Source organism: Ruditapes philippinarum, unplaced genomic scaffold, assembly GCF_026571515.1.
Source record: "Ruditapes philippinarum isolate M1 unplaced genomic scaffold, ASM2657151v2 ctg205_1_1_1_1, whole genome shotgun sequence".
In the NCBI taxonomy this organism is placed as follows: domain Eukaryota; kingdom Metazoa; phylum Mollusca; class Bivalvia; order Venerida; family Veneridae; genus Ruditapes; species Ruditapes philippinarum.
In genome coordinates this window covers 111,158-240,999 of record NW_026856740.1, presented here as the reverse complement: position 1 = coordinate 240,999, position 129,842 = coordinate 111,158, and the positions used below count along the sequence as shown (strand labels likewise).

The 129,842-nt window shown below is 31.5% G+C and overlaps 3 protein-coding genes across 10 annotated transcripts; 2 read left to right on the top strand and 1 right to left on the bottom strand.

The window, feature by feature from the left end:
- Positions 1-20,984: 20,984 nt before the first annotated feature.
- Positions 20,985-71,464, bottom strand: LOC132747561 (uncharacterized). Of its 8 annotated transcripts, XM_060736970.1 has the most exons (15): positions 71,450-71,464; positions 67,283-67,458; positions 34,944-35,031; positions 34,158-34,175; positions 32,016-32,356; positions 31,372-31,499; positions 30,530-30,711; positions 29,970-30,080; positions 28,591-28,785; positions 27,883-28,117; positions 24,777-24,891; positions 24,055-24,261; positions 22,926-23,680; positions 22,329-22,481; positions 20,985-21,534 (listed from the first exon to the last, which is right to left on the bottom strand). In XM_060736970.1, the coding sequence occupies exons 2-15, from the start codon at positions 67,422-67,424 to the stop codon at positions 21,316-21,318; spliced, it is 2,889 nt and encodes a 962-aa protein (XP_060592953.1). In that variant the 5' UTR covers positions 67,425-67,458; positions 71,450-71,464; the 3' UTR covers positions 20,985-21,315. The 8 variants fall into 8 exon arrangements, with proteins under 8 accessions (XP_060592953.1, XP_060592954.1, XP_060592957.1 ...); XM_060736971.1 differs by lacking the exon at positions 34,158-34,175; XM_060736974.1 differs by lacking the exons at positions 67,283-67,458; positions 71,450-71,464 and adding an exon at positions 60,004-60,325.
- Positions 71,465-76,044: 4,580 nt separating this feature from the next.
- On the top strand, positions 76,045-90,614 carry LOC132747562 (uncharacterized). The gene is made up of 18 exons (XM_060736978.1): positions 76,045-76,385; positions 77,911-78,013; positions 78,676-78,773; positions 79,371-79,481; positions 79,941-80,030; positions 80,510-80,701; positions 81,372-81,470; positions 82,026-82,112; positions 82,625-82,829; positions 83,151-83,258; positions 83,643-83,747; positions 84,161-84,340; positions 84,730-85,025; positions 85,634-86,049; positions 86,384-86,509; positions 86,838-86,939; positions 87,884-88,012; positions 88,620-90,614. The coding sequence occupies exons 1-18, from the start codon at positions 76,255-76,257 to the stop codon at positions 88,799-88,801; spliced, it is 2,760 nt and encodes a 919-aa protein (XP_060592961.1). The 5' UTR covers positions 76,045-76,254; the 3' UTR covers positions 88,802-90,614.
- Positions 90,615-119,221: 28,607 nt separating this feature from the next.
- LOC132747557 (uncharacterized) lies at positions 119,222-122,157 on the top strand. Its single transcript, XM_060736967.1, has 2 exons — positions 119,222-119,631; positions 120,257-122,157. The coding sequence occupies exons 1-2, from the start codon at positions 119,399-119,401 to the stop codon at positions 121,518-121,520; spliced, it is 1,497 nt and encodes a 498-aa protein (XP_060592950.1). The 5' UTR covers positions 119,222-119,398; the 3' UTR covers positions 121,521-122,157.
- Positions 122,158-129,842: the final 7,685 nt, after the last annotated feature.

Genomic DNA, 129,842 nt, shown 5'->3' with positions numbered 1-129,842 from the left:
ATTTAGAACATCCATTTGAATTTGTCAAAAGTTCATTTCATTGGGAATGCCATCAGTAAATATAGAAAAACCCTGGAGTCCAAGGGAATTTTTAAACCGGCGGAAAAATAAATGTTTTTGGGGTAAAAAACTTCAATAAAATTATCTCGGAATCCCAATTGTTTGGTTTGATATTTTTTTAAAATTTTTTGAAAAACGCATGGAAAGGGTTAAAAAACCCGTCGCAAAAGAACTTTGAATCCGAAACGAGAAAATTTGCCTCGTTGCAGAATCTGCCCCCTTTTTATTTAAAATTATATAATTTTCTATTTAAAAAGAATTTAAAATTAAAAATTTTTAAAAATCAATCCCCGGGGGGTGGAACACGGAACCAGCTTTGCGCCCTTTTGAAAAAATTTTTTTTCCAATTTGTCCTTTCCGTGAAATAAAACCCCCCTTTTTTAGGATTTTCCCCGGTAACAACGAGGTTGCAGTTTAGAAATCGCACATATTGCCCATGTTTCCAAATATAACCAATTAAAATCTGAGAAATTTAATATTTCGCAGTTTCTTTAGCATCAGTAGATAAGCATCCGCGAGAAAATTGAAATATCAAGAATAGATAATAAAACCTATTTTCGTATGCAGTAAATGTTATGTAATGTACGAAAGACGGGAGGGGACAGTAAAACTTTATGAATTCCCGATTACATTTTCATGAATTCACAATTTTAACTTCGTGAATTCACGTTTTCAGCTTCAGGAATTCATGAGTACAACACCACGAAAACACGATCTCGACTTTACAAATTCACGATTTCCACTTCATCATGAAGGTCAACTCGTGAATGTGTGAAGCTTAAATCGTGAACTAGAAATCGTAAATGCATAAATGTTTCATTGTTTAATTCATGAGCCGAAAAATGCGGCTAAATTGAACGTTAAATTTTAAACAAAATTGACAATTTTCTGTCCATTTTTCAAACATTTTTCGGCGTAAACGATAAATTTTATATCAGCTTAAAGGAAAAAATAATTTCCGTCGAATGCTGTAAGAATTTAAGATAATTTTAGTCCGCCAATGGCGTTGAAAATAACCGTAACCCAGTTGCCAAGGATACGGGCAAAGACGTCTTGTTCAAAAACGGGGCTCTGATGGTCCAACTTTGACGCCGTGTGTAACAAAATTGGCTGAAAACTATTGAAATAAAATCAACGGGAAGCTTTATCAGAAATATGGTCAACTAATTTGCATTGCCAATTTCAAGACGCTACTCGAAAGTTCGCAAAGTGTCGCGTTCTACTTTAAGAAGATGAATAACGTGAATTGGCGAAAATGAAATTATGAATTCATAAAGTTGAAGTGTCTCCACCGTTCGTAGCAATGTGATGAGATATACCCTAATGATATTTGTTAACTATTTTCTCATATATCATTTTACATTACGTTATGTTAAATGTTTGAAAATTTTTATTCGGTAATTTTGGGTTATAAAATTTCCCGGGAAAAAAGCCCTAAAAAAGGGAAGGGCGCCTTTGACAAAACAAAGCTTGAAAAACCGGGGCACTGGAACCTCCACTTTTCGTAATCCCTTAAATGTTTAACGTAAATAAACCCCCCGTCCTGAAACATTTAAAATATTTTTTACCCCCTAATAAATAAAAAAATTTGGGGTCGTATAAAAAAATAACGTAAAAAAGTAAAAAAAATTTTAATTTTACTTTAAATAAATGTAAACAAAAACAAGCTAAAAAAAAAGAAATTTAAAATTTGTGTTTAAAAAGGAAAATCATTTGCACTATAAAAAAGGTTACATTTCTTTTATACGTTTTTCTATTTATTTTCTTACAAAAAATACCGCTAGATAAAACTTATTTATTAATGGTTAAGTAAGTTATTTTTAGTTTAATCGTTTCATATATTTGTCAAGTCAATTCAATTAAGGTGGAAAATGACATTTGCCGACGAAAAAAATATAATTTATTTATAAACAATAAGGAATTCCTCTATACCTCTGATCGGAACTACTATTTTTAGAAACGAACATCACTGGCGCAATATATATAGCTCTCGGGATGTTGTTTCGAAGCAATCGGCACGTCCTCGACTATTATCTATAATAACAGAAGACTGACGGAAAGGGCCAAAAAGTTGCGATTGGTTTTGAAGAAGGACTGAAAGTGTTATGAATTATTTTTCCAAGATAGAATTTCTGAAATACTTAGATATACTTCGAAACAAAACATCAAGAAAAATAAAAGATGAAGGCCACAAATATAGTGGTAAAAATGTAATTTACTCGAAGGGATGCGAATATACAGAACCTGTTTGTTGCTATAAGTTTACGTCATAAATCTTACGTAATAGCTATCCACCATTGACCAGATGCCATGTTAGTACCAGATCGGAAAAAGAAAAACCCAAAATGAAGTGTCAAAGTTGGAGGTTTTAAAGCCCCGAAAAACCCGGGGTATAAATCCAAGGTTCCGGTAAAAACCCCGACCAGTTTTTCCAAAACCGGCCCAATTATAGATCCTTGAACCTGAATGATAATTGAGCACAATGCATCATGGGTTTGAGTCTTTTCCCTTGTTAAGAGTAAGACAAAGAGAAGTAAATTTTAAATAAAAAATACTTTTAGCATTAAAATGTAATATTATTTTAGTTATTTAATATTTGAACTTACTTTGAAGTATTAATTGGACATGATGCCACAACCAAATGGTAATAAGGTCAAACTAACGAGTATCATACACGTACTTCTCTTATCCTCGAGGTCCAAGTATCTCGATAAGCTTCACTTCCGGTGTGCAATATAGGAGATGACGTCATATTTGACGTCACATTTGACGTCATGTTATCTGAAATAAAGCAAATCCAAATAAAAATATATAAATCGAGTAGGTTAGCTGTATTACTGTCACGAAAGCCATTTTTGTTTGGGCACATGTCTATTAAGTGCAATGTATTGCCTCTGTACGAAAGGTCATCACTACAATACGAAAGGTTATCTGACAAAATTACACAACCAAAACACACCAGTTAAAGTTTCATTCGAATCCACACTAAATAGGTTTTTATCACATACTCGTGCAGCTTTTGCGACTCCGTAAACATGATATTGTTGACCGTGCATATATTCTGACGTGACGTCATTTTATTTTGCGTTAAGACGCGCTAAATATTAGCGTTATCTTATAGATAGGCGCGCCAATGAAACCTGGTTCTTTTTCGCTTTTTTCGGTCATTATCTTTGGGTATGTGATGAATAGAATAATTATTAAATTCGTGTATGTTCATTACTGAATTTATTAACTCGTGAAATATATTCAGTAATACATTCAATATTAAGCTAACGCTCATTCAATATCCTTTATGCACTGAATTCCGAAGGGAGGCAAATTATTAAAGGACTTTGAAAACTAATTCCCTTAGAATGTTTCATTGAGTTGATAACCTGTACATGGTTAATTTTTAAAGAAAACGCACTCAAGAGGGTTCTATTACGCTCAAGTCAAAATCTTTCACAGGCTCATTGGAAAGATGACATAATATTTGGCATTGTCTTGTTCTTAGTATAGATGCTAGCTACAATAAAATAAACTAAAAAAATAACATCTACCGTTGGGTTTGAGTCCACACCGGGCATTTTTTCTTGATCCAAATTAAAGTAAGGCTTTGTTTCAGAAAATTGCTGAACAACCTTGAACTAGAGGTAATTGGAAAATTTGTTATAAAATTAAGAACAGAAAATAGAAAATTGAGAGAACCTTTAAACTTGTGGTAATCTGAAAATTATTACATTGTTAGATCTAATTACATTATTAATAGAAATAGAAAAAAAATTGACTTTATCGTAATATTCAATACTAAAATTTAGTACCCGAAGGAGCCTAGTCAGGGCAAACATTCGGTAAATTACTGTTGTTGTATTTTTCAGCCAAAATACAAAGACATCGTTGATTAACGGCCTTTTTGAACGGACACCAATACATGTATGCTAAACACCATGTTGCTTTCGTGTGATTCATTATGTTTGTCATAAAAATTATTATCGTTGATGAATTTCATGACATTATATTATATATGAGTACCATTTCCTCTGTTTACCATTATCAATCAATACTTAGTAAAAGGGAAAAAAGAAATTTCATTTACAGTTTAACTCTTTAACAAAGACCAGGCATGTGAAAGAATGCGCATTTATTTGAACAAAAAGGCCTTTTGGCATTGACAATCGCAGTATTTGATTGTAAAAATAAATGATGACTATTGGCATTTTTTGGTGGGTTGAAAAAAAAGTTATTTTTTCATTTTTTTAAAAAATGCATAAAAAAATTTAATTTCCCTTGACCCGGATAATAATTAAAAAAAATTTAAAAAACCATTTTTTCATCAAACGGGGGTTTATAAAAATCCCGGGACTTTTAAAAATGCAAGAATATATCTTTTATACAAAGAATTAAAATTTAAAAAATTTAAAAAACTGTTTTTCATATTTAACCCTTTAAGAAACTAATAAATTCCCTTTCCCCAAGTGTTTTTTTAAATGAGTGTAAAACAGACCAGTAAAAAAAGAACTTTGGTCCCAAGAAATTACCCCGGGCCCCAATTTATCTTCACATCAAAAAGATTCCTAGAAAGTACGGCAAAAAGGAATTGGATAAACCAAATCCAAAAAAATTTCCCTGTAATAAAAAAAATAAACGACTTTTAAGGTTTTTTTTAAATTTTAAAATAAAGGTTTGCTTTACATAAAATTCCTACCCCAAAACATCGTATATGTTTATTTATGCAAAAAAAAAAAAAGCAAATTTTAAAACATGAAAAAAGTTTGTTTTAATTTGTGTTCAAGCTGAGAGGGGTCCAATGTAATTGACAGAGTATTTCATATAATTTGGATGGAGTATGTTCATATCACTTGGACAGAGTTGTTCATGTAACTGGACACGTGTGTTTTATGTAACTGGACAGAGTATATTCATGAAACTGGACAAGTGTGTTCATATCACTGGACAGAGTGTGTTCATGTAACTGGGACAGAGTGTGTTCATATCACTGGACAGAGGTGTGTTCATGTAACTGGACACAGTGTGTTTATGTAACTGGACAGAGTGTATTCATGTAACTGGACAGAGTGTGTTCATATCACTGGACAGAGTGTGTTCATGGAACTGGAAACAGAGTGGTTTCATATCACTGGAACAGAGTGTGTTCATGTAACTGGACAGATTGTGTTCATATCACTGGATAGAGTGTGTGTTCATATCAACTGGACAGGGTCCTGTGTTTCGATGTAACTGGACAGATTGTGTTCATATCACTGGATAGAGGTGTGTTCATAGATCACTGATAGAGTGTGTTCCATATCACTGGACAGAGTGTGTTCATGTAATCTGGACAGAGTGTGTTCATTATTACTGGATAGATTGTGTTCATATCACTGGACAGAGTGTGTTCATATCACTGGACAGATTGTGTTCATATCACTGGATAGAGTGTGTTCATCATCACTGGATAGAGTGTGTTCAATATCACTGGACAGAGTGTGTTCATGTAACTCGACAGAGTGTGTTCATATCACTGGACAGAGTGTGTTCATATCACTGGACAGAGTGTGTTCATATCACTGGACAGAGTGTGTTCATGTAACTGGATAGAGTGTGTTCATATCAACTGGACAGAGTGTGTTCATATCACTGGACAGAGTGTGTTCATGTAACTGGACAGAGTGTGTTCATATCAGTGGATAGAGTGTGTTCATATCACTGGACCAGAGTATGTTCTATTCACTAGAAGAGTGTGTTGCATGTAACTGGACAGAGTGTGTTTCATATCACTGGACAGAGTGTGTTCATGTAACTGGACAGAGTGTGTTTCATGTAACTAAGACAGATTGTGTTCATGTAACTGGACAGATTGTGTTCATGTAACTGACAGAGAATGTTCATATAACTGGACAGATTGTGTTCATGTAACTGGACAGAGTGTGTTCATATCACTGGACAGAGTGTGTTCATGTAACTGGACAGAGTATTTTCATTGTTAACTGACAGAGTATGTTCATATAACTGGATAGAGTATTGTTCATATCACTGGACAGAGTGTGTTCATGTAACTGGACAGAGTATGTTCATATCAACTGGATAGAGTATGTTCATATCACTGGACAGAGTGTGTTCATGTAACTGCACAGAGTGTGTTCATGTAACTGGACAGAGTGTGTTCATGTTAACTGGACAGGAGTATGTTCATGTAATGGACAGAGTGTGTTCATGTAACTGGACAGGGTGTGTTCATATCACAGGACAGAGTGTGTTCATGTAACTGGACAGAGTGTGTTCATGTAACTGACAGAGTATGTTCATATCACTGGGATAGAGTATGTTCATATCACTGGACAAGAGTGTGTTCATGTAACCTGGACAGAGTGTGTTCATGTAAGCTGGACAGAGTGTGTTCATGTAAACTAGACACAGTGTGTTCATGTAACTGGACAGAGTGTGTTCATGTACTGGACAGAGCGTGTTCATGTAACTGGACGAGTGTGTTTTTTGTAACTGGACAGAGTGTGTTCATGTAACTGAACAGACAGTGTTTCATGTAACTGGACAGAGTATGTTCATTGTAACTGGACAGAGTGTATTCATGTAACTGGAAACAGAGTGTGTTCATCGTAACTGGACAGAGTGTGTTCATGTAACTGGACAGAGTGTGTTTTATGATAACCGGACAGAGTGTATCAATGTAACTGGACACAGTCTGTTTCATGTAACTGGACAGAGTGTATTCATGTAACTAGACACAGTTTTGTTTATGTAACTGGACAGAGTGTGTTCATGTAACTAGACAGAGTGTGTTCATGTTACTGGACAGAGTGTGTTTATGTAACTAGACACAGTGTGTTTATGTAACTGGACAGAGTGTGTTCATGTAATAGACTAGACAGAGTGTGTTCATGTAACTGGACAGAGTGTGTTTTATGTAACTGGACAGAGTGTATTCATGTAACTGGACAGAGTGTGTTCATGTAACTGGACAGAGTGTGTTCATGTAACTGGACAGAGTGTGTTCATGTAACTGGACAGAGTGTGTTCATGTAACTGGACAGAGTGTGTTCATGTTACTTGACAGAGTGTATTCATGTACCTGGACACAGTGTGTTCATGTAACTGAACAGACAGTGTTCATGTAATGGACAGAGTGTGTTCATGTAACTGGCAGAAGTGTGTTCATGTTAATGGAAGAGTGGTTTATAGAACTGAACAGGACCAGTATTCATGTAAAATGGACACAGTGGGTCATGTACTGGACAGCGTGTTTCATGTAACTCTGGACAAGTGTGGTCATCTTAACTGGAAAAGAGTGGTGTTGTAAGACTGGACAGATTGGGTGTCCACTTTTGGACCAGAGTGTGTCGTCCACGTATATGGACGAGTGTTTCATGTAAATGAACAAAGTGTTTTAAATGTAAATTGGAATAGTGTGTTTTTGTAACTGAACAGAATGTGGTTTTCAGTGTAAATGGCCCAGTGTGTTTGATAAATGGGACAGAGTAATGTTCAAGGTAAAACTGGGTGGTGGTTTCAAGTAATGGAACAATATTTGTGTCCAAATGTAATTGAACAAGGGTTTTTTTCATGAATTGAATAGTGTCTTCATTTAATTGGACCAAGTGCGTCTATCACAGAGTATGTTTATACAATGCGATGAAGTGTGTTCATGCAATTGACTGTGTGTGTAATTAAACAGTGTGTGTTCTATGCTATTGAACATGATGTGTTAATGCAATTAAAATTAGTATATTGAACATGCGATTGGACCAAGCGTGTTCGTGCAATTGAAAAGAATGTTTCCAAGCAATTCGACAAAGTCTCTCCGCTTAAAGCATGAATCCAGAACTATTTAAACTTAGGTCATTACCGCAAATATACTATACGAATTTATGAAAGTAATGAGCATGTATATATGTCACCCACCATGCTTTTCTACATAGTAAATAAAATAAACTCCGGGCGTTATAAAAATATGTTTTACCGAAGGCAATAGCGACTTGTAATTATATAACGATATTACGCAACATATGTCGATATGCACTATTTAATTGTAGGGTTCGTTCTCGTAGTCATTATAACAATAAAATCCATCACATTTCGTCATATCCGCATTAAAAAAAAAACGGAGAATAATTATATGTAATGACTTTTTGCAACATAAAGTCGATGACGAATTTCAATATAGAAAGGGAGTATGTTGGGTTCAGACCTGTTAACTATTTAGGGGAGAAGATGTGCACGATCGGCCGGATTGCTGAGGGAACGGTTTTTCGAGGGTCCCGGGTTCGAGTCCCGGTCAGGCTGCACATTTCTCTCACCGGGTTTCAGAGTAAACAAGCCTGTACCGATTTTAAACCATACAGACAAAGACACTTCGTGCAAATACAGATGAAATTAATGTATTAACCTCCTTTCGCATAATATATAATATTTTCATCCTTTTAACTTGTTTTAAAATTAATAATGAATAGTAACAGATCGATAATAAAGATTAAAAGAGCGCGTCAATGCAACACATTAAGACATGCGCATAAAAACTAACATGAATAATACAGTAAAATACGTAATAAATGGAAGATAGTTATACCTACAAAAACCACAACTGCTTTAATTATTGACATATTCTTTATTCAAAAGTCTTTATTTCAAAGTTTGTGATCAATGAATGCTATTGGTTAATTGTTTTCAAAAATTTCTTTCGAATACGATTGCGATTATTTTGATTCGATATACTTTTAACAAACAGTGGGACTGTCGTAAAATATACTGGGCCCAGGATTATTTAATATTTCTTTGGACAAACGTCACATACGAGTATGTAAGTATGTAATAAATATTTACAGAAGAAAAAAAACATGAATTATGAATGCTAAATCAATGTTTCTCTTCATCCTCGTCACAAATATATTTTAGTGTCTGTACATAAAGCTAGATATTTTAATTGAATAATAACGAGCACGCGCACAAATACACACACGCGCGCAAATACACACACGCGCGCAAATACACACACGCGCACAAATACACACACGCGCGCAAAGAATGTCTTATTTTCTCTTGGCTTAAGAATCGCAGCGGTTCAATTTGTTACATATGTAATCTATATCATGGTTCGGAGTCCTGATTGGAAAGACAAATTCCCGCCGACAATCCAGCAATAAAGCATTAAAAGGCGCTTATCATCTTAATTTAACTGTATTTTAAGTAGACTTAAGTTTTACAGCAAGGGTTGTTTTTTTTATATTTATATTCTCGGGTCACATTGACATATGTTAAGCCCTGTTTAAAGGGTTAGATCACATCACAGTAAGTCGCTTGGACTGATGCACTAACGCTTAGCTTTAGTGATTAATTATCTAGACTCAATATTTATCAAATGACCGTGATGCATCACTCTATATAATATAAATGATGACTATGTTGTTTATCTTGGTGTTTGGGTGGTTTAGGTCGTTGACTTCAAACCACATTTATCTCACGGCTGTAGGTTCGAATCCCGTCAGAAACTTTGGATTATTTCATGTGAGCAAGCTATCCAACAAACTTACGGTGGTTATACTTTATCATTTCGTGCCTGAAATAATTCAAATAGGCGTACCTGAGTTCTTCCTCCACAGTCGCCATATGACCTACCCTGAGTTGGTGGGAGGTAAACCCCGACCACAAAACCATTTATCCGGGTTTGTGCGTGTTTCTTACACCCACAACTCAGTATAATGTAACTTTGAATTACTAATATTATATTAGATCGGTAAGCTAGGAGATCCACATTGTTTATGGTCATATGACAATTTTCATCTCTATTGGTTGAGAAATATATCAGTTGTTAGCCTCTTTCCTATCCCCTTATTTCATGCATGACGGACCACCAACCTTTCGTAAGCAACATGTAGGTTTGCTTCATTTCATGAAAGGATCCAAAAAATAATAAATTTTCATAAGTATTAAATGTCTTTATTTTAATTTAAAGTCTAGCATTCTTAACGTCAACGGAGTTAAATGTCCTCACGTTATTAAAGGTTGAGTTGACTTCAAATATTCCCCCAGTATATCTGACTACCTCAATAGCGAGACCAGCTAAGATTTTTGAATCCTAACCTTTTTTTCTCTCCTCTTTTTGTCAGTATTGGGGTTGGGTGTCGGCACTTTCAATCCACGTAAATCAAAAAAAAGTGTTAAAAATGGCAAAATTAGCACTAACGGCGTCAAGTCAAGCAGTAAAAATATGGTGTTAAATACTAACATATCAGTCATTAATCGCACATAACATGTAATTTATTACTTGAATCTTAATTCTTTTTTTTACTTTTCGTGAAATCTGAAATTTTGCCTCAAGTTAATTTTTTTTGCACTATGTTATCTGGTTCAGTTACATATTTGCTTAACACATAATGATATCAAATATTGTTATAATTTGATTTAAATCAGAAACATGAGAGCTGATCATATTAAGATTGACCATCATATAAATGTCATAGATTGCCCCTCATATAAATGTTATATATTACACATCATATAAAAAAACTCAGTAACGCTACGATATATGAAAAAATATGAGAGCTGATCATATTAAGATTGCCCATCATATAAATGTTATAGATTGCCCATCATATAAATGTTATAGATTGCCCATCATATAAATGTTATAGATTGGCAACATATAAATGTTACAGATTGCCCATAATATAAATGTTTTATATTGCCTATAATATAAATGTTATAGATTGCCCATCATATAAATGTTTCAGGATGCACATCATATAAATGTTATAGATTTGCAAACATATAAATGTTACAGATTGCCCATAGTACAAATGTTATAGATTGCCCATAATATAAATGTTTCAGATTGCCTATAATATAAATGTTATAGATTGCCCATAATATAAATGTTATAGATTGCCCATAATATAAATGTTATAGATTGGCCATCATATAAATGTTTCAGATTGCCCATCATATAAATGTTATAGATTGCCAATAACATGAATGTTTCAGATTGCTCATAATATAAATGTTATAGATTGCCCATCATATAAATGTTACAGATTGCCCATAATATAAATGTTTTAGATTGCCCATAATATAAATGTTATAGATTGGCCAACATATAAATGATTCAGAATACTAATAATATAAATGTTATAGATTGTCCATAATATAAATGTTTCAGATTGCCCATAATATAAATGTTACAGATTGCCCATAATAAAAATGTTATAGATTGGCCATCATATAAATGTTTCAAATGGCACATCATATAAATGTTATAGATTGCCCATAATATAAATGTTTCAGATTTCCCATAATGTAAATATTATAGATTGGCCATCATATAAATGTTTCAGATTGCCCATCATATAAATGTTATAGATTGCCCATAATATAAATGTTTCAGATTGCTCATAATGTAAATATTATAGATTGCCCATCATATAAATGTTTCAGATTGCCCATCATATAAATGTTATAGATTGGTTATCATATAAATGTTTCAGATTGCCCATAATATAAATGTTATAGATTGCCCATTATTAGATGTAATAGATTGCCCAAAATATAAATGTTATAGATTGGCCATTATATAAATGTTTCAGATTGCCCATCATATAAATGTTACAGATTGCCCATAATATAAATGTTATAGATTGCCCATAATATAAATGTTATAGATTGCCCAACATATAAATGTTACAGATTGCCCATTAATTTTTTTTTTTTTTTTTTAAAAACGTACCCCCCCAAAACGATAAAATTGTCCAGTTTCCGGGGGGCCCCTAAGGGGTTCCCTGTAGAGTTTCCCTCCAGTGGGGTTTATTTGGGTTTGGCCCCCCATTCTTTCGCAGCTGTTTCAAAATGGGGGGCATTTTTGTAAAAAATGTTCTCCCTTTTTGATTTTCCAAGGCCAGGAGCATAGAGTGATTTAGCCCAGTTTTAAAGCTTATCATGAATGTGGTTAACCCTTTTGGGGCCCCAGTGCGTATTCAGTTGGAGATTCGGTGGGGCCAAATTTAAATTAGGGCTTCAAAAACAGACAGGGCATTGTAAGCCCCCCCGTTTTTGAGAGCTTCTTGCGACTTTTTCAATAAGAGAAATAGTGCAAAAAGTTAACTTCACCCGAATTTTTGGTCCCATTTTTTCCGGGTTTTGGGAAACTATTTGACCCCTTTTTTTTGCCCCCTGGGTAAACAATGAAATGACCAGCTCCCCCATTTTGGACAGCGGCAGTCGCTGAGCCATCTGTATATACATGGGTCCAGATCTCTTGTGGGAAGTCCTCATGTATCATAGCTTGTGGTCATCTCGTCCTGTTCCCCGGATGATAATTTGTATGTGTGACAGGTCATGTTTCCATGGCTCTGATAGGTCCTTCCTACCGAGAGGAGTGATTGCTGGTCCAAGTCTAGGGCTGTATGTTTTGACTAGTTGCTTGGATTCATGTATAAAGCTGCTCCTTCTAAGACGATTCTTTGTTAGACCATACAGTTGTTTTTCATGGGATGGTCTGGCAGGTACTGGTATTTCGCCACTTGTATCATTATTTTTTTCTCTTCTGTGACCAAGTGGTGGAATAGCGGTGAGATCTTCCATAGCTTTTATTGGAGTGGATTTTAATTGCTCCAGTGATCACCCGCAAAGCTTGGTTTTGGACCTTTTTCAAGCACTTGCTGGTTTGTCTTGGGCATATGTCATCCATGCTAAGGATCCATACTCCAGTGGGGTCTTATAGTGCCTTTATATACTGTTTTTAGTATGTCCTGACTGGCTCCCAAGGTGGTTCCTGCAAGTTTTCGGAGGATGGCTAGCTTCTTCCGTGCTTTGCTTTCAGCTTGTGCTATATGAGCCTTCCATGTAAGCCGTTTGTCAAAGGTCACTCCGAGGTAGTTAGCGTCTTCAGCTTCTGCTAATAGTGGTGTTGCTAACGCGTATGGGACCTGCTTTTCTGTTGTGGGTGACAGCGGTGAACAGGGTTGTGCAGGATTTCATTGTATTCACTTGGACACAACAGTCATTTGCCAATGCTATTTAGTTGATCTGCAGCTTGTTGCATTCTGTATCCCGCTTTTGTGGCATGTTTCTCTGAGCCCAAAAAGCAAAGTTATCTGCGTAAGGGCGTTTTGTTTCCCTCTTGGTGGTCAGTACCAGGTCATTTTGAAGAGGAAAAAAGTTTAGGGGTGATAGAATTTCCCCCTTTGTGGCACCCCATCCCTTTGGGTAAAAATTTTTTTGGGTGGTTGCCCATCTACATGTTTTGCTCTTCTGTTGAAACGGTAAGACTTGAGAATGAAATTTTCCTTGTCCCCATTTTCCCAGATTTTCAAAAGGAACCCATTTTTCCAACATTGTCAAAAGGTCCCGGGGAGATCTACCCAAATAACGATGGGGCCCTTTCTTCTCCTGAAAAAACCCCCTTCCCCCCCCTTTTTGGGGCGGAAAGTTTATTTTTGGTCCCCTTTGAGCGGAACTGCCAAAAGTCAGTTTGTTGGTGTGCCAGTAAATTGTTGGTCTCTAGATACAACTTCACTCGCTTGTTATAAACCCTTTCCATGGTCTTGCCAACAGCGCTGGTCAAGCTTATTGGAAGGTAGCTTTAAGGCTTCTTGCGATCCTTCCCGTGTTTGGGGATGGGGATCATGATTGCTTCTCTCTACATCTATGGGAGGTTGCCTTCTTTCCAGCTGAGGTTGAAGATGTCAAGAAGGGTATTGGTTGCAAACGAGCCCAGATGGGTGAGCATTTCATTTGTAATGCCATCTGGTCCTGGTGAATTCCTGGCTTTGAGCTGCATGAGAGCTGCCTGTAGCTCATAGATAGTGAGGTCTTTCTCCATAGGTTCTACATCTGAGGTGTTTCTTCTCCTCTCTCTGTTGTTCTCAGCTGATGGGGATGTTGCTTACGCCCATAATATAAATGTTATAGATTGCCCATCATATAAATGTTTCAGATTGCCCATAATATAAATGTTTGAGATTGCCCATCATATAAATGTTATAGATTGGCCATCATATAAATGTTTCAGATTGCCCATAATATAAATGTTATAGATTGCCCATAATATAAATGTTTTAGATTGGCCATCACATAAATGTTTCAGATTGGCTATCATATTAATGTTATAGATTGACCATAATATAAATGTTTCAGATTGCCCATCATATAAATGTTGAAATGGCCCTGTCGGTCTTTCTTAGATTCAAGCATGTCGTCTCAAGTTCAAAGGAAATGCAAATTACATGAGTTGTGATATATGCAGCGGCTAAACTAAATAGTAGATGCTTTGTAATGTCATGGACAGTGATGGAAGTGTACGGGGAAGCTTTCTGGAGCCTTGCTTCCGACGGTCTCTATAAAATTTTGCCTTTCAAACAGAGTGGGGAGGGGTGTAGTGATTATGGGTGTAGGTTATTTCCAACAGACTTTTTGTTAGGTTAACCCTTTAGCGATGTGGATACAGTCATGTAAAAGAAAGAGCATCGAAACACGAGGCTATTTGATTTGTACGAGGGGGCTTAGCCCCTGAGTATTAATCAGATTGGCAAGTGTTTTGATGTTCTTTCGTTTGTACCATAGTCAAACATAAAAACACGTTCCCTGTTGTCACAATATAAAACCCGAGAAATAAGTAACCAATCATCGAGCATCTGAATGTTATGATAATGATATTTCTATCGCTTTCCCTTTCTCTGCCGTCTCAATAAGTAAACCCCCAGCAAAAATTAACCAATCAATGGGCATGCTCTGGAGTGCGGGTAACTAAAACTTGCACACCAGTTAACGCACTGTTAATGTATATGTATACGATTTAACTCTTGACACATTTTCAACAGAAAGGTCCCCAAACTATATGATACAAGACACCAATTGTATTAATGCATATCGTCTTTAAAAGCTTTTCTAAAAACAGTATGCCTCCAGATTCATGCTAATGTCATGAAACTTTTGAAAAAGTATTTAAAAGTGCGTATAAATTATTGTGTAAATATAAGTGAAAGAAAGTAATGTGCACATTGCTAATAAACGGCACTTATAATCCACGTAAGTCACGGAAAAGAGGTAAACATGTGCAATATAAGCACTTATTGCGTCAAGTCAAGCAGTAAAAATATGGTGATAAATACTGCAAAATCAGTCATAAATCGCACATAACATGTAAATAATTATTTAAATCTTTATTTATTTTTACTTTTCTCACAAGTTCTGTTTTTTCACACTTATAGGTTAACTGGTTTCGGTATATAAATATATATGCATACTGATCACATGATATCGAAGATTATGTTAATTTGATTCGAATCAGAAACTATAAATGTTATAGATTGTCCATCGTATAAATGTTATAGATTGCCCATCATATAAATGTTATAGATTGCCAATCATATAAATGTTAAAGATTGCCCATCATATAAATGTTATAGATTGCCAATCATATAAATGTTAAAGATTGCCCATCATATAAATATTATAGATTGACCATCATATAAATGTTACAGATTGACCATCATATAAATGTTAAAGATTGGCCATCATATAAATGTTATAGATGGCCCATCATATAAAAGTTATAGATTGCCCATCATATAAATGTTACAGATAGCCCATCATATAAATGTTACAGATTGGTCATCATATAAATGTTATAGATTGACCATCGTATAAATGTTGTACACTGGACATCATATCAATGTTATTCATAAAGTTGATCCGTGCATTTGCGATATTGAAAGAGTTAAAATCGTGAATTCACGAAGTTGAAATAGTGAATTCGAATTCGTGAAATTGAATTCGTGATTTCATGAAGTTGAAATCGTGAATTCATGAAGTTGAAATCGTGAATTCGTGAAGTTTAATTCGTGAAGTTGAAATCGTGAGTTCATGAAGTTGAAATCGTGAATTCGTGAAGTTGAAATCGTGAATTCGTGAAGTTGAAATCGTGAATTCGTGAAGTTGATATAGTGAATTCGTGAAGTTGAAATCGTGAATTCATGAATTTGAGATCGTGAATTCGTGAAGTTTAAATCGGGAATTCATGAACCTGAAATCCTGAATTCATGAAGCTGAAATCATGTATTCGTGAATCCGTATGTTAAACACGTGAATTCATAAAGTTGAATCGTGCATTTGCGATATTGAAATCGTGAATTCGTGAAGTTAAAGCTGCGGTCTCACTTACTTCCGGCAGAGTCCAGGACAAACCCGGTAAGTAAGTGGGATGATCTGGGACGACCCGGATGAAATAATTGTTGCGGTCTCACTTATCCCGGCAGCACTACGGTAATTCACAACTAACCACCCAGAATGCGCTCCGGACCATCCAGGCAGAGCCGCGATGAATGTAGGGTTCATGCCGGTGCTTCCCCGGCCCAGGTTGACCCAGGCAGAACCCCGGTCGATTCAGGCAGAGCCCAGGACGATCCAGGCAGAGCCCCGGTAGAATCTTGGTGGATTGAAAACGCGCGAAAATGACTACATTGATACATAATTTTTATTTAATATAATATCTATAGTTCAAGAACAGGAATTCATGATGATTTTCTGTACGCAAGACTGGATAGAAGGGAAATGGGAAGGGTTAAGTGCACCATCGCAAATTGTAGTGATTCTTTTGAAATGAACTCGGCTTTACCGAGACTCTACCGGGATCGGCCGTAGCTCCATCGTCATCCTCCGGGGCTCTGCCGGCATTCACCGGGCTCTGCCAGCATTCACCGGGGCTCTTCGTAGCTCTTCCGGCTATATCATACCCCGGAATATCCCCGGTTTGTGCCGGCAGAACTACGGTGCTTCCCCGGTGTGTAACCCCGGTCGTTCCCGGCAGAGCGAAGGATGAAGCCGGCAAAGCTATACTTCCCGGATCATCCCAGACGATCCCGGTGATATAAAATATTATATTCCATCCGGGGTCGAATGCCGGATGTTCCCGGATCATCCCGGACATTGCCGGTAGAGTTACGGATGTACTCCGGTTGTTCCCGGTCGTTCCCGGACTACCCCGGACGTCTACCGGGGCTCTGCCGGGATGTAAGAGACTGTAGTTAAAATTGTGAATTCATTAAGTTGAAAAAGTTGAAATCGGGAATTCATGAAGCTGAAATCTTGAATTCATGAAGCTGATATCGTGTTTTCGTGAATTCGTATGTTAAACACGTGAATTCTCGAAGTTAAAATTGTGCATTCATGACGATGAAATCGGGAATTCATGAAGTTGAAATGGCTCTACCGGTAGGTCTTTTGTAGTTTCTAGGATGTTTCTAAAGTTCAAAGGAAAGGTAAATTACACGAGTTGTGGTATATGCAGCGGCTAAACTAAACAGTTAATGTTTTGTAATGTCATGGGCAGGCTCTCTGGGGCATTTCATTCGACGGTCGCTGTAAAATTTGGCGTTTTAAAATAAGTGGGGAGGATTGTAGTGATTATGGGTATAGGCCATTTCCAACAACCTTGTAGTTGGGTTAACACTTTAGCGATGTGGATGAATGTCTGCCTTGAAATCGACAGGACCGGGGCTCAAATTTCGGTCAATGTGAAACATTACCTGAAATCCTAGCAGCAGACACAGGTACCAAGGCGGCGTATCTTCAACGTCATACAGCATGTGCTTGACGTCATCAACTTTGACGTCATCAGCATTTTTATTCCCTGTCCTATCCATTCTGGCAAAAACGTAGGGAAAAAACAAATAATTAATTTTTGTCAGTGCAGTAAGTTATAATTAACAAAATATTGGGGAAACTATACCAAAAAGCAACAATTTGCATGATTGATCCTCATTTACAGACAAGTGGCACATTTATATTTTCGTTCAGTATTTTATCAAATTTTAAAACATTTTAATGATCCATCACCCAAAAATTGGTAATAAGATGTACGCATATGAATTTACAAAGTAATAAAACTAAATATTTATATAAAATCCGGTATTAATCTGAAAATGTTTACGTTTTGGGAATGTTTTTATATACTCTTTATTTCCACTTTTCAGTGATTATAACATATATTACAAATTTATACATATACAAAATATAACAATATTATTATTCAATTACATGACAAGATGCATGTTTTACATAAGTACAAAAATGCATTATATACAAAATTTTATGAGATTTTACATGTAATATAATAACGTCAGATGTGAATTTAATACACTTTAATCTAAATATTGAAATTTAGAAAAGATCCTAAGAATGATAATGCAAAACAGACTGACATAGCATATTGTATTCAATAAAAGCTGGTCTCAGTTTTTTCTGTCGTTTATCTGTCGAAGTAAATTTTGGTTGCTTCATTCACAGTTATAATTATACTTGTATTATTTTTTTTCTGTTTTTTTTTTACCATTTAAACGCTTTCGATCCTATCGACAAAGACTCGAGAATACAATATGCAATTGATTTTAATGTTTTTAAATTAATTTTGTAAAACACATAATTAGTTTGTCATTTAAAGATTAAACTGAGTTAAAATTTTATATACATTGTTGTATATAAGTCATGAAGGTTATTGAAGGTGTAAGAAAATCATGATACAACGATTTAATTCGTCCCTTTTTATTTATTTATTTAATTATTTATTTTATTTCATTTTTCATTTCATTTCATTTTTATTGTTATCATCATCATCATCATCATCATCATCATCATCATCATCATCATCATCATCATCATCATCATCATCATCATTATCATTATTATTATTATTTTTATTATTATAATTATTATTATTATTATTATTTTGACGGAATAAATGTAAATTTAAACAATATTATGGACCGTTCCGGTTTTGAGCAGTGAAACTGTGCAATTTGAGCCATATTAAAAAGTTAAAGATTTTTTAAAAATAAAATGAATTTCTGAGGCATAACGTGCATTTTAACCAAACTGAAAAATTTAAGTTATTAAAAAGGAAAAACGCATCTGAATCCTTGATATAGGATACGTACAAATTGTGGATTATCGTTAAATATTAAGTATATAAAGCACAGCTTTCTTCAATAAATGAAATATATATGCTATAATGTCGCAATGTCGATGAAGTTTGTCCTTATAAAGAAAAAAAATATTATACGAGATTAGGAGATTAAAGTCCAAATGCCTGATCATTTAATTTGAAATTTACTGGTGAAAATTTAGTATAAAAAAGTGTCTTTCTTAACAACAGCTGAATCAGTAATCTGTCTTCAACAAAAAAAAAAAAAAAAAAAATACGGAAAAGGATGTTTCGAAAGACACGAAAAAATATAACTATTATAGAGTTTTAAAAATATACGGCCGATTTTTTACAGCCGCCATCCATCTGAACTTCAGCTTCAATCTGTTTTACAAAGTCGCATAAAGTTTTAAAAATGTTTAACAGTAAAATTCTGTAATATTCATGGTGCTAAATAAAAAAATAAAATATATACCAAAACATGGATGTTTCATTTTCAGCAATGAAAAATGCAGAAAACTAAAAATAAGGTAAATATGTAGATGAATTTTAAAACTTACCAGTAAAGTTAAATCGAAGTCGATTGTAATGTTTTGCACAATGATTATGTTATACTCTGATCAGCTGATGAATTTTATTTTAACCAGATTGATAAATTACTTTCTAATACGTGACTTGTACAGGAAAAACATGTATTTGTTTTCTTCCCCTTGCTGAAGAATTTAGTCTGACAACAAATTTAATTGCACAACATAGCGATGACATGAAATCATTCAAATGAAAAATATCGTCTGCTTGTTGATTAGCCATGAGCAACGCGATAATCTAAAAAAAATATACAAAATATTATGCACGATGCATTTCCATGCGTGTTGCAGTCTACGTACTTGTTCGTAGTAAGATACCTTTAAAGGTGTCTATCCTTAAATAAATTTAAAAAAGTCAAGGAAAATCATTAGATGCTTACGTAATAAATCTATATTAAAATTGTAATTTTCCACTTAAAGCGACAGCTTTGAAATACAACTACAGTTTTTTTCCATTAATTAATAAATGCTGGATATAGTAAAGTTTGAATTAACACGGAATATTTGACAAATTACTATAAGAAATACATAGACTTGATTATCATTTGATAGATTATTTATAACAAATTACCAATATATACATTTTGTATTATAAATAAGGTAATTGCAGTACAAAATTAGTTTAAGATTAAACATATTTATTTAGGCTCGACTGCGAAACAAGTTCTTGCAACTTATAATATTCGAGTCTAGCCAGTACTGGTGTCATATAAAGAAACATGGTCGTGACTCGAGTAGGACTCTTATTCACGATCCCTGCACCTTAACCCCTGTGACACCGCTGCCCTTAAACTAGCCATGGACGGAAATTCAAGGTTTTAATAGTAATGCATTGTAATAAAATAATTGTAAATCAGTAAGAGCATTTTCTTCAGTAACAGTTTGAGCACTTACAGGATCAGCTAGCTGGCAAACAATCAAATACATAGGACTAAATATACTCATGTCAAATATTAAAGTGTTACAAACATTGTTAAATAGGGAAAACATCAGACATCAAATAATGTGAAAATGATACTTTCAAATTTACAAATTCGTGAGTCCTTTCTAGCAGTTTTAAAGCCAATTATTGAAGACCTTAATAATTCTGTTCTGTTCTGTTATGTTGTAAATCAGTAAGAACATATTAAGTAAAAACCTCTTGATTACAGAGATGCGGAAACAAGCGGCTATAATCATTACATAACGTTCACGTGTTATGAAAATCACATTAAAAGATCGAAGGAGCCATTAAGGTTTAATTACCTGTAGTTAACATATAAACATCAAGATAAACATTAACAGACATATCTGTAAATTTGTTTAGCGTGCAGTTATGCCCTCGCTTAACATGATGATCTTGTATAGCCATTTTGCAGTGAAACATAAAATATATAGTTACTGAATTGTTTTGTTTTAAAATTTTATTGGGCAACATAAGTTAGAAACATAACTATTTGTAATGTTTTAATTCATTATACAAATATCAAAAGTGTAAAGAATTTCTTAGTAAAACAATTAAATAAAAGATATCACAGAAATGCAGTGTCATAAAAATTGTATATTAAAGACTATTTTCAATGTTACAAGTGCAAATTTTCCTAATGCTGCCAGTACTGTTGCAGTACACAATTTTCTAAATGTTTATATTAAAGCCTGACACTCATAACTTTCTTAAATAAATATCCTATTTTTACAATCATATCATTTCTCTATTTGCACTGTTCTCCCTTCGTCAAACGTCAACCACTCATAACAAATGTAATGATCACGTCATCTGTATAATTACGTCATTTTATTTCTATAGTCTGCTGTTTTCAATATTTGCTGAACAACAACGCGCGATTTCTGCACCTTGTCAAATTCCGGAATAGCGTCGACCATCTGATATCGAATATGTTTGTGGTCCTTTACAACAAATTCCGAGTCAGAAAATTTACAGTGCTGCTTTTTGACCCAGACTTTTCCTCCTGGCTTTGGACGCATGCTGTTCTCAGTATCTTGCTGAAAAAAATTAAAAACAAATGGCTATAGAATCTAGATCTACACCTGATAGTAATAGCGTCCCTATTATGTTTATTTTTAGAAAATTCGTTTTAAAGGAACTCCACTGAGATTTGAAAGCCTAAAAACATAAAATTTGAATTTCTTACATAAAACAGCTTTGGCAATCAAAGAGAAAGATATCATAAAGATATTTAGAAATATAGATCTACTTAGAAATTTATTAAAATTGTATTTTTATGCTTCCCCTTTCCAATTTTTGGGTTATTTTTCACAAGCAGAATAATTAATTTGGAACAACGGAGGGAGAGAATGATCTGAAATTGTGCGCACAAGTTATTGCTGTAGGCCTCCATCTAATGGAACATAAATCTCAAAAAATGAATTCAAGTTTATCCTCAGTACCATTTATTGTCATCAAAGGCAAAATATCCTGTCATGTTGCGATATTTAAAGATATGAAAATAAAATCTAAGCCGGTGCTAGGGGGCGTGGACGGTAACTTGCACTTTCCAGTACCGTCCATGAACAGGCTCAATCAAACCGAGCCTGCAACATTTTCAGTTTTGTCGTGTTGGGCTTTCTTTAGGGATTCTGTAATTCTCTATTTTATTACTTCAGGTTAAGGATTGACAAAAACAGTATAAAAACATATGTTAAAACAGTTAGTCTGTTCGCCATTAATTCAATATACTTCCTCGTGGCTTTTAAATTTCAGTAAAATTGTGCTTAATACATGTAATGTACATAAAGATAATAAACCAAAAGAAACTAGAATCTGTCAAGAATCTTACATCAAGTTTGTATCTTTTCAAAGGTGGTAGACATTTTGTTTGGTCCCCTTTTCCATATTTGATATGAAAAGCGTGAATTTTATGCTCAAGTAGTCGCAGAGAAGGTTCACTTGTTTCAAAATCTTTATAGGACGTTTCTTCTTCCATTATAGCCTGTAGAGTAAGACAAGCAACAATTAAATGTAATAAGAAATACTTAAACAATGAGACAATATAAGAATAATTCAACACATAAACACATTGATGGCTCACTTGCTCGTTATTTAGTCCTTCAGGAAATCCTTTGCATGAATGATACAATAGTACTAGTATTTAACAGAAAATGACAGGGCGTATTTATAATACCAATACAAAGCACCAAGCTTGACTTTGTGAAATGTTATATCGGATAATTTATCTCACACTTGCCAACAACATCCATATACAAATCTCTCATGGTTTGTTGTTATGTCTGATACTATATACTATCAGCTTAATTATCTTTTATATAACATACCTTCCATTATAAATGTTCATATCAAATGACATAATATGATTGGCTTACGTTCAAGTAAAAGTAAATATATAACAGTTTTATCCAAGTTGCTTTATACTTACATTTGTGAGCCGTTCTTGAACCCTTTGGTTCACAAACGTGATCGCAGTCTGCCACCTTGAAGACACTGTGCTTGTAGAATCTTCGTCAGTCCGCTGACTTTCCAAACCTTGAGTCAGATTAGTAAGACTTCCTCCAAGGTTAGGAAGTTTTGGCACTTTATTGTCAATTTGTGTATTAATATCAGTGTGTATTTCGTGCTGATTTTGATTAATCGGCGGTAAGAAACCATTTGTATCATTATCACCTTGTGTATTGCCTGAACCATTTGCTTTAACATCAGGCGTTTCTCTTTTTAAACTTTGCTTGCTAGCATTACCATTCTCTCTAGGGGTTTCCCTAGATGTTACATTTTGATGACTGTCCTGTGCAGTGTTTTTATGCAGTATTATTTCATCTTGAGTATTTTCTTCACGAATTGCTGGCAACTTTAGTTCGGATTGTTTTGCCATTTCTGTCACAAACACCGGCGGTGTTGCCTTTGGCAAGTTTGGATTTGAAGCTAAACTATTGGTAACTTTTGATTCTTCTCCATTCTGTTGAGCTCCATTGGTTTCCTCCTTTTTCTGAGCAACTGCTTTCATAAGTGAGATCAAACCAGGTTTTTTATCATTGTCTTGTTTAGGTTTATCGTTCATCATTCCTACAAGAGTCTTTGGAGAATCTTTAGGGAGTGACCTATCACTTATCTGAGCATTACGATTTGATTTAGGCGTCAGCTTTGGTTTCTTCTTTTTAAACTTTTTCGTCTCCATTTCTGTTTTAAAAAAAAGTACAAATATTTTACAAATAGAGAAAATAAGAATCCCTAAAGAAAGCCCAACACGTCAACATTGAAAATGTTGCAGGCTCGGTTTAACCGAGCCTGTTCTTGAAAAGTAATGTTTGTGTTTTGATTTCCTGGTTATGTAGGGATATTTATGAATATTCTGAGTTGTATAAGTCATACATGTAAATTACATCTACATGAGTACACGTTATAGTTGAAATTCAATTTCATGACATATATGTAGCGTTTAAAATATTTTTTTAGATAAAATTCAAAGTTATTATCGTTAAATTTCAAATTATATATAAGCATATAAGTAGCATGTACAGTTTTAACTTGGATAAAATTCAAATTTATTTTACCAATCACTTCAGCCTCCATCATTTGTTTGAGTGATTCTCGGATCTGAAGCATGCTTCTAGGTTTCCGTGGTTGTTTTCGTTTACTAGTGTATACAGATCCTATCTTTATAGCATCTCCCGTCGTCGTCTTTTTAGCTTCTCCCGCCTTTCGTTGGAGTTCTCGTGCCTTTGCCTTCTCTTGCATTAACTCATGATAATATACAACCCCTGAAACAAAGATATCACATTAAAATTAAGATATTTTATTTGTTTTTTTTAAGATGTTATATCTTCATGTGTGACCTTTTTTAAAATAAAGAAATTGTCGTCGTCGTCTTCTTCATCATCATCATCATCATCATCATCATCATCATCATCATCATCATCATCATCATTATTATTATTATTATTATTATTATGATTTTTATTATTATTATTATTATTATTATTGTTATTATTATTATTATTATTATTATTATTATTATTATTATTATTATCATCATCATCATTACTATCATAACTATTAATACTATCATTATTATTATTATTGTCATCATTATTATAATCGTCAGCAGCAAAATCATTTTCATCTTAGAAAAAACAAAACACTTTCACAAAACAAAACACAAAATCAGCTTTTAAGGCATTAAAACTCCTGCTCATACCAAATGATTACTATATCTAAATTTATCTTCTTCCATAATATAAATAAACACATTTAATAAACAAATATGTTTTATTACCAGGTATGCACGGTTTTATAAGCATCACTTCTTTGCCGTCCTTGAAATATTGTAATAAATGTTGCATTTCCTCATCTACATCAGGTATAGTCTTTGATGTCTTGAAAGGTTCCGGCTGGAAATAAAACGATAGTATTAATTTTGAAAGTTCTTTACTGTTACACAAAAAAAACGTAACACTGAAATTACTGGAGAACCAGAGAAATATTCAAGACAGGATAGGAGGATGGCAGGAAGAGAGTGTAAAAATATTTTTTTAAAGGTAAAATGGTTCTTTGAGCTGAGGATATAAATGGAGGATATAAATGGAGCTAAGGATATAAATAGAGCTGAGGATATAAGAATAGAGCTGATGATATAAATCGAGCTGATATAAATGGAGCTGAGGATATAAATGGAGCTGAGCTGATATAAATGGAGCTGATATAAATGGAGTTTAGGATATAAATGGGGCTGAGGATATAAATGGAGCTGAGCTGATATAAATGGAGCTGATATAAATGGAGTTTAGGATATAAATGGGGCTGAGGATATAAATGGGAGGGAGGATATAAATGGGAGTGAGAATATAAATGGAGCTGAGGATATAAATGGAGCTGAGCTGATATAAATGGAGCTGATATAAATGGAGTTTAGGATATAAATGGGGCTGAGGATATAAATGGGAGGGAGGATATAAATGGGAGTGAGAATATAAATGGAGCTGTGGATATAAATGGAGCTGAGGATATAAATGAAGCTGAGGATATGAATGGAACTGGGGATATAAATACAGTTGAGGATATAAATGGAGCTAAGTATATAAATAGAGCTGAGGATATAAGAATAGAGCTGATGATATAAATTGAGCTGATATAAATGGAGCTGAGGATATAAATGGAGCTGAGCTGATATAAATGGAGCTGATATAAATGGAGTTTAGGATATAAATGGGGCTGAGGATATAAATGGGAGGGAGGATATAAATGGGAGTGAGAATATAAATGGAGCTGAGGATATAAATGGAGCTGAGGATATAAATGAAGCTGAGGATATGGATGGAACTGGGGATATAAATACAGTTGAGGATATAAATGGAGCTAAGGATATAAATGAGGCTGATGATATAAATGGAGCTGAGGATATAAATAGGAGTGAGGATACACATGGAGCTGAGAATATAAATGGAGCTGAGGATATAAATGAAGCTGATATAAATGGAGCCGATATAAATGGAGCTTATGATATAAATGGAGCTGTAGATATAAATGGGACTGATGATATAAATGGGGCTGATGATATAAATGGAGTTGAGGATATAAATGGGAGTGAGGATACACATGGAGCTGAGAATATAAATGGAGCTGAGGATATAAATGGACCTGATATAAATGGAGCCGATGTAAATGGAGCTGGGGATATAAATGGGAGTGAGGATATAAATGGAGCTGATGATATAAATGAAGCTGAGGATATAAATAGAGCTGGGGATATAAATATAACTTAGGATATAAATGGGACTGATGATATAAATGGGGCTGATGATATAAATAGAGCTGAGGATATAAATGGAGGATATAAATGAAGTTGATTATATAAATAGAGGATATAGAGAGAACGGAAGATATAAATGAAGGATATTAATGGAGCTGAGGATATAAATGAAGCTGATTTAAATGGAGATGAGATATAAATGGAGTTTTAGTGAGAGTATCTGTTAAAAGAACAATTGTTTGATGCTATGTAAATATTTGTATAAAAGACGAATTTTTCGGAAAGCAGATTTATGATGAAAAAAGCTCATTCTGAGAGTTCTTCCGCTGGCATTGTCTTTATTAGGAGTACCATTTGCTTGCGATCTCTGTTATACATTAAAATATTTTATTCTGTTTTATTTCACTGCGTGTTACCTGCATTACAAACATTTACAATTAATAAATTGAAATGTACCACTTATTTTTTATTAGTGCCTTTAATTCGCCTCAATCCTCCTCAGGCTTGGTTAATTCGCATAAAATTGTACACTTTGCTACTACATTTACGGTTTTTTCTTCAGTTTTTATTACATACATTAACCGTATTTTACCAAAAGGTCGCTTTAACCTGTAGACTACATGAAAAATAAAGATATTTATCAGTAGAATAATTGACAGCCTTCTGGATATTTAAAGGCTCATTCCTCAGAAATGCTATCATTTTTATTTCTCAAAAACTTTTGGAGTTTATTTTGTTTTTTTGTTCGTTTTTTGTTTGTTTTGTTTCTTGTTACAGTTTGAAAAAAACATACTCATTTGCTATATACATGAACTTTAGTTATGTTGGCAATTTGGATAATTATAGTGAATACTTATTCAAATTACTACTTTGTTTACATTTTGCTTGCTTAATGACACATTACTGCATGTTTAGCGCTACTTTTCTCAGTTGTCAAACATCTGACATACACTAAGTCTATAATTTAAACATAATTAAATATATGTTTGACAATTCTGAAGAATTAAGAAAATATGGCTTTCTGAGGCATAATGTGCCTTTAATCAAAATTAAAAGGTTAACATACTTTACAGACAGATTTTCCAGCGTCAATAACTTTAATCGTGTACTTTTATAAGTCTTTCTTTTTATGTGTGTGTGTTTATATTTAATTCTTCAAAATGCACGATGTTTGCACAAATGCATCAAACATAATTATCATTTTTAGTGTTAAATGAGCCGTATGCATTCACTTGAATACAGCAAACAAAATCTCTACCTCTGTCCCTATCTTAATTATTTTATTTCTTCTTAAGTATTACCGAAACATTAAAATCTTGATATGCTCCAATGTCGCTACAAGTTATATGTACTTTTGTTGCTACACATGTTTTAAAGGGACTCCACTGAGGTTTTTTTTACATTGACGGGACTAGAAATATTTTTTTTTCAAGATTTGTGTACCATTTTGATGAAGGTTCGGACCAATAATTAATAATAGTTGTGCAATTTTTTTAGATAATTCGGTCAATCCGTTGAATTGCTTTTCACTCAAAAACGAGCTAAGAGTCACACAAAAAACGACGAATTTTAAATTTTGCGTTTTTAGGCTTTTTGACCTCAGTGAAGCTCCTTTAAACTTTTTTAGTTTCACCTTTTTGGTCGGAGGTAAGGATTGTTCGGTCAATTTTTGATGTAGGTACCCCAGAAATGGGATCAGGTCAGCATTCCGCATTTGCATCCTGGTTGCCAGTTTAATCTTCACATATTCTCGCATCAAGTCCATGGTCTGAGGATTGTTCTTCTTGCTCACAAGACGCTCGAAATTCTTCGTATCGAGCACAAAGCACGTGGTGTCAGAAGTACATCGTACTGTTTGCATGTATGTGCTGTAATAACAAATATAGTGCTATAATAACAACTTTAGAGCTGTAATAGCAAAAAAATAGTGCTGTATTAACTAAAATAGTGCTGTATCAACAAGTATATTGATGTATTAACAAAATAGTGCTGTAATAACAAATACAGTGCTGTAGTAACAAAAATAGTGCTGTAATAACAACCATACGGCTGTCATAACAAATATAGTTCTGCAATTACAAATATAGTGATGTAATAATAAATATCGTGCTGTAATAACAAATATAGTGCGGTAATAACAAAAATAGTGCTGTAATAAATAAATAGTGTAAAAATGTGATTAGTAGTTTTCTAAAGGTAACGATTATATTTTTGACCGCATTGTCAAATGTCACTAACATCAATTAGTCAATAACAGTCTTTCGTAGGTAATCGAATGAGCGTCCAATTTATCGGTAACTTAAAACGAAACATAAATGTTATATTTAAAAAAAATTCTTACTCTATATTAACTAACATCTCCACGTCTCCAAGGACCTCTTTGTTTTGTACAGAACATAAACTGATATGATTTTCTTTCATTTTCTTTTCTATGGCGGCATACCCTTGTTCTCGCCTTATCACAAGTTCTTCGGGTTTTGTTTCCCAAACAGAAGGGTCCTCGTACTTTCTTAAAATCGCCGCACGACGAGCTTCCCTATAATAGAAGGAAAAGCATTTTTATGATGAAGAAAATTCATTGCTACAAACACACTTTGACTTCTCTTCATTGACATATTGCCTCAGCAGAAACGATTTTGAATTTTAAATGAATTCAATACATTGGAACTAAACGTATTTAATGAATGAGAGTGCCATTCTTGTAATATAATAACAATTGTAATGAACTTATAATAGAAAAAGCAGTTTGAAAATGTTTAGCTAAAATTGATACTTGAAATTTTTTACACTGTATAACAAAAACAATTTACATAAAAATGATTTTAAATATTATAATGGATGATTTAAAATGTATAATCAATATAAATACTTTATCAAAGATATATATTAAACATTAAAAAGTAAAACTGAGTTTATGATAGATCTAGCGGTAGAAAAAAATATCAAAATGAAAGAAATTGAAAGAAAAATAAATAAAAGAAATAATGTAAATGATTGAAATTAATAGAAAATAAAGCAAATGAAACTGCATATTATGAAAATTGAAAGAAAATATAACAAACAATTCAATTTTTTTAAAGAAAGATATCTAAAATAATGAAAAATGTAACTGTTTAAATTGGTAAAGTAAAAAAAAAGGAAATAGGAAAAAAAATGAAATAAATAAATGAAAATAGAAAACATTACAGTAACAGATCGTATGCATAAGAAACGTTATGTTAAACAAATGTTAAAGATGAAAAGTAAAACATATGTTGTGATTACATAATGACCAAATATGGACATGAAACAAATGTAAACGGTTGAATTCGATCGCTGTCTCAAAGTCATATTTGATCATAAAATTAAAGACAATATACTAAATACAAACCTTTTCCTTCTGGGCACAGCAAATGCAGAGAAAACATAATATTAAAAAGATCAATTGGAATAATTTGAATCTGAACAGTCAAACTAAACGCCAACAATTCTTTGTTTCAATACCATTATCTGAAGTTTTCAATGAATTCATTTAAATAATCCTACTATTCTTTTCATATCTTGCTTTAAATTGAAATCTACTCTGATCTCGCTAAGTATTTACGTTATCACCATAAACACTGTTTTAAAAATAGGAAGCATTAAAATATTGTAAAACCAGCTTAAAGGACCAAATCTTTAAATTTTGCATTTTAAAATTAAAATTTGTATGTTGTATATTGATATGTATTATCTATTTACCTGAGATGTTCAAATTCAATAGCAATTTGATCCATTCCTGCTTCAAAAGGCCATAAATGCGTGTACTGTGAGACGTGTTTCTTAGGCTGAATACTGATATTTGCACTTCCGCTGAAATATTCGAATTTAGATGTCACTTGAAACACTGTACTTCCGAAAAATATTCGTATCTTCAAATACCATTATGTTATAAAGTTAGCACACGATTGGTGCATAAATCCATCACATATTTTGAAGACAATGTTACACGTATTTATACAGCATTAAAATGTGAAAATACTGAATAATACATAAAGCCAAGAATATCAATAATAGCTAAATTTTCAAACGCCATAGTCAACATTGAAGTTTTTCCAATCGAAGAACTACATTAACAGCAAAAGTAAAGAAAATAATATATTACATTCATGTATGTATTTAATTTGACTTTGTACGAGCATTTTTAGCAGTGTTGGGATAAAAATAATCATAACTAAAAGTATAAATGAATGAAATAACACTTAAAAATATAAAAATCATTAACCTGATAACTCACAAAAAATGTTAAAAATACAACTAACCTGATGATAAAATGAAGACCGGTAACAGGATCCCCCTGGCGGATTATATTTGTATCAAAAATATACCGCTCTTTTCTTAGACTCATCTCCAAAAGTTTCTTGAATTTAGTGTTCATGTCTTTAAAGAACGGATGGTCATCAATAAAATCTCTGATCTCAGCATATCTCGCCTCTTGCTCGGCCTGTAAAACAGATATGAAATGCAATGCTTTACAAACATTTTAGATACCATTTACTTATAAAACGTTAAATGTTACGTAAATATCTTAGGTTTTAACAAGTGTCGGATTTATTTATACCAGAATATGAAACAAGTATTTGCAATATATATAAATCGAGTCTTTCTTAGTTCCTGGTTCTGTGAAATAAAAAAAAACAGGTCACAGGAGATTCCTCTTTCATAACGATTTTTTTATTTTGTGAACACATAATTTAATTTGAAATGTTCTTTTAAAAATCTGAATTTAAGATAATTAAATTTTCATTAAGTGTTGTTTTTGCATTTATCAAGTACTGTTATGCAGTTCTTGTTTATTGAGACAAACAAAACAGAAGGAAAATAATCTCTAGCTTTTTAACTGATACATCCCCTTGTGGTTGAGGCCACCGTTTTCCCTGCGTGATCGTTAGAGAATGATTAAATGAGTTCGAATTTGTCGGGTTTATGCATCTCTGAACACGTGCATGTGAGACGGTTTTGACCCCTGGTGTTGCATTGATGTTTGTAACAGCATAGGTTAGTTAAAATCATATTTCCTATGTCGGCGCCATTTGATTTAAATTATGTTGGTGCGCCGTAAAACCAAACAAACAAACAAAAAAACATGACAAACACTACCCACCCTGAGAGATCTGTCAAAGAGATCCTGGTCAATGACAATAAGATCAGTGCTTTCATTTGCTATAATAGAAGCATTTCTGAACGTATCTTTATTTACAAGTGCCACCTCACCAAATGTGCTACCAACACCTTAAATACAAAACAATATAACAATATAACATATAGATAAAGAACTCATCTTGTATCGCAATTGATATTATATGCAGGTAAATACGAGAGAGATCCATTGCTTTGGTTATGCTTGTCCTAAGGTCTATTCTGTAATTAGATATTAATCTTTTTAAACAAAAGGGTTAAAATATTCACAAGAAAACTATAAAAGCAAATATAGTTGCACTTTTGATAATCATCGTGATCAGATCGTTTTTATTGATTGTCATTCTACATTATGATACCTTTTTTTATTTTTAAATAGGTAAAGTATCGAAAAGATGGCGTATTTTTAGTAAAAGTGTTTTCTCCTTATTACTAGGCATATTATTATCTACATGTATATACTTAATGTTCTAACCACTAAAACAGAATAATAATTGATTTGAAAGTTACCTTGCAAAATTAATGACAACATTCGTCCACTAATTCATGATATATTTCTATAAATATTGCAGTATATAATAAGGGGAAAAACAAAATGTGCAAATATACCATAGTCAGCTATGAATTTTCCATATTTGTTCCTATCCATTGGGGTGAGCAGTTGTATAGGTTTCTTTCTTGTTGGACCATCCCCGTCTTCTTCCCCTTCGTCTTCTTCCTCGTGACCATCTTCAGTTTTTGTCGCTTCAGTGTTCTCACTTGCGTCCCCTTCAGAAGGTTTTTCCATACCGCTTAGCACGGACGCCTCAGATTCTGGTATCTGAGGCGGCTTCTTCCTTCGCTTCTTCTTTGCCGATGTCCTCGAGAGAGCATCCTCGCTTGCTGTTCCCTCTCCGGTCATCCTAGGGTCAATATAGATTGCAGCTGATCCTCTCAAAATCACGTAGAAACTGTCACAATAAACGGAATTAATTTAAATCTTTATCCTGGACTATTTATACAAAAAAATTGTCACACTCTCAAACTATTAAACCACTTAATCAGTTAATTATATATATTTTTCACACCTTCTCTTTTGTTTGTGACAGGTCTATATTTTTCGGATAGACCTGTTTAAACAAAAGAAAGTACGTTATGACGTCTATCTTTTGCACGTGCACAGGTCTGATCTTGTCAGATAGACCCGGCCCTGCCTGTCGACAGACAAAGAAAACGATATTTTAAGATTTATTTAATAGCGACATTTTTTGAAGTAATAATAATCTAAGCGGTTCTTCTGGCATTAATTAAGTTCACAATATGACAAAAGTGAACGTTTCAAGTTCATTTCTATGAAACTATAACAGTTATTATAGCTTACTCATTACTATTTTAAATAACAATATCCATAACTTTAGCTACACTTATCATGTAAGAATATATACAAATATAATGAAATCAAACATTAGAGCGTATTGTCAATTATCCATTTATAAAATACATATTTATTGGAAAATCCCTGAAACCAAACAATTCTGTTGTAAACAAAAGAGAACATGAAGTCAAAGTAGCCTGTTTTGTTTTAGATGAATAGATTTATGAATGGCAGTTTTTTAATGCAAGTTCCAAGATCACACATCACAAAAAGCTAGCATCCAAGAGAAAGAAAATCCCAAAGTATGGAATTTGAATTATAGATGTTTGTCAATAACGGAAAAGTGAAAATTCTTTGATCAAATCTTTAACGTTCTTGTGAGAAAAGTTGTTTAAATCGATTGGTTTGCATAGAAGATTGTGAAAGTCTTGTTTCTTCATAAATATATTACTATAGTATTGAGTATTAAATTATTTATAGAAGTTTTCTTTGTTGATTCGTCCTTTGAATTTGAAATGTTTCCTGTCATATTGAAATATGTTTTGAATAAGATATGTTAGCTCACATAAGGAAAGCCGGTTGTCATATTTTGCTTTATTCACACACCCTGGCAAAGTTATATTGTTATTTATGATGGCTGATTTGAGCCATGTCGTATTTAAGTTTCGCGGGGCGCCAGGTAAACTCGAAAATACAACAAAACGTATTCCCAACGGAGCGAAAGTACGACTTAATGTTGACTTTGTCGTATTTTCATGTTTTCGTCTGTCGCCCCCAGGAGCGACAGTACGATTAAATGTTGATTGTATTTTTGTGTTTTCGTCCGGCGTACAGCGAAGCGAAAATACGACGTGGCACAAATTAGCCACCATAGCAATCAAATATGTCTGTGAAACAGTTCAAATCAGCAATACATTAAAAAATAAATTAAGGAAATACAACTATGTTCGGTTTGAAAACATTTTTACACCTACACCAAACAGTTTTGAAAATAAATTTAAACATCGTATTATCTGATAAAATGTTTACAACTCATTTCTAAGGAAAGATATTTTAAGTGCAATTCTCAATAACGCTTTTAGAGACTTTTTGAATTTCTTTTATAATAAATGCGCATTTAGTATTTAAGAAATTTCCACGTTGTTCCCTGAATAGAAAATAATAAAAAGTCGTTAGAAACAAAATGCATGTAAGTATGTTAGATGTGCAATAAGGAAAACTTTCGTCTTTTTAAATCAATTTATATTAGTATTTATCAAAAAAAAAAACACTCAAACATTGTTAAACAATTGCAAGTTGCCGGGTTCTCTGTTAAAATAAGAACTAGATTTAGTCTGCACATCAATAAAAAGTCAACAAAATACATCCTGATTGGTATTCGTAACATTGTTACTTACCAGAATTCTTCAAAGTAACTGAAGGCATATCATAAATCATGTATGTAAATTTAAAATTAATTGTCATATAAATTTTAAATTAATTTTTACGTAAATTTTAAATTAATTGTCATGAAGTGCATCGATCAAATATATTGTGATTAATAGTTCAGGCTTACAGGTGCGTGGTATCAAAAGATAGATCCTTGTCAAATTAAAATGAAAAACTATTGTATACTGCACAATGCTTTGATATAACACACGCTCGATTTTTTTGTATGCGGTGCAGCGTAAAATACGTGACAGGAAATGCATGCACGTATATCATGTATATTGCACGTGTACCAGTTACGACACATAATGAATTATTTCAGTCGGAAATTTTAAATATACATACCTTACAAGTAAATCATATAGCTTTCAAAAGTGCAAATAAAAGAATATTAACATGGGTTGAGAAGCTATTATAACGCAATCTATTCTTATAAATGCCTTTGATATAAAACTTCATGTTGTTCGTATAGATTCGTTTCCATTGTATTACTGACATAAGATTATATTTTTGGAAAAGAGATGAAATATAATTAATTGTATACGTTTGTTACTCTGTATTCAGAGTCATTAAACTGCTCGATATCTTGTGTTTTCCTATTTTAAAAAAAAACAGTTGTGCGAACTGATAAGATATGTATATTACTTTGTCACCACTTATTTTCATATTGTGGAATAAAGAACAAAACTAAATTAAAAACTGAAAAATAAAGTAACAAAAAATTATAAAAGAAAACAAAACAAAACAGCGCGCACCTGTCTCCTCTTTCGCCTTGTTTGATAATGACGTCATCTTCTTGGACGCTGAGAAACGTACAATTCTTCACAATATCTAAAAGAACACCTGAAAAAGAAATAGATTTACTAAAATGAATATCCTATTTTTTAGAATATACAAGTTTCTGGAAAAACAAGACCTTATTCTATGCATATTAATTAATGTAAAAACTTCTCATTTTCATAACTCATATCCGATGTTATTTTGTGTGATCTATTCGTATGTCTGTGCAAAAATAACAAACACGACAGTGTTAAAATAAAAGGAAACCCACGTTTTGGCATTTAGTTTCACATGTGGTTTATACAGAATTTATTCTAGTTTGATTGTGTAGGAAGGTATAAGCTTATAGTCATATAATAGAATCCGCTCAAGGAAACAACGACTTGCCCCTGACAGGATTTGAACCAATGACCGATCTTTAGATTAATATTCCGACGCGTTAACCACTCGGCCATGCCATGTACATATATTGTGTTATAGTGAAAAATATTATTTCCTTATAAGCCAAAGCATCAAGTTACCCCAACATTGAAAAAGAGGATAAAAATATCTGAAAGGTCATAAATTTGATTTGAATCTAACAAAAAAAAACAACACCCCTTCTTTTTATTTTTAAAATACTGATTGATAAATCTGTGCATCACAATGTTTACGTATTCGACCTTTTCGTATATCTGTGCAAAAGCATAAAATCATTTTCAAGTTTTATCTCTTTTTAAAGTTAAATTTGTTTTAATTTTATCTTTCAAGTATTTTAGAGGGTTTCGCACTACATTTATTTTAAAGTTGTAAACATATTATGTTGAAATTAAATAAACCTTTTCACTTTCAATATTTAAAAAGGATTAAAGTATTTTTTCGCATAAAGACGAAAACTTCATATCGGTACAATATATAAAAACACCTGCTATAAAATTCAGTATATCTTTAATGTTTAGATATTAAATATTCGCACGACATCGGTAGTAAATGCGGTTAACTTCTGATTCAGTCGTAAGTGCTTTGCAAACAAGCCCATCGACTTAAGTTTTAAATCAATTCAAATGGTAAAGTTTAGAATGACAAATTATAAACTTTCAAAATAAACATCAAAACACTCCAAAAACGCCCTTAGCTTCTTGATTTTGTACACCGTTTAATCATTTTTAAAGCCACACCATTAAAAATATTCACTCATTGGAATTTCTTTTAATTTATACTTTGATAAAAATACAATAAAGTTTTTCATTTAAAATGTTGTTTTAGGCCGTCAAATAGAAAAAGAAAACCTTATAAAGAAAGATTTCTGTATTTCAGAAGTATTAGAAAATGTCGTTTTGTTTTTTCTACACTGATAGTTTATCTAAAGTCCGATGAAGCCATTTTTGTGATAAAGGTCTGTTTAAAGGCATATTATGCCTCTGAAATTCATATTTTATAAATTCTTTAGAAATGTCAAACATGTGTTAAATAATGTTTTATTAATACATGTATATCTAGAGCATGTTAGGATGTTTGACAGCTGAAGAAAGTAGTGCTAAATTTGCTGAAATGAGTCTTAAAGGAAGCAAAATGTAAACTTCCATACAAAAAACTAATTCATTATAATAACAAAGCAAATATAATTAATCTATAAGGCAAATGAGTATCTTTTTATAAAACTGTAACAAGATACTAAAAATATTTTTTGAGAAATAAAAATGATAGCATTTCTGAGGCATAATGGGCCTTTAATGATAAATTAACTTTCTTTGTCCTAAACAGTATCAAAAAATTACTAGATAATTATTATTCCCAATCATTCCTTGTTAATAACACATTATTGACATCATTTTTTATTTGTTTAGTACATCTTTAAAAAAAGAAAAAGAAAAAAAGAGAGAAAAAACATCACATTTTATAAAATCTATTAAGTTTCCAATACTTTTCTGTTGGAACGAACATTAAACAAAATAAATCTTCTAGTATGTCTAAATAACTGTTAACCCATTGACTTAATGGTGGGAATTATCAATAAATATCCGCCAAGCACGTGCTTTGAACTGTTCGATCCACAAATATCGTACAATAACAATCAATTAGGTCTCATTAGCCCAATACATACACATATTAATGTATTAAAAAGCGTTTAATCCTAAAAAATTGAATAAACTCAAAAGCCTTTTTTTCCTATTAGTTACATTTTTAAGTGTTTGGTGACTGAATGAAAATTTGAAAAATAAATAAGGCAATTGTTCGACAAATGGAAAATTACTTCACTAGTTTTATCCTAAAATTGAATAAACTCAAAAGCTTGCTATCCTATTAGTTACATTTTTAAGTGTTTGGTGATTGAAAATGGAAATATAAAAACATAGATGAAGCAATTGTTCGACAAATGGAAAATTACTTTAATTACACTATAATAATTGAACAATTATATATTTTAGTATAATTATTGTAAAGAGATTTTGTAATTCAAAAGTTACTATACTTAAACACCGTTTTTACTGAATAATATCAATATATCAATCAAAACATATTATTGGATGGATTATGATCTTTCAAAATATATATAATAAATGTTTACTTTATCTGAATTATTGATACTAAGAGGTTTTAAGTTTTTCCCTGAGCTCTAGGTTTGCTTTATAATAATGATGAATGCAGTCACGCGACAATATGGATCTATCTTCTATATAGACGAATAAAATTTTATTGTATCATAGTTTGGGGACCTTTCTAAAGACATTAATGTGTCAGTTAAATCGTATACCCTTACATGCACAATGAGTCAACTGCAGTGCAGGTATTAGTTACCCGCACTCCAGAGTACATATCTATTGATTGGCTCATTTGTTTTCTGGGGTTAACTTATTGTGACGACAGGGAAAGGGATAACCATAAAAAGTCAGTTTTGAAGTCTTCAGGCCTAGACATTTTATTTCTCGTCTTATCCTTTACCATGTTTGATATAAGTGAGGCAACCACACATTCTTTTTTTTACATTATAAGTGTTATGTACATTAGTATACTTTGAAGAAGTCTAAAGATTAAACCAATTTCTGTTTCAAAGCTTGGCAGCAATATTTGTCTAAATATCTTAACAATCATTACCGTCAATGGTATGGCTTCTTAAACAAATATATGGCTTTTTTCACTATAGTGTAAGTATCTGTGATTTTGTTGGGTGGTATTCCCATTAATTGTCGACCGCCACACTTCGCCACTAATCTAAATTTTATTACCTCTATTTACGTCAGTTGAATAAAGTTTCTATTGTAAAGCTATTTATCTTGAAAGGTGTCTCCCTGAACAAGTAAAACCGAAATAAAATCTTTCCCGATGATAGCCATACTATGATGTATATAAACATAAAAGGAATCCTTCATAAAAAAGATATATGTTTGCTTGGATTGTCATAGTGTCAATAATACGCTTCGATTTTTGTCCTTTACAAAATACAAACTACAATTAATCGAGTATCAAATGAATGAATATCATCTTAAAATAGGTTCTTTTCCAATCTTTGTACTCTAATCGGCACTAATATTAATAATTAGTAAAAAAGTATTGTGCACATTGTAAATGGTATTCTAAATGCGTGTATCTTATTGCAATAATTCAAAAGAGTAGTTTAAGATTTTAGAACAAACTCGATATGTTGGCAAACGAGTATGTCAGAATTAAATCTATTTAAGGCATAAATATTGCTTATTAATTATTTAAACGCTTTTTGACTTTGTCAACCAATTAAATTTATAAATTGTTAAAAATAACGTAGTTGAAATATCTAATGAATGAAATGCTTGCTTAATTTTGCTTGCCATATTAGCTATTATAAACGTGATAAAGACATTTTGTCCAAAGTAATTTTGCGTCTCGTAATCTAGAAAGTTGTTTTCTTTTTACATGCTTATAGATTTCTGTTGAGCAATAAGCCTAAAGTAATGTGGTTATTTAAGGTTTTAGTTTATACTAACAACAATAGACAACATTTTTCGATGAGATTGTTTTGTAATATTATAAAGGTCAAGTTTTACATATTTCTAATTAAAACATACATAACATATGTCTAACATTTTGTTTGCACAATTAAGATATAACTTTATTTAACTAAATTATAAAGAAAATATAATGGTGATTTTATAATCGACCAAAATATAACATTAATTTCTAGGAAGAGATTAATCTAAAGTTGTTATAACTTATTGCCCAACCAATTTGCCTTTTTTGTTATATAATTATCATTTGTATACATGTAATATTTTACATTGCATATGCAGCGAATAAAATATGTTTAAACTAGATCAAAATATAAACCATAATACAACATCTACAATAACAAAAATATAGATATGTCAGCAAAAATATATAAGAAGATGTACCTGATCTACTAATATTAACTCTTCCAATTCACACAAAGAAATTGCTAGCACAATAAACCAACTATACTATCTAGTATAAAAACTCCTATAACCTGATTTCACTAATTCCATCAAACAAAACCTTGCTAACGTTACTATCGGATCCATACAAATTATTGGCTGTTCCCAAACACTAAACCCTAAGCAAACAGAACGCTTTTAACTGCAATTCAAGTCATTTTTCAATATCCCTTACATCATTAAGCTATTCAGCTTTATTGGTCTCATGTTCCATATAATTACAGCGATTTTTGTAGATAGAATAAATGCATGATAGAAAGGGAATTGCTGCCGATGTCAAGATTGTTGAAGAAGTTTTAAACAAATTTATTTAAAAGTAAAAGAAAGGATGAATTAGATATATCTAGTGAATGATAATTATTTTACAGTGATGCACTTTGGGTGTTTGTAAAATAACCAATTAAAAGTGACATAATGCTCATTTTTTTACAGTGTGAAGTTGAGCTCAATTTGGCTACATATTGACAATATATATAAAAATTATATAGATTTCCTACAGATGCTTTGTAAATTCTCATTGTTGTTTAAAAATTGAGGTATCATCTTTAAGGCGGTGCTAGGTGGCTTAAGGGGTAATTGCATTTACCACTGTCAACCGTTAAACCTAGTCTGAAACAGTATCAATTTTTGCCGTTTAGGGGTATTCTTTAAGGGTTCATTTTCTCTCTATTATAAAATTTTAGAACACTTTTATTGAAAACCAAAAACATAACGTCGTCTGCCTTACAAATCATGCAGTGAAAAACTCGCCTGCTTCAATAGGATCTTCGATTTGAATATCGTTTACAGCGGTTTGTATTAGATTACAGCCTAATAAGTTATCTATACGAAATGTTTTAACAACCTCAAAACTGCGTGAATGAATCTAAAAATGTTTTCAATGAAGCCATCTTTACATGCTAATTGGAGCACAATAATTATTCGGCGTCTGTTTTGCCTTTTATGCATTGCACTATCACGAGATTAATTCATACTAAATGCCTTCGTTAATATTACGTTTGTCCAAAAATAGTAAACAAATTGTCATAATTATACAGTATCATTTATAAAAATGTGTTGCAACGTTTAAAATGTTACTATACATGAATATTAAGAAGTGCAACATTTTTTACAAATTACTTAATAAGCAAAAATAAATAGTGACAAAAGAAAGTCGTAATATTAAAAGTTGAAACATTTTATGATTACTTTTATGAAATAAATTTCTTTCAAGAAATCTTTTGAAAAAAAAAGAACATAGTTTTTCTTGGCCAAATGTAAAGTAATAAATAAATTGCAAAGATTTACTAGACTATTTCCAAATTTACTATGAATTTATATAACATTTATCAGATAAGGCAAATGCACAATTAGTTATAAACAATTGCTGCACATATTTAGAATGAAACCAAAGGTATGAATTTTGAGTAATTACAAATCAACTCAAAGGTTCCCAAATAAATACATTTTTATGATGCATTTTTTATCAAAATGTCAAAACAATACCTTATAGTTGTTGCTATTTTTATTTTTTCATATACAAGTTTCTAAATATCCATCACTTATCCCTCAAAAGTATTGACCCGACCTTTGTGGAGGAGATGTTCGCGTCCTTTCATTTTAGCAAACTAAATGTACAAGGTTACTAGCATAGTTTGTGTAAGATTGATTTTGTCCAATATATTACCCCTATCTGTCATATATTGGATTAATGGAACAGTTGGAACTTCTTATAAGGTTATCAGTGTTTATTTAAGAATTTTCTCTTTTTCAAGTCCAGACCCCATAGTCATTATACAAAGTGGTATAAACGCACTATAGGAATTTGTTTGGTTCTAATGTTTGATAACAATATAGATAGTAAAAACCTACATTTTGGTAGACATAACGGGGTATCATTGTTGCCAAGTGGTAGGTTAAAACAAAATTGTTTTCGACTAAATCTGTTATGTGAAATATTTTGTAAATTAATAAAACATGATCTTTCAGTGATGTTATATATTTCTGGTCTAACTGGATCATTAGTCCAGCACGTAAGTTTTGAAGGTTGAATACTACATAAGCCGGTGCTAGGGGGCATGAGAGATGTTGCACTTTAACAGTGTATCTCAAAAACAGACTCACTCAACCCATCAATGCTATTTTTTATTTAATATTGATGTTATCATTTCTTCAGATCAATTTGATAATGTGTGTTGACTTTTATATTAAATTAATTGCTTAACAATCAGATACTTTGCTATTTGGACAGTAGTGATAAAATGCAAGTTGAGAATTACGCTCACTAGCACTAGCTTTAGCAGAGTCAAACATTGAAACATGAAAAAGTGTTGTTGTTCTTTGGTTTTGTTTTTGTTGTTTTTTTGTAAATCAGAAACATTCGCAGATGTGTTAATAACAAATTTCAATGACCTTAAGTGCTATCTGTGTATCCACGAACAAAATGTTCCCACAAAGGAGGGGAGATTAAAAGATCGGATGGATAGCTTCAACGATATCGAATATTGTTGTACTTCTAACTTTAAAATTGTTTGTTGGTATATATTCAATAAAGTGCTGTATGCTTTTTTTGTTGTTTTTATTTCTCTAACGCAATCATTTAGACAATTTAACTGTATGTAATACAACATAAATAAGAATCAATGGTTACACAGAAAAGTATCTGTAATGAACGCAGTGCTTAAGCCGGTGCTAGAGGGTGTGAACGGTAACTTGCACTTTCCATTACCGTTCATGGTCAGGCTCAATCGAACCGGACCTGTGAAATTTTCAATTGTGTCGTTTTGTGCGTTCTTAAGGAATTCTTTATTCTCTCTATTTTATATTAATACACATCTTATCTATTTTACGGCTGGACTAAAATAATCAAAAGTTTAAAAACTTCATTAGAAATAAATAAATTAAATTCAAAATTCCCCTTAACTTATTTAAGAAGTACAAATCAAGTGATGTGACCAAAGAGCACCTGGTCAAGTAAGTGATTAAAACTCTGAGTTCTACCAATCTTTTAAATGTATCAAAGATTTTTCAATTTCTATCTTGCACATACATTGTATATGTTTGCAAACAGTGTAATCTCGAACAAATATTTAGTGTAATGTATACAAATGAAGTTTTTGTTTCATGTACCACTTTATAAGAATTATTATGTAATATGATTGAATAAAATGCTCGATTGATTTTTAAACAAATCAAGTATGTTTTTGATCTAAAAGTATAAGAATAGTTAGTGCTAAGGTACAAAAGAGAAAATACTAATTTCATTAGCCATTTTTTCATAATTTACCGGATTATGTAATGTCAATCTATCAACTATTGGTTGAAACAAAGATCAACAGCGGATTCTTGAAGACAAAGATTGTTAGTTGATGTATGTTCATAAGAAACACCCATGTTCACAATTTTACATAACAATATTACGACAACATGTAAATAAGCCGCGCCGAGACAAAACCAACTTAGTGCGTTTGCGACAGTATGGATCCAGACCAGCCTGCGCATCCGCGCAGCCTAATACAAGTAGAGAAACTGATAGCGAACAGCATGGATCCTGATCAGACTACGCGGATGCGCAGGCTGGTCTGGATCCATGCTGTTCGCTTACAAACCCTATTACAAGTAGAGAAACTGATAGCGATCAGCATGGATCATGATCAGACTACGCGGATGCGCAGGCTGGTCTGGATCCATGCTGGTCGCAAACGCACTATATTGATTTTGTCATGGCGCGGCTCAAATTTAGTGTCAGTGATAGAATAATTTGATATATTCACACGATGGTACAATAAATATCACACAGTCATTGTCCTATAATCATGTGAAGAGATGGTTATTCTTCACGTTTTATTTACATAGTTTACATCATTGAAATAATTCACCCAGTATTTCATCAAAATAAATGAAACGATTATGTTAAAGGTTTAGCAGTTAAAAAGAAAACCAACTTTATTGAAGATAATATAGTCAGTGAATCAAAGCATTGAGTTCTTAACCTTTGAATATAGACACTTGTAAAAAGTTCAACCGGTTTCAATCTATAAACTAAAATCTTTGCAAATATATTATCAAATAATGTAAATATTATTGGGAAAATCAATTGAATTTGTCTTCTTGTAAAAGAAAGCAAGTGTTTTGAGTATATCATTACAACAGATTTAAGTAGTTTATTAAATCATAGATTTACTTTAAATGCCCTTTAAAATAAATACTTGTGAAAACCTTAAGATATCCTGTCCATATGTAAAGGCATGAAGAACCTAAGAATGAAATCGAAAAATGCAAGAAACTTTTAAAATTTGCTACTTTTCAAATATTAACCTTAAAGTTAACTGAAGATAAAACTAATAATGGTATTATAAAGGCATATGGTACTAAACTGGCACTCACACGTTAAAATAAAAAATCAGGCCTAAATATGATCAACATCAATGTGCTAAAATCAGGTAAAATATGATACAATGAAAATATTTTACAGTATATCTTGACAATGTAAATAAACAGAAAAGTGGTAACATCTCAACAGCAAACTGAACAAAACTAGTCATATACTGGATTAGCTATGACTATAAGTGAAGAAGCAATGGGGAATATAACATCTCTTCCACCCCCTAGCACCGTCTAAAGCAGGAGTCAATCTTATCATTACGGAAGAGTAACACCAATATAAAGTTCTTTTCAGCTGCCACAGAGCTTTGTTTATGCTTTTGTATGACAATGACTGCTGATTAAAGCGTCTTAAGAAGAGAAAATTACATCGAACGTCAAGTGCATAAAGCATTATTTATTGGCATTTGATAACAATTTAAGTGTTTTGTAAATGTATTATAATAAAGTGTGCAATAATGCAGCAATAAAGACTATAATAAATCAAACAATAATTGCAATCGAAACAGCCTCTTAAAGGAACTCCGCTGAGGTCCAAAAGTCTAAATGTGTAAAATTTGATAATTGTACAGGATCAAGTGGAACACTTTAAATTAAATCGGAAATCGTTTTATTTTTTGTGCAATTCTTAGCCGGATTTCAGTGAAAATTTTCATTTTTTGGGTAATTTTGCCAATTAAAGATCATCTGTAAAAACAGGTAGAGAGGATGACCTGAACTTTTGCATATAAGTTACTGAAAATTGTACACAAATTTTGGAAAATATATCCAGTCCCATCATGTGAAAAAACTTAAGTTTTTTCCCTTTAAGGATCGTAAAATAGGTAGTGGTTGTAAACTATAATAGTCATTGGCAAACTAAATCCTTGGTTAGTGGTATACGGTTTCATTTCATACTTAACCTAATCGGTATTGCATATGTTCAAATACTTAACAAATCTTGTCTGGCTTTTTACAGTGCATTCCAATGAAAATATTTTAGAATACTCGTGTCAGCTTTTAAAATACGAATTACATTTGACCTTCACCTCCTGATAAGCCGATAAAACCAATCATTTTAAACTTAATTTATCTATAAGTGAAAGTTTTTTATCTAAGGTATTTCTTTTAATTCATACTTCGATAAAAGTCCAACAATATTTTTGATTTAAAATGTTGTTGAAGGCCATCATATAGAAAAGGAAAATCTTATAAAGAATTATTTCTGTGTTTCAGAAGTGTTAGAAAATGTCGTTTTGTTTTTTCTACACTGATGGTTTATTAAGTCTGTGTTAATCTAAAGTCCAATGAAGCCATTTTCTTTTTTAATAAATTTTTTAAAAGAAATAATGCCCGAAAAATTAATTTTAAAATATTTAAAAAAAATTGCTAAAAATTTTAAATTCTTGATGTTTTTTAAAATTGTTTTATTTGCAAATTGTAAATTTATAATTTTCGTGGGTTTAACTTAAAAATTCAAAAAATACGATTTTAAATTAAAAGCAAAATTTTTTTGGAAAGGTAAACAAAATACCCCAAAATAAAAATGTTTTTTGAGAAAAAAAATGATAGCATTTCTGATGCATAATGGGCATTTAATGGTGATCTTTGTCATAATCAGTATCAAATAGTCACCAGATAATTATTCACACATCATTGACATCATTTTTTTTTATTCTTATTTGTTTGAAAATAAAAAATAAAATAAAATTAAAAAAACACATTTTATTAAATCCATAGACTTTCCAATACTTTTCTGTAGAAACGAACATTAAACAAAACAAATCTTCTAGTATGTCTAAATAACTGTGAAACCATTGAGGTAATGGTGGGAATTATCAATAAATATTCGCCAAGCAAGTGCTTTGAACTATTCGATCCACAAATATCGTATAATAACAATACATTAAGTCTCATTAGCCCAATAAACATATTAATGTATTAAAAAAAACGTTTTATCCTCAAAATTAAATAAACTCAAAAGCTTTTCCTATTAGTTTGGTGACTGAATGAAAATTTGAAAAATAAATAAGGCAATTGTTCGACAAATGGAAAATTACTTCACTAGTTTTATCCTTAAAATTGAATAAACTCAAAAGCGTTTTAACCTATTTGTTACATTTTTAAGTGTTTGGTGATTGAAAATGAAAATATAGAAATATAAATGAAGCAATTGTTCGACAAATGGAAAATTACTTTTATTACACTATTGAACATTTATTTATTTTGTTATGATTATTATCAAGAGATTTTGTAATTCAAAAGTTACTGTACTTAAACAACGCTTTTGGTGAATAATATACAGTATATATTTCAATATATCAATTAAAAATATTATTGAATAGACTAAGATCTTTCAAAATATTTATAATAAATGTTTACTTTATCTGAATTATTGATATTAACAAGCTCTTGGTTTGCTTTATAATATTGATGAATGCCGTCACGCGACAATGAGAATCTATCTTTCAGTAGACGAATAAAATCTTATTTTATCATAGTTTAGAGACGTTTCTATAGAAAATAGAAAAAATATGTCAGAGTTAGATCGTATACACAATCATATATGCACAGAGCGGTAACTGGAGTGCAGGTATTAGTTACCTGCACTCACTGTCTGTTAAAGACATGCTAGTGGATTGGCTCATTTATTCTGGGGTTTACTCAGGAAATTATATTCAGTTGCTCGTACATTGGTTCATTTATTCTGCGGTTCAATAGTGTGATGACAATATTTATTCTCAGGGCCTAGATATTTTTATTTCTCCTCTGATCGTATGTCACGCTGGACATTAGTAAAGTAATGTTTAGTGATTAGAGGAACCAACAATTCGTTTTTTTACATTACAAGTGTTCTGTACATTGGTATACTTTGGTTGTGTTTCTTAGTATACTTTGAAGAACTCTAAAGTATTTAAACTAATTTATGTTTCAAAGCTTGGCGGCAATATTTGTCTAAATATCTAAAGTAACAATCATTACCGTCAATGGTATGGCTTCTTAAACAAATATATGGCTTTTTTCACTATAGTGTACGTATCTGTGATTTTTATACGCCCGTTTGAAAAACTGGACGTATTATGGGAACGCCCCTGGCGGGCGGGCATTCGGGCGGTCGGGCATTCTCGGGCGGGCATTCGGGCGGGCGGCGGAGCATATCTCCTACATGTATGGAGGGGTTTTAATGAAACTTCATAGAAATGTTCACCACTATGAGGAGCAGTGTCGCGCACATGAACCAGGTCTCTAGGTCAAAGGTCAAGGTCACACTTAGAGCTCATTGAAAAATGCTTGTCCGGAGCAAAACTTCACATGTATTGAGAGGGCACCAAGATTCGCGTGCAAGGTTCAGGTCAAGGTCATACTAGAAGGTCAAAGTTCAGATAAAAATATGAAGATGTATATATGGACCTTTAGTCATCATTTATTGAGGGATTGTAACACAAATGGTCATTATCAAGACTATGGCTGTGATACATAATAATTTAGGTCAATATATACAAGGTCAAGGTCACTAAAGATGATGAAATATCCAGATTTTGTCCGGAGCATATCTCCTACACGCATGGAGGGATTTTAATGAAATTTCATAGAAATGTTCACCATTATAAGAAGCCATGTCACGCACATGAACTAGGTCTCTAGGTCAAAGGTCAAGGTCACACTTAGAGCTCATTGAAAAAACGTTGTCCGGAGCAAAAACTTCCACATGCATAGAGGGATTTCAGTATAACTTGGCACAAATGTTCACCATTGTGAGGCGGAGTGTCGCGCACAAAATTCAGGTCCCTGCAGCCAAGGTCAAGGTCACACATAGAGGTCAAAGTTTAGATAAAAATATGAAGATGTGTATAGGGACGATTTAATCATCATTTATTGAGGGATTGTAACACAAATGGTCATTATCATGACTACGGCTGTGACACATGTACTTTAGGTCAATATATGCAAGGTCAAGGTCACTAAAGATGGTGAAATATCCAGATTTTGTCTGGAGCATATCTCCTACATGTATGGAAGAATTTTTAAAATACTTTATGGAAATGTTCACCACCATGATATGTATTGCTCCATGCATGATACAGGTCTCCAGGTCAAAGGTCAAGGTCACACTTAGAGCTCATTGAAAAACGCTTGTCCGGAGCAAAACTTCTACATTCATAGGGGGATTTAAATATAACTTGGCACAAATGTTCACCATTGTGAGGCTGAGTGTCGCACGCAAAATTCAGATCCCTGCGACCAAAATCAAGGTTACACATAGAGGTCAAAGTTCAGATAAAAATTTGAAGATGTGTATAGGGACCATTTAGTCATCATTTATTGATGGATTGTAGCACAAATGGTAACTATCATGACTACAGGTGTGACACATTTAATTTAGGTTAATATTTGCAAGGTCAAGGTCACTGGAGATGATTAAATATCCAGATGTTGTCCGGAGCATATTTCTACATGCATGGAGGAATTTTAATGTTATTTATAGAATTGTTCACCACCATGAGGCGTAGTGCCCTGCACATGAACCAAGTCTCTAGGTCAAAGGTGAAGGTCACAGTTAGAGCTCATAGAAAAAACGCTTGCTGGAGCAAAACTTCTACATGCATAGAGGGATTCAATATAATTTGGCACAAATGTTCATCATTGTGAGGCTGAGTGCCGTGCATAGAATTCAGGTCCCTGCGACCAAGGTCAAGGTCACACATCCTGTGCATATCTTCCCTACTGATTTGTTTTAAGGTTCATTTAACAACACAGTGCCAAGAATAAAAACTTGCTTGCTAGATAACACTTATCCATAATGCCCCCATCTCCATCTAAAAGCTTTCGTAAACGGGCGTATTTTGTGACTATGTCACCCTTGTTTTGGGTGGTATTCCCATTAATTTTCGACCGCCACACTTCGCCACTAATCTAAATTTTATTATCTCTATTTACGTCAGTTGAATAAAGTTTCTATTCTAAAGCTATTTATCTTGAAAGGTGTCTCCCTGAACAAGTAAAACCGAAATAAAATCTTTGTCGATCATAGCCATACTATGATGTTTATAAACATAAAAGGAATCCTTCATAAAAAAGATAAATGTCGACTTGGATTGTCATAGTCAGTGTAAATAAAACGCTTCGATTTTTGTCCTTTACAAAATACGAACAACAATTAATCGAGTATCAAATGAATGGATATCATCCTTAAATAGGTTCTTTTCCAATATTTGTACTATAATCGACACTAATATTAATAATTAGTAAAAAAGTATTGTGCAAATTGTAAATGGTATTCTAAATTTTATTGCAATAATTCAAAAGAATAGTTTAATATTTTAGAACAGACTCGATATGTTTAGATTTATTAGGAAACCGAGTATGTCAGAATTAAATCTATTTTAGGCATAAATATTGCATATTTATAATTGAAGTGCTCTTTTGGCGTTGTCATTCTATTAATTTTGCAAATTGTTAAAAAAAAACATAGTTGAAATATCTAAATAAATGAAATGCTTACTCAATTTTGCTTGCCACATTAACAATTATTAAAGTAGTATAGACATTTTGTCCAAAGCTATTAAAATTTGCATCTTGTGATTGCAAAAGTGGTTTTCTTCTTGCACGTTTATAGATAAACCTAAAGTAGAATGGTCATTTATTTGTGTATACGATCAATACTATACAGCATTGAAATATGCTACAGTCATGTCGCCGTTTATGATTTTTATAAAATTATAAATGTCAAATTATATAATTCTGCGAAAACGTAGTTAACATATATCTGACATCCTCAAATTTTAACTGTACGTTGGCATAATTTACATATAAAATTATTTGAGGAAATAAAAAAAGTCCTTATGATGTTTCTATAACCGGTCAAAATATAATGTTAATTTCTAGGAAGAGTTTAATCTAATGTTGCTATAACTTATTGCCCTACCCATTTTTTTTTTGTAATATACTTGTCATTTTTGTGATATTTTTCATACAGCGAAAATCATATGTTTTATCTAGATAAGAATATAAATATTAATACAAGATCAACAATAACAAAAAAAATAGCTATGTCACCAAAAATATATAAGAAGATGTACCTGATCTGCTTATATTAACTCTTCCAATTCACACAAAGAAATTGCCAGCACAATGAAGCCACTATACTATCTAGTATTAAAACTCCTATAACCTGATTTCACTAATTCCCTCAAACAAAACCTTGCTAACGTTACTATCGGATCCATACAAATTATTGGCTGTTCCCAAACACTAAACCCTAAGCAAACAGAGCGCTTTTAACTGCAATTCAAGTCATTTTTATATGCCCGAAAGAATTTCGGACATATTATGTTATACCCCCTGGCGTCCGTCCGTCCGTCCGTCCGTCCGTCCGTTAGCAATTTGGTTTCCGGAGCATAACTTAAGTTCCATTTGGCCCACAATATTCAAACTTCATAGGATGATTGTCCATATTGAGTAGAAGACCCCTATTGATTTTGGGGTCATAAGGTCAAAGGTCAAGGTCACCATGACCTTAAAACTGAAAACAGTTTCCGGAGCATAACTTAAGTTCCATTTGTCCTACAGTGTTCAAACTTCATAGGATGATTGTCCATATTTGGTAGAAGACCCCTAATGATTTTGGGGTCACAGGTCAAAGGTCAAGGTCACTATGACCTTGAAACTGAAAACAGTTTCCAGAGCATAACTTAAGTTCCATTTGGCACAGTGTTCAAACTTCATAGGATGATTGCAATATTGGGTAGAAGACCCCTATTGATTTTGGGGTCACAAGGTCAAAGGTCAAGGTCACTATTACCTTAGAACTGAAAACAGTTTCCGGAGCATAACTTAAGTTCTATTTGGCCCACAGTGTTCAAACTTCATAGGATTATTGTCCATATTGGGTAGAAGACCCCTATTGATTTTGGGGTCACAAGGTCAAAGGTCAAGGTCACTATTACTTAGAAATTGAAAACAGTTTCTTGAGCATAACTTTAGTTCCATTTAGCCCACAATTTTCAAACTTCATAGGATGATTGTCCATATTGGGTAGAAGACCCCTATTGATTTTGGGGTCACAAGGTCAAGGTCACTATTACCTTAAAACTGAAAACAGTTTTCGGAATATAACTTAAGTATCATTTGGCCTACTGTGTTTAAACTTCATAGTATGATTGTCCATATTGGGTAAAAGACCCCTAATGATTTTGGGGTCACAAGGTCAAAGGTCAAGGTCACTTTTACCTTAGAATTGAAAACAGTTTCTGGGACATAACTTAAAAGTTCCATTTGGACCACAATATTGAAACTGCAAAGGAGGATTGTTATTTGAAGGAGGTAATACTTTATTTTAGTCCCATGTCTTACAAATGCTTCATCTTTACTAAAAAAAAAACCACTTTCGGGCATATAATGCTCCGCCTAGCGGTGCTCTTGTTCAATATCCCTTACATCATTAAGCTATTCAGCTTTATTGGTCTCATGTTCCATATAATTACAGCGATTTTTGTAGATAGAATAAATGTATGATAGAAAGGGAATTGCTGTCGATGACAAGACTGTTAAAGAAGTCTTAAACAAATTGCTAAAAGAAAGAGAAGGAATACATTAGATATATCTAGTGAAGAATAATGATTTTGCAGTGATGCACTTTGGGCGATCGTAAAATAACTAATTTAAAGTGACATAATTTTCATTTTTTACAGTGTTAAGTTGAGCTCAATTTGGCTACATATTGACAATTTATATAAGAAATATATATATTTTCTACATAATTATGTTTTGTAAATTTTAATTGATGTTTAAAAATTGAGGTATTATCTTTAAGGCGGTGCTAGGTGGCTTAAGGGATGATTGCATTTACCACTGTCAACCGTTAAACCTAGTCTGAAACAGTATCAATTTTTGCCGTTTAGGGGCATTCTTTAAGGGTTCATTTTCTCTCTATTTTAAAATTCTACAACAGTTTATTGAAAACCAAAAACATAACGTCAATGATAATGAATAAAAGAGCTTAAACTATTCGCTTAGATTTTGCAATAACTTCTGATACAGTTCCGTTACCTGTGATCCGAACAATTTCTAATATCCGGACTCTACATCTGTTTACTGACACTTTATATCCTATTAGCTCATCAAACATGAAATTGCTTTTTTCCCTATTGTCGTCTGCTTCTTTACTAATAGCGTCTGCTCTTTATCTAAAGTCGTCTGCCTTACAAATCATGCAGTGAAAAACTCGCCTGCTTCAATAGGATCTTCGATTTGAATATCGTTTACAGTGGTTTGTATTAGATTACAGCCCAATAAGTTATCTACACGAAATGTTTTAACAACCTCAAAACTGCGTGAATGAATCTAAAAATGTTTTCAATGAAGCCATCTTTACATGCTAATTGGAGCACAATAATTATTCGGCGTCTGTATTGCCTTTTATGCATTGCACTATCACGAGATTAATTCATACTAAATGCCTTCGTTAATATTACGTTTGTCCAAAAATAGTAAACAAATTGTCATAATTATACAGTATCATTTATAAAAATGTGTTGCAACGTTTAAAATGTTACTATACATGAATATTAAGAAGTGCAACATTTTTTACAAATTACTTAATAAGCAAAAATAGATAGTGACAAAAGAAAGTCGTAATATGAAGAGTTGAAACATTTTATGATTACTTTTACGAAATAAATTTCTTTCAAGAAATCTTTTGAAAAAAAAGAACATAGTTTTTCTTGGCCAAATGTAAAGTAATAAATTAATTGCAAAGATTTACTAGACTATTTCCAAATTTACTATGAATTTATATAACATTTATCAGACAAGGCAAATGCAAAATTAATTATAAACAATTGCTGCACATATTTAGAATGAAACCAAAGGTATGAATTTTGAGTAATTAAAAATCAACACAAAGTTACCCAAATAAATAGTTTTTTATGATGCATATATTATCAAAATGACAAAACAATACCTTATATTGTTGCTTTTTTTATATTTTCATATACATGTTTCTAAATATCCATCTGTTATCCCTCAAAAGTATTGACCCGACCCTTGTAGAGGAGATGGTCGCGTCCTATCATTTTATCAAAGTAAATGTACAGGGTTACTAGCATAGTTTGTGTAAGATTGATTTTGTCCAATATATTACCCCTATCTGTCATATATTGGATTAATGGAACAGTTGGAACTTCTAATAAGGTTATCAGTGTTTATTTAAGAATTTTCTCTTTTTCAAGTCCAGACCCCATAGTCATTATACAAAGTGGTATAAACGCACTATAGGAATTTGTTACGTTCTAATGTTTAATAACAATATAGATAGTAAAAACCTAGATTTTGGTAGGCATAACGGGGTATCAGTGTTGCCAAGTGGTGGCTTAAAACAAAATTGTTTTCGATTAAATCTGTAATGTGAAGTGTTTTGTGGAAAAAGAAATGAGAGATATAACAAGTAGGTTAAATCAAAACTTTTATATGAACTTTGACAAAGTTTTTTTTATCTTTAACGTTGATTGAATTGCTGAAAAAACCCGAGACTTTGCAACATATTGTATCATTAACAATCATCAACTACCATTCTTCTCTTTTCATATCTTATAAAGTAAATTGTTGTTAATGGATGGTCTATAATATCATACTAGAATATAATTATCTTGATAGTATTTATTATCACGTTTGGCAACAAATGACGAAATAATCATATACGGATGCTGTTGTACAAAAATAAACACTGAATCTTAGCATTGTATAGCGTTCGCCTGCCCTATTTTGTTGAAACTGTTGCATCCTCGGTTTAATTCAGCTTGTTCATGGATAATAAGGCTTAATGCAAGCTGCGGTCAATGCCCCCTAACACCGGTTTAAGCAAATTTCAACATTTTAACATGAAATGGAGAAATTTTAAAATTAAAAACATATTCAGATGTGTTCACAACAAATTTCAATGGCCCTTAGTGCATAACTATGTATCCACGGACAAAATGTTCCCACAAAAGAGGGGAGATTAAAAGATCGGCTGGATAGTTTAAACGATATCGAATATTGATGTTATTCTAACTTTAAAATTGTTTGCCGTTATATATCTAATAAAGTACTATAATGTATATGATTTACATTGTTGTTTTTATTTATCTATCGCAGAAATTTAGATATTTAAACCGCAAATAAGAATCAATGGATACACAGAAAAGTATCTGTACTGAATGCAATGCTTAAGCCTGTGCTAGGGGGCGTGAAAGGTAACTTGCACTTTCCATTACCGTTAACGGTCAGGAGCCTGCAACATTTTCAGTTTTGTCGTTTTGTGCGTTCTTTATGAATTTTTTGTTATCTCTGTTTTTTATGAATACACATCTTATCAATTAATTAAGCAAAAACATACAGGATTTATATAATGAAAAGTTTAAAAACTTTCATAAGAAGTACAGAAATGAAATTCAAAAGACCCCTCAAATTATTAAGAGCACTTGGTCAAGTTAGTGAATTTTAACATCTAATTATACCAATCTGTTCAATGTATCAACGATTTTTCAATTTCTATCAATGCAATCTCTAACGAATATTTTCTGTTTTATGTACAGCTTTGTAAGAATTATTATAGATTATGATTTGACGAAAATTATCTTTGTCGTAAACAAATTAAGATATTTCTTTGATTAAATAAAATAGAAAGCGCCGAGCGACAAAAGAGAAAATACTATTTTTCATATATTTTGTAACAATTCAATGAAAGTATTATTATAACGTAAAACTATCAATATTGGTTGAAACAAACGTCAACGGCAAAGATTTTTAGCTGATGTATGTGTATAAGAAATATCCATGTTCGCAATTTTGCATAACAATATTACGACAACATGTAAAATGTAGTGCCATGACAAAACCAACACAGTGCGTTTGCGACCAGCATTGATCCTGATCAGACTGCGCAGTCTGATCAGGACCGATGCTGTTCGCTTACAACTCTATTACAAGTAGAGAAACTGATAGCGAACAGCATGGATCCTGATCAGACTACGCGGATGCGCAGGCTGGTCTGGATCCGTGCTGGTCGCAAAAGCACTATGTTGGTTTTGTCATGGCGCGGCTCAAATATAATGACAGTGATATAATAATTTGATATTTCACACGATGGTACAATAAATGTCACACAGTCATTGCCCTATTATTATGTAAAGATATGGTTATTCTTCACGTTTATTTACATACTTTATTTACATCATTGAAATAATTCACCCAATATGTCATCAAAATAAATTAAACGATTATGTTGAAGATTTAGCAGTTAAAAAGAAAACCAACTTTATTGAAGATAATATAGTCCGTGATTTAAAGCATTGAGTTCTTAACCTTTGAATATAGACACTTGTAAAAAGTTCAACCGGTTTCGATCTATAAACTGAAATCTTTGCAAATATATTATTAAATAATGTAAATATTATTGGGAAAATCAATTGAATTTGTCTTCTTGTAAAAGAAAGGAAGTGTTTCTGAACACATCATTACAAAAGATATAAGTAGTTTATTAAATTATGGCTCTTTAAAAATACTTGTGAAAATCTTTAAGATATTCTTACCTATATATATATGTGTAAACGAACCTAAAAAATGAAATCGGAAAATGGAAGAAACTGTTAAAGTTTGTTAGTTTTCAAACAATCATAAAGTTAACTGGAGATAAAACTTATAATGGGCCTAGAAAGGCATTAGATACTAAACTGGCACTCATATGTTAAAATAAAAATGTCAGACCTAAAAACGATCAACATCAATGTGCAAAAACAGGTAAAACATGATACAATGGACATATTTTACAGTATTTCTTGACAAAGTAAATCAACAAAGTAGTGGTAACCTCTCAACAGCAATCTGAAGAGAATCAGTCATATAAGTCTGATAGGTTTTCTAGTGTAGAAACAATGGAGAATATAACATCTCCCGCCCCTAGCACGGTCTTATGCAAAGGCCAATCTTATCATTAAGGAAACGTTACTTTACGAAGTCTTTTCAGCTGCCACAGAGCTTGGTATATGCTTTTGTATGACAATGACTGCTGATTAAAGCGTCTTAAGAAAAGAAAATTACATCTGACGTCAAGTGCAGAAAGCATTTTTTATTGGCATTTAATAACAATTTAAGTGTATTGTAAATGTATTATAATAAAGTGTGCAATAATGCAGCAATAAAGACTATAATAAATCAAACAATAATTGCAATCGAAACAGCCTCTTAAAGGAACTCCGCTGAGATCCAAAAGTCTAAATGTATAAAATTTGAAAATCGTACAAGATCAAGTGGAACGCTTAAAATTAAATCGAAAATCGGTTTAATTTTGTGCAATTCTTAGCCGGATTTCAGTGAAAATTTTCATTTTTTGGGTAATTTTGCCAATGAAAATGATCATCTGTGAAAAAAACAGGTAGAGAGGATGACCTGAACATTTGCATATAAGTTATTGATCCAGACCTGCATAAAATTGTACACAAATTTCGGAAAATGTATCCAGTCTCATAATGTCAAAATACTTTAGTTTTTTCCCTTTAAATTGACATTATGCTCATATTTTCATAGTCAAGTTGACCTGAATTGACTTTTTTTTTCAAAAGATTGACTTTAAAAATGGTGTTTGACCAACAGTTTATTTTGGAAAATGTGTAGGATAAAATTTAAAATCTACCTAAACTATAAAAAAAGACTGCCCCACTCTTTTTACAAACTATACGTTTCAGGTAAGTTCTAATTGTTATTTACAGGTATTCTGTTTCGATCCGGGGGTTATTTATTGTTTATTTGAAGTAAATAAAAAATTAAAAGGAATTATGGCAATATAAAAACTAATTTTGACTTTCACCTGTTCACCCACTGTATTCCCTTGAATGGGCATAATGTCACTTTAAGGATCACCAAATAGGAAGTGGATGTAAACTATAGCTACAAATATAATAGTCATTGGCAAACTAATTTTTTGGTTAGTGGTATATGGTTTCATTTCATACTTAACCTTATCGGTATTGCATATGTTCAAATACTTTACAAATCTTATCAGGCTTTTTACAGTGCATTCCAATGAAAATATTTTAGAATACTCATGTAAGCTTTTAAAATACGAATTACATTTGACCTTCACCTTTTGATAAGCCGATAAAACCAATCATTTTAAACTTAATTTATCTATAAATGAAAGTTTCAAACAATTGTACAAACATAATATAACACAAATAGATATAGTACATGTTTTCCAGTATGTGCTTTATTAAAGTTTTGCTCTATACCTATCCTATGACAGTTGTTGTTGTTTTATATATATATATATATATATATATATATATATATATATATATATATATATATATATATATATATATATATATATATATATATATATATATATATATATATATATACAATGTATATATATATATTAGAGAAGAGTACTACACCGACGATTGAAAATAGGTCTCTCCTTTTCCTTTTTCTATAAAGATATATCATTTAACAAAATGTCAATAGAAATCAAATGTTTAAGACACGTGCTTTGTTTGTGCAAATACAACTTTTCAATATAATGGGAATAAATCATGCAATCAATGCATTTGTAAAAGCCACTTAAAGAAATTCAAATTAAAACATGAAGTGGCTTTAAAACATTCAACTGCAATGATCATAAAATACACAAGTATCATTAACAAACAAAAACGCCATTCTTAACATGGCTTTGTCATTTTTTTCTGTTCTGTTTGACTTTTAATTAATTCACTTAGATATCATATAAAGCGATAAATTTTCTATTTCATGATTCGAACATTTTAACTAGATCTAGTATTTTATCAAAAGTTTTCAATAAATTTAAATGTTACGTCTTATTAAAGTCTTATGCCGAAAAAGTTGCCAAGTCCTTCCCTTTTAATGTTTTTTGTTATATGTGTGTGTCCATCGTGATTATTTAAACTAATACTTTTACTTTTTTCGATTGAAAAATGTTTAAAACGGTGCTAGCGGCGTGAGTGATGTTCCACTAACTATTAATCATCAATAGACACAATTTAGCTTTCAAAAGTTCTGTTTTCAAAGATTTGGGGTATTTCTCTTGCCCATATTTATAAGACCTAACCATCAACTTTGTGTCAGTTAATTTTGAAGACTAGAAACCTACGTTGATGTATTACAATGTGTGCTCTCTTTCCGTACCTTGCACGGAATTATTCAGCAAAAGATCATAACAGATATAAATACAAATAATGTTTGCTACTTCAGCAAATGAAACATTTCAATGAAATGACAAAATAAAAATGCAATTTTCGGTTAAAAGTGTGCCATTGTTTGACCCGTATTATCAAACATTTCTGTCTGACACCATTTGTCTATTCACAATTGTTCACATTCAGTATTAGATAACTATTTTATTACTATAATTCAAAATGATTTAGATAAAATTTTCTACTTCAACGGTCATCTATTCAAAATTCAACGAGTATAAAACGTTAAGGTGTAATAATAAGTAAAAAGGAATATCTTCTGAATAAAAGGTACACGTATTATCACAAAGGGTAATTGTTTGCAAAGGATATATATCTGAAGAAGACCGATCAAATCAAATATATTTGAAAAATTCGTATTATTACCCATACATCATTTTCTGACAAAGAATTGTGTGATATTTTTACGATTGCAGTAAAATGGTCACGAAAACTTAAAAGGCGCCCAAAATAGCAGTAATGAAATTGTTGAAGTTTCGGCTTAACTGAGCTTGTTCATGGACGGATGTGGTAAATTGTATCTACCACCCATGTCCATTTATCAGAAATTAGCATTGACATAAAATTGACATGATAAAAGTTAGAAACATTTGCCAATGATGAAGAAGCTAAACAAATGTTTCAGATTGAAATAATGAAATTCTTTTATGAGTTTCACATCTGCAGCCTACCAAACTTTTGAAAATGTAATAGAACAAATGGACAAATGTAAATGACATGCTTTTTATTGTTTAAGTGACATTATGCCCATCTAAGTACAACTGGTCAGAGAATAGGTAAAAATAAAGATAACATAACAGTTTGCCAAAATTATGGTCAATTTTATGCTTTATTTTGAAAAAATACTCAATAATTCACGTGACCAACCGAAATTCCTTTAAATACGACGTACGTCGTACTATTCAGAATGTATCGGTAACTTCCAATTCTTAAAAAGAGAGAGGAGCTCTCTTTATAATTTAGGTGTTTTTATATATTGTATCATAAATATTTCCATTATCAAATATTGGTAAGTCATCATTATAATAGCCAATCTTTTTAAATATATTAATAATTCAACTCAACTTGACAGCGAAAAATTATGCACACCATGTCTCTTTAATACATTATTACTGTATAAGATTAAAATCGTTGAACAGCGTAAAATTTAGTTTCGTTTAATATAAAAAAGTTTAACTCACAAATTATTTAAATCCCAAAAAGTTCAACAACTTCCCGATTTTAATAACTTTGTAGCTTATGCAAACTAATTTATATTTTGTAGGATTTAAATTTATGAATAGCATCAGCTGATAGCATCAACATATTAAACTTTTAAGCCCTATATTGACAGGTATTTTGGCAAGTTTAAAATTCATTTTACTTTATAATTTGAAATTGAAATACACTAAAATGTACTTTCATTTCAATGAACATTAAATATAACCATTTTACGTATTATTTTGTGACAGATTTTATGTATGTATTTCATTTCTAAATTTCAAACTCGTTATTTTTACCTCGCTATCTTTTTAATCTTATACACATTTGAAGATTAAAAATTGTCAATTTTAGTTGTTTAAGCCCGATTGTGCTGGAAGCTATAAGCTGATAGATATAGTTTACTTTTACATTTTTGCCAAATGAAACTACGGCTTGGTCCTGACTGAGTTTGCACCCATTGGTCCAAGAATCTTGATATCCACGTTTCTTTGTATATATTTTCATAGTTGTGGACCTTAAATATTCATATTTTCATACAAACCAAATGCCATATGAGTATAAACATATCGTTGTATATATTTTATTATAGATTAAGACCTTAAATTATATTATATTATATTTTCGAACAGGACAAAATGGCATACAAGTATATTTGTATATTTTCATAGATTAGGACCATAACTATTTAAATTTTCGAATAAAACAAAATGGCATACAAATACAAACATATATTTGTATATTTTCATAGATTAGGACCATAACTTTTTAATTTTGCGTACAAAACAAAATGGCATACAAGTATAATCATATTTTGTAATAAAATGAAACAACCATACCTTATAAAACTTTAATCTATTCCCTTTACAGCAAATATTCGGTATCCTTGTTGTTTTTCTTCTCTATCTCAGAGTATCTTATCGATACAATTTCTATAAAACACTATATTCCTAACTTTTCTTTTCTTACAGATTTGTTCACGCTATCACTATTTTCTATTAGACTCTCATTGTCAACAAGATTCACATAAAATGTCTTGACAAATCTAAATCTCTCTCAACGAGCTGTCTCTAAAATCAATTTTAAATAAATTTTCATTTATAATAGGAAATATCTTGTAGAGGGAACCGATTAAATGTAATGTCTGTGGTGTCAGTCTTGGTAATAAAATATTCGCTAATGGTCGTTCCTTTTTTGGATCTTAAAGAAGTAATTCTTAACATAAATAAAAATATGATATTATTTACATAAAGCCAAATATTGACAATAAATCTAATATAATAATAGAATGGATAGATTACGCATATTTATACAAATTATTGATGTATTATATAACATTTAAATAATTTTATACAATGATACACAAATACCAAGATTTATAAGCTATAAATAACCACGGAAAAATCCATTTAAAGCCCTCAGACAGATTTTAAAATCATTATACGTAAAATTGTATGATTCGCAATAATAAACTCTTTTTTGCCAAGGATTTATACACTTGTTTATTGATTGAAACTGCCATTTTTGCAGAAGTAATATTTTCGTATTTGAAAAATATTCATATTGCATTATTCATCTTGAATAATAAATATTTCATATCCATTACAACTGTTAGAATAACTTTTACTGCTAAATGTCTTTAAAAAGAAAGGCCTGTCTTTTGTCATTTTTTGGACACATCAAATAGAGAGAAAAATAGACTACATTAAGGCTCGCTTTGATTGAGCCTGTTCATGGGCGATAATGGAAAGTAAAAGTTACCGTCAATGCGCCCCCCTAGCACCGGCTTAAGCAGAATTCAACATTTAACATGAACATAAGATGTGTCCATATGGCAGTGGCAGATATCATGGAACCTTCAATGTGCCATGTCACACTGCAAGGAGGTGCAGACTGGGCTAGCTCTATACTGGTTGGCAAAGGATAAACACGCTCAATTCCGCCAGAGTAAGGATAAAAGAACTAACAGTAAATCATTTGTATCTTTATTAGTTATAAAGATTTTAAAGGTTATATGGCCCTATATAAATGGTTGTTTGCATGATTTGAGCCGCTAGGACATGGTTATATTGTAAAGAAACGTTTATATAACGGCCATATTGCCTGTCAAGAATATTTGTAACGAATTTATAACACAGCAAAATAACTCTTTAGAGGAAATTTGTGATTTCTTGACAAACTGACAGCAGAAGCGACGTTACAAACGTGCAGTATTATAAAAACAATATGAACGTCACGATTATCCAATGAAAAGCGTCGTTACAAATAAGCAGTGTTATGATAGTTTATATAAATATTGATATTCTGTTCCCATCTATCAAATCTTACAAAGTGGCATCATAACGTTAAAATATGCCAAAAAATTTAACCTTGATATTAAAACTGAATACTAAAATTTCATAATACCTCTCTCTCGATATGTTCCGTTTAGAAGTTTATCAATTCAACAATTTTTTGTATCCTCTTTGAGATACTCTAAAAAAATTAATTCCTTCTAGTATACATAACATGAATCCATACACAAACTTTCTTGCACGAATTTCACTCGTTTGATAAGAATGTATATGTTTTATACCTATATACACTAAAAGATAAATGTTAGGTTAAACACCCCTAATATAATTGCCAATATTTATTCAAGGTATTTCACTATCAGAGTCGTTTTCACTGACACAAAGCCACGCTATGATAACATTTTTATCACTTTTTTCTGCCCCTGATATATCCGCCCTTATATAATACCTATTTATCTTTTTCAATCCAAAAAGATAATGTAACAAAATCAATGCAGATCTATCTTGTTCCACATTTTTTTTATAGAAATTTTCAAATTTTAAAACTTAAAGTGTTTTCTTTTTAATTTAATATCATACTAGATAGAAAAATATGTTTCGCCTTCGAAGTAAAATAACTTGTTCTACATTTGGTTAAAATTAAAAACAGTTGGACAGGTTTAAAACATATTTATTTCAGCTCGACTGCGAAACAAGTTCTTGCAACATATATTAATCATTTTCGAGTCCACTACCTGGAACCAACCAGTACTGGTGTCATATGAAGAAACATGGTCGTGACCCGATTTAGGCTCGAAAGCATGATCCCTGCGTTGAGAGGACTATGTCCCGTCTTATATTTATCAGGAAATACATATTTCCATATCCACTTTTATGTAATAACATGCCTTATGAAAATTCAAGAATATGTCTAAATTAACGCAATTGCAAAATAAAAATGAGCTGTTTTCTGAAATACATGACGCACGAGACTTATTTAACATCTTATAATACAGAACAGAACATGAATTAATTTTTAGACTTTAGAATTTCGTTACTCATTCATAACCTGATTATACATAATTGTGTGAAAGTCAAACAATACAATTATAATATAAAATATTGAAAATAACAAAATGTTGTTCAAACGAAAAATGAGGCTATAGAAATAATATAAAATATATAATTTACTGAAACTTAAAAATTGTTGTTATTACAAAACTATTTCATGTTACCAAGCCTAAGCCTACCACAGAAAATGTCTAAAACATGTCGAATAGTAAATTCTTTCATATTCAAAGTTTCATATACTACCTTAAAATATAATAATATTTTCCTCTTCTTTTCTATTTTATTTTATTCAACTAATCTGGGGGGTGGGGTAGCTTTTAGTTGAAGACGTAATATCGTCACGTCCTGCTCTGACAGATGACATAAGTTAGGGATTTGTTAACTTTTTTTTCAATGTTTTCATTTTATAAATAACACAATTTTAGTTGAAACGATATAAAAAGTTGATTATTATACATGATTTTTTAACAACATCACGTCGATAATGTATCAACGAATCTTCTTAATCAACAATTGATATTTTACACGTTTATAAAAACATCTCCTCTAAAATGGTATAATTAGATATCTAGCGACGAAAGATTTTAACATGTTCAGAGGATTAAAATATTTTGACAAAAAGCGTTTAAGATATTTAAAGTTCTTCAAATCTTACAATTGAAGTTTAACCCGTGCATATTTTTCGAGGTATTAGATGTACAAATAAGCCGCGTCACGACAAAACCAACATAATGGGTTTGCGACCAGCATGGATCCAGACCAGTCTGCGCATCTGCGCAGTCTGATCAGGATCCATGCTGTTCGCTATCAGTTTTTCTACTTGTTATAGGGTCTGTAATCGAACAGCATGGATCCTAATCAGACTGCGCGGATGCGCAGGCTGGTCTGGATCCATGCTGGTCGCAATCCCATTATGTTGGTTTTGTCGTGACGCAGCTCAAATAAGTGTCTTTGTTAAGTTGGAGGAATAGGTTTTCAAATTACGCAATGAATACAAAAAAGATAAATAAGTAGGGGGTTGAATGAATCGAAATGATACTTCAAATCTGGGTTTAAGATTTCGATCAATATTTAAAATCAAATTATGCTTTTATAAACGGTTCATTTATATAATATACCATCTTGATATGCCGTTTTATTACAAAGGACGATATTATGATTGTTATTGAATAAATATTTGTTTGTTATATTACAGCATGTAGGGGCGCGCTTAATATGTTAAATACCAGACGGAAGATTAATCTTTATCTTTTTTTAAACATGATATTGTTATTCATATATTAAATGTCTGTATTTTTTGTAATACATGTATATCTAAATGTGCAGTTTGCCCAAGGCTTGCCAATGTAGTTTTATAAATATATATTTGTAATTTTGGCATCTAATTGTTCCTTCTATTTTTGTGCAAAATTTGCACGTGTTTTATCATATTTAGTGATGAGTTAATGCTAAAAGAGTGGCGATGATGTTAGTGGTTTTCACTCCGGATCGTGACAGTAAGCCATGTTAGGCCACAATGAATTTACCAGAGCACTGTTCAGCCACCGCATCGTTCCTGGACAGGCTGTCAAGCAGTTTACCAGTACTAGTTCCCGTCACTTTCGCAAGAAACTGCTCACTTTTGTACATGCCAAAGAAGAGGTACAATGCGAATGACCATAGAATAGATTTCATGATCAATCACAACGAAAGTGACCTGCACCGTCCGGGAATCGAACCCGGGTCGCCGGGTTTACACTCCAACGCTCTAGCTATGGTGCTACCCAGGCAAATCTTTGACCGGGTGCAAAAATATTTCATTTTTGTACATGTAAGGAAAATCATACACATTTAATAACACAGTGTTTTATTAAAAAGTTCAACTCAAATGCATGCTCATGCAGAGGGGTAATTATGTGGGAGAAAAATGCATATGTAACGTAGAATACACGGGAGATAACTGCGTTAGTTTTTAGGTTATTTTACTAGTTTCGATTAGCTCCCTTCCTCACAAGAATCCAGAAAAGCCATTTTTATTTGTGCCTTCTGAATAAATAATATCTTTGAATATTTATAAATTTGTTCTTAAAGAAAATATTTTGACGCTATATTTAAAACATGTGACGTAATCATTATAAAGTGACGTAACCACTAAAATGTGACCACTGACAATAAGTACGGAAAAAAAATCAGGCGAATTAAGCTAGTTATAATGTAGGGCAGCATTTTTTGTTGATGCGTGTTAGAATCGAAAAATATATCCAAATCGGTGATTTTATTGCTAGATAAACACTGTTTGTCGTTCGGATGCCATCTTTATATCACTCGGGCTACGCCTCGTATTTTAATTCCCGCATCCAAAACCCCAAAACAGTGATGTTATTGAGCAATAAAATCCAGTTTGGATATTTATTTTTTTTAAAAAAAAATTTTTGAAATTTATAAATGGTTTTTAAAGAAATTATTTTACAAAGATTGTCAGTATAGATTTTCTCTTGAACTTGATTTGATGCATGTATATATTTTGTCTTTACATGGTCTTTTATATGATATAATATATGGTCTCTAACTGAAATTAGCTGGATCAATCATTATGTTAATAAATCTGTTACCTTAGCTAGTGAGCGGTTCACAGTACTTTGGATTTATCCAATTTTTTGGTGAGATAAATCAAACAAGTATTATTTTGTCCAAAAGTGCTAAACGTTTGTTTTTCAGTTAAATTGAAAATAATACTGGTAAATTAAATTTTAGGAGGAACACAGCTATGGAATTACATACAGGGTTGGCATAAGAACAATCCGAGAGAGTTTTGTTATTGCCCTTATTGTGAAACTGTTAAAGAGGATGACCTTGAACATGTACCGCAAGAAACCACTAACAGCTTGATTATAATGTTGTTTTTTCATCTTAAACATAAAAGTCCATTTACATTGTACACAAATAAGACTTGCTATGCCGACAAAAAAACCCGGGTATTGTATCAAAATCGAAAAGAATGCAGCGATTTTTATTTGGTACTATAGGTAGGCGCAATGTGCTTAGGTTCACGCGTGCGCATTGTGCTACAGGTGTCCGCCTTTTTATATCTACGTCGGTAAGATGGTTACCAAGTTTGAAACGCATTTATTATATCATGTTTATTTATTTACTTACGCTCGTATTTATTTATTTATTTATTTATTTGTTTATTTATTTATTTATTTTTTTCCAGGAATCTTTGATTTTGGAATGTATTTCCTAACTAGATAATGCTTGGCTAACTTAGACATGATCTTGTAAATAAAAAAAAAACCTATAAAGTAAACAAGGGAACAACAAATAAGCAATCAGCACAACTTGTGTCTCATGTTTCTTAAGAGAATATATGAGCCGAGTCACGACAAAACCAACATAATGGCTTTGCGACCAGCATGGATCCAGACCAGCCTGCGCATATCCGCGCAGTCTGATCAGGATCCATGCTGTTCGCTTACAAACCCTATTACAAGTAGAGAAACAGATAGCGAACAGCATGGATCCTGATCAGACTGCGCGGATGCGCAGGCTGGTCTGGACCCATGCTGGTCACAAACGCACTGTGTTGGTTTTGTCATGACGCGGCTCATATGTTTTTAAATGGGCCTGAATGTAACAACTTTTGAACAGTATGATTCTCATGGTCTCATGTTGTATTTACTGCCAGCCATTTTGACTTTTCACCCTTTTACAATTTAATTTAAATTCTTTGCTTTTTTGATCGATTATGTAAAATTGCGGTGACAATATGAAGATTTATTTTCTAATATTTTACTAATACATTTCGACTTTGTTCTTAAATTGACAGACACATTGCAAACACTTAACTTACGTTGTTAAAATAAGGCGCACACCTGTGGCACCATGCGAACACCTGCAGCACCGGACAAGAATAATGATTAATTGTTTCTCTATTACTCCTTGACAATCATAGTTTACTATAGGAGCTGTCTGTAGTAAATATAAGTTTTTTTTTATCAAACATGAAAGGTTAAATTACTTTGATGTATAAAATTAAACGTTTATATCAAGATGCACGCTGTTTTAAGCAAAACGGCTCGTACAGTTTCGCACTTTATATATATTTATTGATTTATCTTTTTTAGAAATATTGGGTTACTTGTCTGTGTTTTGATTAATTGATTGATTGATTGATTTCTATGTTTGTGCTTAAAGGTGGCACTTGAAGTTTTTTAACGGTAGATTGCACATTCCTATACCGTCCATGAACAGGCTCAATCAAACCGAGTCTTCAACATTTTTGAATTTGCCGTTTTGGGCGTTCTTTAGGGATTCTGGGTGAAATTAACGTACATTTAAAGCCAGAATAATCTTCTTATTCTTATTACTTTAAATAGTCTAAATGTTTCTTTCTTTGTTTCTTTTCTTTTTTTCATACTTTCTATCTTTCTTTATTTCTTTATTTCTACTTTCTTTCTTTCTTTCTTTCTTTCTTTCTTTCTTGTGCTCTCTTTTATGATGATATGACTTTATAATAGTCCTTATTTATGTTTCTGAAAAAATTCATCAACTGGAAGTTTTAATTATTAGTAATGTATGGTATTAAACTTTCACTATTAAAAAATGCTTAGCGTAACGAATCATGGCCACCCGTGTATATGATTGAAAGTTGACACTGGTAATCCTTGCCATACAGATGATTGTGAATTACATTTTTGATGTTATTTTATATGTGTTTGGGAAGGAGATTTATCACGCAATACAATGAAGCAAAACTTAATCAAAACATAAAGTTTTTTAGCATAGTTATACTTACTTTTACTTTGATTTTGAAGGAGTTGACTTCGTTTTGTCAGCCATGGTAGGACGTTTTCGATTTGTTGATTTTCCCGTTTGAATGGCGGTTGTGAAATTATCCGTATCAACTCGAGTACGACCTCGTTAGTTTTGCTCGCCATATCTGAATCAAAACAAATTCAGTACCTCAGAAACCTGAAAAAAAGTATCAGCATATTCAAATTGAAGTATGGAATGAATTTATTTTAAAGCTGAATACTTTTAGTCAAATAGTAGTATCCGAATCGAAATACTCTATTATGAAGTATGAATGTATAAAGCATGACGACATGTATTCGATTAAGAAGTATAAATATATATAAATATATAAAGCATGCCAACATGTATTCGATTAAGAAGTATGAATGTATAAAGCATAACTACATGTGTTCGATTATATGAAGAATGAAGCATTATATAAAGTATGACTACATGTATTCGATTATAAAGTATGAATATATAAAGCATAACTACATGTATTCGATTATAAAGTATGAATATATAAAGCATAACTACATGAATCCCATTATGAAGTTTTAATATATAAAGCATGACTATATGTATTCGATTATGTACATGCACAAATATTCGATTAGAAAACGTGGAAATTCGATAATGATGGATAAATATTCGATTAAAATCATGAATATTCGACTATGCGTGAATATGTTCGATTATGAATTCTTAAATGTGATAGTAAAACATTATGAGGTATGTATTAAATATAAGATATACCTGGAAATACTGCCATATTTAAATGCACATCAACTATCAATTTTCACACAAAAACGTTGTTTATCCAGAAAATCATGTTGTTGTTGTCTTTTTAATTTAGTGTTCGGATGCATTAAAATTTCCAACCTTTTGAAATTTCCAACATGAAATTTCCAACTTTATTAAATTTCAAACTTTATTAAATTTCCAGCCTTGTTCTTTTAACTTTAAACGATTCTTAAACTTAATTCCCCAATTCTGAATTAGAATCGATAATGTTTAAATCAAATAATTATCCTTCTTAGTTATAAATGCTATAAAACTGTTGTTCATGAAAATTAGATGTGTATATATGCACGTTCAATAACTAACTAATAATCAGTACAAAAATCTTGAATGGGTATAATATCATAATGCCATAGAAAATCAAATATTTGTCTTCCATGTTTGTAAGGGTGTAATATTAGTGACATTTCAGTGCTAGATTTACATTTCGTTTATCAAAAATAAGTACAACAAATATGATTCTGTCAATAAAAAGTCATTTTTTTTAAGATATGAACTTACTGTGTAAATAGTGTAGCTTTTAATTTAGAAATCCAAATACTGGTAAAGCGTTTGCTAAATGAAAACTTAAACGTTCATTTAAAGTGGATTTATATTTACAGAAATCGTTGAAAAGTGTGCTTCTTTTCAAAATTGGGTTGGATTTTTTCAAAGGCCTTTACGTCATAAGTGAAAGTTGAAGTAGCGTGTTTAGTTATTGCCATTTAAATCGTTTTTATTGAATGTGTGTTAGTCATTTAATATAGACAAACATTGTCATAAAGTTTACTTTGTCAGTTTTATTGGCATAAAAAATGAAATCCCATTATAGCTGTAAATTATTAAACTTGCCATTTTCTCGTATGAAAGGAACTTTTATACATACAGTACATATATAATAAAGAACCCTTTCTTTGAAATGAAAATGTCCAACAAGATATAGTAATATCCGATCTAAAACAACTCTTGTAGATTCATATTGATAAAAGTAACTTTCCGTCAATATTTGCACAGTGATCTTCAATAAAGAAGCATAATCATCAAGGAGTTAAACAGATGCATTTCGTGAATCACTAACTTGACAAGTGCATCGTCAGCCATGGTTAAGTAACGGAATATACCGATGTTAAACGAGTTCCGGACAGAACGCTAGGAATTCAATCTTTGTTAAAGCAGCATGCCTCAAGATTCAGGCTAATTTTCATGAATTTTCTTTTAATGTATTTAGAAGTAAAATATTCCGAAGTGAACATAGAAAGTAATTAAAATAATGCAAACGGCACTATTTTACCCATGTAAATTACAAAAAAGAGGTCAAAATATATAAACATATCCCTTACTGCGGTGGTCACGCAATAGGAATATGGTACTAAATGCTGAGAAATCAGTCATTAATCCCAGATTACGTATAAATTATTACTTAAAGCTTGAATCTTTTGACTTTTATTAAAACTTAGTACTTTTTTCTCAATTTTGATTTTCTTGAAATATGTTTGCCTCATCTGGAGGCATGCAGCTTTAACAATTAACGTCGTTGCCATGGAAAGTGAAAGGATGTAACGCATCTCTTTTCAATATTTACACCGTTGTTAAATCTAGTAAGCCAAAGATCATTTAAATGAATTTCATTTCACAAGGTTAAATATATAAACTAATAGCAATTTTATCAACAAGAACAAATCGATACAATATCTGATCAAGAAACGTTATTAAAAGATCATATATTGGATATTCATAATGATTGACATATTAATTAAAATTATCCAACGTAAATATGTCTTCACGGGGACGTTTCTTTTACAACGCACATATACCCTTTGAAGAGAGAAAAACATAAAAAAAAGCATGGTAGGGCGGCATTGTAAGAACATACTTTAAGTGTTATTACAAACACCACTTAACTCGACACTTTCATTGATTATTTGGAATTTCTTTCTTTAGTTTGTCATATAGTTTAATTAAAGACAAACATACCACACTTAACTAATCAAATTAATATTCTATAGTGGCATAGAATACGAAACGTTTCAATTTTAAATAGATTCTACATTTTAAGCCAAAGTTCTTCAAAAATGCTGTCTATAATCAATACACCCATGTTTACTTTATCGAAAGAGTTGTTAGTGCCTATAATAGAGGAGACACAAAGAACAATTGGATAGCAAAGATTCGAACTGTAAACCATGTTAAAGAGTTTAATTATTAATTTATTATAACAACAACTGCATAGGGTCTGTTTTGTCTGAATTAGGCCAAAACAAAACAAGGTAATGTTACGGTAACTATAACCAAACCCACACATCCAAAGAGTCACAAAGCTGCCTCTGCCCCTTCCCCTTGCCATTAATCCATAACTTATCTTTAAGTATCCTTTACTGGAGGAAAGTAGTCTAGTACTGGTGTAACTCTCCAGGAACGATGGTTAGGAAACTACCCGCCTATATGACTGAAATACTGTTGAGAAAAGGCGTAAAATGAAACAAACAAACAAACAAACTAGAAGCTGAACCTATTTGTAAGCCAGAATTAAATTCATTTCTATTTTGCTGTGATGTTAGTGTCTGAAACTGCTTTTTTAAGAACAAAGATACCCGTTATCTTCAAATGTATGAAAAATGGACCAAGTTGTATCATATTTGTTTGTTCTTTCAGTGTATATATATACATATATTATTGTGAGCTAGTTATAGTACCACTTCTAACTTATCATTGTTTTAAACAAAGTCAAAGCCATGTTAAAAGTTACAATGCTTTTAAGCAGCATACAAATTTTCATAAAAAAAATTGAAAATGTATTCAAAAGTAAAATATTGTGAAGCTAACAGAAGAAAGTAATCTGCGCATAGCAAACATAAATAACAAAGTAGAAATATGGTGATAAATATTGCAAATTTAGTCATTAATCGCACATAGCATGTAAATTATTACTTAAATCTTTTTACATTTCTTGAAATCTTAGCACATTTTTTTTCAGGATGATTTTCTTGAAATATTTTTGCTCATCTGGAGGCACGCAGCTTAAATAATAAAACATTTGACTACCTAAACTGGAGTTAATGAGTTTCTATTAATATAATTATCTGTCTCCTTTTCATTTTATATTGTTGGTGTTAGTTTTATTTATACATTGTACAATGACAGTTATGAAAAGGTTATGAGTAAACAACATGGATTTTTTATAAACAAACATGCACCATTAACAAATATTATTGTTTTCACTTTACATATATTTAGTTATAACTTAACCATGAAAAATACATTACGTTGGAACAGTACAATATGATTTTTTTATTGCGTGTCATCATAATAATATGAAATGTCAGATGTCCTTTTACAATAACCAAAAATAGAAATAAACAAGGACAAAATAAATATAAATAACACTTACGTGGAAACTTCACTGCACACGTGTTTTTTTTTTTAATTCCACAAACGTATACAAACTATTTTAAGTATTTTACATGTCTACACCATTTCATTAAAAAAATACAAATTACTAGAAGTCCTTTTACTTATCAAACGTAATGCTATAATTCAATCACATATACGTATCTCCAAAAAAGGTCACAAATTTCCCAACAATGTATTTTTTATATTTCTCTATCGTGCACTATTTATCGGAATATGATTTATGTTTCAATTAAAATCGCTGCATGCGACTTTTCTTACGAATTGTCTTATATTATGAAAACAAACACAGTATTATTAATCCGCGTTTAACGTTAAATCTAAAACCTTTGTACATGACTATAATCCTATTGACGTTCAGTATTAATAACTAGATTTTATTGTATGGATGAAGCCTGTATATAAATTATTAAGTAAACCGATACGCCGGCTTATTCAAAAGTAAGACGCGAGATTGTCAGTCTTTCGAAACAAAAGATGCATTATTGCCAATTATTCCGTTCAAGGTAATTAAAATCTCGACCGGGTTTTATATAGTTCAAATGTCTTTCTTAAGCGTGGTATTTTTAAAATTGTTTGTACTGAAATAAAAGCCATTTTATATTTAATAGATCGGTTAGTGCACGCATAACATCAAAAATAAAGTCTTTGTATTAAAGTATTTGATAATGAAGTGTATAGTCTTAAATATGACTTGGCATTGTCATTTTTTTCAGGACATTGGCAAAGCTATATTTATTTTTGCATAGATTAAAATAGCGTTGTCATTATAAAGGCAGAGTTTTTCCTCAGCTAAATTAACTTGTTTCGCTTAAGCACAACTTGGCAATAGCAATTAGTCATATCCCGGAGTGTGGTTAGTACAACTTAAAATAGTTATGACTAAAGTAGGGCTCGAACCAACTGGGTACCAGTACAGAAGACGTTACATCCAGTTTGGCTTAATTTTATTACTTAAAATTGATGTAGGAAGACTATAGGGTTATTATACGCGTGTCTAGCTCAAGATCTTATATTCGACCTGCGTTAACTAAATGAAAATATAAGTAAAAAAAAATCAAAATACTATATTTTCATTGACCTTTATATTATATACTTCCTGGAATAATCACTAACGTATTGATATTACGTCATCAACGTTATCAACGTCATCAGCGTTATTTTGGATCACATTTGCTTTCATTCTTTCGGGTCGTATTCGTGTATGGCGGATTAAACCGTAAATTTAGCAAAATGTTAAGACTAGAATAATAAGAAAAATAATATGAAATAATTGAAGAGATAATAATTTTAAATGTCTTTGTCATGAAGGAATTAACAAAAGTCAAGTATAAACATATCATTAATTAAGTAATAGAAAAACATGCATAATCTTCTTGATCTTTATATGTTTACAATTTATTGTACTATATAGGATATTAGCGTCAAATGTTATAAAAATATTACGCAAACTTGCTAGGACATATCTTGTAAAGGTGATAATCTATTGTTCAATTTTTGTATTTCAAAGTATTAAAAGATATTAAAAGATACAATATCATAAACAATTATTTATGATTTCTGATAAAGTATTTACAGTTCGGAGAAATTAATATATTTTTCTTGTAGAGTTCTTCCTTGTACATAGGTATTTTCATGATGAAGAGTAAGTTTGTTTTCATGAGAATATTAAAACCATCCAAATGCAAAATTGGCATATTTTTTAACGATAGATTCAATGAATCAGTATGAGAAGTCCCCCTTACTTATTCACTATATAATTTCATGCTGAAGAACAGACGACCAATTTATTACCAAAACGTATTTAGATATTTTACGGACTCCTTTCAAACTCAGAAAAGATGTGAAATCAGTAAAAAAAAACATATAAGGAACTTATAACATATAGGCTCTTATGTTTTCATGTTCATACGAGGTCACTTTATGCTCCTATATAAAGAAAAAGTAATATCTCATGCTCCTATAAAATGAAAAAGTTAACTCTTATGCTCTTATAGAATGAAAAGTTAACTATTATGCTCCTTAAATATCAAAACGTTTACTATGCACTTCGACATATCGACCTTTTCCTTTCAAGTAAAACTTTCTTGGCGCTCGATATTTCATAAAAGGGAGAATACTAAAATGATTACAGTTTTAAAACCATTAATCAGTTACCTCCCTTAACCGATCGTTTTTAAACCTTTAACTTTAATTTCATTTCATGAAACAGATCGTATCCAAATAAAAATTATAACTCACTTAATTAAATATGCGACAGATAAATATAATAAATCTACTCATGCCTATTTTCTCAATATACCAATCAAAATTTTTTTGAAAATCTGTTTTATACGGAAACTACGGAAACGAATACTGACCCCCATTATATTTATCAAAATGAAGACATTATCAGTAATTTCAAGTAAGTTATATAGTTAAACATATATAAAATGACTTAGTCTATAAGATATTTGTAAAATTCATTCGTAACACGCCCACGTAAAATTAAAATTATCTTTTTTACTTTAAACAAAAAAATAACTTTTACGGCTTTGCATGTTTGGAAATTATAATGCTTAATAAAATAAAGAAGTCATGGTTTCCAACAATAAAAGAGAAAAAATAATGATATGTTTTTTTTTAAGTTGATATCATGAATGTGTGATTTAGATGATCTTTAAACACACGATAAATTAATTTAAATCTTAAACGTTTGAAACAGTTGACCCGGCCAATATTTACTTTCAACCAATAACTTTAATCAAGAGTAAGCGACCAAATTCACAAAAGCTGTACATGTAATCGCCGCACTTACAGATTAGCTTTAATCCATTAAGAAAATGTATAGCAAGTTTTAATACCTAAATCTATTATGCTGTAAGAATTGGGAAAACGAATTTACAACTTTAACGCTATTTAAATTCTACTTGTTACTTCAGAACGCTTGTATGTGTAGAGAGACTTTGTCTGGTAGAAGTTGTGTTACCATGGATTAAGCGGAAGTTCTTATCAAAAGCAAATCCTTTTAAAAATGTTTTCTGTAGATAAAATATTGAAAGGACCAAACAAGCTTCTGTAGCAAACTTTAAACGTATATGTGACATCATTTGGGACTTAAGTTAGAAGATTAGGGATAAAACAAAGTGTCAAGATGTGTACCCGTTTGTTCGGCAGAAAGTAAGTGAATTCTAAATGTTGAGAATGATTAATTGTTAAAAAGTTTGCATAATCATATTTATTAAATTACTGTAAATCATATACATTGCATATTGCCTTTTCTCCTTTATAATAAAGTCAATTTGAAGGTTATTGCGAAAATCTTTGTGTTGTAATTCTTTTAAATATTTTTCCTACGATTTAAATAGATTAAAGGTTTTATAATATATTCTTTTCAGTTCTTTTCCGACTTTGTATCGAATTGTTAAAAAGAAATGTTGTTATAAATTTACGTTTTATTTTCTTTAGATAAATTTATCTGTGTACATTTGATATGTTTATATTACTTTACAGATCATTATCACCATTCTTTAGAAAACATTGAGAAATGACCTTGTTTAAATGTTTATTTAGGTCGAACACCACTAAATACTTTCCCCCATTATATTGTTTTACAAAGTAATACTTCTAAATCAAAAATGTTTTAAAGGAGAAAGCGTGTGAAAATAAATTGAAAAAGTAAAAACGTGAAATTAACGACATGGAATATATACTTATTTTCTGAATTTGAATGCCACATGCCCTGTTTAAATGTTTATTAGTAGGTCAAATACTACTAAATATTTTCCTTCCGTATAAACTAATCAATCATATTTTTATAAAGAAAAAAAGATCTTGAAGCATCGTCTTAATAGTTTAACATAAACTACGACTTTTTCAAACTTATATTTCTTAAGCAATGATCTGAAGAAAATAGTTTTGTCCTAAAGAACTAAAATTATGAACCTTCGAAATTAAACATATGAAAGTGTTACTTACTGGAGACCCTTTTATACATTCCTGACAAACACTTACTGATTTTCTTTTTTATAATAAAAAGCGACCTTCTATAAATGCATTTATTTAAAGTCCGAACAATACGAAACAATGTGCATATAATACCCTTCTCTTTTATGCAAATGAAAAATAAATGAAGGTTAATTAAACCGGTGATTTTAATTTATTTTTATTCTTATCTTTTTGCGATAATGAATTCAAAGTATTTAGTGTAATGAGTGCTGAAATGGCAGCTTAGTAATTGTTCTATTGCACAGAGATTTAACGCGAGATATGATCAAGGGCGATGAAAGTAAAAACAAAAGGGGTGGGCATAAATTTTCGGTCATTTTTACTCAAACAAACAGTAAACGACAGTACGAGTTTAATAAATTCTCACTGGAATTTTCATTGAAAATAAAATATAGGACCAGGGAGTCTCAAAGAAATAAAGAAAAGTGAAGATCAAAGTGAGATAAATTTCCAAACCCATTTGTTACAGGTGTATATGGACAATCATTCAGTATTTTAACGATATATTGAAACTATATAATGTTCATACATTTCTCTAATGATTAATTTTTTCAGAAATCGTATTTTAATGTTCAGTTTTTTCAGGGTTGTGTGTCAAGTAACAGAAAACATCGACGGAGAGTTTTATATACGTGTATTGCATATTTAGATGACCGATTATGAAAACTTAACCAAAAACACGCATAATTGAAATGGTTTTCAATAACCAAGTCATGCATGAGTGCCCAAGTTTACGTTTGCTCCCAAGTTTACGTATGCTCGAATATTGAATCTATATTATCTACGACATTGTGAAACATGACAACTAAAACCATGGCAACAAGTTCACAGACTTTGAAGAAATCGATCTTAAAGAAACCGCCAAAAATTGAGTTTACATCTTTGAAGAAAGACAGCAGAGAACTGTGGCGAAAAGCCAAGAATGTTAGGTATTCTAAACGAAAATGATTGCTCCATCTATATTTAGTATCAAAATTCCATCAGTACTTAGTTCCCTCCCTTACTTTTGGAAAAAAAGAATAAAAGAAATGCTTTCCATTCATAACAAAAAAAAATTAATGGAATAGATGGGCTTCGTGACCAAAGAGTTATCAATTCGAAAGCAAAATGACAAAAATATATTTGAAAACAATATTCTATAAACCTACACGAATATGCATTTACAGGCTTTTTGGTAGTAAATAGACGGTACTTGAGTAAATAGTAGGGTCTGGAACAAGTATTTGAAGGAGTTTTGATTAAGGATTACGAACCCTAATGAACATGTTTGCAAGTGGCCATATTGGTATCTCCTTAAATCATGACGTCAAAGTGGAATACACCCACTCACGTGACAATACTGTCCTAAAAAAGAAATTACGAAACCTGTCGAATGAAGACGGTGGCTCACGTTATTACCCGACTGATTCATTAAGGTTCGTAATCCATAGGTTCTCAGATTCACATTTACAACAGAAGAAAACGAATTATGTTGTGTATATTTATCTTTGATATAGACCGGCGATGGATGAAGCGGATTCTGAAAATCTGCAGAATCTAGAACGCAGGTCTGCGAGGAAAAGGTATCATGTGACCTGACCACGTGTTGCACTTTTTGTTTGATCATTTGTGTTCGACTTTGAAAAATCACTAAATGTAATGGTTGTTGCACTTTTTGTTTAATTATTAGTGTTCGTTTTTGAACGTCACAATATAAAAAAAGGTTGATTCAATTGCATTTGGTTTGCACTTAATCAAACATGTGTTGTTATTATTGATGTTGTTATGAAGACCTTTTCTGAAAGCTCGTATTTGCTTATTCACTATAACACTAACATTTTGTATATATTTATTACGAAAAGGACACAATTTACAAATGATCACATTCGACCAATACACTGTTAATAGACACACTAGTCAATAGCTTATTTGAATTGTATTATATTTCTAAAAGGAAGTCATGCGTGGAATTAGTGTGTCTGCCTGTCAACACAGATACATCGGGTTCGATCACTAGCAAGGTTACAGCAATGTTTCGTCATTAATGGCATCATATCTGATAAGTTCAGAAAGTGGAATATAAAAAGGCTCAATCTAAAATGATATAATTTATTTTACAATCGAGTTTTAATGTTTAAAATTAACTCCAATTTTCGTGTAAGGGTACTGTTTTTTTTCTTCAATTTTACAAACGTACATTGATACTATTTAACAAAATATTAAAACAAACATTGTTACAAGAATTAAACTATTTTAACACATTAATATTCAAAATGTGTTCTCTTTTTAATATAATAAATGTAACTTTAACGCCATTAAATAAATGTATTTATAAATTCATAATGGCACACGACTTTTGTTAAAGTAATATTCGTATTTCTAGCATAATTCCACAATACCGTTTCAGTACAATCCAATATGTACACATAAAGTATTGTGCCAAAAATATTACTTTAACCTATCTATGTTGTTTAGCCTAACGTCTGGGTTGTCAAGGAAACCAAACGCTATGAAGATGAGGATGGAGGTTGACAAACTATGGGAGTCCAGTCAGCTACTCATGAAGAAAGAAGGGTTGGTATCTTTAACCACTAAAAAAATCCTATTGCAATGAACGTTTAAGTGAATCTATCATACTTAAGATTATACTCTTCGTTGCTTCCGTCGTGTTGAAATAGAGAAAAAACGGAATCTCTATAGAACGCCAAAAACAGTGGTAAATATGAGAAAAATGCTGCCTCGGTCCGAATGAGCCAGTTCATGACTCATGGACGGTGCTACCGTTTACGACCCTAACACTTTTTTCAAACAGGCTATCATTATATTATTACTTGCACAACCTGTTGGTTCTTATTAAAGTTAAGGAGCCAATGGTGTATCCATACTTTTCTATTTTTAGCGCCCATGGGTTTTATGGATGATACGATCGTAAACCATGTTTAAATCCTAAAATCCAATTAATATTTTATTCTGTTCAGTTAATATATATACTATAACATGTCAGACAAACCATAGAGCACTCTTTCCAATTAGATTGATGTTCTTGACCATGATGTAAAACAGAAAAATGATTTATCGAATTATTACGTTTTCTGCATCTATAACAAACTTGTAAAATAGCATGTTATTGTTTCATAGGTGTTGAAAAATTGTACAAATAGTAAAAGACAATGGACCTTTCTACACTAGACATGCTATATGATCATGTAAAATGTAACTGGATGTATTTTGATCCTTCAGGGACTTGCAGAGGACGACATAGAAAAGTTAAGAAGAATTATTAAAGAAGCTGTTGATATGAGTAGCCGAATTCGTGTGCTCATCCGAGAAAAAGACACGTAAGATATTATAATAGTATAATATAATTTATAAGCTTATTTGATAAGATAATATAAAATAATATAATAAGATAATATAATAAGATAATAAAAATATGCATTATGTTTGTCATAATTAAACAAAATTTAATAAAATTCAAGTTAAATAACTAAGCTTTAGTACAATTCTTTAAACATATCCTTTAAAATATTTTATGCTCCTATTTGATACTAGTATTAATAAATTGATAATTACTATGAAATGTAAAATCAACATGTTCTGAATACACACAGAGATGACATGTTACGTTTTAAACACTATATGTTATCATAGTTTGATTACATAGTGTCATTAAAAAGGCAGTTTTTTAAGAATAGACCAAATTAATTTATCAAATTATAAAGAATGCAGTGTTTCCCAAAGATAGTTTATACATTCACTTATTCAAATAAGACATGTCCAGATTTCAAAAATAAAAAGATAAATAAATTTCCGTCATAAAAGTATTTTACTCAAAATTGAGCATATTATATCTTTAAAGAGATTAATCAATACAAAAAAAAATAATTTATTTAGCGGCCTATAGATAAGTATGAAGTATATTTAACCTATTGTAGATATACAGATGAAGATGTTGTTGGCCATGCAAAGGATATAAACAACTTACAGCTGTTTCTACATAATGTAGTGGAGATCTGGACAAAAGTTGATGACCATCTGAAAGAGAAGTATATATGCATTTACATTTTATATCGTTATTCGTAAAACGACGATTACTTACAAAGAAATTAGATTTGCTTAAAATGATAAACAGACGTTTTCGCTCTTCCTTTGTCACTAAAGTTGAGTAGTTGAAAGTCCTAACATATTGTTGCAAGAGTGTTTTAATAGGTGTAGTTGAAAGTCCTAATATGTTGTTGCGAGAGTGTTTTAATAAGTGTAGTTGAAAGTCTTAACATAGTGTTGCAAGAATGTTTTAACAAGTTCAATAAATGTTTCTTTATATTAAAATTCTTAATATGTTATAACAATATACATACAGACATAAATAAAGAAATAAGAGATAAAATACTGAGGTTTGCAATTTGAATAAATTTAATTAGTCATAAAAACGCGTTAAATGTATTTTGTGACCCACTTTCAAGTTATTTTTGCAAATGCCTTTTATGTTATTATTTATTTTTAAGATTTTCTCACCGAGTTATGGCAGAAATGATGGAACTGGCCACAGATATAGCTTCAGTCTACGGAGAAGTCATGTCTATATTTCTGCAAAGGTAATTCATACATTTTCTCCCCATACAAATACTTAAAGAAAAAAACACCCACTTCGTTGGTACATTCGGAAACGATAAAACCCTGCATTCTAACTGTTGTTCAAGGTCTTTTCGAATATTGTGATTAAGTAAGGAACCTTGTGGCAACATGATTTCTTCATGTTATGACAAGGGCATGATCAGTCGCAATTATACTTGTCTATCAATATCACAATGAAATCAATGATTGGGTAAAAAGCTAGCAAAAGCTTGAAATATGACCGTTCCATGTTTCAGGATTATTTCTACGCTCGTATTATGTGTTGTTTTTTTAACAACACTTATATTGGTCGTAGATAAAAGGATAGTTTTTTATTTTCAATAACCGTTAAATTTATCCTTGACAACATTTTTTATACGCATTGCCAATTACATTGTTTTATGATCAATAACTATATATATAACATAAAATTATTTGACATTATTTTTATGTTAAATAGGTTCGGTCTCGATATTGTACCTTTGCTCCGTCCAGTGCATGGTTTGTTCTACAGTATTAGTATCCACTGTCGATACCATTGTCCGGACATTGCCGAGGATGATGTCAACGAGATGAGGGCATTGTATAGCAGCTTTCTTACCGCAATGTTGAACTTCATGAAGAGCACAAAAGTCCTTCTGAAGAGACTAAGGTATCTTCAATTTGCCTTACTAACAATATTTGTACACGCAACCCCAGATCAAATAATTAAAATTATTAGGTAAAACATATTATAGGTCAATATCATATATCATGAATAACAAATCAATTCTTGAGTTGAATTTTAAGATAATGTTACCACCAAATCATCGTTATCGAAAAGTAAAACCTAACTCGCCTAGAATTAAAGATACTTGCAACTCCTCTAAAACAGCTAGAAAATTGTTTTAACAATAATGTATTTTCTTTCTTCATAAAGAAAACAGTCAGAAAATGTATGCTTGAAAATGACGTAAATCAATATATTATATATTCATTTTTCAACCTATGCATGTTCTGTTGTTGTTGTTGTTTTCTATTTCAGAAGGCCACATTGGAAATAAGATATATATGATTGCTATTGTATTTTCTTAATGTGTAACCACCTTTAAATAAAGATATTTAAATAAAGATATTATTATTATTATTAATTAGCATCATCAAAATCCATGAAATAATTATCATCAATGTTGATGAAATACATTTTCAGACAATATGAATAAATATGTTTCATAAAGGTATCCTTTGAAGTAAAAACTGAAGGTTTGAGGTTTATTTTTTCTAATATATAAGCACAATATATTTGATAGCCCATGCATTATTTTCACGGTTTACTATTTTAGATTTGACACCGAGATTATTGCACAAAGAAGGCGACTTGTTCAATCAAATATATCAGCTGTGATTGAAGTGATGCACTCCATGATTAAAGATGGTCGAATGTAAGACAATATCTAGTTTATACGGAATTGATTTTACCTTTAATATGTAGGAAGCTATGGGTTCATTGACACACATTTGAAACCGTTCCTTGATTCAACACCCTAAGCAACCAGTACTAAGCAATGAGTGAAAAGTTTATTGCTTTTAAGAAACAGCGGCTTTCCCCTGAGACAGGGTTTGAACCATCCTTGAGGCCACATCCCCTAGAAGCTTATTTTCTATCGTTTGCATAAACGTTGTGATATGTACCTTGTATAATATTTAAGATTCATTAAGTTGTATTTACGTTCAAAATATTAAAACAAGAAAAATAAGGTCTATGAAATGTATACACAAATATTTTTAAAAGACTGATTCACTTGTAAAAACCATTCAAAACAAAAAAAAACTCATTTTAATGCTTGAATACGTCGATCCGTGATCTTTCTTTGACTCTTTAGTGCATCGTATATATCCATATTTTTGCTTTCAAACTGAAAATGGTTCTATCATTCTCCAAAACACATGATTTTATATGCTTTTAAGTGACTTTCATAATTATTTATTTTACACAGGTGCGCGGCTGCGGAGTATGTAGACACAATAGAAAGAATAGGAAGCTTGTGTACTGACATTTTCTTTGTCGTCGGCAAAACATCGGGGTAAACTGTTAACATTATATCGTTATTGCGGGAGATTTCAATTTTTTTTGAGATGTGTAGCCTATAATAAAAGACTTAATTAATTTAATTGAAATATATTTTATATTGATTTAAGAAATTTATTTAGACTCTCAAATAAAGAAAAGTAGACGTTACAACGATGTTAAATAATAAATCATAGTGAAATATATGTTGAAATTTATTTATTTTAAATTACGTGGTTGTGAATTGATTTCATCTGAATATGCATTTAAACACAAAGCAAAACTTTTTTGAGACCATAAACAGCATTTTATATAAATGAGTATTAAACAATTGCGCTGGTAAAAAATATCAATAAGGTATAATTTTGACTGCCGAAAAAAATCAGTCTTCTACCTTATTACATGAAATATGTTAAAATCTTTAACAATTGGGCACTTCTAAATGAAGTTTCAACAGTGTTCATGTATACAAAAATTAACAAAATTTATTTAAATGATTATAAATGGTGATTGTGATAAAAATGTCAGGATAGCAGAACAGCTTGAGTTAGGAGAGGGGGTATTAGCTCTAGAACCAGCGGAAGTGCTCGGGGAGATATGCCACTCTGACGTCATGAGATGTCCTATAGAGCAAAGACCTGTTGTGCTGAAAAATCTCGAGATTGACGATGGGTCTTCATTTATTACAGACGTTTTTGTCCAAACCGGAAGTACATTCAACCCTTCTCAAAAGGTAATATATATTTTATCATGTTTTAAAGGAAACGAGAAAGACTCTTACGTAAAAGCATACTAGTATTATTGTTGCTACGAATATTTGCTTATCATAATCAAAATATTAGTTAATAAGAGCAAATGTAGTATCATGGCTATAGACAGTCATTAAATGTCAAATCTGTAAATGTCACCTATTTATTGCTCTATTTTATTAAACATGACATTTGACTAAGTTTGTACCTTTTCCCCCATGAAATACCTAAAGTTATAACATATTTTCTTTAATCTTGATGCTCTCTTTTATAACTGAAATAAATCTTTACTTTACTTGGCACAGGTCACATTGCGCATGCCTTTCTCCGGTGCAGCGTTTCCGCCAGGAGCGGTTATCAAAGTGAAACTGAAAATAGGCGAGGAATGGTATGACACTCCAGGCATTATAGTGGTTAGTGACTCTCGTCTATCTTTAAGACAAGTTATTTAAGTAAGACAGATATTCACCCAGATAACATGATATTGGTAGATCCTTCCGAGAGCCAGAATTTAATCCATTTCGTTATTTGTTTTTTAAATGCGTTAGGTGATTATTATATCTCTGTCTCTCCCAAAGAATAAGTTCCTGTCTGTTAGAGCATACGATCGTGAATCGCTTGTTTTTTTTGCACCAACAATGCGTGCAAATACCATATTGATATAGTAATGTTTTTTGTAATTTTAAATTACCATGGCATATATCGCAAAATATAAAACAGTCTCAATCGTATTTATTATTTTCAGTTATATTCATGATAACAGTTAACAAATCTTACAACGTCATGTTTTATTCTAGCGTGATCAAGGTCCAGATTCTCTTCAACTTTTACCAGACGGTGTTATGAAAGTCAGCATTAAAAATCAAAAGAAAGACAAAGAAAAAGTCCCTACCCCTGTTACGGTACACTATTTTCATACTATATATTTTACATAAAAACATAAAAACTTCCTTTATTGTTTATGATATTAAATTAAGCTCCTAATATTTACACTCTATATGAATTCATATACTTAGCAAACGAGCATAACAATTTGAAAATATGATAGTTCGTTCACATTTACTAAGTAATCGAGCACAATAACTTGAAAATGTTATAGGTCATTCAACATTTATATAATTCGACGCCGAAATCCGTAGAACAAACAAATTGGACTGTCTGAAAACTTAACATTAAAACACTTGACCTGGTGGGAAGATGTTTTGCAAAATGAGAGTAAATACTATTGTAACTGTTGTAAACATATATTCCTTGGTTTATCTGGTCTAACATTTCCAAAACGAATTACAACATGGTCACTTTCTTCTTCTAACAGGAGGAAATGATTGAGTTCAGCTCGAAGTATATGCAGGCATTTGTTGCAACTATAGAATACATTGCATTGATGAAGGAGCTCTCCCCATCTGGATATTGTTATATATGTCCCGAGGACGACAGAGTCAGACTGAACTTTCCCGAAGATTGTGTCTCTAATTTAACATCACTGGCATTCAAGGTAAAGAAAATATGCAATTTAAAGGTGTTTTTTCGCTGTTTTTAACCTATATTCATTGTTTTGCTAAAAGGACCTCTTTATTCTTTTCCTTATTGATCGTTATGAAAAAGCTTTTCGAAATCTTGTAAAGCTACTCAAAACTTTGTCTAGACAGTACAAACACATTCGATTGTATACTTGTCGTATTTAAAACAATACAAATGTATATAAAAGAAAACGATCATTCAAAGGCGTATGATTCTACATTAATACTACAGAAAAGAAACATACAAAATATACTGATGTGCTCAAATGAATTGATAGATATACAGTAAGAAATTTGACAAATGTTTTAATGAAGCCTTTAGTTTTGCCTTTATTTCCTATGTTTTGTTTATTTTTAATTCCAGTTGATTCAAATAAACCGAGCAAGGATGTTTGATTACAAGGAACAATGTCCTAATTTATGTCGTAACATCTTGGCTATGTCAGATATACTCAAAGTGTATCATGACGACAACGTCGTATTTATGAAACCAGTTATGTGTCATTTGCCTATCCCTAATGACATCGACGACACAGAATCAGAAATTGTCATCTTCCGCTCACGTGATGACGGTGAATTGGAGCTTATACCAAAACGAACAGCGATGTTATGTCCTTCTTCACAAAACTGTTACACATTTCAAGTACAGAGTTTTAGCGGGTGAGAAATTCATTATATACTGAATTGTATGTCAGGGAGATAAATTATATTTTGAGTCACGATTTAAATATGGCCAAAGAAAGGTCTAATGGCCACCATAAATAGATGAACAGATTCACTTGCAATTATTTTATATGTGTTATACAAGATTGCAATAGAATCAAGTTCAATGATAACAAACGAACAAATGGATTTTTAAGTTGATTTTCGTCCTATTTAATGCAGCAATGCGACTGAACGATGAAACCTGAGGAACGCGTATCATCTAACGTAACAAAGTGTAGCGTTGGAATTAAAATGTAGAACCCAAACAAACACATTGAAAATGCATGGAAAAAATCTTGGGCATCAAAATTTGTTATTACACGTCCCTCCCCTTCTTTCACCGCTCTTGTGTCTTCTCCTGTTTTCAGTTTTGTGCCTTCTGGGTGCCCTGATGGTAAGACTGGATTGCATCGGGAATTGCATTCTGTGAACGTCGCCTTGCTTTGTTCATCGTTGTTCTCATTTTGTTCACCTTTTTTAAGAACGCATGTTGAAGGGTGTTCTAATATTAATGTCCTCTGGGACAAATTATTATTTTACCCAGGCTTAATCTTACATTTCAGAATTGCAATAGGGAAGGTAAAAAAGAAGAACTTAAGGAAAAATCGTGCATCAATTGTAGAAGAGTATGAACTTTACACAGAAGAGGCGTACATTTGCAATATTCTCACATTCCTTGATAAATCTTTACTACATGTGGGTCTAGTCAAGGTGTTTTGTGAAGTTGTGGAGAGGAGGTTTGTCAAGAAAGCATTGAGAAGAAGAACAAAGGAAGGATTATTTGAGGTCCCTGGAAGCCGTTCACCAAGTATTCGCCTCAAGAATGAGGATATAATTTGTATAGAGATGGAGGGGAATATACAGCGGATACGAGAAGTTCCGTTACAAAATTATTTCATTGTTTTCCTTGTTAGTGCTCGAGATAACTACAGAACGTTTTCTGTGGAACCAAGGAAAGATCCCGAAAACAGAGCCTATGGTGAATATATATTTTGATTTGAACAAAAATCTAGATGGCTTATTTAAAATTTTCACGATTATTGTAAACCATAGGATTATATGTTTTACTCACTTCAAGATTAACTTAAAAGTCGCTAAAATTAGCTCCTTCAATGTGACTATAAATAAGACCAAATCGAGAAATAGACAGCTGAATTTTTGTAACTTTATAAATTTAATGATTTTTAATGAGTGCAAAACCATGTTGTTTAAAAGTAAATTTCTTGATATGATGTGGTAGATATATGCAGGACCATGTAATGATAAAACCAGAGGTCTTATTGATATACATAAATAACTCTTTTATCATACAGGCTTATTGAATTATTACAAAGACAGCGAGGATGATCAACCTTTCCTCCATAGTGCTCACATCGACGCCAACAAATATATGATAGGGCATCTTGACCGTGCAAAAACCGCTCCAAATACAGCCAGAGGTATGTTTGTACAAATCATTCCTATTTTAAAGATTCGGATAAATAAATGATTAACTATTTGAAAACAGACAAAACAGTTAACACAAATTACAATATGTGCTTGAATTGATATATTCATGAGTTATATGGTACCTGAAACATACGTAAACAAACTACCGCTGATATGTTTTTAAATACAAAAATGTACGCATAATTAATCAAAATCACTGATTATTCAACTAAATGGAAATGCAACAGCTAGATATTAGAAGTGTGTCTTCGCTTGACTATTAAATAAATTTCATGCTTTATCGCTTGATTTCTTTTTAATTTATTTTATATATTAAAGGACCAGGGGTGATGACACCAAAATCATTTGGTGGATCATGGACAACTTCTCGACCAGCAACAAGATCGGCTAGAGAATCAGTCAAATACAGAGCAGTCTTTGGTAAAAGAAAATATATAGCATTATTCTCTGAACTATTTATTTATTTATTTCATTTATTTATTTGTTTTATTTTTATTTTGTTCTTTTAATCAAAATTTAAAAAAAATCAAATATTTTGGAATTCCAAATCAGTATCCCAATACATTTTCTGAATTGTTTTATAATACATTTATTTGTATGTTAACAAAGATTGCAAGTTATTAATGTTGTAATGAATTTATTCTACTATATCTCGTTGTAGACCAAAACTGTGTTTTAAGTTTTTGGATGTGATTAGTTGATTAAATTTTGAATTTTGTTCTAAGTGATCAAACGTTTACTATAATTGCAGGAAATGTTTATTGTTAAATCTTAAACCCCCTTTGTTCAACATCCATAGTCTTTGTTTGATTTAGCATTTTTATGATATTGATTCACGATTATTTCCTTAGCATTATCAATGTTTCTCATTGGACAAATAATTACGTTATATGCTATTATGTAAACACTTCCTTAATAAAGATTAATGCAAAGTTTATTACTGGTTGTTTAGTTTTAATATGAAGTGTTGTAGTCTAATTGTTTTTCCTTCACGTTCAAATTATGCAATGTTTACTCTTTTACTTTGTTTAATGTTTTAAAAACTGATAATGATATTAGTTTTAAAGTGTTGTTTTCATGTTTTGAGGTGAATAGTTAATAAAACTAGTTTATCGACAATTGTTTCATATATGTTTGGCGGGGAAAAAATAGAAAATTATAAAACATAAAAAAACGTTTTTCAAAGCAGTTATAATTGAATAGTCTTGTCTGGAAAGCAAGATTATTTAAAGATATAATTTTATTTAGTGAAATTGAAATGTTAGAAGAAACTGAGCAGGCCCTTTTTAAAAATAACACATTATCCTCGAAGCTGATCTCATAACTCCCAATATTTTTAAAACGTCATTATATTTATTTTGTAGATGAAGTTCCTGTATTAAGTCATCAAAGTATCCTTGCATTGTGCAGCTATCTAAAAATAGAAACAGTTCAGAATCTAGCGTACGAACTCGGCGTTCCATATGATGAAGTCATGGAATCGAAATGTTCAGGTACTTCTGCTGCTAACAAAACTAGATAACTTGGATGTGCTCATAAAACTCTAAGAAACTCATATAATCACTCTTATGTTCCCTAAGTCTAAAACAAAGTGTTTTTTTTTAATCTTATATTTTTTACCTTAATTTCCCTAAATCTGAAGTTCATGTAGTGATAATTGTTCTTGCTTCCACAGTGGCATGCTGTTCTGACATAACATGCGGCAGATAGACTATCCTATTCAAAAAGTTAAAATGAACCGTTTTACTGTGTATAATAGCAGCTTTTTCAAATTGTTGATAAAGAGTTACATTTGTTTTGACTAAACAAACCGTCCGACATCATGTTCAACCATCTCTTAGTCTTCCTTTGGCGATGCATAAGCATTTAAAAAAAAGAACTCTTTGTTAGATCTACACTCTATCATCATTTTTACATTACTGCAGAATATATACCGATTTTGAGCAATTGGTTTCTAAAAACATGGTATTTGCCATGCACAGTAAGCAAAGTTCAATAAAAAAAAATTGATGCTGCCCGTAAATGCTGGAATCACCCATGTTAAAAGTTAAGAACAACATTTTATATCAAGCATAAATACATTTTCTATCTGTTTTTCAGGTGAGCCTCCAGTAATGATTAACTATAACATTTTGTGGAAATGGAGAGGACCTAAACCAGCTAGAGAAAAGGTTCAACAACTTATTAACGCATTTAGAATATGTGGGTACTCCCATATCGGAGAGAAAATCATGAACGCAGGAAACCAGAAAAGAGCGCTAACAAAAGAAGAATTCAAATAGAAAAAAAATGTTAGGAAACAATCATATGTGCTATTCAAGAAAATACAAGAAAAAAGTGATGCCAAAAAATAAATATAAACTATAACTGCATGTTGTCTTCATGCAGAAGTACTGACGTGCCGTTTTTGGTAAAAGAAAATTACTTCCACATGCTTATGTACGCGGAATAAAAACAACGTTTTGGACGTTTACAGTTTCCATAATAATGTAAACTGGTAATAACAGTTGGAATCAGGCGATGATTTTATGTGTATGTGTATTAGAAAGGACGCATGTTGTTTTTTATTTGTAAAGTAACTATTGTAAATCCCATTTCAGTCTTATATAGTCTAATATTACTTCATTCATATATTCTTTTGCCTGTCCATATGAAGAAATTCTGAACATTTCGTAACAGTTTTTGCATGTACAAATACATGTTGATGTACAATCGACAGTTCTTCAATAGCATTTGACACTGTTGCTGAAACTCCACCAATGTTAATCATCTCTTCTTGTCAACCAATAATTATAACATTTCAATTATTATCACCCTTTATTAATAATAAAATAAGCTCAGGCGGTGACAAGATTGTGCTTTGATGTCCCTGTTTTGTCCAGATACTTCGGATGTTGCTCTTCTAGACATTTACAGTCTTATTTAGCATCATTTACATCAAATGTAAAAAAAATCAATCATATAAACTGTTAAAAACTAGAATAGAATGTTTTATTATAATTTGTTATCAATGGTTTATTTCCTTATTTGTGATATATGTATGTAAAATCGATTATGTTTTATAGCATTATGAGGAAATACTTTCATTTTGAATTTCATTGTTTCTGTGTTAGCACTATTGTGTTTATTAATTTTGGAAATAGTGTTTTATCGTCTATTTTTTTAAAAATGAATTTGCCACTAAAATGGAATTGAATTCGATCGTACATTAACACCATCCACAATGTAATTAATATACCAACTCAGTATGTGTTCTCTATATAATATCAGAGAAGAAAATTTCGCCTGCTGGTATATGGTTAGCGATTACAAAAACGTGTCATTTGTTTATGACCTGATGACACCAAAAGATGAAACAGTACACTTTGTAACTCTGTCTTGATAAGAAGAAATTCCCTTAGATAAATCTAGCATCTTTTCCTGTCTTATTAAGTAATTTGTTTGCACATGAGGAAGTTTAATCTGTTTTATCAAAATTATTTTATATGTAAACTACCTAAGTAAACCCCCGATTGTTTCAATGATGTCACGATTCAATGTACCGTCTTCCATTTAGCATTTGAATCTTTAATCGCCATCGTATATTTCTGTTGGGAAGGTAAGCACATCTACCTGGTAGGTTACATACTTTAATTTCATGCATGCCTGATCCACTCAAGCTAACCGAACGAGTTTCCAAAATGTGATTCTTCGAAAATAAGCCTCGTCACCATTTATAGTACAATAAACTCTATTCTGTTGTTCTATTTTTCACTACTGACATCGACATTGCTACTACTGATGCCTTTCTCGGCCTCACTAATGCTTTTGTTATTTCAAATGTCATTAGTGATTATTTCAGCACCAACACCATTCATTGCATTACCGTTGTTTTTACACTCAATAATATCATTGTAGTTCACTTTCAAATAATGTTTCATCTTTCTGAACAGCGTCTTTTTAACCACTGTCATCGCTCCTGTAATCTTTGCAAAAGATATCACTGTTTGTACTCATGTTGCTATTGCCTTTATTCCTTACATTATTAAAATTATTACAAGCATCACTTCTCGTTTTATTTACTTTACCACATATAGAACCTATGTTTTCTTGTCTTTTATTACTTAAATCAATTTATTTATTGTTAATATCATTGGTTTTGTCATATGTTTCACGCATGTTATCAATCATGTTGCTTCTTGGATAAGCATTGTTTTCCTTCCATGTCCTTATTTCTGTTTAAACCTTCAATTAACCGAGTTGTTGATAATATCTCATTGATCCTCTAAATATGATCTTGGTACTTTCCTTGTTCCTCTAAAAGCCGTTGTTTTTCGTCGTTGCTTAAAATCATTTTAAATATTGTGTCAACATATATTTTGGATAGAGGAAGACTGATTTACTGGATATCTAACTTAATCAAATATATTCATATATTTGAACAAAATGTAATTATATTTGTTATGAGCAGAAGTTGTCAGGTACATGTAAATACATATTGAAAACCAGACAAATTTTTATAAAGATATGCCAAATATCCCACTATGGAAATAGAACAAACTTCATATAAATTGTAAATTATACATTCATAAATGAAGTTCAAATTAATAAATATATGTGATCTAGTTTTCTTCTTATAAATCAAGGATAATGAATTGCAAATGAAAGTGGTAGTGGTTGTTGATGATGACGATAATGATGATGATGATGAGTACAATAAACAAGATATTGATGATAGTTTGTGAAATTCATGGGCGAAATTATCTGAAGCGTGCCGATGTCTCGATACAAAAGGATGCATTATTTAATCAGGAACGTACACGTAAAACAATAAATCACTTTAGATAATCGTTTAATTTGCACATGCATATTAAAAAACAAGTCATTAACGGTTTCGATTAATCAAATGTGTGTAAAGGTCATACCTTTAAAACTAATGCATATCGTCTGTTTGCACTAACACGTGCACGCTTTAACATCACGTGCATTTACTAACACGTGACAATATCATTTTTAAGGATAGTTGCATTTAATTGACTCATTAGTTTTTTTATTTAGTTTTTACATTATTATTATTATTTAAGGAACATCATGCTTTAGAAGCGAATGTGTTTTCTCTTTCTTTTGAAATTGCAAACATGAAAGTAGCGCTAATTTTGAAATTATTTGTTATAAAAAATCATAATGTAAACAAAATAATATGTTGACTTAAATTTAAAATACTAAATTACTATTAATGTATTTATTGTCAAAATCAACAGAAACACATAATAGTTCAAGTAATTACATTAATTTATATCGTAGAAACTTTTACAGGACACAAAAAAAAATAAATGAAAACGTTTGATTAATTCAAACAAAATCAGTCCTGTGGCATAATGGGCCTCTTATATAAAAAAAACCTTTTAACACAAAGCGGTATATTGACATTTGTATTACCTTAATGTACTTGACTAAGAGAAATTTAAAATCCAATGGGAAATAGAAAAAAAAAATTATGTTAAAGACAAATGCAAAATTATGTCTTTAGATGTTAGAAGTATATAGCAGATGGATGGTGATCACAAAGGTGATGGATAAAGTTATAAAAGGCAAAATCGTTCATACCTTTTTAAGTGCTTTTATTCAATTCTATACGAAATCTGAATAAAAAAATATTCTTCATTAAGATATATCTTTTATATAAATCAACGATATGAGCACCTTTCAACACCAATACAATTTCAAACTGTCATCACCATCATCAACAACAACACATATAGTAGAAACAACAAATCAACAAAACAATAACATTGTCATCTGATTCATAAGTGATTAGAATATCTGTTTTGATTTCATATCATCCAGCAAGAGTTTGATAAATATCGTTATATATCTAATGAAGTAAATGTTTATGTGAATAATGCGTTTATTCAATGCATGTTTAGTTATTAAGAATGCGACATCTCGCTGCCTAAGTGCATGTCAAGATTTATAGCGATATTATAATCATTAAAAAAATCGCGCGTTACTTAAAATCTCTGATATAATTTCAATAATAATTTAAGTGAATCAGATGAAAGAAATGGTAACACACATACATTAAATGTTTTGGTTGACGGGTTTTGTTGCACTGTAACATGATTGCACCTAATGTTCCCTACATTTTGATAAACTACTAGCATCAAGGTAATAAGATTGAATGATAAGAGAAATATGGGTCGTCCTACACTTTGGTTACTGAACTCCTGAAACGAAAATAGAGCTATGCATTCCTCGAATATTATAAGTTAGACAAAACGAAATGATTTTTTTCACTTTAAAATTTGGAAGTTCACCAAGACTACGAAATCCCCGTAGTAAGTTTCGTTGTACTATGATATTCATATGAGTTTTTGTTAATTGCCATCAACTATTTTACATTTATAAATAGACAGCAGTTTTTTCTCTTCTTGTACTAAACATGTTCCGCAATACTTTTTTATTATTGGGTAATTTGATAAAAATTACTGATTGGTGGCGATTATTTATAATTTTTCAATGTTATGGGTGGTAAACCATACAAATCAAACAGTATGTCATAATTTACGAATTACGAATCTGTTGCAATTACAAACTACTGATAACTGATTGTGCCACATAGATATTCGTAATTCTTTACGTTACACATGCTGCGACATAGTCCATGATACATCTAACAATATTTGCACAATATGTTACCATTTTTACCGCTATACATTATATAACAATACTTAATAATCAACATGTATATTCGACATTGACCGTTTATCACTCTTTAGACTGCATTAGATTCAGACACACATATTTGTAATAAAAGCGTGTTTACAGAACAGAACTGACTTGCTTGTATATATAAATGTTGAAATATATTATAAAGTAAAGAAAAAAATCATTTTTTCATGTCAACTTGCTTTAATTCCTAACTCAAATGGACCCATTTTAGCTAACATGACCCCTTTTAGCTAATATGGCCCATTTTCCTGTCACTGTGTCACTTTACCAATTTTCTCAAACAACTGTGAAACCATTTCAATTCAACAATCTATAAACTGACACAATGACCTATAAATGACAAGGATTATTCAACAAGACCATGAAACGTTCTCATTAAAAGTCAATTAGAATTTTTACCAACTTAATACTCATCTAATTGGATGCAACAGCCTCATATTAAATCTAAACTATCTCTATGAAACATTTATACCCCCATTTTAAATGTGTTTCATTGCCATTGCGCATACTGATAAAATTCACGATAAGTCGTGTTTCTTCTAAGAAAACCATAAAATGCAAGCAACCGTTTAGTCATAGACATTTTAAACGTTTAAAATGTGACGTTAAATGCATTGAAGACAATTAAAGTGGTGTTATAAAAATAATAAACCAGACCTATCACTGCGAACGGCGGTTGAAGACTGTCGAAACGGCTTTTAGTGGGTTAAAACGTTGGCAAGAGAAATAACCATTGAAGTCACATTGCAAACTGCACACTGAAAAAAGTCATTATAAGACACCAATCTAATTTAAGGATCTTAATTAGCAGTATGCAATATGAACGCCACTAAAGTACGTTTTTAGTAGTGTGGAATCCAGATACTCTGTTAAACTCTCTAATGCTGGTGATTAAAATTAGTCTGCAAAAGTTTACCGCATTTAATATCACAATTTATCTGTTGATGCTTTTAAAAATTAAAAGCTTTTTGCAGGACTTTTTAAATTTTTTTCTTTTTATTTCTTTTTAATTTTTTTCTTTTTATTTCTGTTTTACTAGTTTTATTATTATTATTCATTTAATCTTTAACCAAACCATGATGCAGGATGCCTATACAAGATAAGGCACGTGAGTTTAACTGCAACAGGCAGAGGTAAAAGAATTCCATTTGAACAGTTTATTGAATTTCTTGTCGCGGTTTAACATGTCATCTGATAATGCCAAAATCATTTAATTATACATGACATTATTTCCCATAGAAGTAGTGTTAAATTATTGATCGCCTTGAACGAGGAGATTTTACTTGCTACAATGCCAGTCGGAATGTGAAAGGGGCTAGTGTTGTCGATTATTTGATAACTGACTATAGAAATTTTGCAAGTTTTTCAAATATGAATATATTGGAATTGACAGAATTTTCTGATCATTGCCCACTTGTTTTTTCATTAGATTGTGAGCATATGATATTTTATCACACTGATTTATTAACTTATGATAAAATTGTGTGGACTGATACTGATCCAGATTTATTTCAATCTTTGTTGAACGATAAAAAATTATTATTGGATGAATTGTCGGTTAAATTAGCTTCGGATGAAATTGATATTGATATGTGTATAAATAACTTTACAGATATTGTATATGATATATCTTTTAAAATGAATGGTAAAACTTTTCACACTAAAAAGTATAAAAAAGCAATTAAAAAAGTGCCATGGTTCGACAATAGTTGTAAACAGGCTAAAGCATCTTTCTTGAATAATAAAAGAATTTTCCATAATAATCCTTCTGAAGCAAATAGAGCTAACTTTTTGAATAGTAGGCGTGTATTTTGTAATGTAAAAAATAAAGCAAAACGTAACTTTAATTACAAGGAAAAAGTTAAATTGTCTCCATGAGTAAACATAGTCCAAGGAAATTTTGGAAGTATATAAATAAATTTAGAAATAAGGGTTCTGATGTTAATATTTCTGATTTTGTAGACCATTTTAAGAATATCTCCACCAATCAGCAGCCTTATTATTCTCAGGAAGATGAGCATAATAGTAGACCCGAACATCTGTTTATTGATAAATTAGATTGCGCATTTACTGTAGAGGAAGTCTCTAAAACAATACGTTCTATGCAGAGACACAAGAGTGCTGATTATAGTAAAATTGTAGCAGATTTTTTTATTGATGCAAACACGTTTATAGCTCCATACCTTGTTGTATTTTTTAACAAAATATTTGATACTGGAATTTATCCAAGTGCCTGGTCTAAAGGTATTATTGTTTCGATACACAAAAAAGGGGATATCTCTAATCCTTCCAATTATCGAGGAATCACCCTTGTCAATGTACTTGCTAAAATATTTTCACTTATTCTTCGAAATAGATTAAACATATGGTGTGAAGAGCAAAAAATGTTTAATGATTCTCAATTCGGTTTTAGAGACAATAGGTCTACAACAGATTGTGTATTTTTACTCCATTCCATTATTCAAAATATAGTCAATTGTAAATTGAAACTATATTGCGCATTCATCGACTACGAGAAAGCTTTCGATACTATTGTTAGAGATGCGTTATGGTTAAAGCTTTTGAAACTTGGTATAAGTTGTAAAATGTTAACTATGTTACAGTCGATATATGCATCTGTTACCTCTTGTGTAAAATTGTCATCTTCGATGCCTCTCTCTGATTTTTTCGACGTTACCCTTGGATTAAAACAAGGGGAACCACTCTCGCCAATTTTATTTATCCTTTTTGTAAATGATATATGTGACAACATTGATTATAACTCTCTTACTGACAATGATCTTAACCAGTTATCTATGTATATGTTGCTATTTGCTGATGACATAGCGCTCTTCACCACTGACCCGCACAGCTTACAAGCCCAGTTAGATGCAGTCTATAGTTATTCCATGAAATGGGGTTTGAAAATAAATGTCAATAAATCAAAAATATGTATATTTGAAAAACGTAAACAAAGACATCATTTTCAATGGTTTATAAATGATGAAATGCTTGAAGTTGTTGACCATTTTTGCTATTTAGGTGTAAATTTTACATACACTGGTAATATGAAAACTGCTGCTATTACGCTGTCTGAACAAGCTTTGAAAGCATACAATTGTTTGTTAGGGTTATTCAGTAGAGTACATTTAGATATAAAAACTAAAATGTCATGTTTTGATTCTATGGTGCTACCAATTTTGTTATATAATGCAGAGGTTTGGGGTATTTACGATTGCAAAGAAATAGACAAAATCCATGTTAAATTTTGCAAGTATATACTTGGTATACGTCAGCAAACACCGAATGTTGCTGTGTTTGGTGAGTTAGGAAGATTTCCTCTTTCAGTTATTTCCAAAGAAAGAACTCTTAAATTCTGGTTAAAAATTATGAAAAAACCAGGACTCACCAATGAACAACATGTTTGTAGACCAGTGTAATAGAAATGTAGATTGTAATTGGACGCTTGTTAGACAGCATAGGCTGTAGTGATATTTGGCTTAACTTTAACTTAAATTTTAATAAAATGCCAATGTTAAAGCAGCGTCTGCGTGACCAATATATACAGAACTGGAATACTTCTATACAAAATATGCCCAAGCTTGATTATTACAGAAAATTTAAAACTTCTTTTTGTTATGAAAAATATCTTGATGTTTTAACAAATAATGTGTTAAGAAAAGATTTTGCTTGTTTCAGACTAGGCTCGCATAACTTAGAAATAGAAACTGGAAGATTTTTTAACATTGATAGAAACGATCGCAAATGTAAACTATGTATATATAACTCTATTGAATCAGAATACCACTTCCTTTTATGTTGTCCAATTTATACTGTTATAAGAACCAAATATTTAGGAAACATTTCATGGCCTACTATACAAAAATTTTCGACTATATTGTCCACTAATAACAAAAAGCTTATTCTTAAATGTGCTCACTATGTTCATAATGCATTTAAGCTGAGGCAACAGTCTCTTGAAGTTGTAACTGCTTCTTAATTAGTTTCATTCTTGTACCATTCTTGTTATATATTGTATGATATAATGTTTGTAACTATTTAACTTTTGGCCATATTTGTCATGATACTCTGTTAATGGCCAAAGGTAATGTTTATTTGCCGATTTGCCAATAAAATAAAAAAAAAAAAAAAAAAATTGATCGAAATGAAATTTGAGATATTTTAAGGTAAAATATTTTCTCTTGATGAACAAATATCTCCTTGAGAAAACGGAAACCTATCTGTCAAACTTATGTAGGACAATAGTTGTTCATTAATCCACTTGATCAGTAATGATGCAATAGAAGAGCCCTATTTTGTACATGTATATAACGTACGTTGCATCATGAGAAATAAACCATTTAGTTTCAAAACAATTATATGTGATGGCCTCTGATAGTAAAGCTAAAGATTTCTTAAACTGATGTCAAGTAACACTACCAAAGGTCTCGCAATAAATGTTTAAAAAGACCTTTTAGAAATAAATAACATAAATCCAAGATAGTTAGCCAATCTGTCATGAACAAAATGATGAAACCAAAAGCAATGTAGATGTATAGATGAGGCCGTTAGTCTTAAACAATAACTAACTATAACTTACTGATTACAAACGATTTGTTAATACATAACACCGAGTGATAAGAAAAGTGAAAATTATAAGTAAAAGTTTATTTGTTTGTTTTATTGGGTTTGACGTCACGCCAACACAGTGTAGGTCATATGGTGACGTTCCAGCTTTACTGATGGAGGAATACCTTAGGTGCCCTTCCGTGCATTATTTCAGGCACGAACGGGTACCTGAGTAGAACCACCGACGTTCCGTAAGCTAGCTGGATAGCTTCCTCACATGAAAGAATTCAAAGTGCCTGTCGGGATTCGAACTCAGAGCGGTGAGGAGCAAGTGATAAGTATAAGTAAAATGACAAAGTTGTAAGCGTAACTGGTGAGTTTGAACTCTGAAGCAATCGTCACTGCAAGCTTTCTAGCCCCACTGAACAATAACCTTTGACGAACACATGATTATCTTCTAGGGGTTAATTGACTGGCGCGTGCGTTCTTAATAACACCCTCATCAAAAACAAATTACTAGAAGCTCTACCGCGGAATTGTATTCTTTGTAACCAATGTTGATTTTTGCGCTCTTCTCTTTGCTCTTTCACATTTTAATTTCAAAGTTAATAAAAAATAGCAGATGAAGTTTTACCCTATTTCATACTTTTTATTTTTTATTTTTTCGATGCATTTGAAAAGCAGTAACTAATATGAAACTTAATAAAGAAATCCCATCAATCACAGATATATCATAAAAAACATTCATGGAACGAAAAGACATCGAGCTTTTTGCTTTTAATTATCTGCTATGTTACATTTAAATGATAAAATATTTGTGCATGATATGAATTTGATATGTTTATAGGATTTCTTAATGTAAAAAAGTCATCAATTTTCGGAAACCAAAAATGTGCATGTCATTACAGACGTTTATGTAATGTTTCAAATATTTTTTTATTCAAAAAGTACGTTGATGACTTGTTTTATGATTCGATTCGTCTTTTTTTTCTTTTAAGACAGTCCATATGGAATAATGTCTCGTATCTTTAATCTCCAATTTAACAAGCTATTGCCGTGCACGTGTTAAGAAATACGAGGTTGGGAACGAGGTTTTAGTAACCGCAATTTAACAAGGCATAAAACCTTTTTCTGGTTATAGATTGGCATAACCAAGATGATTTAGATTATGTTGTATTATCTCGCATAATTTCGTAACGTGTCTATGATTATTTTGTATTGTAGCAATACGAAGAAAAACATGAACAAAAAAAATCAAATACAGTAGTTATATTTAATAGAAACGCTTTATCTAGTACCTACTTAAACTACATTCAAAGAATTAGAACTGCCACTAGAATAAATAGTTTATTGTGATGGCCAAAGCATGTTAAAAACCACCGGAGGTTTTTCACATGCGTGAGAATAAACTTGTGGTTGATAGATTTGAATTTGTTAAGCAATAATTGTAGGTCAAGGTCAAACCATTGCCCTCTGACACCATTGACAGAGATGTCGCAGGTGTAAATCGTGTAAAAACATTAAGTCATTGTCACCAGTAAACATGAAGCAGCAAAAACTGTCCAATAACTACTTTTTCTGACACCTAGCGTCTTGCACAATTTATGACTAACAGATTAGCATCTCTGATTATTATCACAATTCTGTTTAATTTTTGCTAAGAATTTTATGTCTTAAGAAGAACCGTATTTTGGGTGTAATTGACTTTCAACACTATAACGACAAGATTGCATTTCATAGTAAGGAGCAAGATTTATGTTTTTACAAAAGTTTGTGCCGGTTTATTTGTGTATTTCAAAAACTCATCACGTTAAAGGAACTACACAAAAGTCTTAAAACATTTAACTTATTATTTTTTGCCCGATTTTAGTAAAACGAGTTGTAACGCTTTTCAATTTGGATCATTCTTCATAATTAGAAAAAATATCCTGAGCAAAAAAGAGAATGGACGAAATATTTGAAATATTGCATAAAAGTTATAGACCTTCATTTATATCGAAAATATTTCCAGTCCCGTCATGTCAAAAAAAACAGAGTAGACTCTTTGAAATATAAATGTTAATACTAAAACGTTGATATATTTAGAATATACATGTATATTATAATGAAACCTAAAGACAACGATATCAAATAAGCTTTCAAAATCTCAAATTCTGATGATGATTATGATAATGATGATGATGATGATGACGACGACAAATATGATGATGAGGATGATGACTCATGTTGGACCTTATTTACAATTGGGTCTTAGTTTAAAATGAATAAAAAAACAGATGCTATCTCAAAAGGTCATGGCGAACCTCAAGACAGACACAATGTTTGGTACAGCGATAGAACGTGTAACAAGATTTTTAAAAAGGTTAAAGTTATAAATCTCTTTAACTAATCATTTAATTGCACATGCATTTTGAACTGTCATATAACAAATTTGATTAATCAAATGTGTGTAAAAGTCATAATGTTAAAACAAATGCACGTCGCTTTTAAGCACTAACACATGCACACGCTGTAACAACACGTGCACAAACATGTTATTTAGTATCATTTGATTTTGCATCATGTTCACCTTATAACACTGAACTTTTTGTGATTATAGGTACAACTACAAACTTTCGTTTTTCATTTAAAGAATGATTGTAATTTGGTGTTATCTATAAAGCTTACAGTAAAACTGCTATTATGAATATAATTGAGGTTAGCAAATCAAAAATGGAACAGAGGCTACATCATCGCTAAATATAGCACAAGCAAATTGTCCAGTAAAACGCTAAATATGACATATCTAATGGTAAACGTTAAAAATGTGTTGATTAACAGATGAGCATTATTCTTCAGAAACGCTTTCAATACCGACATAATCACCTTCATCATCATTATTATCGGTTGTGTCTTCTATGCATTTTAACTCACCATTTGATCTTTTTACGTGTGCTTCTCATTAGATCCATTTATTTTCTTAATACAGACCAATCAATCAAATGTTCTAAAACAAACTTTCAATGTTACGTAATATACAGGAAATATTAGTTAATGTTTGAAATGTGCTCATTTAATAAAGCTTTAGTTATGACTATGGTAGTATCATACCGCTTTTGTGCATTTACAGACATTATGTTGTACTAAATCATTAAACAAATCGGTCATTACAAAATATACCTAAATTATTTCAATAATGTTTAAGTCATCAGTATTAAAGAAATGAGAGAAAAAAATATAATACTAAAAGACAAAAATATTTGATTGAAAGGATAAATTACAATGTAACCTTATATACCATTTTAGATGAACTACCGTTACAATAAAAAATAAATGACAACGCGTAAAATTATAAGGGGAATAAGGATGAATGATTGAAGAGATAAGAGTCTTTGTTTTGTGTTCTACTGAATCCCTAAAACAGAAAAAGGGCAAGGCATTCCCCGAATTTTATCTAAGTTTTGTTGTTCTGTGCGTGGATATGTCATCAACAATCCGATAAGCATGTTGTTTGTGCGTTTGTCTTGTTGTTGTTATTGTTGATGTTGTTGTCTTTTTTGTCTTTTTTGTTTGTTTTTTAATGCTGTTGCTTTTTTTTACTTTTTATTTTATTTTATTTTTTATCATCATTGCTCAGGTGGAAAGGATATTAGTTCAAAACAGTATGAAGCAATTACGTCATAACTTTTTATCCGTTATAGAAATAAATATTATACTGTTCCTGACCTGGACTTAGGTGAAAATCAAACACAAACACTTACGAGTGATAAAATAATTCAAAATGGCAAATTGCGGGGGAAATCATTCAAAACAAATGAATCGTGGGCAATAAATTGGATCGTTACTTTTATATCATTATGTCCTCTACACGTGCAGATAAAATCGGTTGCAGCACTGTGCATACTGTAAATACACGTGCATGCCAGACATTAATAAACACACACACTTTTTTCTTATCTTTTTTATGATTTTTAAAATTTAGAAATTGTTTCATTGAAGCGAGATTAGGTAATACTTTGTTTGAATTAATAATTCCTTTATATTGTTTTAACTCATGCAATACGAATTTAATCACATGAATACTTTTAAACAAAGATCTTCAAAACATGGTTACTCATACTAAGTGATAACTATCGGATGAAAAGGCACATTAAGCCCAGATATTCTTTTATCTTTTATTATCAAAAGTTTTCGGTAATTTATTTTCCCCATTTTATTTTCGAAAAAAAAAAGGAAATTTACTGTTCGAAAAAAAGGAAATTTACTGGTCTTTAACTGAACCATCTTTTGATTCTGTTGCCTTTCGGCAATTTATACAATTAATGTGATTCAGTATTTTGTATTGAAGTCAAAATACTACTTTGTTTATAATTTGCTAGTTTTATGACAAATAATTTCACTTTTATTACCGTTTTCTTCAGGTATTAAACATTTAATATACATGTACTCCAAAGTCATTATTTTAACGTTACACAACTGTAGTTTGCCCTTTCTGAAGAAGAAAATTGTTTCCATAATGAGCGTCTTTTGGATGAATATTTATACTATATTTTTTTCAATGGTTAATTTGAACTTTCCTTTAACCATAGGATAGTCATACTCATAAACAGAAAAAAAATACTTTTTTGTTGCAGGTAAATATGGTGTACGGTAAAACGAGCGAACGGCATTTCCGAGATAGAGCGGAAGGCCGATTTAAACGGATAATTGTAAGTGTTGTTTATGTTTTTGTCTTTTTATTCATTTAAGTTTTATTTTTTCGAAAAACGGAAAATGTAGTTCCGTGTAGGATTGATTTAGGCTTTCAATGATCTAAGATGTTACAAAAACAAAATTATATTTAGCCCGGGAGAACTTTTCTCCCTGACGAAGATGTGTAGAATATTGAACTTCCCGACCATTAAAATGCCATACCTTTCGGATTTCTTTAAAAAGTGTTTTAGGAAAATATCAACCCGTAATAAGAACTTGTTCTCCGTGCAACATAGTTACTCCTGAAGGATTTCTTAAATTTGTAAATCGATATTTTTCGAAAGTAGTGGAGCCAAAGGGCAAGAGATGGAGCGAAAGGTTCGATGTTGAGCGCAATGCGATATGAGGAGCGTGGTCTATGATTTTTTATATATAAAAGCTTTAGAAGTTAAAATAGACATGATCAAGTGTTGAGACTGAGATATGTATACCTTTTAAAGACAACTAATAAAGCGTGATATCCTTTCAACGACTATAGCGTAATAAATGTAATCGCGAAGCTGTCACCTATGGCTGCCGTATAAATTCCATTATTTATGTTCCGAATTTGGATGCGGCCCGATCATTGAATCATATGGCGTAAAACAGGGTGCCACATATTCGAGGTCAATCATGATTTTTGACACGGTTATGTACATTTAAAAACTTGTGTCCGTGCAAATTCGACAAAATCGAATATTTTTAGTTGTACCGCGAACAAATGTTTCCGAGCAGGTACATGTAACGCAATTGTTCTCTCCAAATGTTATGTTTTTCGAAAAGTTAGATATTTAAGGTGCAGAACAGAGACAGAATTATGCAATACACGGGGCACATAAAATGGATCACTACTACCGAGTTCATTTCACTATGACTTTCTGTAATTAATAGCTCTAACGTACATGTTCAGATCAAACGCAAATAAGCCACGTTTTCATGAAATAGACAGACTTTTGTAAGGTTGGGAATCTCTATGAAAATGGTTGACAAAGTGTTAGTCGTTCTAAGGATTGAAATATGATAAACAAGATCAACAAGGAAAGGCGGCGTTCAACGAACGCCACCCCACGCGACCCAGCAACAAGAACCGGCGGCAAGGAGCCCAGGAGGCCAGAGTGCAATACGGAGCACGGACAGGTCAATCACTAATTATAAAATGAAACATAAAAAGAAACCATAAAAACCGACAAGGAAAACAAAGAAAAATAATAAATGACTGGTTAACAGGCTCACAAAGTAAAGTGACATAGTGGAAGGGGATACGAGACCCGGGGAATGGGGGGTATATTAGTGTTTCAGTTATGTTTCAAGATACTTTCTTTCATATTCAGCATTGTTGTTTAGTTTACCATTTTTTTCTTAAAGTATAAATGAAAATTTTCAATTTTATAATCAAACACTGCATATTATCAGTACAAATCTTGATAAATTAAAGAAAAAAATAAGTAAAAAGAAATATCTGTAAAATTTTGTTCGTTTATTCAGAGTATCTATGAACAAAACGAACGTAATAAAAAAGGCAGAGCTCAGTCGGTGTACGGACTAAAATTATCAATAATGAAAAGACCTAGTTACGTAGAAATAAATTAATATCTTGTAATATTTCTCCGGCTTCACATTTTAGTACGTCTATTTTAACTTTGAAAGATTTTATTTATAGAAATTCGTAGACTATGCTCTTTACACCAACTTAATGTCGCCTTGCGCTCAACAACCGACCTTTCGCTCCATCTCTTGCCCTTTGGCTCCACTACTTTCGAAAAATATCGATTTACAAATTTAAGAAATCCACCAAGAGTAGTTTATTTTGCACGAAAGACTAGCTCTTGTTACGGGTTAATATTTTTGTAAAACACTTTTTCAAAAAATCCTAAGTGTAGAGCGTTTTCATGGTTTGAAGTTTGATATTTAACAAATCGTCGTTCACTTCGTCAGGGGGAAAAGTTCTCCCAGGCTTGATATAATTTTCTTTTTGTAACAGCTTAGATCATTGGAAGCCTAAATCAATCCTACACGGAACTACATTTTCCGTTTTTCGAAAAAATACAACTTAAATGAATAACAAGACAAAAACATAAACAACACTTACAATTATCCGTTTAAATCGGCCTTCCGCTCTATCTCGGAAATGCCGTTCGCTCGTTTTACCGTACACCACAATTTTGAAGTGGAGCGACAGTTTGCCGGGCGTGTATACACATGAGACTATTCTTTTTAAAACTAGTCAATTTCCTAAAATATACCTTATGAAAGTATGTTTAAAAATCAAAAACTGGTTTTTGATCAATTTTGCTGATGCTCTTGGGAGAGCCAGTTAGTCAGTTATAACGTTCTTATTTCTGAAACAAGTGTCACTTCTCTTTGTCTAGGTTGGAGTATCTAATGAAAGAAATGTTTTAACTTTTAAATCAGAAGAAAACCTTGTCTAGATGACTGCTGTGACAAAATGTCACAATACTAAATTTGGACTATTATTTGCCTTACTATTTAAATACAGGAAAGCACACCACATGCATGCTCATTATAACTCAATACCGCATTGTCAATGACAATACTGATAATGATAATGACAGCATTCAAAAATAAAATGTGTTTCCTACGAAAACAATAAAATGCGAGCACCGTTTCGACATTGAGCTTTTAAACATTAAATAAATTTCACCAAATTTTATTTGTGTAAAAAATAAACACTATCTATAACTGAATAAAGTAGCAAATAACGGTCTCAATGTGGTGGTTGAAAACTGTTGAAATGGCTTTTAGTGGGTAAAAAAATCGAATTGCAGTTTGAAATAAAAGACATCCATTAAAAGACACTTTTGAGTTCTTTAATCTTATTCAGGAATCTCAATCAGAAGCAGAAATTGATGAGAATTATTGGTTTTAACATCGTTGAAGCAAAGTTTTTAGGTTGGAATCTGTTTTCTCTTTTATTCTCTTAAATGATAGCTGATTTAAATTTGTCTGCAAAAGATTATGGCATTTTATATCATAATTTATCTCTGAATGCTTTTTACTTTAAAGTTTTGGAAGGATTAATACTAAGAGGTACCTGCTTTTTATTTTATCTTTTTACCCGACCATAATGCATGTTGACTATACAAGATAAGACACATGGTTGTGGCTGCAAACGTCGCTTGTAACAAACAAAGCTAGAAAAAAAGTCATAGTATTTGTTTCCATTCATTTCATTTATACCAGTTATCGAATTTCTGATAGCAATTCAGTTTTTCCTGTTATTAAATCAATTGTAAAACCTTAAAATTTGTGAGACATTATCTGCTACATAGATTAATAATAGTTTTAAATAAATGTTACATATTAGATAACTTAAGGAATCTTTATAACTTATACGACTGTAAGATTTCTTACTCATATATCGACGATTGTAAAGCTGGTAGATTGTATTCGGCTAAGTACCAATGCCGAGGGCAGATAAAGGTGCATCGCAACGACCAATTTAGATCATAGCCTTGTTTAACTAACATAATTGCCTCAAGATGGTCGCAGTTGTTTATTGAAAGTGGCAAAAAAAAATTCTGACAAGCTTTAATATTGGACGGAATGGTTGAAGAAGGTTGGAGTGTGATGCTATTATGCAATGAACCACAATTTCAACTGCAATTGTGTCAACAATAAATGGCAATCTAACACAGGAACACTTATGTTTATGGCATTTTAAATCAATGATTTTTTTCCATTTCATTACGATCATAGGCATCCTCATCTGATCAAACAGGACAACGCCTTGACGACTTTATCTTAATTGATTAACCTTTCGTGAATAATTAAAAAGTGCTCTTCCAATGAATGTGTAAAGTGATATTACTATTACAACTATTCTATTCTATTCTACATTGACCATTCTTTCTTTAAGTTCAATTCTGAAGTTTTGTCGTGACAAGGAACTATTCTATTATTAGACATACGAAAATGTTGTCAAGTTAGCATAAAGCAAGATCTGCAATAACATACGGACGGTCACATTTGGCAAGCTTCCAATGTAAAACCGGAGATACGTCATCTAACATTGCCTGTGGCGTTGTAACTAAAGAATATTACAGGAAAAGAATAAAAACAGGTACATGTAATAAGATATACAAATATTTTCCATATTGCTTGTGTATGATTTTTACTTTTCATCAGGATTATAGATATTGATTAGTTTAAACATATTTATTTCCCGAATATTTACATGATATACATAATACAATACAATCAGAATACAAATATATAATATATTCAAAGAAAAGGATGGGAACGAAAGACTAAGTCTTATAAAATTCTTCTCCTTTTAGTGTAACTTTATAATAAGTCGATTTTATAAAATTTTGTACAATTATCAAAAAAGTGGAATGTAAATATTTGTGACGAAGTAAACGTTATATTTATAAGTAATCATCGGGATAAGAATTAGAAATTATAATAACGAAAAAAGAAGAAAAGAAAACAAATAATATAATAGGAAGAAAAAAGAAAGAAAGAGAAAAGAAAGATTGCTTCACTGTTTCACTTTAAGTTCAGAGAAATCGCTTTGATTCTGAGATAAAAGTATGAACATGTTTAAAGATATTGGCATTATCAGTATCTGAGATGTCCGGGTTGCCAAAAAGTAGGGTGTTGAGGGTAATATCGAAATTATTTAGATTTCCCAATAATTTTTCTCTACATGTACGAAAGCGATTGCATTCAAAGAAGTAATGAAAGTTAGTTTCCATTTGACCACACTCACATAATGGCGATGGTGATATATTTTTAAGAAATTGAGAATTTTTTTAGATATTGATTGATCTGCTTACAGGAAAGTCATTTACATAGAAGAAAGAAAAAAACAGATGCAAGAACATGAACTGTGCAATCGCTCTGAAAAATAGGTCCTAAATCTTATTTAAAAATTGTCTAGATAAAGCTGTTCCCTGGTTGTGTCGGAACACAAAGATAAGAATTTTATATAGAATTATCGACAAATTGGAAGCCAATGGAGGGATTTAAGAAGTTCAACGTTTTGATTAAAGAATTGTTAGTTATAGGTGACCTACAGAATATCAAATAAAGCTTTCTATGAAGAAAATACTTAAAGCCTGTAAACAATTGTCTTTTAAATTAACATTTTCAGAGACGTTGCATAGGATCAAATGTTCAGTATCTTCTATGGCTTCAAACTCTCGAGTTGCACCTGTTAAGAAAACTGACGATAGTGAGGCTGGTTGAGTAGCTGACATTAAATTAGGCATGGCATTTTTTCTTGTTTTATACTTGAATAGAACAGGAATTTAGATTGTATCTTGATATTACGGAAACTAAAACCAATTTCAGAATATTAATGAATTGATGATAAATACACTGAGAAAAAAAATCCTAGATGAAATAAGATTTTGCTAGAAACATTGGTTGTTTTATTAAAAGTTGCTTTGTTTTAATCCATGATACTTCACAAATAACGTGTTTAGTTGAGTGGTACAATATTTTTTTTTCGACGTGGAGGATAATAAAGTCATGGACAGACAACATTTTATAAAGCATAACATCAACTTGTTATTTTAGCGAAAATGCAGCTTCCCAACTCCTTGTGTCTCAGATTTTTGAAATGCATGTATAAATCAATACGAATTTTTGTGAGACAAGGTAACACAATTGGCCCTTTTCACAGCCTTTGACAGAGAGGTCGCAGGTGTGAATCGTGTATCGTGTATCAAAAATATTGAGTCATTGCCACCAGTAAAATATGAAGCTGCAAACCCGTCCAAAAACTAAAACTTTCAAACACATAACACCTTGTACGATTTATGACAGTCTGATTAACAGATTGGATTCTCTGATCGTTATCGCAATTTATCCCATTCTAGCCCGGGATTTTAATTTCTTAGATGAGTTTTCGTTCTTTTATCCAATTTGAAACCCATTGAGATCAGCCCGTAATCAATGGGTTTCATTGTTTCCGAAGCAACAACCAGCAAATTGCACACCTTACTAAAGATTATAATGCATTACATTAATAGATATTTTTGCCGTGCCGGTTCAAAAATTTACAAACCTTTGGCAATTTGATTTTGCAACAGACGTTTTCGTTGTCAGATGTGAACAAAACTCAAGTGAATGAAGAAATAAATTAAGATATTCATTCATGGAGATATATTTATCAAGTGAAACATTGATGTTTTAAAGCAGCCACAGGTGTAAAATTTCAAAACAGGAAAGAGAATCCCATCGCCTTTGACAAATATAATAATTATCTAAATTCTTATCAAAGATCAGAAAATTCAGACATTGCAAAACACATACTCGTAACGAAGCAACAGAGTATGTCCTTAAACGAATGCTTTGTACCAAACCTTTGACTCTTTAAACAACAGTAGCGACACGTCTCAGAAAAACACATACTTATTTGATCACCTTACCCTAAATCAAGTGCTATATTTGTTAACAAAAATTTCTGGAATGAAATGTTCACGCAAATAAGCAGGGGCATCTGCTGAATCAATTTTGAACATATGACATAGAATATTAAACTCTAATCTACTTTACTTAACTTTGATAAGGGTGAAAGAAAGCAAAACGATGTTTTGGTACACATTTATATATATTTATATATAATTTTATTTATATATATTTATCAAGCAGTTTTGACAAAATTCTACAAAGTCAAATTAATAAATTATTTCAGCTCATCGTTGATTGCACATTCATTTGAAATATTCATTTAACATATCTGATTGATCAAATACATGTAAATACGTTTTTATCGTTTATTCTTATCAATAAGCTTTTGAAACCCGTTTGTTTTCTCTAATTGTTAGCTATTTTTCACCCATTTTCCTACATCACAATACAAGGTTGTCATTATAAAAATTTAAAGTGCCAAATGGATTACCCAAAAAAATTTAAAAAAGAAATGTGATGTGCCTACTTGAATATTTTGATATTTATAAACATATATTTTATCGTTATGTTTGACGTTTCTGGCCTTGAATCTTGTGTCAATTTGAGTTATAAAAAAATAGGAATGATAATTAATAATGGTAAATTGCGGGAAACATTATTCAAAATTAATGAAATGTGACCAATAAATGTTATCGTAAATTTAAGGCGTTATGATCCAAGTGTATAGATACAATCGGTTGCAGCAGTGTAAATACACGTGCGGGCCAGACATTAATAAACTTTTTTTCTTATCTTTTTTATTCTTTAAAACTAGAATTTGTTATCCATTGCTACTGCTAATCTAGCTCTAACCATGGTATAAGATAAAAAAAAAACGTTATCTTAAACAGTATAAACTTGGAAACAAAAAATATATTGATGACAAATGTAAGAAAGCTTCTATTTGAGAGCATAATAGTAGGTCAAGGTTAATACAATTATTCTTTTTCTTGATTTCCTGTTAAATGCATATCATTTCTATGAAAAAAATGAAAACCACTTTTAAAGGTCACAATTTGACAAAGAAGTTGAAAAGTTTCAGCATATTAACCAATCACCAATTATGTGTCAAACTCTCAAATAAGTTGTGCAACACATTAAAATTCAACAAGTTGTGAACATTTATTATAGCTATAAATGACAAGGAGAGCAGTAACAATATCATAAAGTGGTGTCATTAAAATCGTTCATAAGTGTTATTTCTTAAGAACCAAAGCATCATATCGATCTGATTGGATTGAAACTTAACAATTATCATGAATCATCAATTCCCTTTTTAATGAGATTCATTGCCAATGCGTGTAATTATGAACGTTACGGAAAATTGTTGCTTCAACAACAAAAATCATAAAATGCGAGCAACCGTTCCGTTATTGTGGTTTAGAACGTTAAATGCATTGAATCCGGTTTTAGTAGTGTCTAGAAATAAAAACAAAACATATCACTCCGCGAAATAAGGAAGTGCGGTTACATGGCGGTTGTTGAAGACTGTAGAAACGGGTTTTAGTGGTTTAAAAAAAATCCACAAGATAATTACGCATTGGCATCACATTGCAAACCAAAATAAAAGACATCCATGAAAATAACACTTAGAGTTCTTCAATCTAATTAAGGAATCTTAATTAACATAAAGTTATGAGAGTTATTGGTTTTAACACCGTCGAAGTACAGTTTTTAGTATGGAATCCGTGGTCTCTTTTAGACTTTCAAATGATAGCGATTAAAATTTGTCTGCAAAGGTTTGCCGTATTTTTATATGTTTATGCTTTTAACTTTAAAAGGTTTTGCAAGGATCTTTTTAAAATTGTAATTTCCTTTTTGTTCTATCTTAACACGGGACCAGGATGCAGGTTGTCTGTGAAAGATAAGGCACGTGAACGTGGCTACAAACTAAACTCGTAACAGCCAGGTTTAAGATAATAACACATTTCATTTGAACAATTTATCGAATTACTTGTAGCGGTTTAGGTCGTCCGATAATTTACAAATCGTTAAATTATCAAAAGTATTACATGCTAGAGAAGTATTGTTACATTTGACAGCGTTTAATTAAGAGATTTTTGTATCAAATTATTGCCAATTGATAAAAAACAGACGCTTTGAAGTAAGCGTTAAACGACAAATAATTGCTAGGGGAAACTATGTTTAATGTTCATGAAAATATGAGGATTAAAGGCATAACTAGTTTCAGAAACGTACAAATGTTTCCTTAATTAAAAAGGGCAAACATGAGTTTTAAATTTAATAAATTATGGTTTTAGAGCATGTTAGATGCTAATCACTTAAAGAAAGTAGACCTGAATATGACCAGTATTATAAGGATTTGTAGACGCGTAGATGTCCAAACTCCGTCAGCGGCAAACAGTTGTTTCCTAGAGCAAGAAACTTTTTTTTCTTTTCTTAGTTCAGGTTTGTTCCAGGCACGAATTCAAGCTATGTCTATAAGCGTATAGCTTCCAACTCAATCGAGCTAAAATAGGCTCTGTATATAAAACTTATATAAAGTGGTAACAAGGTAATGTAGGGGTAATGAGTACTCGCATCATAAACGTTATATTGTAAAAATCAATAAATAAATGTACATAATTTACAGATGGTAACACGATAGGATAAATCCTATTTTCCTCGAGGTCTTCAAACAATGATTTACAAATACATTAAACAAACAATTCCATAAAACAAAAACAAACATCAAAATAGCAGTGAAAGAAAAAAAAACAATGACGATCTATTCAGAAAATTAATGGTATAATAGATGGAGAAAGTATGAGCACATCACTGCTATTTAGGAAGGGTTGCTACTAAGTTAGAATCTTTTTTATTTGTTCATAACGCATCATATATAATTTAAATATATAGAGAGTTTTATATTAGAAATATATCTGCTGTTAATGCTATGTCAGAAGTGTTCCATCCAAACAGAAACATTGAACTATTCGTCGATTGAACAATGTGAACATGTTGTCAGGCTAATAAAACAAGGTTCATAGTCAATATACAATGTACCACATATAGTTCATTTGTGAAAATTTAAAAGCAAACTCTACATCCTTTTATGTCAGTCTGCACCAGTATGTAGAATTTGTGACCACCAGTAGGCTTAGTGTGTTAAGAATCGTTTTAAAAAAACAATTTAGTACTCAAATACATTAGTTTCTACTAAATAAATAACAACATAATAATAAAAAAACAGTAACCATTGCCTGTATTCAAAATAATTATCATATACGTAATGTAGCAAAGTGATACGAGCCTATGATGAAATAAAACTTGAAAACAATAAAAAATATGTCTCTTTCATAAAGCAGGTCTGATAACGAATACTCTAGTTTCTACTAACACAAACTGTGGCGTAGAGATGAATATCTTACAGGAGTTAATCGACTGGCACGTGTCTTTCAAATAACACTGTCATCAAAATCATATTAGTAGATGTTTTACCACAGGGTGGTATTTTTGTCGCAGTCTTTTATGTTGTATCAATTTTGATACAATTTTTTTTCTGGAAACAATTACTTCTTTAATTAAAAAAATTATTTGAAACTCTTTGCAATACGATTTGCGTTTTGATAATTTTGTTCAAGTTGTTCTTAAACATTTGAAAAGTAGTAGAATATTTGAAATCTATTTTTGTTTTAAAACCTGGCAATTGACTTGAATACAACAAATTTCCAATCGGCTTCCTAATTATAATCATTATTAAAAGTACTAGAACATGTAGTAATAAAGTAGTGAAAATTTATATCTTTTAAGTAGGTATAAAGATAAGTTAAATTACAAATTGGTAAAAGCTAATGGTGACATATATAAGAACTTTAGTCCTAAAATATATGTTAAAATCTAAAAGAAGGGTGATCCTTCGGAAGTATCAACCACAACAAAATTGCATGAAAATTGCAGACTCGGTTTCAATGAGTCTGAACATAAGGGATAATGAAAACTTACTTCTAGCACCCGCAAAAGTGTTGAAATCAATGATCCCGAAGGACAAGAAAAATAATAATAAAAAAGTAAACTGATAGTTTATAAAAATGAAATAAAAGAATAATTTCGTAGATTTTTCAGCGCAATCTTGAAATTAAATATCCCCTTGCTCTACCTTGTGTCACATCTTTTGTACCTATGTGTGTACAAGTTATAAAATAATCTTTGTACCAATTACGAGCATTCCAGCCACTCCTAACAGAAAGTACGACGTTCAAATGAATATATTTTAAGGGTTAATTGAATGTCGCGTGTGTTTCAAAAAAGACCGTCATCAAAAACAAATCTGTAGAGACCCTACCAACGGGATGGTATTTTGTTTTAGTTTTCGTTTGTTTTAATAAGTTATTCTTCTTCTTTTCTTGCACATTTGGAATGCGGTTATTTCTTTTATATTATAGTTAATAAAAGAGAGAGCTGGACAATAAGATTGTTTCCTGTAATAAATTTTTGTTCAGTAAAATACATATTTTCTGCATTTTTTAAAAACAATAACGTGTTTAAATGTTAATAGAAAACTCATTGCATATATAGATAGATAATGGTTAAAAATCATTGAATTAAAATATGCATTAAGATTACTTTGAGTATTTGATATAAACTTTTTTTAAACAAACATTTCTAATATTTCCTATGACACACATTTGATATGCATTTAGATCTTTTTAAACGCTTCGATGAACTGAACCCCAACTTTCATAAAATCTAAAGTGAAAGTTACATATAATTACAGGATTTCACGCATTTTTTCATACAGCACTCTTTAAATAAAAAAAAGAATCTAATAATAGTTCCTCTAAATCAATAATACTATGAAAGTGCATAATACAAGGACGGTGCTTCAGATAAAAAATCCTCGTATCTTTAATCTCCTATTAAACAAATTGTCAGTGTGCACGTGTTAAGGAAACCTGACGTTAGAGATGCTAGTTAAATGACTAGTATTGCATACGGCATGAAATCTGTTTATAAAATAAAAATGGAATACAAGAGATTATTTAGATTATATCGTTATATAACGGTGAATAATGACAATAACATCACGTGTCAGTGAAATATATTAACTATCTAAAAGTCGTTTGGGGAAAAAAATGTGGGTTAGTATTTTTAAAGAACGCCATGCTGTAGGTTAACTTGTACGTTTCAAATCGTACAATATATAAAGATTTACATAAAATAATGATACAACACTCAGATGAATAAGACTTTGCCAGAAGCATTGGTTCGTTTTATGACAACTATATTTTCATTCACGAATCTTTGAAATCCTATTGTTGTTGTTTTTATGCCCCCACAGAGTGGGAGCATATAGCGTTGCACTTGTCCGTCCGTCTGTCCGTCCGTCCGTCCGTATGTCCGTCCGTCCGTCCGTCTGTCCGTACGTCCCGAAATCTTGTGAACGCAACTCCTCTTAAACCGGATGGCAGATTTTGCTTAAACTTTCAGGGATGAACAACCTTAATATGTAGATGGTAGTAAAGGAAGGAATTTTTGCTGCGACCAAATTTAACAGAATTATGGCCCTTTGCTGATTTTTTCACTTTATACTATGTAGAAATTTTGTGAACGCAACTCCTCTTAAACCAGATGGCAGATTTTGCTTAAACTTCCAGGGATGAACAACCTTAATGTGTAGATGGTAGTAAAGGAAGGAATTTTTGCTGCGACCAAATTTAACAGAATTATGGCCCTTTGTTGATTTTTTCACTATATACCATTTAGAAATTTTGTGAACGCAACTCCTCTTAAACCGGATGGCAGATTTTGCTTAAACTTTCAGGGATGAACAACCTTAATGTGTAAATGGTAGTAAAGGAAGGAATTTTTGCTGCGACCAAATTTAACAGAATTATGGCCCTTTGTTGATTTTTTCACTATATACCATTTAGAAATTTTGTGAACGCAACTCCTCTTAAACCGGATGGCAGATTTTGCTTAAACTTTCAGGGATGAACAACCTTAATGTGTAAATGGTAGTAAAGGAAGGAATTTTTGCTGCGACCAAATTTAACAGAATTATGGCCCTTTGTTGATTTTTTCACTATATACCATATAGAAATTTTGTGAACGCAACTCCTCTTAAACCGGATGGTAGATTTTGCTTAAACTTCCAGGGATGAACAACCTTAATGTGTAGGTGGTAGTAAAGGAAGGAATAATTTAACAGAATTATGGCCCTTTGTTGATTTTTTCATTAAATACCATATATATGTTGTCAGTGGGGGCATCCGTGTCCTTTGGACACAGTTCTAGTTGGAACTTTGTTTTTAGGGGGGAGGGGGGGGGTATTTGTCGTTTTGGATTTTGCGGTCGTTGATGATAAAATCCTGCAACACAAGAACATGTATAAAGGTTTAACGACTAGTATATTCAAGCAATGCCTTGTTTGTCATGAATAACGGAGATATTGTTCCACCTCCACCGGCAGATATTCCACCACCACAAGCTTCACCAGAGGCAATTAACTTTTTAGAAAGTATTGGTAAGTAATTTTTATTTTCAAAAAAAAAATGTTGCTGGCTCGGTTTGACTGAGTGTGTTCATGGACTGAAAGTGGTGAGTGCAAAGCAGTTTTCATGCATGTCAATGATGGACTTTTTAATTTAGAAATTTCCGCATATGTATTCAAACATAAGGTCAAAATCATCTCACTATACCTAAGGTCAAAACCATCTCACCTGTTGCAGTTAAGAAATGCATAGACTCCAGTTATACGGTTGTATTTACTCGCATCTTACGATCAAACATAAGCTGTAGCAGCTGCAAGACAACCCTAAGCCACAATGGCCATAACTAAAATATAAAAACTCAACTTTTTTACAATAATTGATGAGCAACCAATTAATGTGCATGTAAAAAAATGGCTTCCCTTCAAAATTTAGTTTTAAGTAACAGAGGACCATTTCTCATATCCCCTTGGCGGATTTTGATATTTATCCAATTCTTATTTATTACAACATTTTCCTGCGAAGTTGCAAGTAAATAACACAGAGAGATTCTATTAAGATATTGATCCGGATGTTCTGACTGACAGACTGGCGGATGGACGGACGGAGAAAGACAAATTTAACATTCTCAACCCGATTGTATCAAACAGCTATCAGCATATAATAAATCTTGGTCCCACAAACCTAGTTTAAAATTTCAAATTCCTCATTGAAATATGTTATATCTCTTTTATTCACTTTGTGTTTGCAGTGTGTCTAATTAGCCACCGAGTACATGTATTACGTAACACCCGCTCATTTGAAATATGCAATCTGAACAAGGGAGATCCCCGGGGAGTATTGAAATAAGATAATCCTTTGATTCATGCTCACTATACGTGACTTAATTAATTTTTATAATCTTTGTTTAAATATTAGGAGACGAGAAGCTGCAATATCCGCCAATATCCGGAAGTACCTGTCACCGCGGGAAATGATAACAACTTTGTAAACCGTAGAATCTGAAGGAGATGGTAACAACGTAATAAATAAATACAGTACAGAGGTTTTTTATTCTTTTTATACAGTTAAAGGATTAGCAAATTATGTGCCAAAAAGAAAACGTGTAATTAAACTGAATATCACTGAATTAAATGAAAAACAATTTTGGGGGGAGGGTGATGATTTTGATGTTTTTTTTCACAACACAATTCATCTAATGAATTCGAAGTCGCACTATCTTGCAATGAAAACGATTGGATACTGATTGCACTTGATAAGTGATTTAAAATATCGTTAGTAGAAGTTCCGTCTGAAGGATGCGATCATATGACGATTTTATCTGCTGGCTTACATAAATATGTAAACCATGTCAAAACACTTTATAAGTTGTTAAATAAGCAGTGAAATATGGTGAATGTTCTGTCTCAGGTTAAACACAATAGGAGGTAAGTTATGTTATGTTTTGAGAATAATAAATGCTATATATGCTAAAATTTAAACGTATTTTAAGTATATACATGAAGCCTGACCGAACTGATAAATAATGATGCATGTTAATAAATAAATATAAAGCACAGAAGATTTTATATTAAAAACGCACACACATAGAAATGATAGACATATATTTTATCGAAATTAGTTTTGCTTATATAAACATTTCATGATTCATTAGATGCTTAAAAGTTAAAAAGTGAAAAGTTTAAACATCATAAGTTGGATATATATGTACTGTTATATAATAGCTCTACAAGTTTCACAAATACTCGCATTCCATTGTTAAACCACTAGAGTTTATCTCAAGGCTATGTTATATGTGAAAGATGAGACTGTACACGAAAACAATGATTATAATATAGTGGTAATGAGATAACTGAAGACGAAAAATACTAGAAAAACGCTGTAGGCACTGGTGTAATGTTTGCTGTTGATGTAAAATAAGACTAAAAAATTGAATGAAACAAAAAAGTCAGAAAAGGATATAAAGGGACATGAGGCCGGATGAGGGATAGTAAAACTGAAATTAAGAAAATTCACGTTCTAAACCTGTATTTACAAGAACGAAAATAAATTTGTTAACGAAATGAATGCTAAAGGTCCTAATAAAGAATTAATGAAAGAAATGATTGAAAAGCTAGAGTTGGCAATGTACTAGAGTATTCAAGCTGTAGCGAATTTGTGCAAATTGTGTATGAAGAACAAAAGAAATAAAAGAGATGTTCTCTACAATTTTAGAGGTCGAAGAAATAAATTGAAAAGGAATACCAAAATGTTTCACAACAATATCATGAGTTCGAAAGTGACAAGAAATTTAAGAATCAGACATATAGAAACCAGATATAGGAAAAGTTTATGGTCATACCAATTCCATAGCTAAATGAAGAGTTATGAAACATGGAAAGGTGCATTCCTGACCTGCGAAGTTATTACAACTAAGACATGCCTCAAAGGGAATCCACTTAATAATGTAAAAGATCTTGGGCATTCAGCAGCAACTTATGACGCTGCAAAACATGGTCTTGATAGGAGATTTGAGATCGAAAGGAGAAGAAAAGGCAAATATATTATAGACATAGAAAAAGATCCGCAACTGAATGTGAAAAATGCAAAGAAAAGTTTAGAAAAGTTTTCAAACTTGTAAGCTGTGGCATTTTAAAGACATAAGAAAAACTGGTTTAGAATCACGATGTGCCATACTAACAAAAGAGGGCTAGAACAAATATCACTATCGTTTAAAGATTTTGTCAGTCAGGAGACAGAATATAAGATAATAGATTCAAAAACAAAACATGGTTTTGCAACAGATCCAACTGTTAAATATCCAACTGGCAGGAACACACATTTCCAGTTAAAATGACAAACCCTGAATACAAGAAATATGGTCTGTAAAATGTGTGTTGCAAATAATTATAAACTATTCCGTTGTGATCTTTTTAAGCAACTAAATGTTCAACAGCGATGGGAGAGGTCAAAGCAACCAAACTTGAGTTTAAGATGCGGTAGACTTATATTTGCTGAGTGTGTGCCATATGATTGTCGTTGTCAAATTATATTACCGCGAAATGATTATGTGACAGAACTGATAGTAAAACATGAAAAAAAGGTAAACATAGTGGAACGAACTTTACACTTTCTTTGTTGTCTTTACAGTACTAGATAGTGACGGCAAGGGAAATTGAGAAAAATGCATGAATTGTCGGCGTCGAAAATGAAGGCTAGCAACGCAAATTATGGCTCCATTGCCATCAAGAACTGACATGCCTATGCTACCACAATGGATTACGGAGGACCATTTCATATAATATAAGGTCGTGGAAAATCTAGTGAAATACGTAATATTACGTAAAATATTCAATCAAGAAAATAGAATATAAACATATTTTTTCTTATAGTTTATAGCTATGTGACTAAGCACTTTTGTGTCCGCTTTCACAGCTTTACCTTTGCTCATCAAGGTCCTGGTATCTCGCATAATAGTGCCATAAGTACAAATATACACTTTGTTCTCCCTTGCTGTTCTTTAATCTTATACATTTGTAATTGGTGCTGTAAACAAATCAGGTTGAATTCCTTACTCAAAGAATTGTCACTCTTGCGATTGGCGTTGTCCTTTTGAATCACGATGCCATTGTCAAAAAATGTGAACAAGTGTGATTGTCACCGTCGCCCTCCTCCCCTTTTCGTCATGGATAGTTTTTTTTTGTTGTTTTTTTTTTTCAAAATGGATTTAAACCTATAGGAACATGACAATGTCCTTTGTTTCTCGTTTGCATTATATAGGTATAGATTAAGGAAAAATTGTATATCTAGAAACAAACATTAACATCTTCACAATTGTCATAGTACAGTCTTGAATGATTGTCTGTATTCATATTAATAAAGTCTACTATTTTACAGGTGATGCTATTTTTACCCGAGAACAACAGCAACGTTATAACAAGAAGAAAAGATTAATTGGTATAATCTGACAAATATACGTCACGTGTATTCGTGAGAATTTGACGCATTAAACAATTATCAGGAGTTTTCGCAACGCATGCATGAAAATATGATGTAAAAGAATAGGAAAAAAGGTTTGAAATGGCCTTGAATGAATCTATAATTCAGTTAATACGACAAGGAAATGAAGCAAAGCAAGACCTGTTTAAAAACAGTAGGTCTGCGGAGGATTCAGTACGAGCATTTCAAACAGAACAAAAGGAAAGAATTGATGAATTGGCTGAAAACACCATTTCTGGTATAAGAGAGGTTACAGAGAAGAAATGTGAGGCCCTAGATACAGTCATGCTAGAACTCACTGAAAATCTGAAAATGTAAGTAATTAGATCCAAATCAATTCCATATCTTCATTCTAAGGTTTTAATCAGAATATTTGTTATACTTTGTTCAAAATATATTTCGTATGTTAATAAAATAGAGAGAAAAAAACAACAGATTCTATAACGGACGCTCAATACGATTAGAATATTTGCCAGTTTAAGATGAAATAAATCTTCGTTAACGTCTCTTTATTGATGTTGTTTTATAATTATCTAACAATTAAGGCATGTTTTATACAAACAGCCATATACAATTTCAGAACAAGGTCATGTAAACTTGAGATACGCGGACTGCTTTACTTAGATTACATGAAATAGAGTCGTGAAAGATATCTGCGCGCATACTATTTCCTTAACAACTAACTTGCATTTTTCGGTTTTGGCAAATCCACATATACACAATGCATTATCTTAACACAGGGTCATTTAGCATTGTTAGGGAATCAATTATTGATTGATTATTGAATATTATACATCTTGATTTTGTAAATAATATAAGTTATAATCAGAAGTATAACGTATTATCTAGGCACTACATTTAAAGTTGAAGATTAAATGCAATAAACGTCTTTATTAAATACATAAACACTATATTTAATGTATCTATATGTATCCACAGGTTTTCAAAAGGATCCTATTCTGACAGAGACATTGATCAAGGTACAAAATATGTAGATTCTCTAAATATAGAATCCCTTCTTCAAGACACTGCTATTGATTTTGAAGGTGACCTTGACATAGCGGAGTCATTGCTGTCAGTTTCTCGTCTTGGTCGATATAGGATTGACTCAAAGGATTCTGAAACTAGCTCGTGTTATTATTCCACAGAAGAGACCGAGAAGAAGAAGCTTGTTTTACCATATTGTCAGCGTATAGGCTACCGTATACTCGACGAGCAAAGCTGGTGTTCAAGCTCAATGTCTTCTATATCTGATAACAACTTCTACGATGCTGACTATGTTAAAGGATCAAATGCCGTACTGGAAAACATGGGAAAGGAGCTCGACGTTCTGAATGTAAAGGATAAAGTTTTGAACATTTCAGCGAACAATTGTTTAGCCAGATATGTTGGTCAGTTTCACACATATAAACATAGGACTGCATGCGTTGTACCAGATATTACGATCATGGCCAACATGAATATTGTACTCATTGACCACTATCACAACAGTATACAGCTGTTTTCAGAGGAATTTAAAAGCCTCGATGAGAAGGTATGTTCATATCCAATAGGCTTGAGTAAGCTGAATGATAATCACGTGGTTGTAACACTACGCCGCACTGGGCAGCTAGCAATATTTCGGATCAACAAAACGAAGCTATTCTATCAACGATCGATAAGAATGAAATGTGATTCCTACCTTTGGCAAGTAACTTGCAAATCCTCAAAACTTTTCGTTGTATGTGACGAAAATAATGTACACGTGATTGGTCTTGATGGACAAGAGTTGAATGTAATAAGATCCGGCGTGTCACCGGAACTTGGCTACTTGCGTTACTTTGACGTTAACGATAAAGATCGACAAATATACGTGAATGAGCGACGTGGACTACGCTGTATCAATTTTAAAGGAAAATTTCAGTGGCTGTTTACGAACGAAGATTTCCCTGAGAGTGAGCGAGATAGTCGTGGACATTCCATCGAAGATGTTTGTTACTTTGATGGCATTATTCTAGCAACGCACTGGACTCTGAATAAGATTTTTCAAATTTCATTAAGTGGTAAATTTCTTCGAAATGTAATTGTAGATAATTTGGAGCATCCACGTATTTTGTCCATTCTTGGAACAAGGCTAGTCGTTACACAGTTTAATCCTGCGAACAAATCAGCTGATAGGAGCATAGTTAAGGTATTTGAAATAGATGACCTGTCGAAATCATAATTCTAACGTTCGTTTTGTGTAGATGTTCAAAATGTCAAAGACAACCGAAATGCTCTTTATTCATATCAAAGACTTTCACTAAAGACAAATTAAATAACAAGTTCCTCTATTCTAAAACTGGGTTAAAAAACGTTCATACGTTATCAAACAATAGTATAAAAACGTAAGTAAATATTCTGTTGCAGTTCAGATGCGCCAGCGTGTATAATTGCAAAAGCATTATCTATATAGTCCTTAAAGAACGTCCAAAATAGCAAATTTTAAAATTTTATAGGCCCTTTGAGCATGAAATGGTGTATTTTGAATTTAGAAACAGGCAATGTAAAAAGATGTTTTTCCCTTAACGAGAAAACAATGGACGGACGGAACAAAGTAAAATAGAATTTTGGAAGAGGTTATGAGTGATAAACTACAAGTCATTTAAACCAGTGTGGTATACACTCTATTGCCTTATTTTATAGTATAAAGAAGAAACATCGTCTATGTTTTAACAAAGAATGAGATGGACTGTATTTCGACAGAGAAGTAATTTTTTTGGATCCGTTTACTTTATTGATGATTTTATTTGAAATCATATGTATCGATGTTCCTTACTCATTGTTGTATATGTTATGTTGTGAAATAAAAATAAATGATAGCATTTTTGTATTCACTGATGTTCAAACACATTAAAACATTGAATCTTTATTTCTTGCATTGATCAGCTGAGGTACTTAACACAGAGAGATATGCAAAAGATAATTAAGAAATATACTAAAAAATTAATTAAAAATCGTTATTTGTGTTCAATTCTAAACCAGATATGAGTGAAAAGCGTTGCAGCGCTTTTGAGTCATTTTTCATTAACGAGTGAGCATTTTGCACACACGTTTTTGGTCTACGCCTGCATCAAATAAAATATTGATATCGAAACCTTATTTCCAGTCCCATCAAGTCATAAAAACTTAGTGAAGTCTCTTAAATAAGCATAGAGTGCAAAAGAGGTAGAATATATATGTTCAATATGCTGCGATAAGAAAGACTTGCCAATTAATTCATACCTTTGAGTGAAAACTGTATTATATAACTTCTTTTGATAACGAACTAAACGCTTCAGTATTTTTTGCATGTATTTAATTATAAAAAATGACTTAAAGATTCGTTTCAATTATTTAAAAGCTAGCTGACAGATGATTCTTGTAGAGTGATGATAAGTCATGGCAACAAAAGTTCAAAAAAAGACCTTCTTCATTTACGGGTGGAGGAAGACCTTAACTTTGTTATGCCGGGTATGACCCAATATCTGTGCAGAACGACGACATTCTTTCAGCTAGCTGAAAAGTATCCTCTTCGGAAAGAACCAAAAGTCTTGAGGAAGTTTATCAAAAAGCGGCTGTAACATATTGGTGTTGTTAAGCACTTTTGTTAAGCTGTAATTTGGAAGAGTTGGTATGCATAAAGACATAAACAAACATGCTGAATTGTGTGTTTTATAGCTTTAGTGATAAAAATATCTAAGGGTCATATCGAAAAAATATCTGATCCTATCAAGGGAGGTAACTTGTGTTAACAAAATTTTGACATAGTTGAAGATTTACCTCCGCTGTTATTCTTAAACATGTATCACTGTGATAAACTGATATTTAATAATAAACTATTTTTACAAACCATAAAGCAATGATTGAAAGTTTTTTGGTTTGGTAGACATTTAAATTATTAACAGGCAGTCAGACTGTGTAGGTGATTTTATCATAAACTATCAATTAAAAATCAATTAGCATGAATTAAACACATAACAATAAATATGTCAAGCTCAATGAACAATCTGATAAGAAATATTGAAAAGAAAATAAGTTAAAAATTCGGTTTCGACTTATGAAATAACACATTGCCAGTTGTAATTTAAATAATATTATATTCCTTTAAAGTTACTCATCATAAAATACTAATAGGCGACGTTTGATATATTTATCTGTGTGTGCTACTTTTTTTTTAACTTTGATAATTAATATTTTATTCAGGCAATGATGTTTTTAAAATTACAAAATCTAAATATAATATACTTGATTTGATATTTTCCATGCTTCTTAAACTAAATCATGTATTCTGATTAAAATTAGTGTTGTCAATAGATGAAAATAATATAAATGAAAATGTGAAATATTATTATGGGCTACGGACGGTTATAAATTTAAATTTTAAGTAATAATTTTATGTTATGTGCGATTAAAGATTGATTTAACAGTTTTTATCACCAAATTTCTACTGCGTGATTAACGCAATAACGGCTATTTTTCCTTATTTTGACCTGTGTGGATTGCTAGAGCTGTTGTGATATGTAAATTATTTTCTTTGGTCAGTTCACAATATTTTTCTTTTAAATGCATTTTTTAAAAAAAATCATGAATCTGATGGGATGCTGACTAAGAAGATAGCATATATAAAATGTCTACATGTCCATTATAAAAAAAGTTTCTGAATCAGTATATTTCAGTTTATTAATTTATTAAACTTAAAGGTAAAGTTATTTTCAGAAAAAATAGTTGTAACCCAATTAATGGCTGGTACTCACAATGGAGTTCATAAAAGACAAATATTTTAGTCACTAGACCACAACTCCTCATTACGAGCAGACATATATCAATTAAAATTAAAATTCATTTCAAAATCAATTTAGGAAAACTGTATACGAAAATACATAGGCAACAAAATTAATATATTATTCGTCACTCCAGACTGTATTTGATTTCAGGACACTAGTATAATTTCAAGGTCTGCATCAGAAAAAATAAGATGCAGATCTAAGCGACTTATTAAAACGGCGTTTCGGATAACAACGCATCATTTTCTCGTTAGCTAAAAATAAATCTTGATACGGCCTCCCGGTCTCAAGGATATATCCTGAATCTAAATCTGTATCGTCCGCCACTTTGTTCAAGTCATAAATGATGTTATCTGTCGCTGCACAGGACAATATGTCCGTTCTACCATCAGTTTTAACAATGCTTTACAATTAAACAAAATATATCAAATTTCCTGTAAACCTGTTCACTCTTTGTTGATAATTTGTATATTTTTTCCATCATCTTTTTATATATAATTACATTTTATTTATTACTATGCACAGAACGTATAGTCATGTTGACAGTATTAATTTAAAATGATCTATATTTCCCGAAGTTCTTAATGATATTAGATCTAAAAGATGAAAGAAAAGACCGCAATATGGCGACACTGCGTGTACAAAACTCCCTTTGATATATCGCAAGGACGCTACACAAAATCTTATCTTTGTATCTCTTAGACTTTTGAAAATAAAGAACTTCAACATCAGTATTGAATGGTTCTTTTTATACCCATATCTTAAACGAAACCTTAGCCACATTTTTGCAACATTTTGTTGAAGTCTGCTGACAAAAACTGTGTCTCTGTCCTGTATATTTTAACTTAATGTTAACAATGCAATCAAGCAAGATGAAATTCCAATATTTTTTTATTCATGTATGTGTTTCCAGGGAAAAGATACATAACCTATACAGTGGTGTTGATTAAGGCCAAAGTGTATATTTTACTGAACTGTAACAGAATAAGATATCTAGTAATAAGTAGTGGTACATAGATTGAATTTTGTTCTTTTTGATATTGTCAGATAATATGGTTTTTTACTTTAACACATAAGTTTTTGTGAGATGTAATGTTTTTGTGCTATTTAATGTTTCTTTTCTGATGTTTTAGTTGTTTTTTATTTCCTTTTCAGTATTTAATTTTAAGTTATTTTATATATTTATTTATTGATTTTTTTTTTTGAAAACAATTGGAACAGAAAGAAAAAATATTTACATGCTTGTTTGAAACGGGATTTTTATACAATTCCGTGTGGACACCTATAAATATTTACATTCATGCGGAACTTAAAATGAGACATGTCAAAAATTGCATCGTCATTATAAAAACGTAAAATATCTGTTTTATAATTATATAAAATATCTAATCAAGAATCTTGTAATTCTTCTTATTTAAGCCTCACTTTCCATATTACAAACATCACCAGGTAAAAAAAGGGATGAGATATAAAAAAAAAATAACCCCAACTGCAAATTCAAATGCACGTCAGTCTGCAATTAAAGAGAATGTCTTAAGAAACTAATTTGATTTTTCTTTAATAACGCTCGGTAAAGACATCTGCCCGCACCGTTGCTGTTTTACATGGGGACATAAAAAGTAACATATGAATATTAAGGCTTTAAGGAGTCATCCTTGCGTTATCCCAGCGTCGAAATTGAATGTTAGGTACGAGAGCTAAAATCTTTTACCGCCGTTTTGAATGGTTCATTAGACCGTTTTTGAAAGTTTTTGATATGCAAGAAAAAGTTTAAGCAAAAGCCCAAGATCAGAAAATTTGTAATTCATAAAAATTCGTTTCGTCTTTTGTGATTTGGGTTAATTCTACTATAAAAGCCCGATCCAAGAGGTCGTTAAAGTGCAATTTATGTTTTATATTCAATCCACAAAGGTGGGATAAGGTATTATAAGAAACACGCGACTTAAGTAGAGGCATTGTACCTGCACGTGGGTATGATTTGTCCATGTCGTTTTTGTAATAAAACAAGAAATATAATGACAATGCCGGCGAGTGTTGCTAGGTGAATTCCTACAGAATAGTTACGAACTCGGATCAAAAATATAAAATTGCATTTCTGTATGACATTGTATAATCGCATCATTCTATTAAATGCTTACATACAAATTCCATGTTTAAATGAGGTAGGACTATAAGGTCAGACGCCTCGTGACAAGCACGCGCACACCAACGCTTTGTCTCCAAGGTAACTTCAAACGTTTAACATAAGTTTAAATTACTTTTAGATACCACACATTTAAACGACAAACAACACTATCATATCGTTATCATTGATATATATAGTATTTAAAAGCATTATGTAAATAGAACTGATACGCGTAGGAATACAAACTTTTGACAGCTCCTTTTTAGTAAAATTTATTTGATAACATAGTAATGAAGAGGGCAAAAATTCATTTTGATGTTTAAATAGTTTGATGTTTAAATACTGAGATATAAAATACGATGTATGGAGATTTTACAACTGATAAATGACATCCAAACCGATATATGTAAAAAGGGCAAACAAAATATGCAACATATTTAAATTTACGATACGCCTTAAATGCCCATTATGCCCCAGAAATTCTTTTATTTTATATCTCAGACATTTTTGTTTTTTTTGGTGTCTTGTTATAGTTTCCAGAAAGTTACTTATTTGCTAATTACTTTAACTATCTTTTGCTTCAGGTGCCTTTTGGCAATTAGTGTAAATATAGTGATTTAATATTTTGTATGGAAGTCAAAATACTTTCTTTACATGTTGTTACTTTTGTGACAAATAAATTCACATTCAGCACTACTTTCTTTAGGTGGTAAACAACTAACATGTTCTAAAATAATCTAAAGTAATAAAAATCATGTTTTGCTCTTTCTGAAAAGGAAATATTCATTCAGGGTTGCCAGCACTTTGGTGAAATAAAATTCCCTGACTTTTCCCTGACTTTTCACTGACCAATTCATGTTTTTCACTGACCAAAATCGTCAAACACATAAATGGCCCCCTGACCTCCCCTATAGCTGTCCAATCCTCCCATTATATTTTTGCATGTAAACTTGTATTTATTTTCCAAAATATAAAACATTTACATCAAAGTAATGATTCAAACATTGTGTTCTACTATTCTTAACTATTTCTATTCAAACGCAGTGTGACTTTTGGTCAGTGAAACATATGACATGAAAATCAGAAGAATCATAATGTAAGCATCTGTATTAGAAATCACATAAGTCACTCTTTCCTTCCTAGTAGTAACACATAAAACACCAAGACTATAAGAGTAATACTTGTATGACAAAACTTAAAATTCAAACATCTCTAAACTATAAGAACAATAAACATTTAACACAGTTACTTGTATAAGGCATCATGATAAACTCCACCGATTGTGAAAACAAGAACATAGGACATTTTGGCATATCATGAAATAATCACTATAAAATTAAAGACTTTGAATGAGTGAAGTAAGTTAGTGTGAAAAAAAGTTAGTGTGAAAAACATAGCATTGCATAATTTAACCAGTTTCCATCATGTTTGCAAGGCAAATCCTCTTGTACAATTTCTTAGTGTCAAAGCAAAAAGCAAAGTTCTAAGGGCTTTTTATTACTAACAAAATCTAGTCAGTATACATGTATACCAAACTACAATATTGGCATATAACCTGCTTTGCTTTTTGCTTTGACACTAAGAAATTGTACAAGAGGATTTGTCTTGCAAACATGATGGAAACTGGTTAAATTATGCAACAGAAATTACATATTAGTCAGCTCTGGAGGCAAGGGCTGCAAAGCTTTTCAGTCTTTACGTTGAATGATGTTCTAAGGTAAATAATGGGTATTATAATCACTAAGTTAACATAAAATGCTTCTTAATATCACAGTTTACTGTTATTTGAATTTAATGCTTAACTGTGAGAGTGATAAAGTCAAATATTAAATGCTTAAAGACTGCCATAGCCAAGAAAGACCTTCAATGCGTAAATTTTTCGACCTTTGAAATAATTTTTCCCTGACTTTTCACTGACATTTCAGGATTTTCATTTTTCACTGACTAAATTTCAAAATTCCCTGACAATTCCCTGACCTTGAAAAAATACCCAATTTCCCTGACTTTTCAAGTCTGCTGGCAACCCTGTCATTCGTTTCTGAGGAATAAAGCATCTTTAAAAGTCTAACAAACTAAACTAAAAAAAGTAAAAGGAATGTAAAACCTAAGATATCAATAAAAAGATATTTGTTATCAATGTGTTATGACCATGCAACCATTAATTGCGTTCGTTAAAATAAACTGTACTTTTAACAGATAGGAAGCAAAAATACATTGTACTTTCAAACAGTAAACAGTTTTTATAATACTTGGTCCTGTCATCTAACACTGTATCAGCGGATACCTTTATAAAGACAATTTGGTTCATTAAAGTCACCAACGATATTATACAGAAGCATATGAAAGAGTTATATATGTTTTTGTTTGTTTGGGTTTTTTTTGGTCCACATTTTGAATTTATAAAAAGAAACTAGATTATTACATTATTATGAAATTCGATGATTTTTTTATTTTATTTATTTTTATTTATTTATTTATTTATTTATTATCCCCCGCCGAAAAAATTTCGGCGGAGGATATAGAAATAGTCTCCGTCCGTCCGTCCGACCTTCCGTCCTTCCGTCCGTCCGTCCGTCCTTCCGTCCGACATTTTTGTCCGTAGCATATCTCTAAAAGTATTTGAGTTATCAACTTGAAACTTCATAGGTGGATAGACCTCATTGAGGAGGTGTGCAGTGCACAAGAATGATAACTCTACCTTGCATGATTTTTGAGTTATTGCCCTTTGTTATTTTTTCAAAAATTGATTTTTTGTCCAGAGCATAACTCCAAAAGCCTATGAGATATTAACATGAAACTTCATAGGTGCATAGATCTCACTCAGGAGGTGTGCAATGCACAAGAATGATAACTCTACCTTTCATAATTTTTTTGAGTTATTGCCCTTTGTTATTTTTCATACCTAATTTTTCACCTGAGTGGAGCATAACTCAAAAAAGTGTTTGAGATATCAACATGAAATGTTATAGGTGGATAGATCTTATTGAGGAGGAATGTTGTGCGCAAGAATGATTACTCTTCCCTATACAATTTTTGAGTTATTACCCTTTTTTTCATGCTATTTTGTCCAGAGCTTATCTCAAAAAAGTATTTGAGGTATCAACTTGAAAACTTCAAATGTGGATGGATCTCATTGAGGAGGAGTGCAGTGCTTAAGAATGATAACTCTACCTGCATTATTTTTGAGTTATTGCCCTTTGTTATTTTTCAAAATTAATTTTTGTCCAGAGCATAACTCAAAAAAGCCTTTGAGATATCAAAATGAAACTTCATAGGTGCATAGATGTCACTCAGGAGGTGTGCCCTGCACAAGAATGATAAACTCTACCTTTTATAATTTTTTGAGTTATTGCTCTTTGTTCTTTTTCATACTTTATTTTTTCAATTCAATTTTTTTTCTCAAAAAGTATTTGAGGTATCAACTTGAAACTTCATAGGTGGATAGATTTTACTGAGGAGGGATGCAGCACAGCAAGAATGATAACCTACCCTGCATTATTTTTCAGTAATTGCCCTTTGTTATTTTCAGCCATCAGTATTCACATAGGTTTTCAAATCTGTAATCACTATAGCCATCAGTTTTCATTACCAAAAGACCTCTTAAAATGGGAATTAT

Bases quoted from the DNA above. Each gene is read 5' to 3' on its own strand.
- LOC132747562 (XM_060736978.1), top strand. From the start codon at position 76,255: ATGACAACTAAAACCATGGCAACAAGTTCACAGACTTTGAAGAAATCG. The intron at 76,386-77,910 runs GTATTCTAAACG...TATGTTGTTTAG, and splicing joins CGAAAAGCCAAGAATGTTAG to CCTAACGTCTGGGTTGTCAA. The intron at 83,748-84,160 runs GTACACTATTTT...TTCTTCTAACAG, and splicing joins AAGTCCCTACCCCTGTTACG to GAGGAAATGATTGAGTTCAG.
- LOC132747561 (XM_060736970.1), bottom strand. From the start codon at position 67,424: ATGGCGAGCAAAACTAACGAGGTCGTACTCGAGTTGATACGGATAATT. The intron at 35,032-67,282 runs GTAAGTATAACT...TTTCTTTTTCAG, and splicing joins CCTTCAAAATCAAAGTAAAA to GTGTTCTTTTAGATATTGTG. The intron at 30,081-30,529 runs GTTAGTTGTATT...CGAATATTTCAG, and splicing joins GGTCTTCATTTTATCATCAG to CGGAAGTGCAAATATCAGTA.
- LOC132747557 (XM_060736967.1), top strand. From the start codon at position 119,399: ATGGCCTTGAATGAATCTATAATTCAGTTAATACGACAAGGAAATGAA. The intron at 119,632-120,256 runs GTAAGTAATTAG...ATGTATCCACAG, and splicing joins CTCACTGAAAATCTGAAAAT to GTTTTCAAAAGGATCCTATT.